General features: G+C 42.4%; 3 protein-coding genes and 1 long non-coding RNA gene across 6 annotated transcripts; all 4 read right to left on the reverse strand.

The window, feature by feature from the left end:
• Positions 1–2057: 2057 nt before the first annotated feature.
• On the reverse strand, positions 2058–22665 carry LOC137157168 (uncharacterized). Of its 2 annotated transcripts, XR_010921015.1 has the most exons (6): positions 20646–22656; positions 10800–10919; positions 9231–9380; positions 8085–8241; positions 2860–2915; positions 2061–2361 (listed from the first exon to the last, which is right to left on the reverse strand). It is a non-coding gene; the product is annotated as an uncharacterized lncRNA (long non-coding RNA). The 2 variants fall into 2 exon arrangements; XR_010921014.1 differs by having other exon boundaries at positions 2058–2361; positions 9231–10919; positions 20646–22665.
• Positions 22666–28701: 6036 nt separating this feature from the next.
• DHX35 (DEAH-box helicase 35) lies at positions 28702–82385 on the reverse strand. 2 transcript variants are annotated; one of them, XM_067554404.1, is made up of 22 exons: positions 82340–82385; positions 79959–80092; positions 79471–79563; positions 78372–78449; positions 71570–71674; positions 69778–69839; positions 68009–68078; positions 67355–67414; positions 65867–65979; positions 63980–64076; positions 61163–61321; positions 59607–59817; positions 55951–56075; positions 54714–54768; positions 49464–49559; positions 47948–48042; positions 47256–47333; positions 46027–46156; positions 45175–45256; positions 44325–44396; positions 33945–34056; positions 28702–30376 (listed from the first exon to the last, which is right to left on the reverse strand). In XM_067554404.1, the coding sequence occupies exons 1-22, from the start codon at positions 82383–82385 to the stop codon at positions 30332–30334; spliced, it is 2118 nt and encodes a 705-aa protein (XP_067410505.1). In that variant the 3' UTR covers positions 28702–30331. The 2 variants fall into 2 exon arrangements, with proteins under 2 accessions (XP_067410505.1, XP_067410504.1); XM_067554403.1 differs by having other exon boundaries at positions 33918–34056.
• Positions 82386–87019: 4634 nt separating this feature from the next.
• On the reverse strand, positions 87020–94992 carry LOC137157171 (protein FAM83D-A-like). The gene is made up of 4 exons (XM_067554407.1): positions 93926–94992; positions 90532–90699; positions 89557–89681; positions 87020–89368 (listed from the first exon to the last, which is right to left on the reverse strand). Exons 1-4 carry the CDS (start codon positions 94385–94387, stop codon positions 88978–88980), a joined length of 1146 nt encoding a protein of 381 aa, XP_067410508.1. The 5' UTR covers positions 94388–94992; the 3' UTR covers positions 87020–88977.
• Positions 94993–95396: 404 nt separating this feature from the next.
• LOC137157170 (protein FAM83D-like) lies at positions 95397–110795 on the reverse strand. The gene is made up of 4 exons (XM_067554406.1): positions 110241–110795; positions 101202–101369; positions 99746–99870; positions 95397–98858 (listed from the first exon to the last, which is right to left on the reverse strand). Exons 1-4 carry the CDS (start codon positions 110700–110702, stop codon positions 97907–97909), a joined length of 1707 nt encoding a protein of 568 aa, XP_067410507.1. The 5' UTR covers positions 110703–110795; the 3' UTR covers positions 95397–97906.
• Positions 110796–111992: the final 1197 nt, after the last annotated feature.

Consider the following 111992-nt stretch of genomic DNA (forward strand, 5'->3'; position numbering starts at 1 on the left):
GCTTCCAGACCAAAATAGATTGGAGTTGCCTACAAACTTTCTAAACAATAACTCTGACATTCCTGGGCTCACAAGGACAAATGGAGGTTGCAGGTGAACTAATCCAATTAAAACACCCTTAAACTGAATTAAAGATGGGAAAAGATATTTGCTATCTTACTCTACATATAGGCTCTAATGGGGAGTAGGTAGAAGAGTAATTTATATGGTGGCTGCTTTAGGCAGGCAGTTTTGTCCTCATAACTAGATTGATGGGTCTGTTGATCTGGACCAATCAATTATGGAAAGGAGAGAAATAAATGAACGGATGCCTCCAACATGCCACTATTCTGATTCTGCCTGCAAGTATCAAGAACTGGAGCAGGGAGTGAATCAGCTCCTGAGAAGTGTCTGTGTCTAATTAAATTTTAATTCGTTTTTCTTCCATTGATATTAGACTCAGGAGCACTAATCACTCTCCTCTGAATGAATGAGTTACAAACACTAGTGGAGGATCTCAAAGAACTTTGCAAATGTTAATAAATTAAGCCTCATCTCCCCATTTTTCAGATGGTGAAACTGAGGCAGATAGATGCTAACTTGGTGTGTGGTACAATCTGTGGAAGAGCTGAGAATAGAACACAGATTTGTATGTTGTTAGAATTTCTAAAGCTCAGCAAGCAGTGTGGAAATAAAAAGCAAACCATCCAGCCTGGGTTATCCCATGTACACACTCAATGCTCTAAAAATAAATAAGCAAAATAAAAGCTCCCGCCTAGTGCACCAAAACACAATGGGCATCAAATTGCATTAGAATGTTTATATTGAGGAAAATTGCATCCTGCAAACTTAAATTATCTCTCTCTTCCCTCTCCCCTCCCACCTGCCACGGCCCATTTCCTATTATATTTTTCTAACAAACCAATAGATGCTTGAAATCACAGAAAGCCATAAAGAATTGGAATCAAATTAAGTCTACATTCTAACTGCATTAGGTGCTGTCAAGCATAGTTTACTCACTTTTCACAGTTCTATCTAGAGGCTAAACAATTTTGTACCCTTTCTCTACTAATCAAAACTGATTACTCTGATAATGGACCCCTGACGCTGACCACTTTATGAAGGTAAATTATGCCATATCGAACAGGAAGGGAATGGAGAAATCATCCAGAGATAAATAGGTCTAAAGATGCATATATTGATCTTGCCTTCAGTCTTTCCCTTTCTTTCAATGTCTGCAACAGCCAAAGGTTCAATCAATACTTTCACAGTGCTGTAATGCCATCTTTTATAATACCATCATAATTGGCCGTTATCACAGTTTGCCCTCTGATTGGCTTGTGCCAGGGGTCTTTTTATCTGAGAGTTTTTTCTGTGTTTTCCCCTTGTTGAGTCTCGTAACTCAAGGGGTAGGAAAAGCATGCCCTTTGAATTTCTAAGACGCAGGCTCCCTCTTTGCATCGGTGCGAGGGGAGAATAAAAATGATCAGCTATGAGTTGTAATTGCTGGTAAATTCAGCCAACAAGCAAGTTCTAATTCATTTACCAAGAAACATACAAGTACAAGCAGATATTATGGTTGAGTGCATTGATTTTTGATTGCAATAGACGATATAGCTTTACAGTCCTGAAGCTTTAAAACTCCTCCTGTCCCTGCAGAAAGGGAGGGTTTCATGTTACAGGAACTCTGTTAGTCAATGGAATTGACTATGCAGCCAAGGAAAACCTCTGTAGGTGCATCCTGAAGGTGAATTTTTAAGACTCCAAGCCAGTATATAAAAATCCAGAGAATGCTTTAGGTTCCAGGCAAGCTGCCTCAGTGCTGTGAATTTGGGCACTTGAACTGCAGAGGAACCTGAGTGGTATTGGAATAAATTCAAAGCTCGGGGTTTTCATGTTTGTAACTTCCTTAAGCATTGTTGTCTCCATTTTAATTGATAATAAATTGGTTTCCTCTGCCCTAATTGCAGCAGTGGCTTATTTTGATTTTCATTTGCAGTGGTTGCCAAGTACCCTCTGATGCTTCTGCATGAAACACTGTAAATACAAACAGACAGTACACATTAATCTTCTGGACATGTGAGTGTCAGACCAGGTACTGCATTTACCTGCTCTTTGATGTCAAACACTGGAGATCTCACTTAATCCTTGATCTTTTAAATTTTATATTATACACACACACACACAAACGAGAGAGACAGAGAGAGAAAGAGTTGTTTTTCTGTTCTTTATTAACTCCAAGTAAAGATCCTTCTGACACAAAGAAGTTAATTCAAAGTGTTGGAAACCCTCTCTTCAGCACAAAAATGTAGACAGATCTCTGCAACCAAGTGAGAGAACTTGAAGGTGGACTTCAACTTCAGTGGAGATGATGGATGATAACTGAATATCAAATCAAAGACAAAGTAGATTTTAGATATTGATAAGATATTTGTGCAGGCCACAAGCAAGACTAGGGTGGATCCCAAAGACGGAGGTAAAAAGAGCACTGACGAGCACCATAGCCCAATTCCAATGCAGAAACAATGTATTGGAGAAATTTGGAAGCTTTCTTTAGCAGGAACAGTATCTTCCCCTTTCGGCCACTGATAAGACAATCCGGATGACTGGACTGTTCTGATTTCTGCATGCCATCGTGTGGCGTGACAGTGTGGCTGGGTAGTGTGTTCCCAATGTCTTTGACAATAGTCTGTCAGTTGATGGAATGAATACATTTGCTGTTTTAAGAGAAATAAATTGGTGGGATCTGGTGACTCATTTGCTAAATACAGGCAACAAGAAGGTGAATAAAATATCCACCTGTATGTACAGCCCTGTGGTTTCATACTGCAAGTAATTTTCTCAAATAAAAAGGCTATTTTTTCCAAAGAGGGGAATTACCTTGGTGGATATTGAGCTTAATTTCCTCCTGATCCATCCTGCATCCCTGGAGCAACCTATTAAAGTGGACATGTAAAGGAAAACATAGATTTATGTCCTCTTGAACTTTGTGACGGATAAAGAAGGCCTGAGATTTTTCCCTCACACCTAAAACACAAGAGACCTGGGGACATGCACATTGAATATCTGTATATGCACACTGGGTAATTAAACACCTACCAAGTTTCCCAATTGGATAACACAATAATAGGGCTTGAGGGAGGGGGAGAATCCACTATATTGGCCAGCATGGGCCTCAGGAACAAGTTCAAAATGACTTTTACTGTGAAATGTATTTTCACTTACATCATAGTCATCCTTAGAGGCCTCAACTAATCTGGGCTCCATCATGCTAGGCACTGTACAAACATATAGAAAATGACAATGCCTGCACCCAAAAAGCTTAGTCTAAGAGCATCTAGATAGAACATTTTCCCCTCGCTTTCAAACATCTTAGGCCAGATTCTTTCTCGGTGGTCCATAATACCACACAGTGCAGAACTGAGTCGACGGGCTTTCAGTCTGATGTGACTGGCTTTTTACAAAGTACATGAAAGTTAAATGGTCAGGAGGAGTCTGTTCAGAGCCACAGTGGCAAACTCAAGGGCATTCATTTGGTGGGAAATATTTCAACAAAATTGGAGAAATAAGTGTGTGAATGTTGCCAATTTCTTGCAAAGCAAGATTTAAAAACTGTGCTGTTTTGCAATTTTTTTTGCAACTTTCCTTTTGTGAAAAAGCAATTGCTTTGCTTATGGTGAATACGTATGAATGACTTTCAGCGATTACCTTTTTCATATAACTTCAGCAAAAAGGAATGAACTGTATACTACTGTCTTATCTATATACAAACACAGGAAACAGTGGCTTTTTGTGTGAACTGCAATATGCTGGCTGCTATCTGTGTACCACTGCCCTCCTCTGGATGGGATCAGAACTGCTCACCTGTGTTACAAAGATCCTACTCTGCTAAAAGGAGTTTTGAGTTTAAGTGGTAGAAAGCCCATGGCAGTGGAAAATTGGGATCAAAGTTCTATATCTGCTGTTATCATTAAGTTCCAACCAGCCATGGGGAACCATATAATAACTGAATTCTATGTGGTCATAGATTAGTTAAACATGTGTATGTGTGCATAGAGACGTAAATAAATCCCCTTTACTTTACCAATTGAATAAATAAGATGAGAACTGCATCAGTAGCTACTAATGCACAACCAGGGTGGCACATTGCCATTAGAGTATGGCTCCTTAGTTCTACATTTAATTAAAGAATATTGTAGTATGTCATTCAATGTATCCATCCACTACAAAAAGTAGTTCCTACTAAAAGGATAAGAAAATAATAGTAAATGCTAAATACTATTCTACCACTCTTAATATTTGTTGCTCATAATAGGGTGCAATGTTCTGGTATCGGAGATGAAGTCCCAGCTCATGTTGAAGAGCACTGGTGCATTGCTGTGACAACACAGACCCAACCAGCCAATCAAAATGCGGCTTTGGACTAGCTGTGTCCCCCAGATAGATTCTACTTGTTGCAACAGCCTGCACTGTTATATGGTATCACAGATGACTAGTGCATGATCAAACGCTGCAGGCTCGATACAGCTGTCACCAGCCTGGTGGCTTCCTTCTGACATGCATGATATTATGCTTATTTATTCTTGTCGTTTGTGTAACAGGAAATAATGGTCTCCAAAATCTGTCAGGTGTCAAACTACCCTGCAATCTGTCCCTCCTGGCATTAAAAAAGAAGGCAAGAGTACCAGTCACCCATCCATCATGTACCTGCACAGATGGAGAAAACAGTGAGGTACCTTCACACAATTTCTCCTCAATGGTGATAAGTAACTGGTTCTGCTGCAGTGAGCATGATGACATGCTTGACTTCACCAAGACTCGATGAAAAGCTACTTCTACTGTCCCAATTAAAGCCAGAGTACTGCCCTGAATAATCTAGAAGGCTTTATTAATTATTATTATTATTATTATTATTATAAGGACTACTAAGAACTTAAAATAAAACATTTGAAGGGAAGCAGTTTGAAGCTAAAGTTTGGGTAAGGAACAAACATTCCCCCAAAGTTTGCAACTGTTTGGATCTTGATGGTGGTTTACTTTCAGAACTGGAGCTGTGTGAATAACAGAATTTTTAAATGTTTAATTTCAACACAATCAAGATGTTTTCACTTAGATCTGGACCATTTTTCAACATTTTTGAATTTTCTAAATAAAATTAAAGGAAGTTTTTAAATGAAAAGTCATTTCAAACAAAAAAAATCAATTTTTTTTGTTCCAAAATGTCAAAACGAAATGTTTCAATGGTTTCAGAAATGGTTTTTGCTTTGTTTTGCTAAATGAACAATTCAGTGAAACCAACAACAACTCATAAAACTTGTTGATGTCACCAAATTTGCATTTTTTTTCCCGAATAAATATTTTAACCAAAAAACTTTGCCCAGCTCTGTTCAAAACATTTCCCAGGTTCTATGTAAATTAATATGAACTTTAGGAAACAGAATGTGAATGAATCTTTTCTGTTGCTTCGTGCTACAAAATAATCTTAAATAAAACAATTCCCCCAGCACTGTCACTCACCATGGGGCTGACGTGTACATATGTACATACATAAACAAACTCACACACAAACATACATACACCGGTGTTCCTGGACTGTTCTGCCTGTAGTTGAAGCTCAACAAGATAAATGTTCTCCTCTCAGAGATGAGATACCTATCCCACAAATCACTGCTCTTTTTCCTCTGCACCTTCCCTTCCCTCTAACCCTCCTCCATTACTCATCCACTGGAAGAAAATGCAAAGAGTAATAATAATTAGACAAGTACAAATAGCCAGATGGTGATATGGATGGCGTGTTCCACTAAATAAAGGGCCGTTACCATACCAACAAGCGGGCAGAGTGCTGATCTAACAGAGCTCACAGGCGCTCAGGCAGTGGCACATCATCCGTTATCCGACAACTTGGTCTGGCCTCTCAGAGACACGAGACGCTGCCCAGGTCCGAGTGTCCCATCAGTTTAAGTCAAGAGGAACTATTGTTTCTTATTATGGAGAGTTGTGAAAGCCTCTGTGGTAGCAGCAAATTAGGCAGAAGTTCAGCGCTGCGCTGGGAGGGAGGGAGGATAAGCATCTTGGGCTGCTCCCAGGCAGTTAACGAACAATCATGCCAATGCCCTATTAAATCGGGGGGCTGACAAGGCAGGAGTTGGCTGGGGCTCAGGTGGCTTAACAACAGGCTGAGCTGGTGCTGAAGTCTATTGTGCATAATGGAGGGGGAATGCAAATATAACCCAAGCTTAATCAGTGTGCTGCTCCACCCCCTCTAGTGGCTGGGCCATGCATAGAGGTTTGAGTATGCTACAGCCTTGGAGCTAACAGATTTGGGTCTCTTAGCTCAGGCAATAAAAGCTCAGGCTTCTAGATCCCGAGGTTCTGGGACTGATCCTCACTGACAGTGACACAACAAGGGGCTGTGTGTGAAACAAGCATTGGCCACCTTGCAGCTGGCACCCCAGCAGAATTCTCAATGGCTTGGGAGTTTACACTGTGGCCAAAATTCTGCTCCAGTTGCGGGGTGTGCAGCTGGAGGGGTAGTTGGAGGTCCAGGGTAGTCTGAAAGTGTGGGTGAGGAAAGAGACCAGGCCCTGAGCGCTGATATCTCCACACTTCAAGGATACTCCCTCTGTTGCTGCCTCAGCAATGCTACCTTGGTTCATGGTGCAGCGGAAGCAACAGTGCCATGGCAAGTCTTTGGAACCCTGATGGCTGAGCAACATATATAGTGACTGGGCTGCCTACCCTCTGCCTGTGCTTAGCCTTGGTCTTCCCAGCACAGGACACTGTCTCTCCTCCTTGCCACGCTACTCAGTCCCCTGCATGCCAGTCCCATCCCTTCTCACCCACCCTGCCCAACCATCAGTGCTACTCATGTTCTCCCCACCGCATGCCTCTCTGCTGCCCGGCTGGCAGCCAGGTTTCTATTGATAACCCAGTCAAAAGGAAATGGATATTCCCTTTAGTTATGACAGATGGGTTCCACTTTCATGCCCTGGACATTTCTCTGCATATTTAAAATAATTAAATGTAAAAAAAAATAACTGCATCTCAGATAACTAAGCTATTAAGTCAATTGCAAATTAAGGGGCAGATTAATTATTACACTCTTGCTGCCATGCACTGCTCTGGTGGCAATGCAAAGCAGCTGTAAACTCAGATTCACTGACCAATGTGCCCTGGCAGGTTTGCGCTGTGATCTGGGAACTAGACCAAAGACTCTTCCTTGTGTATCGAGTGAATTGGTGGACTTGTAAGACCCCTAGGTGACATGTCATAGGGACAAGCCAGCATTACTTCGGTAAAGGAGAATTGTGCCTCTTGAGATGGTTGGTACAACAGCTTTGAGGCGCAGGTGGTCTTGGCTCCCCCGTACCTCACTTCTAATAAAATACAGTGATTAGGCTTGAAGAATGATTTGTGATTTTTAGGGGCCCAACCTCACACATCTCCAAAAAGGCCTGATTAACAGGAAGTGCTGAGCCCCCAAGATGTCTCAGGTCAGGTAACCAAAAATGGAAACCCCTGAGATCACCCATCACTTTTGAAAAATCTCATTTCCCAATCAGATATTGGCCAAGAAGCTTGAACAAACAAGTTTCCCTTGGAGGCTTAGGCAGGAGAAGGCAGGACGGCTGCAAATAACCTACCACACAGGCAGCCTGCTGCTGATCTGCAATGAACATTGCTCTACTTCAGGGATGGTTTTTTCAAAAGGTATTTAATTGATTTGTTGCAAACCATGATTAGCAGCTCAAAGAGCTGGAGATCGTGGAGAAAGCTTATGTGGTATTGACTGTCTTAAAATAAAGGGTTTCCCCCCTGCTTTAAATCATCTGCATCTGGATACTGCCCAAACCGTATACTGAATACAGAAGTATTCATTTCCTTGTGGGCTTTTCTCTGGCAGTCATCACCACAGTATCTGAATGGTTCGCTTGTGCAAATCAGGCCCCAGCTGTCTCACGCAAGCTCGTCATCTGGAAAATGAGGCCCACAGTGGCCACCTGTGAAAATTTTGGTTTAAGTTGCTTGCCCAGCGTCATATAGGAATCCCTTGGGAGATGCAAGCATAGAATCCAGTTCTCTAGGGAGGCATTCGGCATCCTTACCCGTGAGACCTTCCTTTCTCTTCCTGCTGTCCCTTGCTTCATTCACTAGACACCTTCCAACTTCTGCAACAAAGGAGGCAGGGTTCCTACGGACACTCTCATTCACTGCTGTATCCTGCGCACCATCAGTCTGGCACACTAAATGACACAGAGGACCCTGTGGGAAAAAAATGAGTGATCATGTAACTAAAGACATGTGCAGATGTACAAGGGAGCTGAACTAATTCTTGAACTAATTCAGGCAACCTTAATTCTGCAAACTTTTGAGTGCTGGACTTTGAAACTCTAAAGTTTTAATATAGTTTTTATATTGTTTCTTAAGCTTTTAAAAAAGAAAACCCAGAAATTCCATTATGTGGATCCACATTGTCCCACATGGGTCATCAGCAGAGTTAAGACCTTTAGATCCACATCACAGACCTCTATCTTTGAACTAACTAAGTAATTGGTAGCAGTAGTAGGCTATTATCCTGTGTGCTTCAGCCACTAAAGGAGAATGACATTTTGCCAATGGGTTTCACAGCTATTCATTAGACAGCACAGGAATGTAGAGACTCAGGAATACTGGCCGTGTTCTCCAGTGGCTAGACCTTTTTGCTCTTCCCCTCCCCCAGCTCCTATACCGGTCCTCCCCAATCTGCTCCTCATCTGTGTGCATTACTGAGTCTGCTTCTTCTTCCTTGCTGACCAAAGCACCAGTGAGAACTCAAGACCGTCATGCCACTCTTAATTCTGATACCGCAGCAGCCCCTGACAGCCAGAAGGGGCAATTCCAGGAAAGGTCCTTCTCAGATCCTGTAGCCTTGGAACGGGGCACATTCAGTTGCATTGTGGGGACGACGTATGCAAAGTCCTGTCAGTGCATACAAGCTGTGTGTGTCTGTGTGAATGGAGCATGCTCAGTGCAAATGAAATCTTCAGAGAATATTGCTGCTAGCCTCTAAAGAGCATGTGCTAAATGCTATTTTCAGAGGCTTGTACTTTGGCCAACTGTAGGTAAATTTTCACAGCAACAGCAAGAGGCACATCCCTCCAGAACAACCCCTCTGCCAAATTTTAATTCCCCACTCCAGGGAATGAAGGCACGAAAGCTTTCAAATGAAACTGTTGTAAGAATTTAACATGAACAAAATGTATTTTTCCTACCTCATTCTAGAAAACAGCTGAGCAGGGTTTTTCTGAAAGTTTAAAAATACGTATATATCAGCCTGATGCAGACACCCAGCATGGAAAATTTCAGCCTGGATGGTTGAAGTTTGGCACGCTTGTAAATAAGCAAGCTTGTAAATTGGCAAGCTGAAAATAATTGTAAAATGAGAAATGTCAGACAACCCCCTAACTATTGACATGGTTACCTGTGCTGCCTAACGTAACAGTGTGTCCATATAACAGTGGACAGAGGAAAACCAGCTGAATAATTTAGACAGGTAGAGAATGCTTTTCCCATATGAGGAGACAAGAGTTTTTAATTAAAAAAAAAAAATAAAAAGCCTTTAAAAATAAAAATCTAAACGAAACATTTTGTTTCGGGTTCAACCCAAAACTCATTTTTTCTTTATTTTTTTGAACTTCCAGCAAACTGAAAAAAATCAGTTATTCACACAGTTCTAGTAGACCTGGCCTGATTTAGACTCAACTGTTTCTTGTTATCACCAGTTTAATTTGACCATTGGGAGAAAAGCTCTGAGGATGTGGTGCCTCTCCCCCTTCAAGTCAGCCAAGGTGCCCTCCATGAAAAAGAGGGTGATTAGACACTCCTGACTTTTCTAAAACTAAGGCCTCTTCACATGCATCAGAAAAAAAGCAGAAAGGGACCCATCCCCATTTCATTTCCACTGCAGATCACCTCTCACTACAGAGCAATTTTCCATACCTTATTCTACCTTTCCCTAGCTGTGTCCCATCACTTCCTGCTTCCTCTGCAACCTACCTCTCTTTTCTACCTGTTCCCCTTTAAGGAAAATCAATGTCAGGAGGAAATGGACACTAGTTCCAATGGACACATGGGGCTTTGCAGCAAAAAAAAAGATTGTTCTGTGGCCCCTACACACATTGCCAGTTGCATTCAGGGGCCAGACCCATGCTGCAAAGAACTAAAGGAGCGCTCTCCCAGCACCGGGCTGCCAAAAGTACCCTACCCTGGTTCCCTGACGAGCCCCAGTATAGGGGATGGTAAAGGATATGTCGAATAGGAGTAATTGCAGATGATATTCTGGATATTCTGAGCTATTCTAGACAGCTCAGCATCCAATATGTAGCCATCAGGACATTGGCAAACTACAGCAGCCCCAAGGCTGCTCTAACTTATGCTGGGGGCTATTCTGGTCCCTAGAAAGCCTAAAAACCTGAGGATGCTAAAATGGCTTACAGCCACTTCTGTCCCATCCACCCTTTCTGTGCTGCAGCTTCTATAGCTACTCCTAATCACTGCTTCATTAGTCTCTTCAAAGGCAGCCCTATCAAAAAGAAAATGGTAGGAAAGGATCAGGTCACCTGCTAGAATCATCTAGGCATAGCTCACTAAATCAATTTCCTGCCATTCCAGGGACATCAGGCCCTGGTGCACCTCCGTCCCTCCTGGTTTCTGCCTGCGGCACATAACTAATTATGGCTGTTGCACTTTTGGCTGCAATACACAGGAAGCCATATGATGTTATGGTCCTTTCTGGTCGTAAAATTCTATGACTCTAGATCCAGTCATCCAAGGACACTTACAAGAATTTGAGATTTGTACATACAGTAGCTGATTCATTGGACGTTGTACCCATTTTCTATGGCAGACCTATCATCACACACATGATCACTATCATCCAGGTAGCTAAATGGTCTTAAGGCCTGTAAGAAGAAATGGTTCAGAGAAATATAAATAAACCTTTCAGTCACCATAAGATTAGTTACTCTTACATATGCCCATCTACTTACATGAGAGCTTGTAACTGAATGACAAGCCTGCTAACCAAGGGCCTGATTCAAAGCCCATTGATCCACAGTCTTTAAGGCAGTCACCAACTGAAGCTTGCCAAATCTAGCCCTGTGTATGCCATGCTCCTGTTCTTAGAAGTTGGCAAAAATGGAAGGAAGTGTTTGGCTTTACAAAGTCAAGTATGGCCTAGAACCCCCGAAAGGAGTCACAAGCAGTCACAAGGGTGCTTCATGCTCCCTGTTCCTTAGGTTGGGAAACTGAGGCAAAGGTGCAGTGACTCTCCCAAAATCCGAGGGGATGGCCTTCAGGACTAGAACATTGAGCAGAAGACAGGAAGTCCCCAGACCAGACCCACTAGACAGCACTGAATAACTCTGCCCCATGATACTTGTCAAAAGTTATCCTCACTGGACTGGTGCAAGTGAGCGCTGACCATTCGTCTACCCAGAGATCCCATGACAATCATAGGGCTCCTGTCTGTAATTCCTCAGCTGTGTATGGGACTCCAGCCAAAGCATTTCCACGTGAAAGCCCCAATGTCCACGCCACAACCTGGGTGTGTTTGGCCAAAAGTGGTTTTAAATGAGCAAGAGTAATTAGGGTGGGAGGGGGGATTTCAATCTGAAAAGCTTCATGAACAAAATTGGACAAAATGGCTTAGATCTGTTCAGACGTTGTCAGAGCTTTGCAGGAGAAGCCTGCAGTGTCTGGCTCTAGACATTGCTATTAGCTCCTCTGTTTCACAAGCATTAGATCCACCCAATTTTCAAAGGGTTTTATTAATATATCAAAATGGGGGGAGGTTAAATCCACTGGCTGAGCTTCCCCAAGGGGCTCTGTTTCTTCCCTTGCCACTGAACAAGACGAACAAGATGGTTAACAAGAACTTTCACAAGCTAAGCTTTTTCTATGGTTTTATTTTTTTTTTTTTTTATTTTTATGACCTTCGCAAGCCAACTCATCTGCTCTGATGGGCTCCTTGCTGATATGTCTCACTTTATTAGTGAGTTTGGCCTTGAGCGTCTCAGCTCTTTGATCAATACTGCAGGGGTCAGTGATATTTTCTCACTTTTAGTGTCTTGCTGCCTTTAACTTTGTCACCTGATGAACAGCGCTACCCCTGGAACGCTTATCTCGTATCGATTTTCTCTGCGCTCCTACTGCATTTCCAGCTGTCCCACCATTTCCTCCCCTGTCACTGGATGCCCATTTAATGGTAACTTATCCCCTTTCTCCCAGGTGCCTCATTCTTACAGGGATTTTCCCCCACACACAATAGCTGATTGTCAGAAAAACAATTTCCTCTTTTCGCCTGACTCATTGTCATCCTTCTGCCGTTTATTGTTTGCCGTCTGGGCTCCTGCTTTCTCCCCTACTCCAGCCCTGCACACTTGAAATGGGGAGACCGCCTGTAATAGGCTGGAATCTTGGTTAGAAATTCACTCATCCATCTCCCTACATAACCCCAAACCTCAGTTATCCATGCTGGGGTGCAAAGCCTTCTGCCATCACAGAACCTTATTCTGGAGGCTCCGTTCTTCCCTTAGATCTCACCGACACAGGGAGTAAACAGGGGGTGCAGAACTCTTCTGCCTTGTTGCCCTTCCATGAATGACCCACTTACAGCGGAGTCCAAAAGTCACCCAACTGCAAGCACTGGCTCTTTCCTAAAGAGAGAACTACCTCTGGGGATGATGGGAGAGATTATGATGGACAGGATCTGCCCTGTTATATGCTCTATTATGGGAAAAACTTCACGATTCAGATGTTCCTTAATCCCTCATTACCTAGAATTAATATGCTAAGATCTGCTATTAATTTTGGTGTAATGGTAACAGCAGGGTTAGGGCAAGTAGGGGCTATAGAACCCATCACCCCCTCCAGCCTAGGGGCGGACTCCAGCTTAGGTTTGTAGCAAGCACAAGCTGTTAGGTGTAAGCTCTTGGGGGTAGGGAATGCCTCTTGCGCTATATTACACCATTGCCATGTAAATGTGAAATGTGAAATCACACTTGGGGACCCGTGTAAATGGACTGATAGTTATAGAAAATCTTGGTGCTCCTGGAAATATCCTTGCCTACAGAGACGCCTGTGTTAGCAGTCTCAGCAGAGAGGCTAAGCACTGGCTGGGCCTACTGACTAAATTGCCCTCTCATCCCTAAAGATTGTGTCTTTTTATTATTATAACGTGTTATTTGTACTGTGGTAGAACTTAGGAGCCCCACTCATGGGCCAGGACCTTGCTGTGCCAGGCGATGTACAAACCCAGAACAAAAGAGGTCCCTGCCCACAAAGAGTTTACAATTAAGTATAAGACAAGAGACAACAGTTGCATACAGGCAGATGGGGTTGTACATGGAAACAATGAGACGGTATTGGTTAGCATGGCAGATGGCGGTTTCTGCACACCAGCAGCCTAACCATTGTCAAGTTTTTTGTAGGCATTACAGTAAAGGAACGTTTTAAAGGAGGACGGGGAGAGAGATTTGTGGATGTTTACGGAGAGCACTTTCCTGGCAGAAGCGGCATCAAGGGAGAAAGCGCAAAGGTGCATGTTAGAAAATGTAATAATGGAGGCGGACATTGCGGGCCAAGCGGACGTGGAGAGTTGACCTTTCGATACAGAATGAGAGGAGGTAGGGCCACAAATGGCCTTGAAAGTGAAGGCAAGCAGCTTATATTTAACGCGATAGAGACGGGAGAGCCAGTGGAGGGATGCAAAGAGAGGGGGTGACGTGGTCAAAGTGATGGGAGAGGAGAATGGCCTTTGCAGCAGCATTCTGAACAGATCTGAGCAGGGCAAAGCTGCATTATCCAGGCCCGAGAGAAAAGTGCTGCAATAATCGAGATGTGAGATGATGAGAGTTGACTCTCTTGGTCAGGGCTCACTCTGAGCCACATTGCCAGGGTGAGGCGAGGGAGAAGCTGGCACTGCCATTGACAGTGTTGTACCACAAAACGACTTGATTCACCAGGACTGTAACTTATACTATCACTAAAACCACACACTCACTAAAAAAAGACCCACTAATATCATTTGACACATTGATCTGTCTAGTATTGGCAGAGGTTGCCAGTTGCAGATACTTCATAGGCTTAAACACCATCTAGCTAATTAATCAAAGATGCACAGTGGGGGAAATCATACTTTCCTAGCCAAGAGAGGAATTCTTACATTCACCTTTTTCCTGTGACACTGAGCTGAAGAACACATTATTGGGCAAAATAAACTGCATTTCATGTTCTACAAAAAACTTTGACCCTCCTGGTGAATTGCTACCAAACTCCTCTCTCTACTTTAAAGTAATCTAAGCTTAAACTAACTGTGAAAATTCTCCTGGGAAACTCACAGAGCACAGATCTTCCCACACAATTTTCCAAGCCCCAATTTGTTTAATCACACTGTACAATAGACCGTGGTAGCAAGGCAGAACTTTTACCTATCATGCCAAATTACCTATCACGCTGCATCATCAATTTTAAATAGTTGGTTTTAAAACTAATTAGGTGCTGGCCTATGGAGACTCAAATCAATATTTCTCATGACATATATCTGACTGAGAAATATTCCAGGGCACAAATGTCACCACCCACAAATGCTCCTGCTTCCCAGAACTTTGGGATCTTTTGTTGCAGATTCCCCTGCACGCACCTCATTCCCAGTATTTGGTAACTGCAGGAAGAGTCTCAGATCCTTAATTTAGAAGAGTTTTGTTATTAGAAAAACCACCTACACATTAAATGTACCTCTCGCTATGCAAGTTCCTATTTGCATGCCCATAGGTTAAGGGATTCCTGCAGCCTGCAGAAAACTTGGTCCAAAATATTTGGTTTCCCAGGTTGATAGTTATTTGAGGTATCAGAAGGTACATAACATGTGACATCAAACAGCCCAGTGAAATCTGTGATCTTATATCATTGGATGGGTGAAAGTCACTCCTATACAGAAGTCCAGTACAAAGTCTATGCACTCCTAGGCCTTATTTAGAAGGCTGACGTGCGACACAAGTGGGACATAGGCTTGTGCTGTCCCCCTTCATGAAGCAATGCAAAGGTAACTCAAGAAGACTATATTAGTGCGAACTCAGGACCTTTAAGTTTGCACCTGCAGTGGCCACATGGGGTGTTACAGCACAGCACAGTGGTACACATTGTTATTCACACAACCTTAGTCAAAAATGAGCAGTAGTATAGAAATGCCCTCATACAACTCCAGGATTCAAGTCAAAAGAGCTAGAGGGATTCACTTCTATGCAAAGTCTACAGCTCTGATTTTGCACGTTCCACCCATGTGGACTCTGCAGGGAGCCCCACTAACTTTCCTTTCTTTGATCCTAGTATAGATCATTATATTACCTTTAAAAGCCCTGTCCCCAGGCACACAGAAGGAATGACAGGGATTAGTTTACTGTTTTCTGTTCCTATCAGAAAGTTTAGATGTCTATGTTTGTTATGGCTCATGATTTAGGTAAATAAGAATCCATGAACAGAGCTGAGTAGGGGGGTGAGGTTCCGTGGCCTGCAACATGCAGGAGGTCAGACTATATTATCATGATGGTCCCTTCTGATGTTAAAATCTATGAGTCTATAAAAGCGCAACTTTTCTCCACTGGCATTCCATTGGAAAATTATCACTTAATTCCAGGCCATCTTACAACCCACAAATTTCAGCTTTCATGCAATTGCCACTTTTATATCAAAAACATATTAAATTCAAAGGGTTAGCCTGTAATGCAAACTTTCCTTAATCAAAAAGCAATCTTTAACTTTGACAAACTTTGCGGCTCTTTTGCATCAAAATAGGAGCACTTTACAAAAAACAATTGCACAACATTTCCTGATTTGGTTTGCTAGTTTAGCATTGAAAATCAGAAGGATACAATGCACTTTTGGGGAGGGGATTTTTAATTTTTCCATAGCTGAGTTATACAATGCACAATAGGAGCCTGATTCTACAGGATGGATTTACCTATCTAGCATGCTAGTGGTAGCAAGCATTGCAATCACTAGCAAATATTTCCTGGATTAGTCCCTCTAATTGCAGTCAAAGACTTGATACACAGCACTGTAGGAAAATCCATTAAACTGACAAAACACAGCCTATTTCTTTTAACAGGCCAGTTCCTTTAGGACTGAGATGCTGCTGGAAATATCTTGTGTCTTGGGGCTCAGAGAAGATCAGTTACCTTAGATCAACCTACTATTGCATTTCACTGTTTGGTGCCCTGAGAGTTTACTCCTATACATCAGTACTCATTTTCACTAACCTTACAGTGTTTCTGCCTGTAGTGATTGCTTTATGCTACAGAAAACTAGTTCAACAAATAGCCATGTAATGGGGGAGAGGTTTATGGCGCACTTTCTTGTAACTCTGGCCAGGTCATCCCATATCCCATGGAAAACCTGAAGGAGGGCTTCAGGGGATGAATTCTGTAGGTCATCTAGCTGAGTCTTCACCAAGCTGGCTTGAGGATGGGGGCAGAGAAGGGGAATTAGGGGGTGATGTTTTACACTGCAGAATGAGCAATAGGTTCTGACTCAAAACTGCAGATCCCTCGCAAGCCCTGCGGGAGGCCAGGGGTGAGATCTCTGACAATAAATGACTGTGCCTGGAAGCTCCAATTCCCCACTGGAGCTGGGGGAGAGGAATAAGGTTCACAGAGCACCTGTCCCTGGAATAATGCCAGGGTCCCACAGAGCTGCCCAGGAGTGGCCAAGGGCTAGTGCTAGAGGTATTAACTCCCTTCTGTGTAAAAAGAGGGAGAGCTGCCTGGATCCCAGGTGTACATCCCAGATGGGCCATTCGGGCTGAAGGGGAGCCCGGACTCAAGTTTTTTCTATTCCTGCCATTTCGTCCCTATGAGACCTTGAATAAGTCACTCACATCTCTCTGTGCCCTCTTTTCCCCTCAAACAGGCCTGCACAGAGAGTTCTCCATTCATGGCGGGAGAAGCACCAGGCTGAGGGGGCTGCCAGCTACCCCAGCGTGGAGATGGAGATTTCCATCCCATGTAGCACATCCACAGCAAACACTTGGTGTTTCCCTCCAACAGCTTTACTGGGTTTAATATTTCTTGGTCAGGTGGAGCACGCATGTTGCAGGGCCGGCACCTTGCAGCCCGGCATCTTTGGCATGGCATTGCGCTCTCTGATTTAATGTAGATGTGCTCTTTTATCCCCCAAACAAGTTTATTCCTTTGTCAGGTGCAGCCTCATATCAAAGGGGGCTTTGGTGAGACGGGTGCCCAGAGAATTTATTGCTCCAACAGGTTTATTCGTACAACAGCTATTCATTTATGCAGACTCCCCTTTATTTGGCATCTTTGTGCATAAATGGGGCTAAGGCAGGCTTCTTCTCTCTACAGCAGCCGACAAAGTGAACCTGCAATGCCCCCTGGTGGCCGGCTGATGCACCTGGAATCCCGAACATTAATCATAGCAGCGGGAGTGTAAAATTCAATTTTACCTCTCCATTCATTCTGAGATGAGTTGAAGGCCGGCCTTGTACATATAAACCACACTTTACTTCATCAGAGCCTTGGTAACAAATGGAGTGTCTTCTTCGGGGAGTTTACCCATCAAAAAACACGGCGCCAGTTAATTCCACTTGTGCCTAGGGTCAGAGGAGGAGCTCTTGGCATCAGCAAATGCCTCAGCCCTCAACTGCGCAGTAAACTATGTTTTAGAGATTGTTCCTCAATATGAAATGATCAGTCCATTTATCTACTAAAGAAGCCTGTCTCTTTGTTCAGCCTTCCAATATTTTTTCTGCTGACCTGATCTGGACAATAAACCAGAGTCGTCTTAAGATATTCAATTTGTTCAATTTGTTACTTGAGTGCCTCCGAGCCTGGCTGTCTCTGGTGTCAGCATCCCAGACTCTCTGTAGCTTTCCCTGTTGCCCAGAGTGCCTGGATTTAACTCTCCTAGTCGAAGGGGATTGGAGCCAGCGCAAAAAAGTGGTGAGAGCCAATGATTCCAGGAAAGCAGCTTAGTGCCCGGTAAGACTGGCTCCCACAAAGGGAGGCAAATTCTCTCTCTTAGGTACTTCTATTGCCCCATCACCATAGTATCACAATATCCCTATGAAGCTGGGAGGCGCTATTATGCCCCTATTAAAATTAGGAACTGATCACAGAGAGGCTCAGTAAATTGCCCAAGTTCACACAGTCTATGGTGGTGGATGAAGGCCTTGAACCCAGGTCCACCCAGTCCCTGGTGCCCTAGCCACTAGACCACCCTTGCTGTCAAAGATAAGGGACTAAGCTTCACAAATAAGCTGTCCCTTTAAAAAAAAAAATCATACAGCCATTACTGTTAATCTTGCTACACTGGCCACTTTCATTAGTTATGTTTGCCATGGTATTGGCACTATTCCTCCTTTAGGAACATAGGGAATGGATCGTGCTAAAAGCATACACCAGGGTGTGATAAACATCAAGATTTTAATAGCAGCTAGTTAATAATAAGGAATTTCTCAGGACCTCCTGCCTATGCCCCTTCACTGGACAAATTTAGAACAATCCGGCCAAACTAATGCAGGCACACATCAATGAATGAGAAATTCCCACAGCCTAGAATCTCATTTATTTAGAAATAGCAGGAGGGTTGCCGCGCCATGTGTGGGTGTAAAGAATGTTTCTGTGGAGAGCTGAGGACGGAAGGGCGGTAACTGGTAGTGTTCCAGCACTGTGGAGAGGGTGGCTGGGAAGATTTGGTTATGTGGGGCTGCAGAGAGAGCCTGAAGGGCTGCAGCCTGTGGGTTTTGATCAGAATAGGAGATCAGATGCCGAGCCAGGATTTCTAATTGCTAGGACACTGATTTTCTGTAGATAACCAGCAAAGCAATTCAACAGGCCATACATGTATCTGCACATATTGCTTCACTGTAATAGTACAGCTGCTTACAGTCTCAATAATCTGTATGATTTAGAACTAGAGTTGGCTCACGGAAGCTTTTCATTAAAAAACGTTTAGGTGTTTTGCAGGAAAGTTTTATTTTGTACCTAATCAAAACGGTCAGTGTTCTCCCTGTTTCAATCATTTTTTGGGGAAAAGTGGGGGGCGGGGGAAATAGTAAGCAGTAGGAAAACTCCACTAGTTCTTATTGTAATTCTTTTCATACTTTTCCAGTGGGGGGGGGGGAGGGTGCAGTGTTTGCAACCATTTTCAGTCACTTGAACAAAGTAGGGGGACAAGGGAGTGGATTTTTCTCTTTCCCTCCCTTTCAGTAATGGGGAAAAGGGGAGGCAAAAACAAATCCAACCCCTTGCCCCCTAAAAATGAAAAATCTAAAACAATAAACAAAAAAGTGCAACTCGAAACAAAAACATCCATTCAACTTTTCTGTCAAAATCAAAACATTTCATCCAATGCCACTTTCCCACAAAATTTAGTTTCAACAAAACCCCATTTTCAGCAGGAAAAAACCTTTTCTTGAAAAATTTCAACCAGGTCTAACTAGAACTATTGTTAATTCAAGCCAACTTGTCCAAAAACCTTTGCCCTTCCATAGGGCATCTTATCCATAGATCTCAAAGTACTTTACAAACATTAAAGTCCCCCAGTCCCTTAGGAGTTAAATATTGCACCCGTTTCTACAGCTGAGTAACATGAGGTACAGAAGGGAAATGAATGGCCCACTAAGTAATAGACTCAGGAAGAGAGCCCAGAACTCTTAGCTATGGTTCCCAGCCGTTACAATAAAATTCTTGGGAGGCAGAAGACGGACCACATGAAATAGTCTCTTCTGTAATTAAAGCTTCCACATAGCTGTGTATATCTGAAACTGCAAGAAGCAAGGCATGCTCCATAGGAATCAATACTGCACAGCTCTCTAAGGCCTGTAGCATTGTCTGCCAATTCAGGGCCAGACTTGGGGATGGGAGATAAGTGAGGCATCCATAGTTGTATTTATGGATGCTGTCCTGGAGTTCTATATGTAATTATCTCCAGTTGCAGTGTTTGCGTGGGAATGGCCAAATTTTGTTCTGTCCTGGACACTGTGACTCAGGCCACCTCCCTTCACAATGCACCTGAGGCAGGGATTCTAGTACAGCCCAAAACATCTGCCTTGGGAGGAATTATTGCTTACTTTAGGTACAAGGGCTCCTGGAAGAATTCCAAGCCCTAATGGAAACTTCACTCAAATGACCAAGAATTGAGGAATCGTTTCCCATATATTTCAGTCTACTGTATTTCCCAGTCTACTGGCTCTCCTCCTAGTCTTTATAATACATCTTCCCTCTGTGTAGCACTGGTCATACAAACTGTAACCTGTTAAATAGAGTTAAAAGGAAATGGTGGCAACGGGACAGGCATTAAAGGTAGAGGTAACAGGCTCTCAGAGAAAGTGTGAGGAGGAAAAACAGGAGGCAGGAGCTACAGAGAAGGGTCTCACTAAAAGTGGTATTCCCAGCATCTCTTCTGACCACTTAGGGTCTTCCCCAGCAATCTGGGTAACCTGTTGAAACACAAAAGCATTACCACACAAACTTCTACAGCTCGCCTTCAGAATTCAAGTGTGCATGGAGGACGGTCCCCAGACTGGTTACAGAAGCAGTGGGAGTGCTGACATTAAGGCAGTTGGGAAATAGCCCTAACTCAAAACTGAGAACAGAATCTGGGTAAAAACCTACCTTTATCCCAGCTCTTTGCTCTTCAGTATAAAAGTCCTTTGGTCAGATGAAGCCTCACTGCACAGGGTCAGCAGCATTTTCCAGCAGGGGACTCCAAAGCACCAATTGTCTTAAAAAGCCATGATGTAGATCTAAGAGGCCTTCTCCACAGGGCAGATCAGCTGAAAAGCACAACTAAGGTGAGTGACAGAGCCATAGCTGCTCCCTAGAAGCAGTGTCCCCATGATAATCTGTGCGGCGTGTAAAATGCAAATAGCCATGTGTTGTAAACTGGGTCTAACCCAGGGCAGCCAATGAGAACTGTAAGTACAATTAATGGTAAATAGGCCTACCCAGCAAGCACTGAGAGCTCTGCTGTGGAAACCACACTTGTCTTTAAGAACTAATCAACCCACTGATTTTCCAGGGTGTGTGTTGGTGTGTAGGATGGGCGTCTGAACCCAACCCAAGTCAGAAGAGCCTGAAAACTGTCCTGTTGCTGTCTAGTGGCCTTGATTGGCTTCCTAGCGTACAGGTCCCCCCACCACTCAGCGTAGCTGAGCCAATGACAAAGACAGATTTTGTGAAGAGGCCAAGGACACCTTGTTCTGGAACAATGGACTGGATTAGCCCTTTTGACAGCCAGGTTATAAAACAGGTGGGATTGGGGAGGTAGGAAGAGAGGGTTGGAGAAAATCTGACTGATCAGAATGAGAAATCCAAGGGAGGAAATCCCATGGCGTCTACAATATTTTAGCACTAAAAATAATTAGAAATGGGGTGCTGGCTCCTTAAGGTGAGAGTTAGCGTTCCTCTTTTTGGAAGCTTTCCCAGAAGCCTCCATAGTATTCCCTTTCTTAGGGGAAGCCAGTGCCAAGTTAGAAACGGCACTGGATCTGTCTGGAGACAGATGTAAGGGGGTGGGGTCTCCTGATCTTACTCAGAAACTGACTGAAAGCATGGTTCCATCATTAGCAGTTGGGGTTTAATCTCGTTGTTTTCCCTGGATGTGAGGACCAGGGAAAAGTTGCACTTCTGGGTGATGTGGGATTTCCCCAAGCAATGGACACACTTAGCGTGGCCGTCGCTCACAGGTATAGCCTCTCAGCAGAAGATGCAACCTCTGAAGCCTGGCCAGCCAGGCATAAAAGTAAGTCTCCCGGAAGGGAATGGCAGGAGTAAAACAATCATCCCACTACTTTTCTCACTAATTATACAAGAACTAACTATAAAAACTATCTTGACCCCCACATAAATATTAGAAAAGCTGAGGCACACTCAAGGTGAACACACTAGGGCTCTGTCTCAGGCCGAGGCGGTTGAGACGGAACTGAGGGCAGTTCACCTGCACACCTCTATATAGCTTCTGTATCTGGCACGAGGCGGTACAGGGCGCAGGCATGGGCCAAATGGGCACTGCTGACTGAAAATCTCCAATCAAGGGGTCGAGAGGCGCATGCACACCTGAAGTGGAATACCCATAGGGACACAACTCAAAGAAGAACCTGCTGTGATCTGCAGCCATGCACAGTCTATGCTCTCCCTTGCAACCCAACACCCCGCCTTCCAAACTGGAGGGTAATCTTTGGCCTTGTCAGCCTTGCCCACCATCTTACATTACAGTTGTAGCTACGCTATATCTCATCTCGCAGCACTCCAGGTGTTAGGGATGCGGGGCAGAAATGGGAGGACTGGGGCTGGGAAATGTGGCCCGACTGGACTTGTTACCCTGCTATACATAGGTGCCACTAAAGCAAGGTGCACCAACACCAGTCTATATAGAGAGGTGACGTGGCCTCCAGCTGTCCCTCCTCCTACACTGCCTCTAAATCCTCTCCTCTCCAGAAGTGGCCCCTGCAGCTTGGATCTGAGGGTGTGGGTGCCATGGGAATCTGACACTAGCACAGCGTGTACTGAACCTGTTCTGGGGATACCGGGTGGCTTCACTCTGTAGCGCTGGTAACTCAGTCTTTCCACCAGCACTAATTTTTTTTTAAAAAAGCCTCTGTACACTGTCCCTATAGGCAGCTGAAATATGGCCCCCCAAGTATGTCTATGTAGGGGCTAGAATGAGCTCTTTGTATAGCTGGAAAGGGAGATCTACAGGACAGGGGATGCTGTTCTTATCCTACACATAGCTGGAAATTAACAACTCTGCCAAGACTTACACTCAAGCAGAACAAGACACTTTCCCCTTCCAGTCCCCGCACATCTAACTGCATGTGTCTCTAAAACCAGAGGCTTTTGCAGCCACTCTGATCAATCCCCCTCTTTTGTATCTGATCATAGAAAGTCCCTTTTCCATTAGCAACCTTCCCGCCATGCAAAGGGTTAAGTGATCAATAGCTGCAATTTCCAAGAAACTGAAACGGTTTCTAGTCAGACAAGTTCATCCCCTGCCTGCTCTCCAGCTCTACACACATGTAATTTAACTCTGAAATACAGCCCTGGGTTCTCCTGCCTGACCAGCACCTCCCCAGGGGAGCAATGAAGAGCCTCTGTTGGCGTTCAGACCAATTGGATGGTTAACAGTGGCTATCAGCAATGCTACTTTATGCTGTCTCAGCCTGTATTTACATTTCAGACCTGCCACTGCAATCAATGCTTCGCAGAAACACTAACCCTAATCTATGGCCATTTCATAACGTCAGGGGGTCTGTTGGCTCTGGCTCTGGGTTTGGCTCCCTGGCTAACAGTCAGTCCTTAAAACACCAAAGAGCTTCTTGGCTGCATGAGAGGGAGATGCTGAGACCACATTTCGGATTCCTTTCTTTTTAGTACTAAGCAACTTCTTGGCACAGTTTTACTTGTTTTCTTTTATCCTTTGAGATAAGCTTTTCCTTGGCTGCTCTATGCACGCCACCTACAACCCCTGCTTTTTTGCATTACGCCAACAGCAAGACCTCAGATCACAGCCCTTTTGTACATGATGTACAAACACACAGTGCAAGGATCCCTGTCCCAGGAAACTTGCTATCTAAATAACCAAGACAAAAGGTGAGGGATTATCTCCATTGTACAGCTGGGGGGAGGGAACTAAGGCACAGAGATGATCAAAGTCACACTTGCCAAGGTCCCATTTAGTCTGCAGCAGAGCTGGCAATTAAACAGATCTCCTGAGCTCCAGGCCAATGCCCTATCCCCAACACTATATTTCCTCTGTCCAGCACGTACGCTACAAACATTCATAGTAGTAGCCAGTAATGTCTTTTCTTTACAAGATTGCACCCCTTCTGTTCATACATAGACCCAGCCATAGCAAGTCGTGCAATCATCTCTAGGCTGGACTAATAAGAAACTGGTTTTGACAGTGGAGATTATTTATACGCGTCTAGTCCAACTCGCAGCAGCCTGCCTACATAGCAACAAAGGTAAAAGCGCATGTCCTGACAATGCTTTGTGTTCTAGATTACCTGCCCAGCCAGTTCTGGACCTGATTCCGTGTCCTCGGGCTGACCGACTGTGTGGCCTACCACAACAGATGCAACTGGGTGGGGATGCTGCTGCTGAGTCCAGACTGATCCACACCTCGATTATGATTTGCAAGCACTGTGGCCTCGTCTACACTGGCACTTATGCTGGCAAAACATTACTCCAGGGGTGTGAAAAAACACTTTCCTGCCGACATAGCTACCACCGCTCATTTAGATGGCTTTATAATGTCAGCAGGAGACCTCTCTCCTGTTGACATAATGCAGCTACAGCAGCGCTCTTACAGTGGCACAGCTGTACCGATACAGCTGTGCCACTGTAAATTTTAAGTGTAGACTAGCCCTGAGATTCTCAGGAGAAAAACATTAGATACTGCTGGGCCTAGCAGAGAATAGCTACAGATAAGGGGAGTCCTATGGGGATGACAGCTGGATTGCCTCTTCTTTGCTATAGTGAGGCAAGTAGGTTTCAAAAGCAATTAGCTGCCTTTAGGCTGATCTACAGGACAAGTTAATCCAGCCTCATGGGTGAATCAATGGGGGTTAATGCTCAGCTCTCAGCAAGATAGCGTCACCATTCTAACATTACAAGCGTATTGCTGTATTTTGTAACTGAGTTAAGTGCTGTGTGAGAAAAGAAACCAATTATCTTAGCACAGACAAGGAAGACTGGTCCAGTTAACACACAAGAATGGGAGCCTGAGACTGGTACTACAGCAGTATACTTGTAAATACCTAGCCTCTAGATTCTGTCTGCTCCTGACGCATGTCCAGCTCCTGCTATGAGTTTCACACAGGGGGATCCCAGCAGAGGCACAGAGCTAACTTCAGGAATTGTGCGCTTGAGCAAGTCCATTTACCTTGCTGTGGCTCTGTTTCCCTATCTGTAAAATGAGAATACCACCTCTGCTGGCCAGGAAGGCTGCAAAGCTTAAAGCATTGTAAACTCTGAGATCTGTGGCTGGAAGGCACCAGAGAAGTTCAAGGTATTAAAACAAACAACAATATCATATTAAAAAAAAAAAAAAACCATTCTGAAGAAGCTAAACATTCTGGGGGGTTGATAACTTGAACAGCATAAATGAGCAGTACTGGAAGCTTTCACTCCTCCACCAGCATATTCTTCCCTACTCAGCCTATGATAGCTGCCATTTTAATGACCTGATGGGTAGTTGGGGGAGTCCACCTAGATAATAGATGGTGTTTTATGGGCTTTTCCCCCTACACTATCTGATGCCAGAGGCATCACCTAGCTATCTCGGCCATCTTTTCCACTGCTTTCTCTCTCCTTGCAATACTACCTGCACCCCTGAAATTGTTTCAATTTCCCCTCCCTCTTTTTATCACTCAACTGTTTTGAACCTGCCAATTTTTCTGAAGTTCAACAGTGGGGGAAGAAGAAGTAGAGATTTAAAAACTGGCCAGCTACGTTTTCAAGCAGAAACTAGCTGTAGAAGTTGTGAGCTGCTGCCACCTACTGTTGGCTCTCTCAAACTGCAGTGACGGTTCTTAAAAGTGGATTTCTTTGAAAAGTGACTGTACAAATGGATAGTGTGGCCCAATTTCTCTGACTTCTACATCAAATGTGCTCAGCGTGCAAGTGATTTTTTCCCCCTAAGTGCTAATCCTGAAAACTCATCCTTAGATCTGAGAGTCAAGCTGGCTTCTTTTCTTCTCACGGATTGCTACCAAAATCAGCCCTCAGTAAAACCAGTGCAACCTAAACTCATCCAGTTAAGCTCTTAATGACACCTATATCTTAACCTATTGCCTTCATTGGGTTTGCACATGAATGGCTGTCTGGCCTTGTAACTAACTGGTACTTAGTAGTAACGATACTGAGAAGGATCAAATCCAAGCTCACTCTGACAGCTGAGTTGGATCTGAACTGTTGCCAAGAGGAAAGTCATATAAAAAAAACTTGATTTTAGTCACTAAGGAAAGCAGCTCAGACCTTGATACACAAAGGAGCAGATCCGCTGTGTAAGGAGATTAAAGTTTGCAATTTTCAGAGTTGAACCACACTTTCAGATCAGAATGGATGTTTCTGGAAGCGTTGGCCAACCTGCATGCTTACTTCACAAGCCAGGCACTGTGTTGATAGAAGACAAAACAGCCTTTAATAGATCAAATGAAGTGCCTTCTAAATTAAATACTATAGTACACTGTAGTAATGTCCCTTCCACAAACAATATAGTAATTAGCGCTTCTTTAGTGCTAGATCTTCAAAGTACTGTGTAGAAGAAACATCTTATCCTCAATGTGAGGCAAATGATTGATCCCACTTAACAGAGAGGAATCAGAGAGCTTTGTTTCTAGTAAACAGGCTTTTGTTACGTGTCCAGAGAAATACTGCTTTGGTACCTTCTCTCTGCCAACTGACTAATAGTAGAATGCCTCTGCTATTACCAAATGCAAAGATTAAACAATCAGACCCTATGTAATGAGAGGGTAGCACAGGGTAACTTCTGGTTTAGGAAGTCTAAGACACTTTCATAAGGAAGAGGCAATCAGCTTGACAGCCTTTATGTCACAGGTGCCATAGGGTACCTTCCTCCTCTATGTACACAACTGTGTATTAGTTATTTGACTGATGTGAAGAAATTTATGTACTTTTAAACTAATCTTGTTTCCCTCAGGCACATGTCCTGATTCACTGCTTCCTTTCTCAGACTCCTCCTGTCCCTCCCATTCTCCTCACTGAACTCATTCAAAGATGGCTTCTTAGTTTTCTCTCAGGGTTCAGAAATACTCCCCCTTTCAAAAAAGGTCAGGCTGGAGTTATTTAAAAATTCTTTATTTACCACCTCAGCTTCCTGCAGGCCTGTCTCCCTTTAGGCAGAGGTGCTTGGAGGGGTTCCCCATGCTGACAGTCCTTCCCTTCTTGGTCTTGTGTCTCCAGTTGCTGGCACAGGATAAGCATGCACTCTGCTCTGACCACAAGGTAAAGGAGGAGAGATCCTGGTGTTTCATTAGTCATGCGGCAAACAGAGCAGAGTCCATCTGCTTTGATTCTGGCAATGCACTACAACCCTTTTTTTTTGGTTAAAGAATACATGCAAACTTATCTGCAATGAACAGATTATGTAAAGTTCCCATTTGCGATAAGGATGGTGAAAGGCACAGCCAGGAAAAAGGGCACAAAATGGAGTTAAGGCACAGCACTGTATCCTGAAGCTAAAGGAATATTCTAGTACTTTTTTTTTTTAAATATAAAATAAGCCAATTTAGAATCTGCGGGCAATCTGGTTAATATACTGAGCACTTGTGTAACAGGGCAGAGCTAGAGAACTAATGGAAACTGCATCACCTTAAATCCGTCTGTCTGAGCTTTTTATTTTCATCTTAGCCTATGCCTCTTCCTAAGACTGGCTGAAGAATGGGCCACAGCTGTGGCTGCTTCCCCATCCATTTGTCACAGCCACCATTAATCTCCAGGAAGTGATTTGCATTTCAATTGCTATTGCTTTGATTGAATTTCTACTCCAATTAGCTTCATATTATTTCTACCATTGGCAATCCTTATTATAGTAGGCCATCAATACAGTTAAGGTCTCATGCAGAAATACTAACAGCACCTTCTATTGCTTCAGGGTGATTTAATATCTAACTTCAATAGATAGTGAGTGAGTTATAACTTGCTTTATCTTTACAGGAAGCATTTCTTCAAATACAGTTTTGGTGATGCAAGAGCATAATACTTTAACATCTTCTCACTGGAGAACTGGTTTCAAATCTTTTCACTTTTCAGTAAATCCCTTTATGAACACATGGCAGCATCCTTAAATCACTCCAACCTCTACCTCCCTTCAGCACCAGTGATGTTTCTGCTAAGACTCTGTGTTGCACAGAGCCTGCTGCAAGCCAATGCTATCAGTCTCTGCAATCAAACATTTAAAAACACGGTGCTACGAATCAAGCAGGCAAAGCCTTAGGCCTGAATTTCACAAAGCAACTAGTGATTTTAGTAGCCCCATGCTGTGGGTGAAAGGCCTTTAAAGGGGCCTGATTTTCAGGCAGGAGGTAGTGGTGTACTCGTTCTTTTCTATTAAACTGTCTCAATTTGGACAACAAACAATTAAAGCAGTCAGTATCATTGGTCACTCTTGGCCCAAATTTTCAGAAACAAAGTGTTTGTTTTGACAGGGTGCTGCCTCTAGCATTATGTCAGTACAGAGAAAACGAAGTAATTTTTGTACTGGGGAGATGGATTTCTTACACAGACCAATTCCATTTGCTCAACTGAAGATGCAACTGATTACATGTAACACCACTTTCAAATCTCTGTGTGCCTAACTTTGCATGAGTCACAAATGCCTTACTGGGTCTAAGGAGTCAAATTATCAATAATCAAATTATTTTGCAAGAGAAGAAACATTGGCTATGTAGCAATGTCAGCCTTTCACCTCTGAAGCACCAAGTTCAAGTGCACCTAGTTTTCCCAGAAATGTCAGCACACTACAATCATGGCATAGAGGCAATAATCACTAGCTAGCTAGTTGGATGGTTGGGAACGGATACATTCTCAAGCTTTCTTGATTCAATGATTTTATTTTTTCTAGAGAATGTTTCCAGAGGACAAAGCAACATGGAAAGTTTACAAGTCTTTGTAGTCAGCTCTTTCTCTGACCCTTTAAAAGAAAAACTATGTTGAATCTTTTTATTTAGTGCTGTCGGTGTTCTTGCCACTGTACAGTACACAGAGACAGTCCCTGCCCCAAAGAGCTTACACTCTAAGAGAAAGAGATACAGAGATGCACTGGGAAACCCAAGGGAGTTGGGGATGACAGTTTGTCATACTACTGGTGTCACACATTGAGGCTAACATATCTTATTTTTTGTGCTGGCGATCAGGACCTTGCCACTGCACAGACCACACATTTCACATGACAGAACAAGCTTTCGCTGCAGCTTTGTGGGAGGCAGAATGTAAACGAAGCTTTCAGAAATGACGTTCCAAGGCAGCCCTACGGCAAGAAGACATTTATTCTATGTAGAAAGTTTCACTTATTTACACACTTTTTAAAAATGGAAATTAAATGATAGTTAACATGTGCCAAAGAGGCACATCAATCAAACCAATGTCCTTACAAAAATAAAACTTTCAAACCACGTTTCTAAAATAAATATCATCAAAAGGGTAAGAAAAATAAGTACACATGTACCCAAGAGACTGTGTTTAAACACAATGGGGTAATGTTATTTTATGGCCATCCTGTGGGGTCCCAGTTAAACTACTAGCTGCTGAAAATACCCCTCTCCCACTTACATAAGAGGACAGTCCTTAACAGCAAAGAGCAGATTGTTTTAATAAAAATATATAGAGGATTATGTTCCTGATTTACAGAAATAGAGAACATTTTCATCTTTGCTGGATCTTGCTAAAGCAGCATTCCTATGAGATTTCCCTTCTGAAATCTCATGAGGGCTCTAAGTGTTAAGAGGCTGGCACCTTTATTCTTACTCAGAAAATAAAGCTAAGCCCGATCTGTCCACATAAATCCTGTTCAATACAGAACATGTGTGCAAATATCCCTCGTGACTGATCAAAATGTAGCCCCTTCCTAAGGCTGAGCAATAGCAAACCCAAAGAGATTTCCCCACTGCTGAATGGTGCTTCTCAAGTATGCAAACCGCTCATTTCCAATACAGCACTATCTACGAAACAACTGTTACGGGATGGGGAATGAAGGGGAAAGCTTGACTCACAGAAAGAAGGATTCTGCTGCATCATGGCAACATCATACCAATTAGGCACAGTTAAACACAGTATCAAGGTTTCCCTGGCAGCTCCTTGCATTTAAAGGGCCAGTTCAATGCCCTCCATATACCCACTTTCAGCAGGCAGTCTCAGGATGGCCAGCAATATTCACAGTGCTAAGTAATAGGAGGCAGGGCATCTGAGCCCTGGACCTCTCTCTCAAGGAGTGCTGTACCATGCTAAGCATTCCATTTCTTTCCTGGAGGTTTTGATTCTTTGTGGTCCTGTGTGTCCCCTTTATATCATCTGTCTACCTATTTAAAAGGAGCAACATATCCAGGTTACAGAGAGTGGTCAATTAGGCCAAGGAATAATATGTCCACAACACAAGCTGCACTTAGGTTTACAATGTACTGGTCATGCATAAACCCCTACAGGATCCTGGCAGGCATTTAAACATTGAATTGATGTGGGGTCAGATTGTTAATGAACTGACTGCTGAATGGACTGTAGCCAGCTTCGAATCAGTGGGAGGTTTTGCATCTGATATCACGAGGCTCAACAGCCACGCCAAATCAGTGGTCATCTACTTTAACTCTCTTTGCTTTCAAGGAAAGATGCTGCAAGGGAAAGAAAAAAAAAGGTGCTTAGTACGTATGGCACAATCTCATAAAAATCCAAATACAGTGTATTAAATCTTTTATCCTAGTTAAATCTTTTATCCCTAGAGTTAAATCAGTCTCCACCTGTATCTCAGAATACTTTACAGACTCACCAAACAGTAAATTATGTTGTTTCTGTGGTGGTGGTGGGTTTTTTTTTTTTTTAAATGCTTCAAATCTTAATGCTCCTGTGGAAATAAATTCTGAAACTCCAAAAGCCAAATTTTCCCTAAAATATTTAAAGGGTCCTGCAAGTGCACACATTAGTACATGAACAATTTGCAAGAGGAAGCAACCCCTCAGTGTCTACTAACACTATTTTGTGCATACAAAAGCCTGCATCTACCTCTAGCTACCTGCCTGAAGAGGCAATTAACAGGCATGTGCATGCAAACTAATGCTGCAGCTGCAGTTCTGTTGCCCTTTGAATATTTCACCCTTGAATCAAATAGGAAGGAACAAAGTTCCATGGAAAAAGTGCATAACAAAAAGGCCAAAAAAGGATACAATCCCTCAAAAGTACATTCACTTTATGGAGCAAAGCATAAATGATTACTGTCCATGCCTGTGACCAAACCATAGGAAATAAAAAAATAAAAATACAAACATAAGTAGCTTTTTGATCAGGGATCATTTGTTTTAGCTATAGCGATTGAAGGAATCAATGTTCCAATGTTTCTGGAACCTCTCAGTGATGCACACAGAGATTTCTCTGCAAGGCACTTTCAGTAGATGATATCTTGACCTGAGTGGTTTCAACATCAAACAACAATTTTACAGATATTTGTGAGATGATTTGTTTTTGTTTGCCTCCAGTACTCAAATACCACTGCCTCTGCAAGCATCCATTCATGTGTTTTTATGGTGACCCAAGAGTAAAACAGAGATTTTGGTATCTTCAGTCCATGCAAGAGACAGCAGCAGGGCTACTTTTCAACTAACAAGTTATCATTTGTGTGTTTTAAAAAAGCATCCAAGACACTTCAGCAAGATTGTGCCTCTTTGAAAGACATTGTGGACTCTTCTATTACCACCACTGATAATGCAGATATAGCGTGAGTCTCTCCCCTACAGCCCTTGTTTGTCATATAGAACAGAGGCATGGCCATAGGAAGGCATTTCAAATAACTAAGAGCAATAGGACAGAAATAAAATACATCAACGTCTCGCTTTCTTTGTGACGAACTCTGCATTAACTGCATACTGGGTTTTAAGATTAGGTTTATGACTACACTGCCCCCCGTGAGTGGCAAATAGCGTGCACCAAAAGTGCTGTGCTATAACTTCCTTGTGTGGATGCTGTGAGCACCAATTAAAAGGTTCCTAGTTCGCAATAACGAAATCCTCTTCAAACAGGATTACATTAATGCGAAATTAAAAAAACCCTTTAGCTGGTGCCTGCAGCGTCCACATGGGGGATTTACAGCACGGTGCTTTTGGTGCACACCATTATTCACACTCCCATAGTCCGAACTTCAGAGCAGTGTAGACAAGCCCTAAGTGGAATATGCTCTAACAAAATTAAGTAGTTCATTTATTCTGATTTGTACCAAAAAAAGTTGAGTGCACCTAAACCAAGGCTCTAGGCACCACAGGTGAAATATGAAAATTCTTGTCTCTCTTACATTCAGCAAATTTACCTAAGTCTTTGAGACAAGGAAGGGAAAGGCAAGCAGAAAAACAACAAATCCTTCCCCTTCTTAGGATGAAAATGATTTTTAGGGAATGTGGCAAAACTGAACAGATTTGATCTCTTTCAGGCCAAACAAGAGGGTGGTGGTGGGAGTGAAATCCTAAAGTCATCACTGAGAACACTTTGCTAGCAGTTTCCTCTCTATTACACCAAAGGAGCTTTTTTAGCTATTATAACTGTGGCAGTATCACACGGGGGAGAGATGGTCACGCAGGGAGGCAGGTCCTAAGCCATCTGTATAATGTAAAACACCAACTCCTCCAGATTAGTTTAATTTACAAAAATAATTTAACCTTTTAAAATGGAACATGGACATGTGCACCCTTTGTGGATATGACTCATAACTTTTAGGGGTCATAATCTGTCACTGCTCCAGTGTTCCCAAATATCAAGAATTTGTAGGACCTTTATTAATGCAGTGTCAAATGTCAATCAAGAGACTGCAACAACATCTCTTCTCTCTAAGAAAGACCTTGCCATGGTGATTGATCCATACCCATCATTCACAAGCTACACTACAGCAACGAGCTCCTCTACAAGGGCTACCTTGAGGAGGATTCAGAAGTTTTAGCTGAAACACAATGTGGCAGCTTGCCTCCTGGGACGCTACTTTTGTGCCAATGCCTCATGTTCTGCATTGGTTACCTGTTTGCTTTTGGCCACTATTCAAGGTTGTGACATTGAAATCTCTGAATGGTCTAGGACCCCATTACTCAGAAGTCACCTCTTCCCCTATGCCCCCATCGAAGCAGTTATCTGTTGGGTGCTCTTGCTGTTCAGAACTGCTGGCAGGGCTCTCTCTGCTGAGTGTCCCTGCCTATAGCATTTACTCCTTGCAGGGCTCTAGGGCCAGAGTTAGGCTACTTTTGGGCCCCGTGCAAAGCTTTTCGTTTTTTTAAATCAGGCTTTTAGCTAGAAGGATAACATCAACTGAAAAAAATAAGAAACATCTGTCTGAAAATGTGGTGCCTGCTATCATAAGAACCTGCCAACACGGCTCATTTTTCCATTATTTCACTTAGTGCGCTTGAGGCACTTTGTTTACAGGGAAGCAAAACAATTACTTTTTTTTTTTTTAAATAAGGTTGTATTACTGAAAAGGTCACAGTGAAAAAACAAACCGGTACTTCTCATTCATAGTCCTGTGGCTCTAATCAACTTCCCATTTAACTGCTTGAAGCCTAATTTTTGCTATTTATTTTATTGTTATGGTGCCTAGGGGGCCTCAGGAATACATGCTATGTAAGTATACATCCACCTACCTCAAGTGTTACTAATGAGCCAACCTCCTGAATGTAAAGCTGCTAAGTACAAAAATGAACAACTTGTATTATGTTTATCCAGAAAAGAGCCCTCCTCTTCATGACTCCAAATTTTAACCACTAATTTATTTTCCCAAGAGAGCAATTATCATTTATTTTCTTGAAATATTAAAGTATTGGGTATTGCACAGAAAGATGTTTCAATGCATGTGAAGACATGGGCCATCTCAAGTTTACACTTACCTACAGAGAGTCAACAGAACTGAGAGAAGTACTAGTGAACACATGTGTGAGTACAGAATAGCTCTGTGCTGAATTTCCTGATGGGCTTCAAGTGAAGAAATGCAACTCTGAGTTAGCATCTAGACAGGCTGTACTCTAGTTGGCTAACAGAGCTCCTATATTCTGCTTTGCAATACTCTTGCTTTATATTAAATCTCATATAATGACTTAAACCCAAATTCATTTCTATTTCCATAAAACAAAACAAAAAAACCACTTTAAAAAGCTTTAAGTACAAGAGCTGCCAATACAGCAATGGTACCATTTGGTGTCTATGGCGAGTCCGTACCGTTCCTTCTTGGTAAAAGTGAGGTGCCAGTTCTAAAAGCCAAGTGGATTCAATAGCAGTCACATCCCTCATGTAGTACTTGGAGGTCTGTATGACCTCATTGTAGATTACCCTGAAAACACAGAGGGGGGAAAAATGAGACCATATTACAAAGCAGTGAGGGAGTTGGCTCTGACTGTCTGAACATTCCACATTGTAGAGATTACAGAGTTATTTCACATATAAAATGTCACTGGGTAGTCCTTGCTGTGCAGGAGGAGAGTCAATTATAAAATGCCCTCCCACCCACTCCCATCAAGGTATTCAGAGTATTGTATAGCAGGGCAATAAAAAGATTTTTAAAACTCCAATAAAAAAACATCTCCACAAAACCATCAGGAAGAACAGACCGAGGGGAGAGTGTAACAAGAAAAAAGGGAGGGCACACTTGTAAATATGGACCAACGAGTGGTTAGAGTGCTCATCCTAAACACCTCCAAAGGGGAGATTTTAGGTGTTGTGGGTAGGGCGTGATTGAGAAGGATGTTAAGGGGTGAGTGCAAAGCCCTACGCCCATCAGAGCTTAGTAACGATCCACAACATAATGTGATGCTGGGACCCCTGACAACAGGCACTAGTCAGGACAAGGCTTACGGGAGGAAGAGTGATTTGAATAAGGCCAGGACATACACCACTCAGAGCTTTATAAAGCAGCCACATCAGTTTAGAAATAAATTGCTACATCCTAGGCAGCCATTGCCAAGAATGCAGGAAAGTTCTCTCTAAGGCTTGTTACAATGACCCTCCACAGGAACAAAAGCATCTCCAAACTCCACACTCTGCTCTTTCACTCATGTAATTCATAACCTCACCATACAGAGCCATCTCCCATCCACAACAAAAAAGACAGAGCAATTGCCATACTGCTTAGAGGGGAGAACTACTTTGAGAACAGAGAGTTGGTGAATGGAAGAAGAGAAAAGCTCTCACTCTTTCCTTCTTCCTTAAGTCAAGCAAGACAATCACTGACCCATTCGAATGCATATAAAATTTGAGGAAAACCAAATTAAAACCAGAGTGATAACTCACTGTACTCACAGCTGATGACAACAAAGAGCAAAACCAAATCAACCCAACAACCACTGTCCCCACCCCAGTATACTGATTCACACATGAACATGCTCTAAAAACACATCTGAACAAGTGGAGAGGGAAGGAAGATGGAGGAGGTAAATTTGTCATCATTTTAATATAAAAGACTAATTTGTAACAGGCTCACACCATAGTTTCTGGACTACAATTACAGCTTAATCATAGGCTGTTTGCCTTCCAGTCAGAAAGAAAATTGCTCAGTTTTGCTAGCCGATAGTATGATACACTAACTCCTACATGATTACTCACCAGATGATTATATGAGAAATGAACTGATTTAAATGAATGGGTGGAATGTTCAATTAAGAGAATCATGTCTTTATAAATCAAGATGTGATATGTAACCTGATTGGAAATGATTTGTACACAAATAAATCCAGCCTCTCTGAAGGTATTTTGAAGCCCAGACAAAAATCCTAAATAAAATGTATGATTCCAGATGCCTTTTACAAATTTAATATGACACTTTAAAATTCATACAGAAAAGTGAAATAAATGCAACAGTCATAATAAAACAAAATCACTTAAAATATACACAATACAGGCACGCACAGGTGGATCACACAGCTCTGATACTCGGTTATCCAAAATCTATCCTGCAGTCAGAGAGCACATTTGTAGCCACAATATATTGGCATCTTAACTCATTTAACCCTACATGCATTGCAAAGAGCAATAATTTAGTTATTTGAACCCTTTACAGTTATATATAGTACAGCATTGTAGTTAAAATATTTTACAACAGCAACTTATCTCACAATAGGAGTTCCAGAGGGGTAGCCGTGTTAGTCTGTTTTAGCAGAACAGCGAGAGTCCTGTGGCACCTTAAAGACTAACAGATTTATATGGGAATAAGCTTCCGTGGGCAGAAACCCATGCATCCAACGAAGTGGGTTTCTGCCCACGAAAGCTTATGCCCAAATAAATGTGTTGGTCTTTAAGGTGCCACGGGACTCTCACTGTTTTCTCTCAACACGTACATGCTATCCATATAAGGTTCTAATTACAGTACTAAACTGTACACAGATCTTTAAATACATAGGTGAGTAGTACGACAGACTCTATGATCTTTGTTTGCTCATCTTGCTGATAGAACATGAAAAACAAGGTTACTTACCAGTAACTGATGTTCTTCGAGACGTGTTGCTCACGTCCATTCCACTAGAGGTGAGTGCACGCCACTGTGCACGGTTCCCAGAACTTTTTTCCCCTTAGCAGACCCCGTAGGGCCGGCTCTGGTGCCCCTTGGAGTCCCACGCACATGCCGCAGTATATGAGGCACTGCTGGCCCTACGCCCCCTCAGTCCCTTCTTTCTGCCAACTCCGGCAGCAGGAACGGGGGTGTGTGTTGTGGAATGGACGTGAACAACACATCTCAAAGAACATCAGTTACAGGTAAGTAACCTTGTTTTCTTCTTTGAATGATTGCTCATGTCCATTCCACTATAGGTGACAAGCAACACCTTGGAGGTGGGTAGGAGTTACCAGTGAGCTGCCCTCAGTACAGCTCTGCCAAATCCCGCATCCTCTCTCGCCTGCTGGACGATGGCGTAGTGGGACGTGACGGTATGCACCGACGACCAGGTGGCGGCTTTGCAGTTGTCCTGCAGGGACAATCTCTCCAGGAAGGCTGTAGACGAGGCTTGAGCTCTGGTTGAGTGCGCTGTGATGGTTCCCGGAAGCGGCACCCTCATCTGCTCATAGCAGAACTTGATGCATGATGTCATCCATGAGGAGATGTGCTGGGTGGAGACAGGTGAGCCTTTATCTGGTCCACCACTGCAACGAAGAGCTGCATCGATTTCCGGAACAGCTTTCTACGCTCGATGTAGGCGGCCAGGGCTCGTCTCACGTCCAGCGAATGCCATCTCCTCTCCTCCTCCGAACCATGCAGTTTGGGAAAAAACACGGGGAGAAAAATATCTTGGTTACAATGAAATTGGGAAACCACCTTGGGCAGGAAGGCTGGGTGCGGCCTCAACTGCACCTTATCCTTATAGAATACTGTATAAGGGGGCTCCGAGGTCAAGGCCCTAATTTCGGAGACCCTCTTAGCTGAGGAAATGGCCACCAGGAAGGCTATCTTCCATGAAAGCATGAGCAGAGGGCATGAAGCCATGGTTTCAAAGGAGGCCCCGGGAGTCTCGAGAGGACCAGGTTGAGATCCCAGAGAGGCACCGGGTCGCAGACCTGTGGATACAGCCTCTCCACCCCCTTGAGGAACCTGACCGACTGGGATGGGAGAACAGGGATCTCCCCTCTAGCGGCTGATGGAAGGCCGAAATGGCCGCCAAGTGAACCTTCAATGAGGCCAACGCCAGACCCTGGAGCTTTAGCAAGTACTCCAGGATCGCCTGAAGAGGCAAGAGGCTGGGCAGAATGCTCCGGGACTCCACCCAAGAGGTAAACCATCTCCACTTAGCCCGATACACGACCTGTGTAGAAGGTTTCCTGCTGCCCAGCAGGACTTATTGGACCTGCACTGAGCAGGCTCTCTCTCCCTCCATCAGCCACAGAGCCTCCAGGCCTTGAGGTGCAGGGAGTCCAGGTCTGGGTGCAACAGGCGACCATGGTCCTGGGAGAGAAGGTCATGCTGCCTAGGGAGCTCCATGGGCGGGGCGATCAAGAGGTCCAGCAGCATGCTGAACCAGTGGTGTCTCGGCCAGGCTGGAGCGATGAGTATGACGTCTGCCTGTCCCTCTTTATTTTCAGTAGGACCTTGGGCAGGAGTGGAATGAGCGGGAATGCATACATGAGGGTCCCCGTCCAGTCAATGAGGAATGCGTCAGAAATCGACCCGATCTCGCGACCCTGGAGCGAGCAGAACCTCGGACACTTTTGTGTGCCAGGATGACACGAATAGGTCCAGTTGGGGAACACTCCACTTTTGGAAGATCATAGTCACTACCTCTGGGTGCAGCAACCAGTCGTGGCGGGGTAGAAATAACCTGCTGAGGCAATCCACCTCGTCATTTCTCACTCCCGGGAGATAAGAGGCAGTCAAGTGGAAGTTGTGCCTCATGGCAAAGTCCCACAGACAGGTAGCTTCCTCTCAGAGAGCTGAGGAGCGCACCCCTCCCTGCGTGTTTATATAAAACATAGCTGCGGTGTTAGGAATTGGAGGAACACCCTGCACGCTAGGCGATTAGCCCTCAGCTCCTTCACGTTGATGTGCAGGCACCTGTCCTCCCCCGACCAGAGCCCCTGAAAACTCAGGTTGGGGCTGATGTGGGCTCCCCATCCCACATCTGAGGCGTCGGAGATTAGGGTAACCGACGGGACCAGTTCCCTGAATGGAATGCCCTCCAACACTGCCCTGGGAGACCTCCACCAGTCTAGGGAGGCTAGGACGGGCGGGGGAAACTGTGACCACCCAATTCAGTGGGTGTCTGCTCGGCACGTACACCGAGGCCAACCACGCCTGAAGCGGCCTGAGCCTCAGGCGAGTTAGTCTCTCTACGTACGTGCAAGCCACCATGTGGCCTAACAGCTGTAGGTAGTGCCTGGCTGTTGTCGTGGGGCATCGGTGCAGCTGGGAGATGATAGAGACCATCGCCTCAAAACATTGCTGAGGCAGGAAGGCTCTGGCCTGGGAAGCGTCCAGGGTGGCCCCAATTAATTCTATGAATTGCACTGGGGTTAGTGTGGACTTCTGCTCGTTTATGAGCAGTCCCAGCCTGCTGCACGTGGAGCAAGTGAGGGTCATGCTCTCCTGCAGTTGGAACCTGGACCTGCCCCTGATCAGCCAATCATCCAAGTAAGGGAAGATTTGCACACCCTTTCGCCTCAGGTGGACCGCCATTACCGCCATGCATTTGGTGAACACCCTTGGAGCCGAAGATAGGCCAAAGGGCAGGGCTGTAAATTGGTAGTGGGAGCCAGCCACTGTGAAGCGGAGGAAGCACTGTGCCTGGGGAGGATGGACACATGAAAGTATGCGTCCTTGAGGTCAAGGGCGGCATACCAGTCTCCTGGATCCCGGGAAAGGATTATGGAGGCTAGAGAAACCATGCGAAACCTGAGTTGTTTGACATATTTGTTTAGACGATGCAGGTCTAATATGGGTCTCAGACCCCCCTTCGCCTTGGGGATGAGGAAGTACCTCGAATAGAACCCCTTCCCCCTTCTGCCTTGAGGAACCATAACCACCGCTCCTATATTGAGGAGGGTGTCCACCTCCTGCAAGAGGAGTTGCTTGTGAGAGGGGTCCCTGAAGAGGGACTGCGGCGGGGGTTGTTGGGGGGGGGGGTAGAGGTAAACTGTATGGCGTAGCCCCCAGAGACTATCCTGAGGACCCAACGGTCCGACGTAATCTTTGCCCATTCGGGACAGAAGGGCCTTAACCTGTTCAGGACAGGGCAGGACGGATCCAGGAGAGCAGTAGGGGCGCCACCTTCAGGTGCACCATCAAAACTGTCTCCTATGATTGCCCGACCCCCTGGGGGGGCCCCCTGCTGGGGGGGTGAGGACGAGCTGGGCGGCTGATTCCATCTTCTAAGCTCCCTATTTCTGTCCCTATTTCTGTAGGGTTGAAAGGGTCTAGGCGGAGGCCTTGGTTGCTGCTGCGCCTGGGGCCGTGGCTGCTGCTTGGAAGCCTGGGGCATGCACAGGCCCAGGGAGCGAAGCGTGGCCCTGGAGTCCTTCAAAACCATGCAGCTTCGCATTGGTCTGATCGGAGAAAAGGGCTGACCCATCGAAGGGGAAGTCCTGGATTGATTGCTGCACCTCCTGGGACAGGCCTGAGGATTGCAGCCACAAGCACCTCCTCATGGAAATGGCAGAGGCTATGGCCTTACCCGCCGAGTCAGCAGCGTCACTGGACGTTTGGAGCGCTGCCCTTGGCGCCGTGATTCCTTCATCCAGAATGGTGGTGAAGTCTGCGGCCTGGTCCTGGGGCAGAGCCTCAGCAAACCACCTGAGGGAGTCCCACAAATTAAAATTATATCTCCCCAGGAGGGCCTGATGGTTGGCAATCCTGAACTGCAGGACTGCTGTGGAATAAATTTTTCTCCCAAACAAATCCACAAATTTTTTTTGTCTTTGTTCTTGGGAGGAGAACCTGGCTGACCTTGCCTGTCCCACTGGTAGGCTGCATCCACCACCAGGGTTCCCGGGGCCGGGTGAGTGAACAGATACTTGAGCCCTTCGGCCGGACATAATACTTTTTCTCAGCCACCTTCGACATAGGGGCGACCAAGGAAGGGGTTTGCCACAAGGGCCTTAACAATTTTGAGGACCCTATCGTGGATTGGTAGGGCCACTCTCACTGGGGCAGCCACCGCCAGCACATTGAAGAGGGTATCATCGGCCTCCACTAACTCCTGGACCCCCAGCCCCAAGTTAGAGGCCACCCTCTTGAGAGCTCCTGGTGTGCCCTGAAATCCTCCTGTGGCACCATGTGGTGCTGGGAGACGGCCTCGTCTGGGGAGGAGGAAGAGGACTGCCGAGGCACGTCCTGTGGGTGCTCCCCTGCCTGCCGAAGGGATGCATCCATAGAGGGTCCCTCCATAGGGTCTGACTCCTTGCCCGAGGGGCGGTGTCTATGGGCCTTCTCCTGTGCTGTAGGCATGGACTGCACCCCCGCTGACAGGGTGGATTGGGGCCCTGGTCCCATATGGATGCCCCATGGGGCCCAATAAGGCCATTATTGCGGCCATTGTCCCTGGGGCCAAACTGGGGCTGACTGTGCCACCTGCTGTGATGCCTTGTGGGGGTGCCAGCTGTCCCGACGACTGTCCCCCCTGTGGGACCCCGAGCTAGTAGACCGGCGGTGCCGTGGCCGTCCTCGGTCCCAGGTGCCAGGCCAGGGACTGTCTTCTCGATGCCTTCGACGTGGAGGACGACGAGGACCGCCTCTGTCGCCGCGAGCGGTGCCGATGGACAGAGGCGTGCTCCGAAGAGCTCTTGGTACCGGAGCGCCTTCTCAGTACTGAGGACTTGCAGCACCGCTTGCCCCTTGGTGATCAAGACCGGAGCCACTCCAAAATCCACAGTGCCGAGTCTGACTCCGGCGACCGGGTTCCACGTTGGGGAGTGCATGGTGCGGGGTCCTCGTATGGCGACTGGGTTCCACGCCGCCTTGGTGCAGGCGAACCCCTCGGTGCCTAGTCCTCCGACGGTGACCGGGTTCTGCGCCACCTTGGTGCGGGCCAACTCCTCGGTGCCAGGGATCTGGAACAGGAGCTATCTGAGCGCCACCTGGTGGACCTTGACCAGTGCCGCCTCTTGGCTGCCTCCAGTGCCGGGGACCGACGGCGGCGCTGAGAGGGAGACTCTGCATCCTGAGTTGAAGCAGGCCGGCTCAATGACACCAACCTGGAGCGACTGCTGAGGGAGCGTCCTTGCTCTACCCCCAGTGGCTGTCTGGCGGGAGATTTTCCTCCCTGTACTGGGGATCTCCACCACCCTTCGGGGGGGACTGAACACGGGCTTGCCCCAGGACACCGATCCCTTCTCCCTCAGCGGAGGGGGTGAAAGTGGAGGGGGTGTAGGCAAGGCCAACAAGGCTCTTGCCGCCTGAAAAGCCTCCGGTGTCGACGGCGTCAGCAGGGGTACTCTCCCACTCCCAGGAGTCGGGGGAGGCTCCCTGCTCGGAGATGCAGACACCGGAGAAGACTCGATGGGCCGTGGCCGGTGCATCTCCGCACTTGACCCTGCCCATACCGACGGCGCAGGGGAGCGTCTGCACTCTGCACACTGTCTCTTCTTCTTCGGCACCGGGGATGTTGCTCGGTGCTGAGTTGAACCTGGTGCTGGCGGTGCACTCTGCACTGAGGTGATGCTTGGTGCTGAGGTGGAGCAGGACGGCTCAGACGCCAGGCGGAACGCTGCCTCCATAAGCAGGGCTTTTAACCAGATCTCTCGGTCCTTCTGAGTCCGCGGTTTAAAAGCCCTACAGATCTTACATTTATCTTTCCTGTGCTTTTCCCCCAGGCACTTAAGGCACTGATCGTGGGGGTCGCTGAGCGGGGAAGCCTTCCTGCAGGAGGCACACGGCTTAAATCCAGGCGACCGGGGGATGGCCCGGCCGCTCTAAGTCCCTCAGGGACTTCTTATCTAACTACACTTAACACTACTTAACAACTACTTATAACTAACTAAACTACTTTGAATAACAAAAAGTTCAAAGAAGGGGAATAGTACTTGCAGAGAGCAAGGCTAGTTCCAGCAACCATCATGGGCGGAAAGAAGGAACTGAGGGGGCGTAGGGCCAGCAGTGCCTCATATACCACAGCATGCACGTGGGACTCCAGGGGGCACCAGAGCCAGCCCTAAGGGGTCTGCTAGGGGGGAAAACGTTCTGGGAACCGTGCACGGTGGCGTGTACTCACCTATAGTGGAATGGAATGAGCAATCACTCGAAGTAGAACAATATATCTTAGGCACTTAAAAGGCTCCTATTACGTCTAGTATCTTTAATGCCTCACAACACATCCTGTGAAGTATGATGATGCTAACATCCCTATTTTACAGATGTGGATGAGGCACAGAAACACTAAGCAGCTTGCCCAAGGTCACACAGGAAGTTTGGTGAAACAGGGAATTGAACCCACGTCTCCTGAATCCCAGATTAGCCCCATAATCACCATTCTTCATGATTTGTCTCACTCACACTCACACATATCTTTCAGGCTGTCCCCTACTGTATGCTTGAGGTCTCGCACCCAGATGCGAAGTACCCTGTTTTTACAACTTTAAATCCCTCCTTGAAGTGTGGTTCTAATCTGAAAAACAATGATTGCATGTTTAATTTCAGAGGGGTAGCCATGCTAGTCTGTATACAGCAAAAACAACCAGAGTCCTGTAGCACCTTAAAGACTAAAATTCCTGCAGGCATAAGACTGGGTCTGAACAGGGACTTGAAATGGTTATCTCATTACAAGAAGTAATTGTCACTGTTCACACATTCTCACCTTCTAATCAACAGTTGTGAATAGGCCTCATCTATTCTAACTGTATTGACTTTGTTAGCACTTGCCCTCCCCATTGTTGTCTCTTACCCTTGGATGTATATATATACCTCCTATCTGTGATTTCCAGTTCATGCATCTGACGAAGTGGGTTGCAGCCCACAAAAGCTTATGCCTGCAGGAATTTGTTAGTCTTTAAGGTGCTACAGGACTCTCATTATTTTTGCTGCATGTTTAATGGTACCGTCTTACTCAACAGCTCTGTTCCCTGTATGCATTCAGTCAGGTCCGCTGACTTTAGTGGCAAAAATAAGTTTACTACATTTACATTTTACTCCTATTAGAACCAGTTTAGGCTGAGTGATCTGAATTCTATTTCCAAATTGTGCATCAACAGAATTGATTGCTAAGTTCCAATCAGCAACACCTGTGCAAACCCTGTGCACAAGTGTCATTGAGGATACAATTCAAAGACAATGAAGTTGCACAGGTGTCACTGACAGCCTAATTTAGTCTGCAGAGTTTTTATCAGTAGTGATTATGCACAAGCTTGCAAGAATCTAGCTTGACTCCAGGAACCCAGGCTGCATTTGCTAGGCTGACAATTAGAAAAACATTTTCATTTGTTCACTGAGCACTTTTTATATGAAAATCAATGTCACACAACTAACTTGTAATATCCTAAAAGAACATGAGACTAGAACCACATTTTAAAACCCACTTCTTCCATAAATCCGTCTACACTGCCACACCTTTCTTTACCTGAAGCATTTTGTCTCTTCCATTTTAGATCGTAAACTTCCTGGAGGAGAAACAGTATCCCAGTGTGCCATGTACCTTTACCGCACCATATAAATGTGTAATAAAAGTAACTACCACCTCTTGTATTGTTAAAATATGTCTTTTCAGTGGGATGGCCTCTTAGCCTCCTAATTAACCACCACATCACTGAACTAAGATAGTCTTCACAATGGATGGAGGGTCTCTTTTAGGGAGCAATTCCTGTGCATGAGTTTGCCTGCAGCACAAGGCTTGGGATTCCGTTTTTTATTAGGAAGCGTCCACTTGGCTCCCCTCTTGCCTCCACAGCTCTTAATACTTTTTAATATGATGTTAATGCCACTTTTCCATATGCTCCCCACCTAATGGTCTTATTTGGGGGTTGCCTAAAGACTGCTGCAGAGGAAGCCTCTTTTGAGCTCACATTCTGTGAACCAGGATCTTCCAGGTGCGTTGCTGCACTGATGTAGAACAGAGCTATTAATGGGAATCGCCTAACAATACTGGATGTGGACTGCTTCCTGATCTAGGCAGACAAGTGAAAGCAGCTCTAGCTTACCAGCGAGGAGGTTTCTCTGCATACAGCACGGAGGTGGGATGGATGTGCAGTTCCTGGTCATCACGAATAGTCCTTTAAGAGAAAGTATTATTTCAGACTTAATGATTGCAAATTTATACTTAACATTTATTTATTGCTGACCTTTCAGCCCCCATCAAAATGCTAATAAATTTAAACACTGAAAGACCTGGAGCAAGTTAAAGAGGTGTAGAGTTAATGCACCAGCCTTTCAGTTGCAAAGATCAGGCCCAAATTCTAGCCAAAATCACCAGTGAAAAAGTTTGAAGCGATTATCCTAAGGGCTTGTCTACATGGGGAGTTATTCCTGACCAATTAACTCCATGTACAGACATTCCAAAATAAAAATATCAACAAATGGAGTTCAACAGGAACAGTTAATCCACTTTAAATTCATACCTACATCCTTCCAAATTAACATTTATGTACAGACAAGCCCTAACACTGAATGGATTTCTGCCCACATCACAAGAACGGGGTCTTGAAAGCTTGGATTAAGATGCATTGGAGGTCCTATGGAACTGAAACCTATATAGTACCTGCTTGCATTAACACATGAATTAGTAACAACTTACAATTCCCCTCTATCAGACTTACAGTCATCATTTAGACAACCAGAGAGGGGATAAACAAACAGCATTTGAAAACTGTTACATGTGTCATTGCAAAATCTCAATTTAAAGAACTGACAAAACTTTTCTTGCTCTGTGTATCTAGAGAAGTATCTATCTGTTGACTTCTAGATCTGTCATTTCAAAGAAGCATGCTTAAAAAAAAAAAAAAAAAAAAGGACAATTCTAAGGAATTACGTATATATACAGACATATTTTACCTATAAGCTCCAGTGGAGTGGCATTTAGCTGCATTAGCAAAGAAACCAGAAACTATACACCTCAGAACAGGATCTGGGTCACCTAAAGAAGGGAATCAACATGTTAATCTGCAAAGTGTATTTGCTAAACTGAAAGTTGATGCAATGACAAACAATCCCCTAAATACTGCTCTGTCATCAAAGGCAACTTTTGGGCTTTCAGAGAAAAGGCTTAAGACAAGAGACTCAGGATTTTTTATTCCCCTCCCTCTGGTTTCACAGTAAATCTCAATTACTGGGTAAAAACCAAAGGTGCCAGATTAACTGCCCTGGAAATAGTACTATAGCTACCTCACAAGGTGTAGTGAGGATTAAATGGTTGCAGCCTGATTTTTAGAGGTGATGAGCACTTGCAACTCCATCTGAAATCAATGGGAGCTGTGGGTGCTCAGCATAGCTGAAAATCAGCTCCAGTATGTCTATACCAGTGAGCTGATCGTAATGAGGTGAGATTTTCAAAGGTATAAAAGGGAGTTGGTGCCTGCCTTTTGTGCCTCTGAAAATCTCCCATTAGGCTATACCTTTGAAGTTATTATTAACAATCACTAGACAACACTGCTGCTATCAATGAAGCTATCAAGGTTTAAAGATATTCTAATTGTAAAAATAGGCTTAAGCGCTGCTCTTGAAAAACTATCATGCATTTTTTTAAATCTCAATTTTATTTAACATACGTTATTTTTAGGCTGACAAGACACATTATTTCTTGAAATATAGTAACAGAAGGAAATAAACTGACAGTTGAGCAACTCGATATTCAGATAAACTCCAACAGATAAGACAAAAAAAAAGTCCTAATTTTGTAGCTCCTACCTTCACTGGATTTTTTTGGTACTTTAAATTTGACAAGAAGCTTTTTCAGTTGCTCCCTCACAGTTGTTGCTCTAACAAGCCCTTTGTAGTTTAGAAAGTGTTCCTGACACCACTGAGAACTCTTGCTGTGCTGTAAAGCAACAACAATACAAGAACAGTTACAAATACCACAGTAAAACTCCCTACTGTTCCCCAACTACTGTGTTTTGTTCAGATATTTACCTATTTACATTGGGAAGTTAACTGCAGCCAGTCTGAATATGAACTGTCACTGCCTACACAGTATATTTCAAACAGAAATAATGACTTCCAATTCATAAACACATTTCCACCGCTTATTTCCTACTGATATATGCGAGTTATTTCTTGGGATGTGGGGGGGGAGGGGGAGGGAGGGAAATAGTGTCAGCTATTTCATATTATCATGTAAAAGTGATTCATCTCAGTACACATTAAATCTGAGTCAATTTTGTGGGTGGGGGGCAAGACATAAGTAGATGTCTTTGTACTTTGTTTTCCAACATGCACAAAGACAATCAGTTCACAATACATTTAAGGCCTGGTCTACACACTGTTTTTGTACCACTACAATAACTTTGATTAGAGGGCACTTTTTAAATCAAAATAGTAACACTGGTACAGCTCCTAGTGCGGACACAGCTATATTGGGGTACAAGGTGCCTTATATTAGTATAGATTATTACCTTTTCCTACATATATACTGTCCTGGTATAGTTAAAGATGTGCACCCTGTGTGTTCAGACATGCACTAAGGTTTCAGTTAAACCCCATTGATCACCAAGCACACTAAGACATTGACAAGACTTTATATATAATGATTGGGATTTTCAAAAGGTGCCTGCAGGAGTTAGTTATCCAAATTTTACTGAAATTCAAAACTATCAACAGAAAATAAATGAGAACATGAATTTCTCATGTTTCTTTGAAAGTCCCAGCATAACTGAAGATATGGATGGCTACAACTCAAGGCCTGTACATTACACAGCCACTGACTAAGTCTTACCAGCTCAGTGGGATTATGTGAACATCTCTGACAAATGTAGCCGTTAATTAATTAAACAAAAAGATATTAGACACGTGGGTCGATATCTTACATGCGTTCAAACCTCTAGGATTCTTAGTTTTGAGCATCTGGCATCAAAACTACTGGAACCCACCCTCTCCCCTTCTTCATCCTCAGGAATCCACATGTACTCTAACTTCCTTACTTTAATAAAAGCTTCATAAACATTAAGCATAGTGAGATGGTCTCCCTCTTCCACAGCAAATTTTCTATGTTTCCTGATCTGGAAAAGGAGAAGAAATACATTTTTTTTCAATGATCATTCCTGCTGCCCTCAGTTCTTATTGTTCTGAGTATTTAGTGACCTTTAACTCTTATCATATAAGAACTGCCCCCAGCCAATGTGAATGTTTCACTATTCAACATACTATATTTTTAAGGCGGAGTTCTAAAACTGAAATGCACAAAAGAAATGGGATTTACTTCCCGTATGTAAGGTTAGGCTCAGTACCTATGAATTAACCATTTCATATTAAATAATTTTATCAGCCTGAAAATAAATTTACCTTTTTATCTTAAAGGGAAGGTCAAAATGAACAATCGTCCTTTCCACACGTCCCAAAATTGACTAATACCAACTTATGACCCTAAAACTTCCAAACACTTCCCTGACCCGCTGTAGTACAAGGCCTCCATCATTAGCAGAGGATTGTCTGCAGGTTTCACTACCACACAGCTTCCTCTTTCTCCATTACCAAGCAGTCTGGGCAAAGGCAGAAATCCTCAGTTCCATTCTAGCACGTCAGACTCTGAAAGTCCTTAACAGATATTAATAACAGAGCTGGCAGACACTGAAAGATGTGGAATAGGTGAAGAAAATTATGAGAACGAACTTACAGCATGAGCCTTTTGGTTTGGAGGGAACACAAAGATGTTCTGAATCTGCATCATGGCAGCAATGCTCAAGATCTCTTGAGAGCAGCCAAAGTTTCCTGTGAAATAAGTGGTGAAAAAAAAAAAAGTTTCTTGCTTCCAAGCTTATGAAACATAAATACTACCACAAAAAAAAAAAAAAAAAAAAGAAAGGAGTAACTTACTCTTAAACTTTCCAGAAGAAAGTATCTTACAGCAGTGATGAAAAATTAAAACTTATTTTATTGGTAAAGGAGGGCTTTGCTGATAAAAAGCCCCTTATTGTAACATATGATGGGAAGCCTGGGGGGGAGGGGGGAAGCGGGGTGCGGGTGGAGAGGAACTTAGGAATTTCTCTGCAGTAGATCAGTCAGTCCCTGCAGCAGCAATCAGGTACATGCAGCTCAGCCATCACATCTGCATGCTGTCATATATAGACCTTAGAATCAAGGACTGGCAAATGCCTATTGTTACATTTTTGTCTGCACTTATACTAAAGTACAGAAATAAAGAATATGTATAATTTTTAGGTATTGAAGAGAGACCTTTGTTATGAAAGCCACTTTTATGTATTGGGCATACATTTAAAACAACTTTTCTCAAAAAGGTTTATTCCATCTTTTCCTTTAAGAGAGAATATGGCAAATTATGGAGCTTTTGAAAGACATTAAACAGCAACTCTGCCTACAGTACAGTATGGGCAGATTCAGTCCAATGCACAGCTTTGCTAATATAGCCTATTTCCTATATTTCATTCCTAGGGCCCTCTTGAGTAGGGGACACTGACTGTGAAGAAATGTATGTTGGTTCTGTGATGAATAAATATTTTTACTGGAGGCTGAACTAAAGATAATTTATTTCACTGGTTGCTTTAGCAGCATTTTAACCCAGGTAATCAGGAATAAGAGGTTAATGCATTAACTCACTATCCTGCAAAGACACTTACATGTTCTTAAAATTGTCCCCATGATTAGTCCCATTAACTTCAACAGGATTACTCTAAGTGCATAAAATTAATTATGTGTATGAATCTTTGCAGGATTGGGCCTCTTATTGTACCATTGAGCCTTACAGTTGGGAGCTATTACTTATTGTTTATTACCTAAGACGTAGCCTCGCGGAAGCTGAACAACTCTGTAAAAAATATTGCCCTTATCCAAAAGTATAGCCTACCCCAAAGCATTTTTCTGCTGGTATGGGATCAATTACTTTCAAATCCTGTAAGGTACATTGCTGCAATACCATGGGTCAAGAAAATAAATAGGCCAAGTTATACTAGATAACTTCAGAATTAGTCTAAGATTGCAGGAAGGCCCTGGAATGCACTCATAGTATCAAATGGTTTCTTGACTTCTTAACTATGTATCACACCAAAATGGACTATAGCTTCTTTTAGTTGTAATGCATTTGCTCTACTGCAGCACTGAGTATTATTGTCCCCGGTTAGACACTCTCTCTTACTCAGCACAAGACTATTGATGGCACTTTGCCTTTTACCTACCTGATTCCAACAGCATCTTTGCAAACATAGGGTTCAAAGGGAACTCGGCTATTCTCATACCAAGAGGTTCTGTTAGACGACAATGTTTATCCAGACCTGCAGGAATAATACTAAGTATTTAGAAAGCAAACCAAAATAGCACAGGAAATTATCTTAATCTCTGGTGCCATCAGCTAATATGTAGCAGAAACTCTCAGAAAAGCTTGTTGAGCTATCAAGTATCCAGTTGGGAAATCGGGAGCTCATACAAATACCCATTAACTTTCCTATGAGTCCTCGGTACTTTTTAGCAAACATTATGATACTTACATAAACACTGGCTTCTTGCCAGACACACAAGCCACTCGATCCATGACTAACTTCTCCTGGCATCTCCAGTAATTCAGGAAATATGGAACCACCAAGGTCAATGCAACAATATAATGGCCACATAAATACTCTTCAATTCATTTTGTATATCCCATTTGGAAAGCACTGAACCCTGCAAAGTAAGCTTTGTATGAAAACTTCCACCTACCCTTTTGGAATTTGCTTTGAAGTTAGAGAAAAAGAGCATTGATAAGAAAAGAAAAGAGTGAGCATGGCTAGCAGATACAGAACAAGTCTCTGGGGTGATAATGTGCCATTTTTCTGGGTCAGCTCTACTTGGCTCACTGACAAAAATAATTTAATACCATCAGCACTATGGCACGTACACTAGCCACAGAAACGTTAGCTGCAATCTGTTCTGCCTCATGCATCAGTAACTAAGTCAGCAGCTACATTCTAGCTCCAGAATGGTGATTGTTGGTGATGATGCACAAAACAGAAGGATGACAGTTTGATTTTCAAATTATTATTACTGAGCACAGTGTGATTGCATTTTACAAAAATAAAAGACTTGCTGCTTACAGTCTAAGACAGACACCTGCAGTAAGGCTCAGCCACAACCCACAGGATGAACCTCTGAACCTGGAGCACTGTAAATTTCTTTATGCCATCGGGAAGGATTTGACTGAAGAAAGTTCCAAGAGTAAGGAGCATCATGGAAAAAGGCACAAAAAGATTGAGAGAAGTCCATGAAGGAAGCAGTTGGGAAAGGAGAAGAATGAAAGAAGGTTAATCAGAGAAGGCAGAGCAGGCAGTTAAGAGTGCAAGGAGGAAAAAAGTAACACAGAGGCAGAGCTGTGCAAGACCTTCAAGATGAAGATGAGAAGTGTGGTCAGGAGACAGAAAGAAAGAGGAAGGCTCCTGAAGGGTGAATCGATAAGGGCAGAGTAATGGGCAATATGATTTTGGCTCAGACCACAATGCGTAAATAACCAGGTTTAAGCGTAACTGTGAAACACAGATGTAACCAACACATTTTGTAACATGTTTTTTCTGACCACACAGACAAGACAGACCAATAACATGGCTATACCACATAGAACTGTGATTAAACACGATTGTTTATATAGCGTAGATGGGGATAAGATTTTTTTAAAATGCCTAAGGGAGTTGAGTACCTAACTCCTTTAGGCAGTTTTGAAAATTGCTCTGGTCTTTAGTAGCGGCATTTGGAACAGGCTTGAAGAGGGCAGACATGAAGCAAAAAATGAGAAAGCGATTAGTCTATTTGATGGATGGTAGCATGGATAGGGGTTTATAGTGACAGGGAAAGAAAAAATTAACAGAATGTAGAGACACCAGAGAGGAAGAAGTGTCAGGTTTTGGCAAGAGCCTGACTGTGTACCTTGTGGGAGAAAGAGAGAGACTTTGTGAATCTGACTAACGGACTGAGCATAGTGGAAAAGATGGGAAATAACGTAACAGCAAGAGTACGCATGTAGGGAGAGACAGAGCTGTGAAGAGCCTTGACAAGGTTGCACAAACAACCACAGTGAAATGCTCCTCGTGCTAAATAAGCCTCCTCACATATTTGTAGAGAGAGAAAACTATGAAGTGAAACAGAGGCCAAAATGAGCTCTTCTCCTGAAACCTGTAATGTCTACACGTTTTAAACCACAAGTTATCAGTCGTTTAAAGCTTGCTTTAATATTTGGACTACATTATCACTAAATCTCCCTTTCTATGAGAAAGTGGGAAGTCATTCAGCAGAAATATTTCTGGTAAAACTGGATCTGATGAGCTTTTCATACATTCTACATATGTTTTCTCTCAGGACTGGGGGAAACAAAGCATTCCTTACATGCCCAACAGCTCCAAATATTCTGCAGCAGGCAGACTAATGGAATGTTATGGTGACATAGTTAAACACAAAGCATCAGGAAATGCAAAAGTTAAGATAACATTACCTATCACTTTGCAATTTGGTATAGATGATGCTTAGGTACTACTGTGATTAATGCCTTAGAAAATAATAATAATATTTAGTACACAGTGATATATTTAATAGCCTAAGCAGGAAACAATAGAAATTATGGTCCCAAACTGACTAAAGCATGAACCCTGAGGCCTACGCGGAGCCCCACTGCAGTCAACTGGGCTTCACATGGGAATACAGGTCTATACTTCTGGATCCCTTTGCAGTCTTGGGCCTTAATTTGCATCTCTTGGAGGCTTTTGCTGTGCATTTCAATGAGATGTGCAATTTGCATCTTCCTCAGCAGCAGTCCCTGCACCTATTAGGCTACATAGGAAAATTGTGCATTATATCACAAAGAGCTTTTAGGTTCTGCTAAAATCTTAGCAGCATTTCTAGCACTTCAAAACATGTGAGAAACCAACACAGAATATCTTTGCATCTTTCTGTAATTCTGTCCAAGGGTGCAGGATTTTTGACAGAACATCAAAGAAGTAATCAGGGAGTTTACCAACCTCTCCCTCTCAAACTCAGTCCTCCCTAAGAGGGTTCTGCTGTGTATCTACCCTTGCATCACACTTCTGAGCCAATGTGAGAAAACTGGTTTCCAGCTCAAAAGGGTTGCCAACAATCAGTTAGCTCACAAGTGAAAACTCCCTTCCTCCTCCTCCTCCTTTCACTGAATGGAATCAGCACATGGAAAAACATGGCCACAAAAGAACTTACAGCTCTAATGCTGTATGTCATAGTATGGTATCGATGACTGGGGGAAAAACAAACAAAGGCCTGTTGAAGCCCCAAAAGCCTGCACAATGCATTTCAAATTTACTGCCCACTTCCCAGTGTTTGAATTCAGAAGCACGTAGTCTTTGTTTCAGATACTTCTGAGATAAGCATAGGTTTGGTTTGGTTTGGTTTTTTTTTTTGGTTTTTTTTTTAAACTCCCTAGCTTTCTTGTCAAAAGTTCTTAATGTTAGTATGAAAGTGGCATCATTTTATTGCATAGATAGCAATGAAACAGCTGTCAAGAAATCCAGATTTCACAATTCTTATGTTAACAGTATAATTAGGAAATGCATGTTCCACTCATCCCAATACAAAGCCATTGCTAACTGTATTTATAATATAATTTTCTATGATCTGAGTGTTCTCTCAACGGTATTAGTAAAATACTTGAGACAAAAATGTAAATGTTTCTGATTTTTAATTTAATTGAGGCTGTTACAAAAGGGCATTACATAAACTAACTAAAAAGAAGAGAACTTTGAATTAGGTCTCCATGGTTTGTTATACTGGCTTTTTATCTTTCATGTTTGAAACTCATGCCTAGCTCAGATGGCAATACTTTGGACCACTGGGATGAACAGTGGGTTTGAAATCATGCCAAAACTTGGAGCCAGGCTCAAAATTGCCACACTAGACAGCATTGTACTATCAAAGGTACAGTCATGAAGCCACGCAAAATCTGGAGCATGTAATGAAACTAGAACTCTTTTTGTAACTATGACTGGATGTCTTTTAAATAATTTTTGATGAAGAGTGATGCTTAGGACATTCTTAAAATGAGAATGTCCCAAGGACATTCAAAGTGGTACTTGATTTCCTAAGAGGCAGGGAAGCACATTGCTTAGTAGTTGTGCATCCATCTTTCAGCACATTTGGATCTCTCTCATATTTTGCTGTCAGTTGTGTGTTTCTGTGTTGTTTTTTTTTTAATGATCTCTGTGTGAAAGGAGTTCTAGGATTTTAAAAATGTATCACATATGCATATCAAGGACAGACATTGACTGGCTCATCCCAAAGAAGGATTTGTCATTGAAACAAGAGCTCTTAATCAGAAATATGCTTCCCAAATGTGACTGAGGAATCAAGTAGCAAGGAATTATTTAAGGTTTCTAAATTCCATGGCCACTGCAACTATTCTGCCCATCAAAAGAATAACAAACCATTTGCTCCCAATACATTTTAATAAATTTTTAATCAAGTGAATGGGTTAAACCTTGAAAAAGTTACAGGTTTCTGTTACTGTTATAGCATGCAACACAATTGAAAGACACCTCCACTGTACCAGTTAAGAATTTCAGTGCCAAGCAATTTATCCATGTAGACAACTGTAGATTTGAGTGTCTAACTTTAGGTACTAGTCAACTTAGTATCCGCAACCTAGCTCCTAATGAACACTTCATAATATTGTAAAATCAGGAACACAGGAACTGCCATTGCGAGCCAGACCAGTGGTCTCTCTAGCTTAGTATGCTGTCTATAGCCTAGTCTATACTAAGGGGGAAATTCGGTTGCAGTTGACAAGAGTTACGCAAGTTACGTGGAGTAGCTTGTGTAACTTACGTCAACTGCCTAAATCCTCTTCTGCGCGCTGTTTCCACTACACTGCTCCTATGGGAAATGCATATCCGCCAACAAAGCGCTATGCTTTTTGGGAAGGTGGTTTTACTAAATCGACTTCTGGATTGATTGAGCGGGTCTTCACTTCCACTCAGTTGATCCGGATAAATCGATCTGACAGCAGTGAATTTGCCGCCATCAGTGTGTACATATCCTATGACAGTGACAAATACCAGATGCTTCAGAGGCAAGAGCAAGAAACTATGCAGTAGACAATTATGGAATAATGTTTTCTTCCTAAACCACAGCCGTTAAAGACTGGCTTACACTCTGTGCATGAGAGAGTTTATAACCTTTCCAAAACTCCTAGAATATTCCTGTTTGGAACAACCTGGGACAGGATTAGAAGGTACTTACAAGAGTGAGGTACATAGACAAAGTTGTAGACTGAAACCACAATAGTATCCAGTACAAATAGTATTCTCAAAAATAAAGGTCTGGTTAATACTAAAGTTAATACCCACACAAGCATTAAAAAAAAAACTTTGTAAAATACACATTGAGTTGGATTTGTTCTCTAAACATACTATGAATACAATAATGAAAGTGTAGCATATGCTCACCTCCTAAAGCATACAGCAGCTCTAATGCTTGCACCATAGACTGTGCAGGGGGTGGCTGTGAAGAAAAAATTGAAACAATTTTTTAAGTTGTCACTGATATGGGAATATATGAAATTTCCTGGTGAAAATTCTTAAGTCCTCCCCTCTTCAAGTAGTACTCCTGCATCAAAGGCACCAATTCTAGCCCTCTAGATTCCTTTCTTCCCAGAAGTAGCATTTCCCACCAGCCTGCTCCTACAGAATCGTGGACGATGTCTCAGAGCATCATATTATTTCCTCAGCTGACCAGCATGGCTCAACAGACCCACAACTCCAACCTCTCTAGAAGGTTCCAGCATCCCCACTATGATGCTCTCAGGATCTTGTGACCACACAGAATAAGTGCAAGCTAGAAACACAAATTTGGATTGTCCAACATAGTGATACTATTACAGCATCAGAACAATTGCTTCCTGAATTCTCTTGTATTTAAATTCTATTGTATTGGGATTATCAATGCAGATATAACTGGAAACATTACCAGGAGATTCACTAAACAAAGTCTAATGATTGCTACTTACCATTAGTTAATAAAAATGAAAGTAAATGCAGAGGTTTAATACTATAGATTTATCTTTTTCACTACTTCACTGAAAGGCAGTCACAATTCTACATTTTACAGATTGAGGGTTTTCGCTTTCTAAATTGTTCAAAGTTATTCTTGCTACCTCTAACAGGAAGTTCTCGGGTACAAACTGTACAACTGTCAAAAATAGTGGCATTTCAGTAGTGCTAGCAGAATCATGAAAAGCTAATACTCTTTCACAACATGGTATTAGGTCATCAACTGCTCCTTCCAAAGTAACAGGGTATTAATTAGCAGACAATTATCCCTGGATCTCAGACGGTCTGTACAGCACTTGCTGGTGGTCCACCAACAGCAGGTAGGTCACATAATATGGGATATCTGTCTTGGTTTCCAGGTGCATATATAGGCATCCAGGATCTTTATTGCAAAGAAAAGCCTGGTTATCTGTAGAATCAACAGGAAATAAGGAGGAGCCAGCCAAGCATGTAAGCCATTACTGTAGCTGCCACCGGAATGTTATACAATTACCATATTGATTACAAGGTTGACCATGAGACAGATAGTAAAGGAAGTGATCAACAAGCTGATATTTCTGTTATGTGGTGCACACTATGAAAAAGTTTGACAACCCTCGTAATACAGCATTTCAAACAGGAATCCAGGACTTACAGACAGGAAAGGGAACCTGAGCACGTTGTCTATTCCCAAAGCTTTCAGCTGTAAGATAACAGGGGCCAGGTTACTGCGCTGCATCTCAGGAACAGTGGACTGAGGCAACTTCTCAAAGTCTTCCTCTGTGGATGAAGAAGTCAAAGCTCCTTGGGACCATGTTTCAGATTCAAACACTGATTACACTGAGCCAATATTTCCAGTTTCAGTTTAGCATTGCTAATGGGAGTGTATATACTACTAAGGCGCTAACTTCAACAAAAATCACTATAATCATCTCTGACCACACTATTTATGCTATTTGAATCCTAGTTGGCAAAATGATTATTAAATATAAAAATAAAACTATTTAAATAGAGACCGTCAAGGTTGATAGGCTCCACATCTGACGTACTTTTTACATTAACTTTGTGATGACTTTACACACATTTTTCAAAACAAATGTTTAATCTTTTTATCTTAACAGCTCAGTGTTTCTAAGCAGGCAGACAGTAACAAACAAGTATGCACATATTATGAAAGCAAACATTTTTATTAAATGGAAAAAAGCTTGCAAAGGCTTTTTACAAAGAGGAAAATATTTGTTCACATTGGAAAGAATACCTCAGGATCCTTTTACTAATATATGTTGGCAATGAGCTTTTTAAAAGCATATACAGCATTACCATTTGGTTTTTTGTATTTTAACCCCACTTGCTTTTTGACAGTGCCTTTTTAAAAATATTTTCCTTATAAGGCCCAAATCAGGACAAATCTTTTGTATAAGGTCAACGAAAGATGTACATTACATTAGTCAGTTAGCTTGCCATTCTAAGGCTGTGCCTTCACTGTAAAAAAAATGCTCTCTCTGTGACTACCTCAAACCTATAGTCCATGCCTGGTGCTGATCTCAACTAGCTATATCAAGATAAAAATTACCTGTACCTTGTCTCCATTAGGACTTTAGATCAAATTCACTATCTTGATGTACAAAACAAACTTTTTCTGCAGTGAAGACTTAGCTAAAACTATCAGAATTAAACTAGCTCTCCCAGTCCACAAAGTAATTCATATGCAATAAGAGTTTTACACTTTTGTGCCAGCACTCCTCTCTGTAAAAATCACTACAATAGCAATGAAATATGATCTACTTATTATGTAACATACAAAAGAACTCTGGTAATAACCTGAAAGATCTGGAGTATACTTGTGAGTACAGAATCCAGATATTGGCGCTTCCATGAAAAATGTTGGAACACTACATTGTATATTGACATGCAAATAACAATCTCTGCTTCAGAATTCCTACTCTAGACTGTCACAAGTGGCCTTTACAACAGAATAGTGCTTACTCCAGCCAGGTAGGCAGCCATGTGGACATTGTATCAACTCATCAGAGTTTAACAGTAAGCTACAGTAACGTAGACTAGCATGGGTATGAGTATAACCGACCCCACTGTACTCTCCATCCTCAACAGTCAGTCAAAGTGAGACAAATACAGAGGTAGAAAGTCTTTGTTCAACATAAGAAACAAGACAAAGCCCTTGCACGTGGCTAGAAAAAACACAAATGGAAAGCAAGTCATTTTGAAAAGTTGCTCTCCCCACTGAGCATACTAAGTCACAATACTGATAAAACACATTAAGAATATGATTTATTGACCTTGGATCCACAGTATTATTTTGATTGTCTCCCTGAGTTGGTGTATTACATGCCATTTCACATATGGAAGAGGTTGTTGGTCAGATTTGGGATCACAGATGAGAAAGAGATCCCAATATGGCTGTCCCATGGAATCTAGGAATAGGTGTCTGATTTTCAAAGGAATGAGGGCTATGCTAGTGAAAAACATTCCACAATTAACAAGACATATATTATAACAATGGAGTGTTTTTAATCACAGACCAACATAACCAGAGACCGATCAGAGACAGTGAACGTACAGACAAGGTACTGGAAAGATGCATTTTAATATGGTATTACATAAACCTTACTATGGATAATTAATCTTAACTGCACACAAAGCACATGCCTCCTAGTTTCACCCCAACACAGTGCTGGAACACTCTCCTGCTAGAACTAAAGCAATAGTAACCACTGATTGCATGTAGTGGGCTCATTATAAATACACAGAATAGACCAAGTTTACATTTAAAACTGTAATTATTGCTGATACCCTAGAAATTGTAAAGACACACAAGGCCTATATAAAGCTTCAGTAAAACTAGAGGGAATCTGAAACAGACAAGCAGCTGCACTGTTTTACTGAAAAGCCTTCCCTCACAAAAGGAAATAGCCAAGAGCTAAGGTAGACAGACTGTAGGTTTTTTAAGCTTACCAGTTGAGGGACTGAATCATTTATAACAAGTCTCACCACACCAGCCTCACTAGTTCAAGCGAAGCATTGTATTATGACAGCTAGTATTGCACGAGGGATCATATGAGCAAGGAATTTTACCTTTAATTATTCAGACGATGTCCAGACATACGTCTTTGGTAGACGTAGTATCTGAAGGAGCCTTTTCCAAGATCATGCAGAACAAAATGTAACAGATAAATAGGTATAATGAGTTGGAGTAAATTCTAGGCATACAGCAGTCCTGAGATATCAATAAGAATGCATTGCTTAGTGGACTTTGTGGTCCAGATTTAAAGCAGCATCTTGGGTTTGCAATTACTGCTAGTCTCATAGCATGTCTCCCAATCAGTCTGCTTTTGGATTTTAAAGGACTTCTATTTCAGAGACTCTGAAAGTGCAGCACAAATGGGCACTATATGTCTATAAACCTATATAACTCACACGTATGGGTGGGTTTATTTGAAAACAAAGGGGTATGCCTGCATATAAGGTGGGTAAGATTTTCTGAAGCTTTTGAAAATTGGGTCCTAAAGTTTTAATTATTTATCTATATTTGCTCCTTTGTAACTGTTAAATTTACTATAGTATAACAATGTATTTGATTAACACCTGCTAGCATGAGGCCTCTGGTGGATGATTACCATGCTGTCCACATGATGTGAAGACCACCAAGATTAGCTAAGGAACTTAACACGAAAATCACCATGGTCTAACTGTGAATGAGATGGAGACTGCATTCTTGGTGAGAAGTTAACTCTACAATTTGCTTCCTGCCTTAATTCAGCAAAGCCCAAATCTGTTGGCTTTCAGGACATGCTGCAAGGCTTTTACTGGTGAAGGTCTGGTGGGAAGAGTTTTGGAAGTGAATTGGAGGGATGTGGAGAGACCTAATTTTGTCAGCTGTTGTAACTAAAATATGTATACCAATGCCCGGGATGAAGCATGAGCATACATCACAAGAATAGAAAATGCAAAATAAACACCAAGCTAACGTTTAATAATGACAATCAGTTCATCTATGTACTTGCCATACACTTCTGTTTTGTTTTATTATTGACTGAATATGCAAAATCAAATATTGTAGAGAAATGCTGAATCACTTCCAGACCCATCACCTTTGTTCAGAGCCAGTGAAGACTGCACTGTTTAGAGAACTGGTTTAACTAATGCACGGAAGCAGTGAAGAGAAGTCACTACTTCCTGCTGAAGCACAGATTCCAGTTGTCTCCTTCATGATCTAATGTTTCTGAAGAGAAACTGGTCTGACTAGCTGCAAGTCCCACAACAGCAAGATCTCCTGTGCAACATATCACCTACCTGTGTAAAGTCTGTAACATTTTCCAGAGCGATTCCGGCCTGCACGGCCTGCTCTCTGATTGGCTGATGCCTTAGATACCGGGACAACCACAAAGCATTCAACTGCTGTTTTTGGATTATAAGCCCGAAGCTTCACAAAGCCACAGTCAATCACAAATGAAATCCCATTAATTGTGATGGATGTCTCAGCAATGTTGGTGGCCACTATCACCTAAACGTATCAGAGAACAAAGTTATTTTGAGACCTTTCACTTTTATTAGTGTTAAAACCTGCAGTCAATGCAATAGGACTCTGATAGGAGCAACTTGGAAGTAACTCAGTAAAAGAGGCTACAAGGAATACATCTGAAAGCAAAAAGATAATACATTGATGAAGCAGTTCACATCACACTAAAGGGACATTGGCAACTTGCCTGTCAATTTTTAGGATTTTACAAGCATTTTCCTATTTAAACTGCAGTTCTCTTCCCACAAAAGCTGAAGAAACTATCAGTACAAGGAAAATACAGGTGCTATCAAATAACAAAACAAACTGAAAACTGAGAAAAATGTTTCCTTCAAATTTCTTTCTGTTATAATCTCGGGTGTCATTTGTAACAACAATAAAAATTGAGATAATTTATTTAAGCTGACTTTAAAGTTATACTTGTCAACTTAGATGTAAAGCGCAGCAAGAAAATGCTATAACAGAGTGCAGAGAAGTTTAATTTTTATTTCTTCTGAAATAGCAAAAATTAAATCCTTGTAGTTGCTCACCAGTATCAGATCCTGGAGCAATAAGGGCAACTTTCCAATTGCTCATCTCTCTCCAACAGTAAGTCAACGATATAGAACTAAATTAAAGCCAAGCAGAGGCAAAAGGTATGATAGCTCACCCTAGACAGTTCTGCCAATATATCTGAGTTCCTGACATAGGTCTCACCTGAACAGAAATGCCAATTGTTCCCAATTGCATGATAGCTCTGTGATGTGGAAAAGTGTCCAATACAGGCTAATAGGAATTTAAACAAGTGAAAACAGAGTTTAACTAATTTCTTCAGATCCAATTCTAGAGCATTAACCCACTATGTCACCAAGCCTCCTTTTATTACTGACACAGTGCCTTAGCTGTATAGGTTGAAGGAAGAAATCCAACTGGAAAAGTCAGCAAGAGCAAAGTACTTTAAAGAAGAGGATGAGAAGTTTGAGGGGAATGCAGAAACACATGGGGAGCCAATGCAGAGACATAAGAATGGAGAAACTGATCAGGTAATTGGAAGAGAAAGATTATCATCACCATCACGTTTTGGGAAAACTGAAGAAGCTAGAAGAAATAGAGGGAAGAGGGAAAAGTTTGCAGTAGATGAACATGTAATGATTCCTTCTATAATGATAGTCTTCACTTGCCTTCTGAAAACTGATAGGCAATGTTAGCTGGTGCAGAAAGACTGTCTAGATCAAAACCAGAGATTGCTACATTTTAGTGATTGGTGGGCAATATCTACGCAGTCTATAAATAGCTATGGAATCCTTCTGGATAACAGGCACTATAGCAATACTACATACGGCAACCTTACCTTTCTGACACTGTGTGAAACCCTCTCAAACACTTTCATCTGCTCAGAGGAAGGTAGCCCAGCATACATGGGAAGAACACGAAGATGTTTCTTCATCCCAGAACGAGAAAGGGCTCGAGCCTGTTCTATTAGCATAGAAACTATGGTCTCCACCTCCTCCTAGAATCATATCAAACCAGAAGACAGACCAACAGAGATTTAGCCTTAAGATTGCACAACTCACTCCCAGCTGCATAAGAAAAAGGTACACGCAAAATGTTTGTCTCTAGTATCTTGTTATGAGATTGTGAAGAACATCGTATTGGGATCATCCTTTTTCTCTCTTTTGTGCTTTGATCAGGAGTGAAATAGTTAACAATACTGACATCTGAACTGAACTTAGCTTTAGACTTCTCAGCCAATTGAGATTAATGATGGCATTTGACTCCTTTCAAGTATTTTGTTTCAGGCTGTCTGCAAACTGAGACGAACACCACTGTATCAATTTGTCCATTTAAAAAAAAGGTTAATTTAGCAACAATAGGGGCTTGAGAATTTTTCTTTATAAAAAAGCTTGGAATCTGGAGCCCAAGATGTTGGCCACTACAAATAGCACCAGTTCGCCAAGCTTCCATGAGTCAGCCCAATTGAACCCCTAAAAGAAAAGCATGTAAACAACCTAAAATAAATAAAATGAAATGTAAATATGTTACCCATGATGCTTTGCTAATTCCCTTTATTTACATGGTCAGGAAAAGAAATTCCACTAAACAAGAAATTTGACATGCAAGTCAGCAACAGGTTTCCTTCACCTTTAAGGTCGGAGGCCTTGGGAGGCCTTGTTTTTTGGCTAAGCTTAGGCCTTGTTCTTCGGCTAAACAATAGCAGCCATATTAGGAAAGACAGAAGCCACAGGCTAAGTAGTAGGTAGTCACAACTTCACATTCCTGAAACTACTCCAAAACAATGTAATATCAGGCTGTTACGAAGGTGCTACTGTCTTAATAGTACCTACCACCACCAGATAAAGAAATATATCTTAAGATGCTTAAAGAAAACTTGGTCTGATAGCATTCTATCTGGAAAGGAATCACTTATCAACAGGTGTGGTTGTAAAATCTACACTTCTTATTGTTTTGCCTTTATGGTACCCAATTCTCTATTGTTTATCTGAAAGATTTCTGTATGGTTCATTGATTGTTTCTGTCTGTTACATAACTAAGTGTGCACTATTTAAATCAATTAAGGTGGTGGGATATGATTGGTTAAAGAACTTTTTCGTAATGGGCTAGGATTGGTGTTTTGAATATCTTAGTTTAAATGATTGGTTAAGATACAGCTAAATAGGACCCAAGTTTTAATTATATAAACTAAGATCCAAAAGGAAGTGCTTTGGAACCTAACTCCAGGACACAGCCCAAGAAGAACAGAGCTGCCAGACCTCAACACCCTGCCAACCATACTGTGCAGAAGCTGGAGTCCCCAGATGATCTAATCCTGATTGGCCACCAGAGAAGTTTGTCTGCCTTATTGGGAATTGTGAGCATTGTATGATTAGCATGTATATTCTGTTTTGGTAATTGTTAATAAATAGAAAATAAGGAGATCATTGTGTAAGACTCCTTCACTGGTAAAAGATCCTGCAAACCCGCAGAGAATTACACCCGGAGCCCTACAGCCTGGGAAAAGATGGGTATTTCAATTAACCAGGTTACACCCAGAGCCCTACGGTCTGGGAATGGGTGACCCTGAGCTCTGGAGTGTGAACTGGGTTTGGGTAGGTGCCTTTCCCCCAGAGCCCTACGGATTGGGAAAGAGTGAGGGTACCTTAACCAGGTTATGCCTTGAGCCCTATGGATTGGGGTAAAGGTGGGATGCCCTGGTGTGTGGGTAACATACCTGTAACCTTTCCCACTCCTAACACATGGTAGCTCAACCACTTTTATTACTATTGTGCATCATAGTACCACCAGAAGATCCACCTGAGATCAGGGCCCCACTGGTACTAAGCGTTATACAAACACACGGACAGGACTTGTCCACACTTGAAAGTTAATTTAGATGAAGGTAGGATATGAATTTAAAGTGCGATAGCTGAATCATTCCATTTGTGGACTCCTATTCTGCTATTCCTGAATAACTCCATGTGTAGATAACCCCCTAGTAAGAGGAAAGTCCCTGCCCCAAAGAACTCATATCTGAAGGACATACTGGGAGGAATCTACACTAACAAGGTAGCAATAGTTACTGTATAGTTGTTGGCTTTGCAGTTATGTTGCTCCAAAGCAACCACATAGGGTAATAAAAAGCTTGTCAAAAGGGGATTAAAATCTGTGCAGCAGCAGGAATTAAAAAGCAAGTTGGAAAATATTTCTGTATCTGAAGTACCATCTAGGTTGAAATATTACTGTTCAAATCATTTTAAAGATATTTAACTTAACTGCCACAATCTTATAAAATTAAAAGAAAAAACCTTAATAGTCATCCCATTTGGAATTTCTACTGATTAACGAGGATTTACTGGCATTTTAATAACTTGGTGAGTTAAACCAGTACATAACAATTTTGAAGTTTCTCTGGTTACTGAGAATGAAGGTGCACAGTAACATCAAAGGAGATAACTCACCATAGCACCAAGTGCTTGACTTTGAGAAATCTAATTTACTCTACAGGGAGGATTTTCAAAAGGCCTGAGAGTAGGCCTAACTCTGCTTCATTCATTTCTGAACTCCCATTGCCTTTAATGGAAGCAGCCTTATGCCAATAATGAGTGCTTTGAAAATTCCACCGTACATCAAAGTAGTGACTTTATGCAAAAAAAGACCCTTTCGCCTGTACCTGGCCAGTTAGAAATGCCAATATATCTCCATCACTCTCAGTCTGGTGAATTTTCATCACAGTTTCCACAGTTGATTTGACATAATCTGGAACAGGACTGTGGGAGGAGAGGGGGGGAAAAAACAACAGGTCTTGAGTATGTGCATAAATGCACTCTTCTCTCTTCAGCAAGGAAAAAATAAACTGTTAGCTTTGCATAGACATTACAAATCAGTCAGGTGCTCATTTATTTCATTATGTATCTTCATGAAATTAACCAGTCAACCTTTGGGCCTTCCTGAATTCCATATTCACCAAATCTGAGGCATCCCATTTGTTCCCTTCATACTATCATAAGCTTTTACAAAAATGTATGATGCTTGTTATAGTAAAAAGCAACACTTTAAATATTTTATTTCCTAACAGATGACAAGTGACTGCACATTTGTAATACATTCAGGCGAAATTCTAATGCAAATACTATGGACTAAATTTTCAAACAAGGGTGAAACTGCTTACTGGAAATGCACTCACAAATGCTCCTAACGCCTAGGTGATGTACGCATCTGTGTGTACCGGATTTTTCTGAAAAACTGGCCATAAGCATTTCCTAATATTCTACAGGATTTATTTTATAGAACCTTTGTAAAATTTGGATATGCTCCCATTTGCATGCAGGAAGAGTAGCATTTTCCCATACAAAATGTGGTAACATGTCAAGGCATGTTTGTACAAATATGAGTTTGCATGTGTTCAAAGAGGGATGTGCATAAATTAGAAGGCTTCTTTGAACATCTGGTCCAAATGGACTGCTGCCTGTGACCACTCTGATATCAAGAGGTTGCCAGGGTTTCCTTTAAAAACCTTTTCTCCCGCAGAGGTGTGAGACTCACTGTAAAATTGAGACATTATTAAGAAAAGACTTATTTTTAAGAGGCTAGTCACATTTCTTTCAAAGCAAATAGAGGGAAAACTAAAAATCCAGACACCCCCTCCCCCCCCCCCCCCGATCTGTCTGTAACTTACATCATATGTCTGGTCATTGTAGCCAAGCTACACTGTGCTCAAGGTGGAGGATGGCTAGTAGTTGAATGGGAGATCTTTAGGTAAAACCCAAATGCAGAACAAGTGGTAACGACGACTTAGAAGGTGCAGTGCTTCATCCCCAGCATGGTGCATGAAGACACTGCTACCTAGATTTGAGCAGTTATTCCTTTACTTCTTAGATCTTCTTCTCGTTGCAGTTCATGATTATTACTGTTTTATTTTAAGCATCCCCCAGGAGCATCTGAAGCAAACAGCCTCAGGATGAGGGGTGCATAACACACTAATATGTGACAATGTATTTAACACACCCACATTTCTTTGCTCAGCAAGAGTGCAAACTGAGCACTGAATACATGTGGGGTAAAAGAGCAGACTGCTGCCATCAGACCTGTCCATTCCCTTCTGTGGAGAATAGGGAGTAAGAAGCTGTTGCCAAGTTTGCCCATCTCCCTTCTGTGGAGGGAGAGGTGGGAAGCAATAAAACACCACTGGGCTTGCACTCTATGGGGGAGGAAAAGCATAAGGTGCCACTGAGTCCCCCGTAGCACTTGTCTGAAGTCTGCTCCAGCTGGCCAATGCAGACGGGGACAGGGGAGGTTCCTGAAGCCATTCCCCACTGAAGTCGGCTGCTGATGCTCACAAAATAGGAGAAAGACACATTCAACTGCAAAACAATTTCAGTTTTGCAACCTTAATGTATTGGTACTGAAACCATATAGGAATCTTTTGAAGCATGACTGAAGTCCCCTTAATAACTGACTCCCCCCCCCCCGAGAACTCCCCAGCCATTAACTAGGTAATCTGAGGTCATAGATGCATGTTCCTCTAGTCACCACTTACAAGGACTAAACAGGAACAGACCTCTGTATGTAAAAGATGTCCACCGGAAACGTTCTCCCTTCCACCGTAAGGATCACGCTGGTATCCTTACTGGGGTCATTGGTCTCATTTTGATTGAAGAAATCTCTAAATTTCTTGATAAAGTAAATAGCAAAAAAAAAAAAAAAAATGCATTTGAAGTCAGTATTTGAAAAAAACAAGGCAGACCCCAGGGAATACTGAAGAATGTAAAGTTAATGTCACTTGGATCTTTCAGCTTTTCAAATCTGACAATTTGTTATTTTAATAAAGTTGAAGTCCTCATTTTTTAAAAATTAAGGCTGGGGATTTGGTGCCCAAATCCTATTTACTTTCAGTGGGAGTTGGGTACTTAAGTCCTTTGAGAACCTTTGGAAACCTCTGCCTACAATTCTTTGGTGTAGTTATTATGTGCACTATTTTGTATACTTGCAGCTGAACTAGCAATTTAAACATTCAGTCACAGTTATCAAGCACACACAGACCATGGATCTCTTTTTAGAAAAATCAAAGTTAAAGTGTTTCAGAAAGGATTTGATTTATATTTATTAAAACGTTAATTATTAGTGGATTACTTTAATACATTAAATTTTGTATATATATGTTATCAGCAAAACTTTAAGAACATAAGGGATTCTGTAACTAATGCAATTAACTACATCTCAAGGTTTCAAAATATATCTATTTAGTAACAAAGGTGTAACAAATATATTGAATATAAACATAATGTATTTTGATATAACAAACATATACATAACATTTAGTCATGTATAGATAATATGTCTATATAGCTTAACTACAAAATATTTGAAATTCAGCACTTTTTGATAGTATAAAATGTCCCAAAGATTTATGGAGTACTGTAGTAAGATCTCTTACTTTTACAAATATATTACAGTACACATGTAGACTATTACCAAGTATGGCATATTATCAGCATTTAAAATTAAGTTAGTGCCAAATTAACAATGTATATTTTTTCTGATGCATTAGTCTCACTTTATTGTGTTTATTTGCTAATTAACTAAATTCTATAATTCTCAACGGGCTGTTGAATTACTAGTGAGAATTAGCAAGGTTCTTCAATAGATCATTTAATAATCTTACATTTTTAATAATCAATGATTTTGTCAATTTGTCATCACCAATATCGAGCTTAAGCCTTTTAGTTTTATTAGACAAGAAATGAGCTAGATTAAGCAGAAGGAACATCTTACATAAAAACAGCTATTTAGGAAAGAAATTGCCACAAATACATGACAAACGGATTCATATTAAAATAACTCTCCAAGAATGAGCTTATGTAACAAAGAAAACTGCAAAGAAATAGAAACACAGCAATTTTGCTAGTTGTAGGTTCTTTTCCCTCCTATCACCACCATTCACACAATTCTCGAGATAAGCAGACCATGTAGGACGAGATATCCTTTCTGTTAGAAGTGAAGCTTCCACTTGAGCTCACTTAATTTTTAAACCAAATTTAAGATGTACCTCTGCATCCAGCGTAGCTGATGCTACGATCACTCGAAGATCCCCTCGTTTCTTCTGAACCTAAGACAGACAACAACAAATAAATGGATAAAAGCCACTCATCCAGGAATTATTTACAGAAATGAGGTATCCTACAACATCCTGACCATCATTAACTCTTAGTTACAAATATTTAACAAGTCACAAGATAACTGAATGAGTTAAAGCTCATCCAGTGATGACTGTGCAAGGCTTTTTTCCCCAAACACTGAGATAGACTAAATAGTGCCTGTTCCAGGACGATTTTGGCAATCCTATTCTTCATGCCAGAGAAATCAGGCAGAAGTGTCTCCAAGGATGCCAATCACTTCATACCAGATCACTCAGAGGGAAGCACTATCAGCAGCCATAGAAACACACTGTACTTTACACCCCCATGTGGGATACAAGAGAAGAGGAGTTCGGTATTGTGGAGGCAACAGGATGGAACCTGAGTGCCAGCTGGGAAGGCAGAAAGCCATGTGTAAAGAAAGGGTTAAGCCTGATAGATGCATAACAAGCCTTTGCTCAGGAAGCTGTTCCCAATAGGGCCACCAAGCTGTGCATCAGGATTAATGGACTAATGGTGAAAAAAACAAAACAAAAAACTAAAAAGGGAAGCTAGCAAGAAATAACCTTTTTTAACAAACCAATGGCAATGTCTGTATACAGGGTTCTTTCATGGGCTTCATCCAGCATGAGGACACTGTCAATCAAAGCAAAAAGACAAGGTTTCAATAATCAGATCTGATTGACTTTGGAACCAAGACATCCTATCTCCAAATCCCTAATCTTTCAGAGAAGAGCCTGACATTTTAGGCACATCACTGATTAAAGCCAACATATGTTTGTAACTAAAATCCTCTCAAACACAGAGGGAAATGCAGCAAATTACCAATGATAACACCTTAATTCTTCTTCTGTATGGCTGGTGCAGAGCTGCAACTACAGTGTCACCTAAAGTTGATCGAGTCAGATGGCTACATCAGGAGAGACAGAATTTATTGCAGTGATGGGCAATAGGTGGTGATATGTTTGAGGATCTGTCGTGAGGAGCCACACTCGCACATTGGAGAGTCCTTAATTTCCCATTTGTGCATTAAATGTCTGCATCTGCCACATTTTAATTTATTAACAATAACACCGAGCATTACAAGCAAGAGTAGGTAAGCTTCTTTTGCCTCATTTTGAACCCTCTTGAATATCATGGGTTTGAAAGTTTACTCAGATGTTACTGTTCACATTCTGCTTAGGTGAGATAGTGGAGAGAAAAGGAGCAGAGAGAGAAAAAAAAAATCCTGTGTATGTCTGTGTGTGTGGATGGGGAGTAGAATAAAGACTGAAAAATGGAATGAACCGGGGAGGGGAAAGGGACAGGAGGGGGGAAATGGTACACTTGCTGCATATTAAGCATAATTAATGCCAGCTAACTTTTGGAAGAGGTGCAAGAGGGAATTCCTTCTATCCTTAATACGCAAGACAGTCTTCTCTGGAGTTAGGAATTTTGTTTGTTTTTAGTGATAATCCTGAGGGGAAAAGTGGGTTTAAATTAGCAGACTAAATGGTTTGCAAACTAATTTAGCAAACCCAAACAAGAGTGAGAGGGTAAAATAACTGCAAACTCCATGAGAATCATTTATCCCTACTTACAAAGCCACTGCACCCAATGATACTTCTCAATAACATGATCAATTTTTTTTTCCCCATAAAGGACATGGTATAAACAAAAACCAAAATAGAAAGCAGACCATCTCCTCAGCAGCTCAGTTTAAGCAGTGAAAGTGCAGTTCTGTTCTGAAAAGTCACTAAATTAAAAAACAGCACCTCTTTATTCAATCAGCCAAAATAAGTTTTTACTTAGCATACGTTGTATTCTATTCTGGCTTGTGGATAATGAACTTGTGGATATTAAGGCATTAACTAAGATTTGATTGCAAATTATAGTTACTAATGCACAGGCTGCAATGGACCCAGACTGACTTTCTGATTGTGTCAGCAGGGATGGCAGTAAGGAAAAAAAAGATTTGAGGTAAAAGAAACTGAAAAAACCCAAACCAACACTGAATTTTACCACTGCCTCCCTACTCACCCACACAGATTTTTATAAGCATGCCCCCTCATTGTAAGGAAGGTGTTTTCCATTTCAACTATAAACCTAATTTTCCAGAGGGCTTATATCTTGACTCTGCTTAAATGTCTCTGGACTGAAATGGAATGCTCAAGTTACAAGTCTGCATGTAAATTATTTCCTATAATTCCCTAATAAGGCTGACATTCAAATGACAAGATCATCTTCAGTCTTTGGAATGTTTATTAACTGCCTTTTAATCTGTAAAAATTTGTCACTGGTCCCTCAGTCATCAGCATGCATTAGTGAGGATCTGCTCTATGTAAAGTGTCTTTACCTGTATCTCGTTAATAATGGGTCAGCCATCATCTCCCTCACCAGCATACCGTCAGTCAGAAACTAAAATCAAATAAGGAAAATGAGTTATCTATAACCTACCTCTAGGAACAAGCTCAGCTGGGTAAAATATTTATATTACCTGTTTGTAAGAAACTAACAAGTATTCTGGATTACAAAACACATTTTTTATTGTATTTCTATTGCCTTTGACTCATTTTCTATCTGCCTTTCACTCTCTTCAGTATTACCTATAGACATGTGCTTCTAAACGCTAGTACTGAAAAATAATAAGACACACAAGTATGGGATGCTAAATCAATCCAAGTACAAGCAGACTGAGTTTCTTACACAAATTTGTGTTTAATTTTTTAATAAATGAAGTTAATTCTTGTGCAAAAACATGCAAAAGAGATGGCAGATCCTCGTTCTGGGCTGCCATGTGCCTCAAACTGCTTTAAAGAGGGCCACATGTAGAGTGAAAAGGTACTTCATTCTCTGTGTCCATTCAGTCATTGGCACTGCTGAGAAAACTGCTTAACAAGTGTCAGGTAGCTCATAACAGAACAGAATACAAAAGATGTTTTGTGATATGGACATTTTCTTCTTATTAGCTAATGAAACTACCATCTTTCTACAAAAAGCTTATAATGATTTTTAGCTGCTCAGGACTTAAAAACAAAACCTTTTCAATTTACTCATGAGTTGCATACGACCCTCACCTAGATATGAACTGATGACTTTGAGGTGAAAGTCTCCATATTTCTCCCATTACCAATCTCAGAAACAATCAAGTACTAAAAGATATTTAAGAACTGTTTTGTAAATACATATCTTCTCATTCTGTTTTATATTGCTTTTTAAAATTACTTGGAATTAGTCAAGCTTTTGACAATACCTTTAATAAAGGTAAAATACTAGATAAATCCTATTCATTGTTGTTATTTGACAGAAAATAAAGCAAACTCTCTTCTGTACACAGTACAAATAATTTCAGTATTCCCCAATGTGATAACAGGCCACAGCTGTGAGTAGGGGGGAAGCTCTAGCTCACATGAAGTCACCTTCAACTAATTTGTTCATTCTCTCACTTGTCTGCATTTTCAATCTAATTTTATCTTTAAGGTAACTAGGACACCCTAGCTTCAATTCATTGCAGCGCTTCCTTTCCACTTTACTGGTACCTCAGATTTACACTAACACTGGAGCAATATCTAATCATAACCACCTTGAAAACTCCTTTGGATTTAGAGTGGTGGCTGCTGGTATTAGCAGAATAGAACATAATGTTCTATTCATTATATTAAGATTTAAATAACCATTTAGGCATTTTAAACATATGCAAACACACAAACAAGGTAGAGTCAAGAACAACATTAAATAAGCTGACAAAGTTCTTAACAATGAGCAAAAAATATGTAAGATTAAGACTGAAAATTCAAGATAGATCCCTTAAAAAAAAATCCTTTCAATGAGCTCAATCACCCCCCTAGAAATTAGGATTATAATAAAGCACTACACAACTTCCTTTATTAAAACTTTTAAAATACTGAAGGTAGTGTGTCTAATGACTGGGCCAGGGACCTGGGAATCTATTCCTCATTCTTCTACTGACCCACTTTATTACTTTGTGCAATTCACCATTCTGTGCCTGAGTTTCACCATCTGCAAAATGGGTCTAGTACTATCTATCCCACTCATTAGGTATTACAAAGCTTAATTAATGTTTGCAAATGCATTTTGACAGTTTCAGCTAACCATTTCAGGATACCTGCATTCAGCTTAAGTTTCACCTTAATTCTTGTAGCATGTGGGTCCGTGCAGTCATCAAATCGAATACAATATCCAACTTCATATCCCAGCACTGCACCCCTTTCTTCAGCCACTCGGCCTGCAACCTAAGAGAAGAGAGGCCTTTCAATGCAAAGAGACACAGTACAATGGGATGGTTTACAACAGATTTCCTTTTCATATCCTTGTTTGGGAGTGGAGAGGCAGGAAACATGGTGCGTGAAAGTAATGTTGTTCACGCTGGTTCCACTGGACTCAAATTCTACTCTGTGTAGTAATATGTGCTGAAGTTCTGTAGTTACTTTAAAAAACATTCGGATTAATTAAATGAAAAAATAAACCAGAACATTTCAGTTTTTCCAAAATACATTATTAGAACACTGCTTGAAAAAAACAGGATATATGGTCACTTTACTCGTATATAGCAATGAAACCAACAACAATCAGATCAGTTTCATTCTGTTTTTGCTTGAGAAAGCTATGGAGCTATCTTCTGTGATGGAGAACTCACACAGAAACCATGGGAAAGAGATTGCCCCTCAAAGCAGACAGAAAGCTGAGGGAAGGAGAGAGCAACAAACACACACAGCCCTTTGTCAAAGCTCAGTGGCAGAGGCTCCCTCGCAGCAGACAGAGCACATAAGAGATTCTATTAGATTATCTTAGTCTGAGTAATTTGGCACTTCTAATGGGCAGAGAATGGAAAGGGGAGTCAGAAATCCAGGGTTTAATTACCAGCCCTATGCACTTTGGTAACTGCACTGCTAATCAAAACACAATCTTTCTCCAGTAATCCTGAGATTACAGCTCTCACCATTACATTCAAAATAAGGGCACTAAGGAATGGTGGGAAACAACATCCACTAACCAAAAAATCCAAGTTGGTGGCCATGAAACATGAACAAATGTATTGCTTTCAAAATCATATGCACATGCATAGCATCTTTACTATCTTCTTCTGCAAGGACACGTTTTATGTTTGTAAACATGCTGAGTTAATTTTCAGCAACCCTGTCCAGCACAAACATTTATAACCTCTGAAATCTCAGCTTTATCTGAATTTCCTCTTGGGGTAGAGGGAAAGATTCCTACAATGTATTGTTTGCGGCAACATTCACGGCTGCTTAACCAGCCTTTTCTCCAGATGATCAACACTGGTAAATATGGGCATGAGGTTTGTCAATATTTTTTCATGTTTTCAGTCAATTTTTTGCAGCAATAATTATTATAAAACAGTCTTCACATATTTAACAGGCACTTCCAATTTACACCATCTTTATAACATGTCAGTTTCAGAAAATCTCATCATGGTCACCAGCAATCAGAAAGAGAAAGAGAGAGAGAGAGAGAGAGAATGTGCACACATGCGTGTGTTTATGTATCTAGGGAAGGTAGGCAGGTTCTGCTGTAAAACTACTGCTTTAATCAATGGCTGATCTAAGTTGGCCCAAAAACCAAGGGAAGAGCTGAAGTGCTCAGTTCTGATACCTAATCTTCTATGGATGAAGACTGAAGACGTTAATGTAAGGTTCAAACTTAAAATGTCCCATCTACGTTGCAATGCACAAATATTTAGTAACATACATGAGATGTTCAGCTTAAAACTTGTATTTTCAACATTTAGGGCTCAGTCTTGTAGGTGTTTCACCCAATGTAACTAAGAACAAACATTTTCCCATAGTCTTTAGGAAGTTGCTTGGAGAAACCATGACAGTTATGTTTAATAAACAAAATGGAAGACAGCTATGATGGGCACAAGCAAACCAGCCTACAAGCAAAAATAAACTTAATAGAAAATACCAAATTGTGAAGTGACTTCAGATCCATGTTATATCTTTGTGCAGGTTTGAAGCTTTTCTTTCAGCAAGAGGAAAAAGAAAACCTGACAAAACGCCAGAGACTGATTCACACCAAAATAGACAAGAATATAACCTTCCTGCTCTAACACCTCTTTCAGGCACAGAAACATTAACAAAAATTCATTGTAGATACATTTACGGGGGAACAATTGTAGCTAGTAAAATCCTCAAAGGCTCAAATATTTTATGTCATGTCAGTGCTTATGAAAAATGTCAAAGTAACCACTCTAGAAAATGAAGCACACATTTGTGAACAGTTTAGGCATATGCCTAATTTGTGCATACAATTGCTGAAAATGCATTCTTAAATCTAATCATGTGCACAACTTATTTAAAAAGGGATATAATCAACTTAAAAATCGTATATTGTAAACCAAAATTCTTTACCTATGCTACTAACACCTAAAAAACTAAAATTTAAAAATCCAATTTATTTATTTATACACTTACTGTATTTCTCTCAGCTTGGACAATGAAAAATATTATTTCTGCCCAACTCACTTTTTCTTTACACTCAGCTTCACCTGCAGGTACTTAGTGCTGTAATATTTGTGTTTCAAATACTGCAAAGGAATGTTAATTAAAAACAGCTTGCACTGAAAGTTTACATAAACTGTGGATACATTTCTATTGGCCTTATGGTTTATAAAAGCTTTTTAAATAAAATATTTAAATTAGAACTGAGGCACCTGTGTGCTAGGCATTGTATACACACACTCAGAAAGAAACAATCCTTATCTAAGAGAACTTGCATTCTAAGGTCCCTGTCTGAAAAACGATAGTACACAGGCAGACTGCTGTGTCCTCACAGATCCATGTGAGCACAGCAGCCTGCTGCACACTATCAATTGCAAGATTGGAGCCCAACAATACAAGTGACACAAAATGGAAGGAGGGATCTAAAAAAATATATTCAGCAAGTTTAGCATCATAACTAGATAAATCATCAATTATTCCCATCAGTCCTTCAACCTACCCAGCACTGACTGATTTCTTATAAGATGGCAATGCTCTTAAAAAACAAATCTGAGTACAGAATCTTCTGTCCAAAGGACTGATAGAGAACAGGCAGAAGTAATTCAAACTAACCCACTACTGTCTTGCCAATGTGACACAACTGGAAGGACCACTAGCTGAGGGGAAGGTAGCTCTGTCTCCTTGGTCTTTCTAATAGTTGGCCTCTCCTCTGAGACTGCATACCAACTAGTTTTGATGGCAGTTTTATGATAGTAACACACAGGACTGAACTGAAGCTAAATACTTCTCATGGATCACTGAAAGACTGTCAGATAGCAATGATTATGGGCCAGTTTTGAACCAACAGCCTAGGGATGAAAGCTCAAATTGTGATTAATCAGATTCTATTCTATATTAATGGTTTTCTTAAACCAGAGATCTGATGTCCAACACCTCCTTTTAATGAAAAACCAAACAACGTTCATTTTAATCCTATTAATTTGGTCAACACTACACTGTTTCTAACAGTCATTTGAATTACACTCTTTAAATTGTTTTAGCGGGCTTTTAAAATAATCTTCATGTGTATTTTTGTCTCTTCCCTGCACATAAAAATGCATCTCTCTCATGCTGAACTGCCCATTTTCTCTATTATTCTCTCTTCCATTAATTCTTTCACAAACCCATTACTTCAGATGGGATCTTCTCAGCCCTCTTCCTCTCTCAAACCAAGCATTCAAGCAGATAACCAGGCTAATAATGCAAAGCTAATTCAAATAGAAGTCCTGCAGTCGTCGTCGTCTTTTATTTTATGCTACTTTTCCTGGTGAGGGTCATGGCAGCAGCATGGAGAGTAGGGAGGACTAGACCTCACTTTCTTCCGTAACAGATTCCAGCTCCTCCTGGGGGATTCCCAGGCGTTCCCAGGCCAGCCAGGAGATATATCCTCCAGCGTGTCCTGAGTCAACCTCGGGGCATCCTCCCAGTGGGATGTGCCTGTTATAGGTCCAAAGGAAGCCCACCAGGGGCATCCTTATCAAGTGCCCAAACCACTTCAGCGGACTCCTCTGGATCCGGAGGAGTAGTGGCTCTACTCTGAGGCTCTCCCGAACAGCCTAGCCCCTCCTCCTATCTTGGAGAGTCAGCTCTGCCACCCTACGATGAAATCTTATTTCTGCTGCTTGTACCCGCAATCTCATTCTTTCAGTCATTACCCAAAGCTCATGACCATAAGTGAGGATGGGGACGTAGATCCCCTTCAAGGATCGTTACCTTGTTGTTGTTGAGGGGCTTGCGTGTCCCAATGAACCCCAGGACTATGTTGTCTGGAGCTTAGCACTCCTGGTAGGGTTACACTAGGCAAAATACTAAAGTTACTAAATTATTCCCCCTTTAGATCTCTGCAAATTCCTCTTTCCCCTCTGGCAATGTCCATCCTCTAGGGGAGAAAGCAGATGAACAATCTGCTTTAAAAAAATCAATTTCAATTAGTCAAAGTAATAAATAACACACCAACGATGCCTCCCTCTGCATCAAATGATCAGACAGTCTGGAGAAATTTCAAGGGTGTTCCCACACTGAAACCCCACTGTGGCAATATGCTAAACTATAATCAAGCAATCTCAGTCTTTGAACCTTAAAAGAAAAGGGGGTAAAAGCAGATGTAAGAATGAGAACATAAGTTTTATGTAAAATTATAATGTTACAATATACAAAGTCTATCAGGTAGAGCATTACACAGTCAGTTAGGTATATTAAATAGAGGTTGGGAAAGAAGAGATGGAGGCAAATCTCCCTCTGAAGCACTAGACTCAGGTCACTGCTGAAGGCAGGGTGCTGGACTAGATAGATAAATGATCTGATCCAGTATGAAAAGGCAACAGGAATCCACCAAGCATTTATTTTTCTAACCCAGCACATTACCATAACTACAGCTGACAGGCTGCACCATACAATGTAATGTAAAGAAATTAGAACAGGGTATAGAATGGCAAAGAGGTCTATGCATGAAATGCTCAGAAGCTGCAAAACAATGATGAAGAAAATGATTGTGGCTGAGGGGAGAATGCTGCCATGGACAAAAACCTAAACCCATCAACTCAACGTCTGGCAGCAGTTAAGAGAATGAAGAACAAGGGTTGTATCAGAAGAACAGAGTACAAAGCTGTAGAAATTATCAGGAAGAGCCTATCTTGAGTAATGGGGACCTTCCTACAGGAAGGATATTGAATTAAAATGATACAGAAAAAAAGCAACAAAAACAAAATGTCCCATATGTTTGAGGAGATAATGTGGGGGGAAAAAAAAAAGAGGGTCTCAAAAAGGGAACATGACTGAGGTACATGCAATTCTATGCAGTACAGAGAAAGGAGATGCTACAAAACTAGCAGTGGGGGCAACCAGCTCAAAAAATAGAGAATGAAAGAATCCAAGACAGACAAGTCCTTATGGGAATTTAGGAGGCATTTTTTGTGCAAAGGCCAATTAGTGCATCCAACAGGTTATCACAGGCAATGAACACGACTGGACAATGAAACAAATAAGTGACGGGATACTTGAAATGGATCACAATCCCTCCTGACATTACACTATGTCATTACAAACACATTTCCACCAATCCTTAATTTTATGGGTAGAGTCTGAAGACTACAAGAGTGAGGGGCTAACAGTCTGGCTTGTACATATCACATATCCAGGCATGGTGTTAGCTTCCCACACACAGCTCGGCTGAGGGACCTCAATTCTAGACCAAAGTATCTACTACCTCTGCAGCTGTAGCATCTATTGGTAGAAACTAAAGTAAAGAACAGAATTATCAGACACATCGATAAACACTATCTGTCGGAAAAGAGTCAACATGTCTTTTGTAAAAGGGAATCATGCCTCACCAATCTATTAGAATTCTTTAAGATTGTCAACAAGCACATAGATAAGGGTGATCCTGTTGATATAGTGTACTTCAATTTTAAGAAAGCCTTTGACAAGGTCCGTCACCAAAGGCTCTTAAGCAAACTAAGTCCTGGAATAACAGGGAAGGTCCTCTTATGGATCAGTAACTGGTTAAAAGACAGGAAAAAAGGTTAGGAGTAATTATCAGTTTTCACAATGGAGGGAGGTAAACAACAGAGTTCCCTGCAGGATCTGTACTGGGATTCGTGCTGATCAACATATTAATTAATGATCTGGAAGATGGAGTGACCAGTGACATGGCAAAGTTCACAGAAAATACAAAATTATTCATGGTAGTTAAGTCCAAAACTGACTGTGAATAGTTACAGGATGATTTCAAAAAACTGGAAGACTGGGCAACAAAATGGCAAATGAAATTCAACACTGATAAGTGCAAAGTAACTCATATTGGAAAAAAATCTCAACTATACACACAAAATGAGGGGGCCAAATTAGCTGTTATCACTCAAGAAAGATCTTGGAATCACCATGGATAGCTCTCTGAAAACTTTCATGCAATACACAGCAGTGATCTAAAAGGCTAACAGAATGTTAGGAACCATTAGGAAAGGGATGGATAAGACAGAAAATATCATAATCCCACTATATAAATCCATGGTACATCCAGTTCTTGAATATTGTGCCCAGTTCTCGGTGCCCCATCTCAAAAAGGATATAGTGGAACTGGAAAAAGTACAGAGAAAGGCAACAGAAGTTGTTTCAATGAAAGAGATTACCTCACCCGCCTTGTCTCTCTAGTAGTTTACTGGTGCAGACAAATGAAAACTAATGTTCAGTGATAAAACCCAATATGAATTGAATCCACACATCCATTAAAAGGAAATCACTAGTAAATTAACCTGAGCCAATATGTGGACTAGTAAAAATTTTCTGTGGGAGGGTCGTATCTGACACGGTACAATTTTTATTGAATTTAGAACCTTTGAACATTGTGCCTAAGGAGAATCAGTAGAAGAACCATTTAAACTTTAAGCTGCAACCACAGCGATTTTTACAGCAAAAAAAGAAAGGAACTCACTGAAACAGCAGCAACCCTCCGAGGCTGCGTCACTCCCACTACTCTCCCTTCGGCTGTCCAGCCAGCTTCTGCTAGATACTGCATATAAACATTGAAGACAAGGAATTAATTAATCATACATGACACAATGTATCCAGTGGTTATAGCATGAAACTGGGTATCAGAGCTTCTAAGATTCATTCCTGGTTCTGACATCAACTCTCTGTGACACACCAGGGGTAAAACATGCAGATTTTGTGTGTTAGCTGACCTCTCTATAAAATAGGTATATTACTACTACCCCTACTTCACAGGAATATTAGCATCTAGAAACCATTTTAAGATATTCAGATGATAGGAGCTTCACAGCTGTAAAGAATTTATTCTTATTGATTTCTTCTCTCCCCCCTCTCATATAGTAGTCCTGTCTCAGGAAGAATAGCTGAATAGCATTTGTCAAGTACTCACACTGAAACAGTTAATACACCTCACTATGTTGAATCTGGCAAGAAGAGCTAATTTTATATACTTAGCAAACCTCAATATTTTTTTATTATACTTGTCACAAAAGACCAATATTTTAATGGAATATAAAAAAGTGCAATAAAAATATGCAATATATTTCTCCCATCATGTTACAATTTTCTGGCAAGGAAGCACAGAAATAAAGATGGTCACTGTTTGAATAGAGAATTAGAAAGATCCTGACTGAATTTTTTTGTTTTCTTCTAAAAAAAAATACTTTACAAATGTTGGTGAATTTAAAAGAATTCTGAAGGAGTAATAAATTTAAGAAAAGTTAGCCTCCTAGGTGAGCAGGAGCTCTTTCCAGTGTGAATTGGGGACCCAAGTTTGATTCCTGAATATGATTCTTTGTTACGTAAGCCAAGAAGTGATGTGGCAGAAGGATTTTATGCTGTTGCAATGCCAGCATCTGTTGGCTGATAGAAAGCCTGATACCTTGTCACTCCCTTGGTCATACCTCTGTGCATTCAAATATCAGGGTTGGGCCTAAAGTATCACTCTTACCCCATAAATTCTCTACACCATTCCAAAGAGTTGGCTGTCATCCCACTTAAGATCTCTTGGAAAATATGATTTTGCTAGATTGCACACTTACTTGTGGAATCTGAGTAGTTTTCCCACATCCTGTTTCTCCAATAATCACCAGGGTCTGATAGTTCTCCACCAGATACAGGATGTGATTTCTGAGCTGGAAAGGAGGAAGACATTCAAGTTAGGAGAACAAATCTGTAGAAAAGAATTTTCAATAAATTTCTGAAAAGAGCAATACACATACACTCAGTATAAAGTATGAATTATATTTAAAGCTTGATGTCAGAAAGCTAAGCAATTAAAATCCATCAGTGCAGTGCACAACATATAATATTTGAACATAAATCCACATAAAGTGTGCAATAAAAGAGAGCAGATTCACTTTTGCCAACATCTACTTAACACAAAGAATAAATGTCATCAAATAAAAGAATGGTGATTTCCATTACATCACTTTCATGTTGTCAAGTGATGTTGAAAAAGAGGATCAAAAACAATTTATTAAAGAAACAACATGCATGAGACTTAGCATATCAAAAAGCTCTTTCATACCTTAAACACTGGTAACTTTTGCCTCTGTTGTTCGATAGAAAGGGATGCGTAGGGATTATAGATGACAGCAACACCAGTACTTTCAGCAGCGCTTTGCCTCTCCTCTGAGATACTGACACCAGGACCTTCTGTACCTACATGATGTAAGATGATTTTAATAGGAGGATAACAGAAATTTGCCTGGGATATCACAGTCTAATTCAGATAAATAAGTTCTTTAGGAAAAGGAACTCTGTCTGCCTTTTAACATGTGCTGTTGAGCATCTCTAACATAATGATCATAAAACATATTATTTAGTTAATGCTTATTGAACTGGAACTTCTTCCAAAATAAAAAAAAAATGAGATGTACATTTAAAGTCTCCTAACATGGCACAATATAGGTGTGTTTTCAGAAGAAAATTAAAAATCTTCAATAAAACAGCTATTTCATGAGAAACGTACAAAAGCTTTAACTTTTGGTGCCTCTCTTTTTCCTTTTCTTCCAGTTTAAATAACTTTTTTACATACCGTATTTCTCACATTTTTTCCCAGGAATGCCTCCATTCATTTAAAACCAGGAATGGCTAATAAGAATCAAACTCATCAATACACAATTCTAGAATACGTCCCCCATTGGAACCTTTTTGATTGACATGAATTTTAAGATGTACCTTTAACCATGCTTGCTTATGAGCCATGCCTCTAACTGAGCCTAAATTTACCTCATAAATCTGCTTATTCCCAGTGCAGGTAACTGTAAAACTAATGACAGTTTGATATGTTCAATCATGTGACTGAGGTTGGGGGCAAAAATGTTCTCATTAAAAAAATGCATCATCTGGAGTTTTCTTCTCTACTACTCAGTTGAGGTGACCCCTCATTTTGTGGGATCTGTGTTGCACATTATTGGCCATGTCCACAGAAGGATTTAAACTGTATCAGCTCTATTCTGTTTTAAAACAGACACGTCCCATCCACATTCAATAAACTGTTTAAATTATCTATTAACCTAGACCAATTTAAAGAGAGGTTAAAAATGGTTCCAATAAGAATTTAATCCCCAATGTAGACGCAGCTGTAAACATCATGTCATGTAACATTTAGGTGCCAACTGAAAGTTAGGGGATAATTCCTCTGATCACCCATATGTTTTCTGTTACAATATTTTTATTATTCTCACACAATTAAGAATCAACAACACAACATGTGACCATATACATTCAAGGAAATGCACTAACTGCAATCATGAATCACTAAGTAGATTAATCTTGATGGTGGAATGGCTCAACACTCCTTGATATAATAATAATAAATACTAATTTAATTTGCCAAGGCTCACCTATTGGGAGGGAGACTCCCTCATTGTTAGATTAATTTTACAGCAATGTATACATTTCTCATAGTTAATCTTTGGTGCATGAATCGGATCTTCCCATGTGTTTGTACAGTAACTATGCTACAGGGGATTTGGGAACACATATAAGACTTCAGTATACCCCAAAAAACTGACTACTTGAATTCAAAATATTTCTGCATCTCTCTATACTACTGACCAGTCTACATTCTGGCTCATCCTTGAGCTGATTGCTTCTTTGGGCAAGTACATCACTGGACCCTCTGGGAGGCAGAAAATTGCTTTCAGATCTTCACACAAAACATGGCACATAAGCACAAGGTAGTATAATTCTCACAGGAAGAGTTTTGTGTGTTTCAATTAGAACTGCTCTCTGCCTTGCTTTTATTATAGAGAAGCTGCAGCTCTGCTATAGTTAAGGTTGAGAGTCCCTTGGTTACCAGATGACTAATTCTATTTTATTTTAGAGGTATACATGAATTTAGTGCTGGTGAAAGATGCCTGCTTGATATCCCTGAAGATTCACCACCCAGTTTATTTATCCACAGGACCTTTTCAACCCAGGCTTTCCCCAAACGCAGCCCTGCCAATGTGCCTTTACTATGCAGCCCAGGGCCCACTCCCAGCTGCGAGAGGAGAGTTCAGCCTCCACAACCCACCAACCCACAGCATCTCTATTGAGCAAGGGGCCAGGCAGGGCGGCAGCTCAGATGATGGGGGCGCCCGGACTGTAACCCTGCCAGGGCAAGGGGAACCTAAATGGCAGCACCCCACCCTGGGACAGTGGGGGCGGGAATAGGAATAATTCACAGACCACTAAGTCACCAGCCCCTGGTGACTGAGGGCAGGAGGGAGGGAGGGAAGGAAATAAACAGCTTTGGCTCGGCCCATCTCCGGGAGGCACCAAGGTGACGAGCGGAGGAGTTGAGACGAGGGGAGGCTCCTGCCGGGCGGCCCAGCCCCAGCGAAGAGAAGCGGGGGTGACTAGCGCAGGAAAGCCCTAACCCCGGCCACTCCTCCCGCCCAGGGCCCGTTCGCTTCTCACCCGGTTTCCAAAACTTCACCGGTCCCGGACCCACGGGCGCCGCCATCTTGGGGTGAAAGGTTAAACGGAAGTAGCGCCCCCGCCTACCTCACGGGGAGAGGCCTCGTGTCACGTGATGAGCCATGTGATTGGCCGGCCGTTGCCGTGGCGTCCGTGTTGTGGGCTGGCGTCGTCTGAGCCTTTCATTTCCTCGTCCTTCCCGGGTAGCCGAGCCTAGCTTAGCCTCCCCGTGGGTCGCAGAGTGGGCATTGTGCGCCAGGCAGCGCCCGCCCCGGCCACGAGGCGCCCAGAGACTAGGGCGATGGGCGCCAGGGGAGGAGCCTAGGTAGAAGGGGACCCTTTCCTTCAGGGCAGAGACTCCTCGACCCAGGAGGAGCTGCAGGCCCCTAGGGGCTTTGTGTCCTGACCGTTAGTAGGGAAGCATGGAAGGACTTCTATGGGTCAATCCAGACAGTGGCAATTTCACTGAGCAAATATTTAAAAGCAGCCAGGATTGAAAGCTACAGCTGGGCCAGGGCAGGCAAATGCTGCCTGAGACTTTGTCAGCGCAGTGCTACTCAGACGTGGGCGGTTCAGGAGCCGGATTAGCGATCAACATTACCCCAAAGAGCCACAGTCGTGTCAATTCATTACTTCGTGTAGTTTATACGAACATATATATTAGTCTCACAGCAAAATGACTGACCAAGTATTATTATTTTATCCCCTACAATTGATTAATAATGCACTAAACAGGTCCTGCTTGGTTAATAGCTTAGATTGGTTAATAATTGAATCGCACAGTGTTTTAAAACATTCTGGAGAGAGCCGCAGGAGACACATTAAAGAGCCACTTGCAGCTCCTGAGCCTCAGTCTGAGTATCACTGTGTTAGAGTTTGAAGGATATTCACGTGGCAGATATTAACGTGTGATGTTACCTATTTGTGTAATGGTTATAAAGCATTAACTTTTTTCATCTCAGTGCCTTTTGCATTAAATAATTATTGTCTGACTCAGCCACCTCCAGTAATTTCCCATAACTGAAAATTTAAAACAATACCAGAAAAAACTTTAAAATAAACATTGCTATTAGCCATCAAAACTATATATCTAAATCAATTTTTGCCTAGCCTATTAGTAGATGTGGGGCACAGAGGACAATGTGGTATTCAGAGATCCTCCACCCCATGACAAAACATTTCCCATGCTGCCAGTTCCCAAATGCTGTGCCCCCAGAACATCATGAGTGGCTAAAAAAATCACAACATTTTAAACAGATGATATGTGCTGGGTTCTGTTGATTTGCCTGCTGATTTCTTGGGTCTAGGCTAGGTCTGGACTACAAAGTTTTGCTTGCACATCTATATCAGGCATGGGGTGTATGATCTTTGACCAACATAGCTGTGCCTGCAATAGCACCTAGGACACAGTTATTCTGGCAAAACTGCATTTTTGACAGTATAGTTTAGTGCAGAGGGAGGGGGTGGAATAATAAACTATTCATGCAAAAGTGCAGATTTACCAGTATATACTAAGTCCACAGTAGGAGTGCTTTACTGGTATAGTATAACAGTAGAGCTATATCAGCAAACCACCCCGCCCCCTTGTGCCCCAAACTGACTAAGGTATGCCAGCAAAAGAACAGTTTTTGACAGTACAACTGTGTCAACATTAGGGCTTTTGCCAGCATAGCTGTGTTGGTTAGCAGGGTGATTGATTTCACACTCCTAAGCAACAGTTACCCTAGTAAGACTTTCTGCTATAGACCAGGCCCAAATGTAGATCTGACCCTTGTCTACACTAGAAAAGGTTTGCTTGTGTAGCTATACCAGTATAGCTACACCGGCAAACTCTCCTAGTGTAGACAATTTATACTTGCAAAAAAATACTTTTACCAGTACAGCTTATACTGGTTCCCTCAGCAAAACAAGTTACACTAGGACTTTTGCAGGTATAAAAGTGTCATACAAAATCACCCTCCTGGTGTTACTATACTGGCAGAAGTTTCATATGTAGCTCTGGCTGATCCTTTAGGGTGCACTTGGATAACATTTTCAAGATTTCCTCCACAACCAGGAGGGCTAGAAGCCTTCATTAAGAAGAAAAGAAATCTTAGATTCACACCTAGGATTTTGTCCTTAGGAGCTGGAGCTTTAAGAAAAATACTATATATAATGACACTCATAACTAGAGAGTTAAACACTTTGTTGCTTCCCTAGGCTGAGCACTTTGCACACACCATGGGGTCTTTGCATTTCTCTCTTCCAATCCACAAGTTCCCCTGTGTGCCACCCTTCCCTACCCCTCTGTTGTAGGGACTCTCTTTAACCCCCTCATGCCATCCTCAAGCCAGGGGCTCCATGTCTCCCCTTCCCCTGAAGCCAGGGTCTCTACCTGTCCCCCATTCAAGGGGTCCCCCTACTTCCTCTCACACCAGCAGCTTTGAGTACACACAGGTCCCAGCTCCCATACAAGGGACTATGTGTGCCCTTATTCTCCCCATTCCCCCTTCCTCACTATGCCAAGAGCTCAGTGTGTCTCCCTATTTCCCCCTCCACCATGCCATTATCCTCCATTCTCCACTCGATGCTAGAGGTTGTGTGCCCCACATCAGGGTTCTTCATTCTCCCTTCCTCTGCTAGTGACTGTATACCCCTCATTGCCCCCTTCCCTTGGGTTTCCATGTGCCCCCGTGCCTGGGAGGGCCTACCTCAAGGGCTCTGTGTGTGGCCCTAGCCCCCATCTCCAAACCATTCTTTTTTCTTTCTGTCTGGGAGATAAGTCATTCAAGGGGTCAATGTGTTTAAATTGTACTAGGAACAGCAGGAGAGCCGAGACTGAAGTATCGTTATCATAGGTTGCCATCAGCCAGTTCTTTGATCTATAGCCACAGACATGGATGAAGTTGCTGGGGCTGCTAACCAGATGTCAGAGGGTCTATGCATCCATTTCTCCCTGGTGGTTTTCCAATTTTCATCCAAAGCAATAGTGTTCTCCCCCTGATACCTGCAACAGTCCCTGAAATGTTGTAGTTGATCAGATGCAGCATTCAAAAGTTATCGCATTACAGACAAGCACAGAAAATGCCACCGAGTTGTGTGCAAGACTTCACTTCACATGGCCAGGTAGGAAAAGAGATTGAGTTTAGGTTGACCTGAGATACCACATGTTAGCTAAGGCCTACTTAAACTTGATTTTTTTCCTAGTCAAGATCAATAGGCAACATTGCTTCTTATGTTTGATCTCATCTCAAAAATGAATTCAGCAGTGCAAGGTAGAAAGGCAGGGAAGCACTAGCAAACTGGCTACTGCTACGGCCCTTTTGTATTACAGAGAGCATGGGAAGTGAATCACCTTTTGGGGGCTGGTAAGCATACTGGATGTTATATTAGGCAACACAAACAGAGGAGAAACTGAGGCAGAACAGAATGGATATAGCTGCTCAAGCCACAGTTTAGGCACACGTCCAAAGCAATGAATGACTTGTGAAAAGTTTCTTTACATTCATAGAGGAAAAAAAACAAACAAGAAAGTATGATGCATGCCATAATCCCTTGTATGAGGCATTAGTCCAGTCCAAACCTTAAGAAAACCCTGGTAAGGTAAAGATAGGCAGTAGTTGAGATGGTGTCTAGGACCTAATGAGAACCACAGGATCTTTGTCCAACAGCTTCAATAAAGAATCCCCTTATATTAATTACAATCAAGTTTCTTTCCTACTATGAGTGATAGATACTACAAGGATATGTGCACCACACTCATTGTACTTTAGATCAGGCAGCTGATTGGTGATTCTTTCTTTCCAAACAAACAGTTAAGTTCAATTACCCTGATGCTTTATTAAATCTTTGACAAAGAGGTGAAAACTCATACAACCACAACATCCTCAGCCACATTTCACTTGCTTCTTAATCTTTCTATTAATAACTTGACAGAGCAGCACTATGACTGCTGTAATTAATCTTAAGTGATGCTTTTATACAACCTTACTTGCTTAATATTGTCTTTCAATTAATTTTTATTTATTATAATCCTCGGGTTATTTGGCATTCTTTAAGGGTCTAGCTAACTTTTTGAGAAAGATTGTGTTTGATTGTAGTCTGAAAATCCTGTTTATGTAAATGCATTTTGAAAATTACAGGTAATACTAAAGATCCCCCATCATTATTAAAAACAGATAAAGCAAGATTTGTATAATAATGTTTTCAATCACTGCAATAGTAGCCCCTACAGAAAATACTGTTACAGTAAACTTAGAATTCTCTGCATGGGGGGAGGGAGAAGCTTATTCAAGAGAAAAGTTAATCATCAAATTTTGAACACACTGAAATCCACCAGACATTTACAAATTCTGAAAGAATAAGGAACATTTTGCATAGATTACAAAATCGTTGTTAAAAGGATTATTGCATTTGAGAAAACATACCATAGCAAAGGACAAAACACACACTTAAGATACTAGTACACAAAGTAACAGGCATCATGGACACTTAGGATCACTGAATGTTCTTAGATCAAGCAACTTAGAATAGGTTAAGTTTCAGTTACAATAAGTGCAGAAAACAAATTATGTTATACATTCAGTTTGTCATGTTTTAATTTTACAGGGTTATTTTTATTGCTATATTACACATTAAACAAGAAAAAGACTTCTTCTTGTTTAATGTGTATAGCAAACATACAGGCTATATGAAGGGTCCAATATAATGATCTAGAATATTAAATCAAGAAAAATGTAAAACAGCCTTAATGCAACATGAATAGGGTTGCCCCCAATTTTGTTTTTAAACTGCCCTACTTAACAACATACATAACTCCTCAATTAGGATTAGATGTTCACCCCTCAGCCCAGATTGAGCAAAGCATTTAAGGCAAGGCTTAAATGCTCTGGTGAATCAGGGCCTCCATGACTGAAGTGGGATAATATTAAGTTCCTACTTCACTGTAGCTACTATTGTTTGGCTGAAGAGAGCTTTCTTCATGGCTGGATTAATGAGAGCGTAGGGCATCAATGGATGTTGCCATTACTATTTTTTGCAACAGAAAAAGCTCAGAAAGGGTAGAAAAGAACAGAAAAGGTTAGATTTTGTTTTAAATGAAAGCTTTGAATTTGTATGAAGACCTTAAAATGGCAGGATAATGTTTTTGCTCATATGATTTGCCTGGCGAGGGTTATGGTGAGCTTTTATGGTTTTGGGAAAGTGCATGCAGGGGGTAGAGGAGGATTTCCCTCTGCCTTTCAAAGCCTCTCACAAAACTTGTCCCAGGAGTAGGCTAGAAGCACTGTGCCTGCCATGCCAGATATAGAGAATGTACAATGATATAACGAAGTACGACTTCATTTGGCTCTATAAAAGTCTGAACAGATTCCTACGAAGCATATGATCTACTGTATGCAGGTATTTATACCACACTCACTGTGGTATGCAAGTATCTGAACTGGTTCACAACTGAATTTTAAAAATCACTTAATTCTTTACTCCCCTCCCTTCAAACATGGCAAAACCAACACTACTCTCCCTTAAAGGACTGTTTGAAACTTGAGCCATATATTAGCTTGTTTGAACACATGTATTTCTTCCCCCCCACTTTCACAGAATTCATGAGATAAAAAGTTAATGCAACTGCCTGCCATTTTCCAAGTAAGTGTTTGTCACCTCTCCAACGAAAGCAAATATAGAAAGCTTCAGTACAGAACAACAGTATTCTATAAAGTAATGTATATCTTTAAGAAAATCTTTTGCAACCTTATTTATACTTTATTACAAAACAAAAAGGATATTTGTATATTTAAAATAATGTAATTTGTTCAAATAGCAAACAAAGCATGAAAACACAGAAGTGCCTTAAAGTCCTTCACTGTGCATTGTGTAACAAGTGCATGGGAAGAACCACAACAGTGCTCTGTGAAAGCCCGAAAGCTTGTCTCTTTCACCAACAGAAGTTGGTCCAAAAAAAAAGATACTACTTCACCCACCTCATAGATCTAATATCCTGGGGCCAGCATGGGCTACAACAAACAACACTGCAAACACCAGTACTTAAAAGCTGCTGATGCACTAACTTGCTCCACCTAAGGCCATTCATTTGAAGAAAGGATGTGATGTCTGAGGCCCAGTAGGGTAGCATTGATCTTATTCATCTAATTGATGTTGTATATTATGATTTGGCTATCCATGTCATTTTTCAGTCAAATGTCCTTGCCTGCTTGCCAATCACAAAACTGAGTTTGGACCTGATTTCAGAGCATAAGAGTGCCCCTCTCTATTTATTTTTCAGAAGACGACCTATAAGCAGTGTTCTTTTCAGTAGCTAGAGCCTTTAGAATAACCACAGCCACAGAATTAAGAGGACACAGACCTAGTAGAGGATGTGAATGTGTATTCTCAGGAAAATAACTGAAGACTAGAAGAGGTTAACAAGGGTTATCCATACGCGGGAGAGCCTTTATCACCACCTAAGAGCCAGAGACAATACCACAGTCTTATTTTTGTTGACCTGTGTTCTAGTGGTCTTCAGCAGAACCCCTGTTGAAGTACTGCCATCTCTCAGTTTGAGACTTGTTTTCCAGCTGCTACCATTACAACATTGGTTTGCAAGTCAGCATTGGATACAGGCACAGTGGCTCTTCTCCACCTCTTTCAATGTGACATAGTGGTCACCTCTCTATGCTCCAAGGTGGCCTCATGACTGCAGAGACATTCCTCTCAGTCAATGGTAGAGATGCCTGCATTATGATATTTGACTCACACTTTGCCTCCCTGGAGGCATACAACCAGCTCCGTTTTCTTCTCAGGTTTCCTACAAATGCTCTAAGGTAGAAAAATTCCATTCTCAAGAAATTTTCCTTCATCAAGTCTCTGGAAGCCTTTGTTCTCCTGACCAGCTGATCAAACATTCCACTCTTCTTGCAACTGGACAGCAGTTTGGGGTTGATGGGCTTTGACTGTGCATAAAGGATCCGGAATTCCAGGTCAAACTGTGTGACTGTTGGGCCTGACAAAATCAAGATGTTACTGCTGGTTAGTTTCCCATCAGTCCATGTGAAACTGTTAAGAATAAGAATGAGAAAATTCACAATGATGTTAATTTATTCAAATAAATAATATACCCACACAAATTTGTTACATGTTATCTTTCAATACAAGAAACTAGATTGTGCGGGGAAGGGTAATAGTACAAAACAGTCCAAAGAAGTCATAAGAGACAAGGACATGAAAAGAAATAGGGTACTTGCCTGTAGGAACCTGTTGTCACTCTAATGCCATCAACCAACATGAACTTTTCTTGGACCTTCCCCACAATTTTGACTCCTGACCTTGTGCAATAAGTGTTTCCTGATATAGTTCGAACTCTCATCAGCTGTTTGAAAGAGAAAAAAACAAAAAGTTCTGACATCAAAAGTAAATGATTCTACGTAAGAGGGAAACATACAACATGAATGATAAAAACAATCTGTTGATCAGCTAGCACAGGATGCTGCTGAGTGGCATGAGTCACTCTCCTTAGGAACCAAATGACCATTCTAAGGGATTCTAGCTGGCAAAGGGAGCAAAACATGAAGTCAAAATTTGAACCAGAATTTAGTCTCCCTCTTTGTAAAGAAGTGAGTTTGATACTGTTGGACTAAAAAGACCACTTAATGTGTTTGTCCTTAAGGGAATAAGAAACTGACTAAACTGAACTCAAACTTCCTTTGTGTCTTTACAAAAGAGTGACTAAAATATAGTGGATTATGTGTTTACACAGTATTAGTCCCATTTCCTTCCCCCTTTAAGTAATTTATGTTTGTGGGGAGAGAACCTCTCTTTCACCAGACTTCCTAGAAGAAGGAAGAGAATTTTAATCATCTGGGCCAGAAACATTAAGACATTCATCAGAAGAGTCGGAATCTAAGAAAAGTTAATTTGCTTTATGGGAAGGCCAGAAAATTAAGGTTCAAGCTACAGATATTTAAGCAGAGAAAAGAGCGTCTGCCATGCTTTTAACAAGTGTTAAAGACAAAACAAATCACTTCAATATAATACCTGGGTGTTAGTGCATTTCTAAAGACTTCGTTTATGCAGTTAATGCCTTATTTTCCCAAGATCAGTTAAAACTTACAAGAAACAGCAAGAGCTACATAAATCACATTTCTTTTGAAAACTCAGATGTTATGTTGCAATAGGGCCAGTAACCAATTGTTTGTTGCCATAAGTATCACAGTTCCTACCTTCTCCTGCTCAAGATCAACTCCTAGGTTTCTGCACATTTTCAGAAAGTGGGGAAATGAAGCACAATCTAAAAGGATGTACACACTAACTTTCCGCTTTTTACAGGCTTCCTGAAGGTCTTTGAAAATATCAATATCTGTGAAGGTATCCATAACTAGAGCAATAACCTGCAACAAGGTACAGAAGAAACCATTAGTTCAAGAAAACGTTGGGACCCATGTCTCATTTTTCTCAGCACCCCAAGGGAGATTTAGGCTATGTCTTCACTGACGGCGGCAAATTCGCCGCCGTCAGATCGACTTCTCTGAACCGACTGAGCAGTCAGTGAAGACCCGCTCAGTTGATCCAGAAATCGACATATTAAGACCACCTCCTCAAGTAGCGCAGTGCAGTGAAGACAGTGCAAAAGAGAAGTCGATGGGAGTTATGCAAGTTTTTTGCGTAGCTTGCGTAACTCCGTTTGACTGCTGCCGAATCTCGGAGGTAAGTGAAGGGGCAGAGGGGTGCATGAATCAATTTAGCTTCCAAATTAAGTAATCCCCTAGTTGGTGTTTCCTTTTAAATCAGTACCATATTGCCTAGACAAGTTTCCATTTTCCTTGCTACTTTTTTGTGTTATTTTATTGAGGCATAGTCAAACTGTTCTGTCATTCTTAGCAGCACTCCACAAGTGTCTCATAACTATTGAGTAATTTAAGCATGCAGTGTTGTAACCGTGTTGGTCCCAGGATATTAAAGACACAAGGTGGGTGAGGTAAGTAACTTTTTTTTTTTTTTTTTTTTTTAAATCAGTAACTGCTGTTCTTCGAGATGCGTTGCTCATGTCCATTCCGAGACTCGCCCACCTACCCCTATTGTTGGAGCTGATCGGCAAGAAGGAACAGGAGAGGTGGCATGCTGGCAGGCCCCTATATATAGCGTCATGGAGGCGCCACTCCAGGGGGCGCATGCACCAACCCAACCGGTATCGCTGGAGGATATACCTTCCGATGACTGTGCACGTGGCGTGTGCACACCTGCTTCAAATCAACACGAGCAAGCACTCGAAGAAGAATATCTTTTATTGGACCAACTTCTGTTGGCGAGAAACAAGCTTGTCTCTCAACAGAGGTTGGTCCAATAAAGAATAATTTATGTAACATGCAAGAAAGTAGAAAGGAAAGAAAAAAAATCCCTTTCTGACTCAGAGCTGTATGTGCAGGCTCTGGAGTGGGAAAGGTTTTATATTGCTCTGCATCAGAGTTGAGAGAGGACATTATGATATTGAGGGATGGGAGGGTAGAGGATTGAGTTTAGGTTAAGATAACAGCACTTCAAAGAGAAAATACATGGTTATTGCAGGTGTACTGTATATTAGGTGTCAAATATGTTGCTTCCTAATACATCTAAGTTATACAGGTACCCATTGTAATCAATCTTTGCATATCATCACTTCCACAAAGCCATACATAGTAAAATGGAAAAACAGATATTGAACTCCTAGGATGGTGGAATCCTGCTTTTCTGAGTACTCATTCTGGTTTTGATACTTACCATTTAATGCAATATAAAAAGAAAATACATCTAAGATTCCCGCTACACCATCCACATGGTTTCCTTTTGTACACCTGGAATTGCAATAGCAGGAACTAGAGAGTCAGTGAATAGGGACTACATCTCTTTGGTTCATAGGGTGCAAATGACATAGTTTAATAGCTGAAGGCAGGTAAGTGAATTGGGAAAGAGAGAGATTGTTGGCTGTCAGGCCTTTCTGCCAGTGCATAAGTTACTCAGAAAAAGGAATCTGTACATTCAAAAATCAAGCACTGAATCATCACTTATCTCCACTTGTCATTTGCTCAGCAGCATCTTGCTCACTGTTTAATTACATTTGTATTCTATGTTTGCACCTTCCCTTTTTTGTATTACATGACTCAAGGTTGAGCCACACAGGTCTTAAGGTTCTTTCATTTCCCCCCACCTCTAAATTGATCCCAAAGGCAGACAGGGACCACAGACTTCTTATTAGTGCACTCATCTGGTGTTGGAGAGAAGCTTATTTAGAAAGAAACATTTTTTAAAAGATAGTGAAACACCTATCAGCCTTCTATAACCAAATAGTTGATCTTTGATACAATTCAGCCACTTAGTAAACTGGATATGGGAATGCCTGAGGATGAGGAGTGAATATCCAGGCCAAAACAGAACTTTGGCAAGATGCTTAATTCTTAGCTTGAAGTTTCCTAAACTGAAGAACCCCAAGGTGGAGATGCAACACAACTGCAAGCCATTTAGATACATATGTCCTAAATCAGACAACCTGCTGGGATTGTGTCCTCTTCCTGCAAATATATTGCTTGAAAAGAACTGCTTCAGTTCCAAAACTTGGAAAAAAATCACTGACTTCCCCAATGATTTGCAAAGATTTTAAGTATGAAAGAAAAGGAACTTCTCAGCAGAGCAAATATTTTCACTGGTGTGAATTGGTTTCCCATTTACTATCATTTATTTAGATTAGAAGAAATGCTGAGGGTCCAGACCATAGGGTTCCCATCACATTTTGGGGAAAGGAAGCATTATTAGTCTAGAGGTCTCACCACAGTCCAGCTCAGGTAATTACACTCTGCCTTCATAGATTTCTCCCTACCATATCAGCTAAGTAGAGATGTTCTTCAGTTCTCTTTAAAAAAATTTACCTGGAACTACAAGGCAGAAGACTGCCATATTCCATCCTAGAGGTGGCATGAGTGATCCCCAGTTGTATTATGTACATAGCACTCGTGTGTCGGACACAAATTAACGAAGTGTTATTTAAAAGACAGTGCGTGATGGCGTGATACTAAGGTGCTACAAGCAGGTGTTTTAGCTGACCACATTACTCAGAAATGCTTTGGTCACAAGTGAGCTAAGGGAGACTAATGAGTGTCCATAAAATCTTTATAAGCACACTACACCCGCATTTATTCTGCAGATAACATGTATGTTGCTGGCAGATTCGTTTCTAAAGGATGAGAGATTTTATTACAGAGCAGCGGACAGGATCCCTGCCCTAAGGAGCTTCTCTCCCTTCCTTCTCCTGCAGTAGTGGCCTATCCAGAGAGGAAAGCTCTCCATAACCCTACATATTACACGTTTCGGCAACAACAAAACACAACACAATAATAATGATGATAACACAGAACTCCGCCGTTCAGGATTTAACCCTAGCTGGCAGGAGTTTAGGTGACCAGAACCAGGGGGTCTTATAGCAACTCCAGCTTCCACGCTCCAAGTTCGCAAAGCACAGAGGAGCGCTGTGCACTGCAGCAGCCCCGGGATTCCCACCCAGCGAAACGGACGCGGCTACCAGCTTGGGGGGCGCCCGGAGGAAAGGGGCGCGAACTCGGAGGGAGGCCGGGCGGGGAAGGGACTCACCTCCCTGGCCGAGCGGATCTGTCTGCGCACCGCCTCCTTGCAGCTGTAGATGGTCTCCCCGAAGCTGGGCTGGAAAAGCGCCTCCACCCGGGTGAGGCCGCGGTACGAGCCGCTGGAGAAGCCCGGCCAGCCCAGCTCCAGCACGGGCGGCTCCACATCCGACTGCTCGGGGAAATAGGCGAGCGAGGAGCAGTCCAGCGAGGCGTTGACCGAGAGCTCGGACGCCCCGTCCTCGGCCCCGGCGGGCGGCGCGGCCACCTGCAGGATGGCCTGGATCTCGGGCTCCGAGAGGAAGCCGGGCACCTTCTCCCGGCGCAGGAAAGCCTGGAAAGCGGCCCGGCCGCCCGCCACCAGCTCCTCCAGCGCCAGCCGCTGCGCCTCGCTGTAGAGGTCGGGCGAGGTCGGCTCCCCGCAGGGCCAGCGGCCGGGCGCCTCCTCCAGGCACTGGGACTGGTTCGCCATGGGAATAAGCGAGGAGCCGAGGCTGCCGTTACTGCCCCTAGCTCAGGGAGGGGGCTAAAAAGAGCAGGCGCAGAACCGGGCCTTTTATAGGGAGTTTGAACCACCTAACACCTCTTCATCCCTATTTTCCTCCACCTCCCAACCAGCACCGGGCCGGCCTCCTCCTCTCGCACCTTCCCACGCTGAGGGAGCGAGGGTCGCTGAGTGCAAGCCCCGGCTCACGTTGGCGGAGCTGCCCTGACTCAGGCGGGGCAGGCGCTGGGCCGGGCCGGGCCAGGCCAGGGACGAGTAGGCGCCTCTGAGTGTGCTAGTGCCTGCTTTATTCCCACACTGGATCCAGCCCCAGCGTAAAACCTTCCATGGTGAAGATCTCCAGCTAGCAACGTCTGGTGTCATCCTCCACACCCCACGGCGCGATACACGAATTATTTAAAACCGGTGTAGCTACAGAGCACAGGAGCCCTTCCCAGTAACTGCACTCCTCTCAGCAGGGCTTGTTACCGCTAAAAGTACTCAGATTTTTCATCCTCTAAACATGAAGGAGCCCTCCCGAAGGAAGCCAAAGAGATAAGAACTCCTACGGCCCTGGTAGCAAGCAGCCGGGATAAAAGTAAGGCAATGGCGCACCCACCCCCTTTAGTCAATGGCTGTTTAATTGAAAGCTAAAGTTCCAGCAGCTACAGCTGTAAGTCTGTTAACATTCATTCCACCCTCCCTTTTTTTTTTTTTTTTTTTTAAAGGGAGCCGTCGCCGGGGCATCTTTGAAGGAGCAAGAATAAACCCAGGCTCTCTCTCCCCCCCCCTCCTTCTTTCCCCAAAAGAAGTCCAGTGACTAAAGAATATGCTATTACTAAGATAAGAGGTATGCTACAGCTCCACAGCTTTGACATCGTCCCTGGGCTGCTGGTTAATAGAATTAGAACTAATTCCTCACTCCCTGCATACTTGGAAAATATAATCCAGACAGAAAATATTTAATATAGTAAACAAGAGTCAAAATCCTCAATAAAAAGGTAAGAACCAAAGCTAGTCATGATGAAAAAACCCACAAAGCAAATTTACTGTTTACATTTATTTGTGAAATACTTTCTCCAGCTGGGAAGGTATTGTACAGCAGTCCAGTGTAACATTGTAAAAAGGATATGAAACAAAGATTTTCAAATAGATTTTAAGAAGGAGAAGTGCTACCATAAGTGACATCTGGAGTAAATCCCTCACCTGGCTGCTAAAGTGGGCATTGACCAGCTCTAGTCACCCCATGCAGTGGCTGACGAGAGGACTTTGACTCATGAGCCATCTTTTTACCTGTTTAAACAGTGCTAGTGCAGACAGGGCTTTAAAACTAGATCAGCCGTTCCTCATAGCTGCATGGTACAGGCCTGGGCACATAAGACAATAGCTACTTTGAAATACACAGAGAATCAAAGAACACATGCTGATATTAACACACAAATGTTACTGCTTTGAGCCAGCGTGTGTTGTAGGCAAGATGGACTTAAGGTATCTTTCTACTCATGGGCATATATATGAAAGGAGCCAGTAAGAAATCTGCCTTGTTCCACCGACGGGACACCAAGTCACTGAAAGTAAGAACTTTGTAGTATATTTACAAGAGCTGAAGTTATCGTTTTACCAAAGTGAAAAAATCAGATTGGCCCCTGAAGACTCTGTCCATGCAGCTATCTAGTATTATAGCTTGCTAAGAATAAACATCCCATGGTGGGTCTTCTTTCTCAGCATATCTTCATGTGATCATGACTGATTAGCACTAGTAACCTTCCCTCTCTTCTGAAAGATTGATGGAATACAGTTAATCTGAAATAGGGGCATTAGTGTAAGAGGTAAAGTACTTTCAAGAATTATACCCCCTGCCCATTTCTAATATTATAAATATATGTATATTTAATTGTTTCCTGTTTGTGCAGGCTTCTCCTCCCAAGAAGCAGAGAGAAACACAACTGTACTGGAGAAAATAGTGGAACTCGCTACAAAGCACCGTCAGTTATCACACTTCCATGAAAAGAGAAATAGGTTTCCCTGTATTTTTCCTACTTAAGAATTACTTGCCACAGTAGATAAAATATCCTCACACAACTGTGATTAAGCTCATAACATCCCCTTGTTGCAGCCTACAAATGTAGATTACATGAATGTAAAGGTTATGTAATGCAGTATCAGATTTGTCATTGTGCGAAGTCACTGCTCTACAGGGTTGTCAGCTAGATATTAGGACAGATAACGCTTCTACTGCAGTCATTCGTATTGCCCCACCACCACCCCTTATAGGTGAGAGAGTTGCTAGACTAGCTGTTCTCACGCATGTCAAAATAAGGTCTACCCCAGCAACGTTTCCTTAGCAGGGAAGTAGCTTATACGTTGACCAGTTATTTTGCCCTTATAACTTATGTTACCTGAACAAAATGAACTAGATGGCTAAGAGGACAGTTTTGCTAGTATAACTGCATCTATAGTAAGGCTTTGTACTGGTATAACATTGTAAATGATCACACCGCTGATAACATTGCTGCTAGTATAGGCTTTTGCCAGTATAGGCTGGGGCTACTATTGGTAGGAGACTCTTGATTGAATAGAATCAGGTGCCTAGTCATCAAGAATATTTTCCTTCTGAGGGGCAACTACACAGATTCTCCTTCCTAACAGGAGTGACTGTTTTTCAGCAAAAATTTCCCACACAGAAAAAGTTGAGATATACACACCTATTGGTTTTGCTACCACACAGGTTCACTTTGTGCAGCACAGACCCTGCAAGTGCCTTATGGGTTGGCACACTTATGAGGACTCTCCCACAAGATGTGGGTTATACTCTGTAGTGGTGGTTCATCAGGTTTGGTTACTAGGTTAAAGAAGCTTGGTTTTATATAAAACCAAAATGTGCAAAAGAATGATCAAGCTGAAAAATTGGCTAGTTCAGAACCACTCAGTGACTTTCATTAGTTTGGAGTTAAACGGGGAATACAACAATCAAAACCAAAACACCCTTATGTTCTTAGGTAGAGTCCCTATGACGATCATGCAAGAGTGATAAACCCTTTATATTTAAATTCAACATTGAAGTCAGATTAGGAACAAAGTTAACCTTGTCTATTGCAGATTTGTAAAGCTATTTCCCCACATGGCGCTCTTTATAAAAAGTTGTTTTATTTTCAGATCAAAATTAAAATAAAACCTAACATTAACATGAATTAAGTTGGTGAGTGGCAGTCAGAGTAAGAACTCAGAACCCAATTTGAACAGAATCATTCTGACTCAAACAACATTTCTAAATATAAATAAAATTAAAGCCATAACGTTGACAGCACCAATTGTATATTTTGCTAGTGATGGTCTAACAACGAATTGAGGAGTAAGTATCCATCGTTAGAAGGAGTTTTATTCCTACTACACAAAAAAAAAAAAAGCAAGCGGAGGCACTTATGGCATTAAAAATATCTTAACATATTTCAGTGCATTGTCTGTCTCACACACACACACACCCACCCACCCAACTCAGCAAATCACTTATTTGAACAGTGAAACATCTTTGAGGTTGAGTAGGCTGGTGCTGATCTCAAGCCTTGGCTTCATGCTGCTGTTTACAACAACATGACAGCTCGTATAGTTTTCAGGCAAGCGTCCCCTTCGGGAGAGGATAGCAACCATCTGGTTAAGTTTGGACCTGATAACAGAGTAGTGGAACTGCCTCTCTTTATGCAGTTTTTGGAAGTACTCCACCCTGTGGTTGCCAGAGTACTCCAGGGACCTCAGAGAGGACAGCGAGCTGGTAGAGCTTGCCAGAGAGCATTGGGATGATGATGATGATGAAGAAAGTGACTGTAGGCTAGAAGAAGTTGATGAAGGAGATCCTTCTTTAGATTGTTGTCTCTGAAGCAGAGGCACTTCCACATTCTCCTTCTTCTCTGTCTGTGTCATGGCAGTCTTTTGTGACACTACCGTTTGAGTGCCAGTCATCCTAGCAGCAACAGAGGTTTGGGTTCCAGATGCTACCATTACAACACTGGTTTGCGTGATAGCATTAGATCGAGTCACTGGGGGCTTCTCTTCCCATGGTTCAGTTTGAGTCGACATGCTGTTCAACTCCTTTGGTTCCACTATGACCTCCTGACTCCCAAACCACTCCTCTTTGCCAATGTAGGAAGGCCCCAGGTTATAGGGTTTGCTTCCTTGAGTATCATTAGCCACATCTGTTTCTTTCAGTGGTTTCTTGGGGGTGCTTGACAATCTGGCCAACTCTGCTCTCAGAAGGTTTCCCACAGTGCAGTCTTTAGATGATTTTGTTCCATTGACCAGTTGATCAAATACTCCACTGCTCCTGCAGCTGGATGGCAGCTTAGGGCTGATAGGCTTCGACTGTGCATAAAGGATCCTGAACTCCAGGTCAAAATGTTCAGCCACTTGGCCTGACAGCAGCAACAAGTTACTGCTGTTCAACTTCCCATCAGTCCAGGTGAAACTATTGAAAACAAATCAAGATTCACAGTTAATTTCACTTTCATCAGTACATTAGAATGAACTGTACAACTATACATACCAGGTGACAAGTACACATTAGGATGGTTGTGTGTTTAAGTGAGGTATAACTTTCTACTAGGGCTACCCACATCCAGTAAAATCCTTATAAAACTGATGTCACTTTGTGCCAAAGTTATCTCATCTCGCAGTTAAATATACAGAAGCCTTGTGAATTAGTGCACGGTCATGTGTGTTTGTGCACTTGTTTTCAGGAACCCGCCGTGCAAGTAGGTTTCATCTCTGATGCAGCAACAAAAACTAAGGTAGTAATACACTTGCTCTTGCACAACTGGACTATAGGTGTTTAAATACTACAAGTTATAGAAAGTTTTCCAAAATGGTGGAAGTTACAGGAAATAGCATAATAGGGACCAACGCCTGCCAGAAACAGGAACAGAAGCAAGGAGACTACGTTTTCCTTCCCATGACCGTTCTTGATGGATCTGAGTACTCAGATGAAATGCAGCCACTCTGAGAAACCAAGCTACCACCTGCAAACAAATGGAGCCAGGACAAGCCCACCAAGGACGTAGTAGAAACACTGAGATTTGTCCCAAATGAACTACATCATTAGCAACAGCCCAGAGTGATATGGACATTCCAATTAAGCAACAAAGGTTTGAAGGGAATTTCTATAGACAGTTTTCCAACAGACAAAAACTTTAAACTAATGCCAGTTTCTGGATCAATTCCCCAATTATTCAAGGCTGATTTAGATTCAAAGAGTTCACACAGCATTAGATAGTAGAATATAGCTTTTGGGGCAATCCTGTACCTGTCAAGTAATTCCTCCCCAGAAAGAGACACACAAAATACCTCAGTACTTGCCTATAGGAGCCTGTTGTCACTCTAATGCCATCAATTAACATGAACTTCTCATGGACTTTCCCAACAATTTTGGCTCCTGATCTTGTGTAGTAAGTGTTCCCAGTTATAGTTCGAACTCTCATCAGCTGTTTACAAGACAAAAAATTGAACTGATTTTCATAACAGAGTCAACAGTTCTCTTCTACATATAAACCATGCAGTGTAGAAGAGAGGAATGAAACTGACTTCCTGACTACCACTTAGTGACCAGCAAGTGTTAATACTGAGTGACACTCTTATCAATCATTTATAAACAGCAAATTTGTGCTACACATTAGAGACCAATGCGGTTGAGATCCTTGTCTCCACACATCTTACATTCCACAAAGATGTCAGACTCAATCTGCAGAGAAGGCCCAATTTCATTTTAATTATAGGTCATTAGTCAGGGCATAGGTTAGGACTACATAACTCCCATTGATGGCTCTCTGTGGGAACCTCCAGCTGACAAGGTAGAAATGGCCCTATCTGTAAATTAAACATTTAGTACCTGACTGTCACATTCAGCAATACTCACTGGGAAAATAGCCTCACTTTTGGAGTTACCATTATTTCTTCCCTACCTTTGTTCCCCATCCCCTTCCCTTTCTGTCTCAGCATTTCCTTCCCTGCCATAACTGCCAAATCCTACCACCTCCCTCATTCTGTCCTCTGAATGTCATCATGGTGCTTTAGCACCAACATCTCCGTGAGAATAAATCAGGGCAGGAGTGTTCACACTTCAGGATATCTGAAAACTTATGGCAACATTACATAGCTTTATGCTTGGAATATTCCTCAGCCATGAGCTAGAATTTTTTTCTATTAATTAAAAAAAAAAAAAAAAAAAAAATATTCTTAAGAACTGGAATATGTCACATGACCTACGTGACTACCTCATGTGGCAGCTCTCATTTGACACTTCAAGTAAAAAGAAATGATTATGAAGGGAGGAGAGAATGGATGCCATAAAACCCACATGTTTAGTATGTCTCATTTCCTTGAGGAGGCTTGTTCTATTGAGCAAACTATTACTTGAGCAGGAGACACTTTGCAAGTGGTGATCTGGAATGCAAACTCTTCAAGACGAGGACAGTCTCTTCCTAGATATTATGCATGACATTCAGCACAATGGGGTTGTTCACTGTGACTGTAGCCTTGCATAGTATTGCAATACAATACATATAAACTGGGATAAGGGCTAATAAACTTATTCTACATGGCTTTTGCTGGTTTTGGGAGCCTATCATGTTGGTTTAATGCAGAGCCCATATTCAAATCCTGCAATATAATCCCTCAACCTTTGGGTTACACACCAGCTTCCAAGCAAACATAAAAGAGCATTTAAAATGTTCAAATCCAGGTAGCATGTGAAATACTTCTCTGTCTTTCAAAGTCAATGCTGTAATTTACCATAGAAAACTCTTCTAGTACTTACACCTTCCTGCTCAGGACAGACTCCTAGATTCCTGCACATTTCCATGAAGTGGGGTAGAAAGTCTTGGTCCAGAAGGATGTAGACTGGAATCTTCCGCTTTCTATAGGCTTCCTGAAGGTCACTGAAGATATCTGTATCTGTGAAGGAATCCATAACCAGAGCAATCACCTGCAGAAACAAAAGAAGCCATTAGGCCAAGAACATTACTTTCTTATTACACCAGCAAGCAAGACTTTGCCTGTTTAACTAAGTAGCTCCCCCAGTGCGTTCTCATTCAGTGGTAGCGTACAGCCAGACCTGTTCCTTTCATGCGGCTTTTTCTGTTTTGGGGCAAAGTTATGATCTTCTGGTTCCCACAATTTAGTCATAAATTCACTCTGCCCTCAAGTATACAGGAGGATCCCAAATGGATTATTCCCACACCTGGTGATGCTCTCACATGTTATGGTTTGCATTTCTGCAAGACCTTGCATAATGACGTCTAATTTCAGCACCCGAGGAGCTGACATGGCACAGTCAGCAGTCTTGCTGAGTTGGCTCCACTCCCTTGCTCCCAGATATTCTGGGCTGAGCACTCCTGATGCAGGAGTTTTGTCTTAGCCCTTCAGTCGCTGATCAGTTCACTGCTGCTCTTAAGGGAACATTTTAGACATAAGGTTGGGTCTATTCTTGGCAACCTAACATGGCTTCCATCCCCATAGTATCCGAGCATCTCACAAGTGTTAACTAATTTATCCTAACAAAACTCCTGTGTAATAGGGATACATCATCCCCATGCATACAGAGATTAAGCCACTTACCTAAGGTCACAAAAGGAGTCTGTGGCAGAGCTGGGAATTTTGCTTAATGTAGGTGTCTGAACACGTGAGTTTACTGTAGAAAACATTTGCAGAAACCACAACTTAAGTGATATTAGAAAATATCCCCTGAAAGTGGATTGAATTGAAAAAAGATTCACTAGAATCCCAATTCTAAGAGTCATGCAGACTTAGTGAAGGAAGAGAAGCAGTATCATGTGATTTAGGTGTCTAATGAAAGTTAAACAGCTAGGATTTTAGCTCTCGAGTACTTGCAACCATCTACATTCCAAGAATTAATCACAGAAATTTGGTGAATAATTTAAGGAAACAATAAGATGTAACAATGCACAGCCAGAAGAGGGAAGTTAAAAGGTATTTAGCATTCAGTTTTGTCTACCTCTGCTCCTATTAAGTCAATGGATGATAAAAAAAAACCCAAAAAAACCCTCAAGAACATTTAATTCAAAGGGAGCATTTAGATCAACAATGGCCACTTTTGAAAAGCACATTCTAAATTGGTCAAACAAGTGATTTGCTGTATCTTATTCACTCAGCTGTAATCTGACCAATTCCAGCAATTTGAAAGGAATCATTAGTGAAGGTGCTTCTAAGTAGGGCTATTCTTTAATTTTGAGTCCACCCACTCCTGCTGTTATGGCAGCAGGTCCTGCGGGATCATAGTCCCACTGCTGGGCTCTACTTGTAAGGGTATGTCTAGACTGCAATTAAAAACCCCGGTTCTGGCCCGCACCAGCCAGCTGACTCAGGCTCAGGCTAAGGGGTTGTTTAATCGTAATGTAGATGTTCAGGCTTGGGCTAGAGCCCAAGCTCTAGGACCTTGAAAGGTGGAAGGGTCTCAGAACTCAGGCTGCAGCCTGAGCCTGCATGTGTACACTACAGTTAAACAGCCCCTTAGCCTGAGTCCAAGTCAGCTGGCACAGGCATCTAACTGTAGTGTAGACATACCCTAAGACTGATGCACTGTCCCCACATCTTGCTTTGTATGCCTGGAACTACAGTGGCAGAAACTAAAATACTAGTGGACAAAAATTACCTTTCTGGTTCACAGGGTACAAGTGACATTCTTTGAAAAGCTAGATGCCATACCTTCTGGCTTCAGGCGTTTCTACCAGTGCATCAGTCACTCGCAGCCCTGAGGTTCAATCAACATCAAATATTGACTCACCAGTCATTAGGAAATAACAATCTCTCTCACCGTTTAATTACATTTAATATGTTTACACCCTTCCTTTTCTGGGACTGTGCATGACCGCAAGCTGAAAGTTTATCCATCCACTCCCCCAAGTTTCGTCATACGCTGAGGCTACCTAGCAGCATAGCTTGACAACTAGGACGGTGACAATGCTACTCCTTCAACTGACTATCAAAAGGGATTATGAAGTGTTTGGCCAGTGTTGCTTCCTCCAGATGGTCACCTCTACTGCAAGTAGGCTCCTCAATGGAACCATAATTTCATCCACCAGCGTTATGGGGCCGCTTGCCCACCACCTTAGCTTTCTTTTAGTCTGGAGGGGAACACTGGCATCTAGGGACATTTAAGGCTCCTTATAAGGCTATGGAAGGGAGGGGCAAGAAAAAGTGAAATCCATGAAGAGACAGACCACATTTTTTGGCCAAAGTTCATTCTGAACCTGGGGTTTTTACATGGAGTCATGGCATGTTATCATGCACACCATACCAATCTATCAATATGCAGATATAGGCACATACTAGACCAGAGAAGTGTCTTGGAAGTCGGTGATGTGGCAGGAGGAGTTTAAAAACAAAAGTATGCACTCCATCCAAACATATTGACTGAATAGAAAGGTCAGTATAGTCCAAATCTTTAAACCAAGTGCTGAATTCATCTGAGCTTCAAATATTTCTCAACTGCAGTTTTGAAGAGAGAACCTCTCTCTAAGCCTTGCAAGGGGAGAGAAATCCACTGAAAGCAGTTTCCCCTTTTTACCACATTTGATCTCCAAGAGAAAGCTTGGAACAGAGCGTTATACCAGCTCATGGCATATAGAAGCCAACTGACTTTCACACAAATAAGGATAGAGTACCCACTTGGGTAGTTGCATTCTGCCACCCACGTCCTGAGCACCTTTTCTTACTCATGAAATTTCATTCTTCACTGCTTCAGGAGGGACGCATGCATGCATGCAGAAGGATGGGTGTATAGCAGACCCTCTCCATACATGGATCCCTGCAGGATGATGCAGGCCTTAGCTTTAGTGTTCCACCACACTAATATGTTTTAAGATCATGTGAGCAATGTGACTAATTTCTGCTATTGAAGGGTGCATGTGCAGATACAGGTACATGAGGATTGGTTATTCATTTTTTGTTGATTCCCTTCATTGCACCAGCTATGCACATATTGTGACAATACCATTTAATAGCTACACCTCCATTGCTATTTCCAGTACCAGAGTCACTTGTTTACTTCTCTAAACTGAGGTTTAATCCCTCTCTGCATAGAATGATAGGTCAGCAACCCTTACTGAACAGCTGAAATTTATTAGCTCTCTGAAGGCATTGAGAGACCTGACCTGAATCAGCAACTGTCCTATGTGATAAAAATCCAAGATAAAGAAACAGAATACCTCCCAAGATTTGGAAGTTTCTATGCAGACTAAGCAGATAATGTGACAGATGTAATCACTGAAGAGGCCGGTGTCATGTAGTTTGAGTTACATGCAAGTTACAGCAGGCAATTCGGATTACATGTAGTTCTGGTGCCTCTCCCTGTAGAAGAAGCAAGTATATCCCTCACAGAATTGATTATCCAGTAACCATGCACCATTGAATCTGAGATTTCCAGAATTCAGATATCAGTGCTATAGTGACATATTAGAGTGAGCCCAATGCAGAGAGTATTCTGATGTATTTCTAGCTACTACCACCACCACCTCTGGATTTTATCTTCAACTGGACTAGTCATGAGGTCAAGTTTCTTGTTGTAGATTCACATCAACCTCTGAGCCATACAACTCCAGTCCTCCCACTGTGCATTACTGTTAGGTTTGGTAACATGGAAAGATCCTGTTTTCCTACTGCATGGGACAGCAAAACATAAATAGAGCAATGTTTCCATTCAGTTATTTTAGATTGTCACAGTACTTCCTAGCATTTAGTGACCAGCCCACTTATGGGCTTTTTACATCACATCAGACCTGCAACTCTTTCAGCTAGTCTTTAACCACCAGGGAACACCCGAATCAGGATCCGGCTGTTATTAGTTATTGAGTAAGTGTCAGACCATTGGTCCATCCTGCCTTTGGCTGTAGTTAATACTTACAGCTTCAGAAGACAACCATCCCCAGCCTCTATACAGATCACACATAGTACCAAGTCAGATACATGGTGTTGTACAGGGAGGTGGGAAAGGAAGAAAATAACTTTCTTCCTAACTCTCCGTCAGTTTATGTCCAGAAGTATGAGATTTAGTGACTGTTTTTAATGTTATTAATTGAAAGTTATTTGTCAATTTTATCTAGACTATTTTTATTAACATCAGCTATAGTATTTGATCTTTTGGGGCTGTGAATTCCCTAGGTGGATTACACACCATTTAAAGTCATTCTCTTTCATTCATTCTAAATTCACTTGTCCTTTCCCCCCCCCCCCAAGTGATTTTTCCTGATATTGTGAGGCAGCATAAAACCAAACAATCCTATCTGTTGCTCTATTGTTCATCAGTTAACACTAACAGACAAGGAATTCTGGACCTCAAAACTATACAGCTTCAAAAATTCAGCCACATAGCACTTGGCCTTTTCTTTTCTATTGCATTTTGGAAGATCTTTGTGGATGATCATGCACATATAGATCAAGAGGTGACCCGACAAGTTTATACAACTTGGAGTTTAAAAAGTTAGTTTGTTAGCAACCAAAAGATGCACATTCAGGACATGATCCTCTCTCATTAAAAAGCCTGACCTCACTCACTCACTCCAGAAATGCATTGCCCAAATGTTCATTGTATCCCCTCCCACAATACGCATACCTTCAAACTGCAATCAGACACCAATTCTAGTTTGCAAGGGGGTGGGGGTGATTGAGTGTAAGAGTAACTGGTGAGCAGGAAAGAATCCTCCTCCAGCTGCCTGTAAAATACTGTACAGTTATAGAAAGGACTTGGTGGGAGTAGGAGAGATAGCCTCTCTGTCTCCTCAGGTATTAGCCACTGTCAGAGACAGGATACTAGACATCTGACCAATTATGGCAACTCACACCAAGTCAGTCCTTGGAGTGCAAGGGAGAAAATGAGCAAGACATTATCTTTTAGTTGCTTGATGCCAGCTTGGTTCTTAGCAGCATTTTAGGTTATTTTAGGCTAGGTCTACATTACAGTGACAGCTATGGTGCTGCAGCTGGACTGCTGTAGTGCCATAGCAGAGATGCTTCCTACATTGACAGATGTGTGTTTTTCATTGAAGTAGTTAATCCACCTCTCGAAGCAGTAGTAGATCGAAATCTTCCATCAACCTACCTGCATTGATACAGAGAGTTAAGTTGATGCAACTATGGCACATGAGCTGAGAAGTTTTTCCACAGCCCTGAATGACATAGCTAGAGCCAGCCAATTTTAAGGGAAGACTAGACCTAAATTAGAAGTTTAGGAGCGATGGGGCCTAAAGATCTAGGCATTATTTCAGGGGAGATAAACAGATATTCTGGATGTTACATTAGTGTGACAAAACATGATCTGGCCTATTGCCCCCAGCAATGGTTTTTGATAGACGTGCATGTTGTGTGTGGTGTTTATCAACTAGATTAAAGTTAGACATCTAAACCACTCCTAAGCCTAATCAACAAAAACAGTGCTTTCCCACTGGCTCAGCCTAGAGTGAAAAGCCCAGTTATCATGCCATCCTCAGATGCTGAGAAGGCTGGTAGCCCTAGACTCTGCACAGGGGCTCAGTCTTGCTTATCAGCCCTACTCTCTTACGTGAAGATAAGGATGTGCACCTCACCTGAGGTGCTAGCTGCTGGTGAGGGTGGCGGGCAGAGAGGAGAGAAAGCATGTGCACACACATGCAGAAAGGAGAGAACATAAAGGACTTCTAGGCCCTCCTTTTGCCAGTTTCGGCAGCCATCTGCCCTCCCCCAGAGGCTAAATGTGTGCCTCTTTTGCTCCCCTCAAACAGCAATGTGAAACTGACATGAAACTGGTTAGCATCAGGTTAAGTTTTGCTCTGCTGCTGTGCAAAATTATGAACAGCAGCTGTCTACAGACTGGGGAGGGTGGAGAGAAGGAAAAAAAATCATAGCATTGTTATGGCCAGAGGGTTATCTTTGCCGATAAAATCCTGTTGCATCAGAGAGGGAAGCTATATATGCAATAACTTTGAAAAGCAACAGTGCATTTGTTGGGGAACTTCAGTAACATAAGAAAAGTTAGTTAGGAACTTGATGAGGGACAATTAAGAGGTCTATTTGGTTTGGACAAAACCTTCAGCTCAGGAGCAGTGGAAGGTTTGGGTGGAGAGATTTGGAATGGCTTGGTAAGCAGCATAAAAGGAGGAGGGTGTCTTACATTTATATAACTGTGTAACATTACTAGAAGAGCAAGAAAATTAATGGGTGTGGCCCAGATCCAAACAGATCCCTGAAGAAAATTTCTAAGGTATTCAACTACTGAACAAGTTTGTTCATGATATTTTTGATAGGAGATAGTAAGGCAAATAAACAATATATTATGAATGTATGGGTCTAATAGGGTGAAGTTATTTTAAAAAGCCTTTCTACAATACAGAAAGTGTTGCTAAGCGAGATGTAGTTAAAAAAAAGTGACACTAAAAATATGTTCCTATTTCTCCTAATCTTGTGACTTTATAATTTGACTCATTTGTTATAAAAGGATTAAGCCCCACATTATCTGCGCTCAGCTACCACATACACCCTAATATTCTGACTAGCATAGCATGTTAGATGCAGAATCTATTACACAGTAGTACAGCTTATATGCAGTGTTATGTAAAAGCTTTTGATTTCTAGAAAAAGTTATAATTGACAAATTAAAGTGAAAGTGATGGACAGACAGACACCATATGCTCAGTAAGGCACATGCACAAGGGGCCATTCAGCCCTCACTCTGCAATTCCTGACTTCCTAGGGCATTGTCTCCTCAACCTTTATAGTACGTTAGATTTATGTTGTACCGGTTTAAAACTGGCACTATTTCTGGGTGCAGTACTGCAAGAATAAGTGCAGCGATGACAAGGACTGGGCACGCATTAGATGTGTTTTAATGTGACATTTCCTTCTCCCCATAGCAGAAAAACTGTTTCACTTTGCATAGTGAAGGCAGTTATGAAGCTAAAGATGTTCCCCTGCTGTAATCCACAACAACTGAAGGAGTCAAGCTGCATGGATATGACCTGTTGACGTTATCAGACTGTCCAAGGTTTCAGCCCAGTCACTGGAGCAGTATTGATCCCAGCTACACCACATGTTCATCACCCATCAGAGGTCCTGAGGTGGTTAATCAGGTCCCTGACTCTGGAACCTCAACCCAGCCTTGCTCATTACAAACAGCGCAGGCTGGAAGCATGGTATGGAAGTTGGAGGAAGACCCTCATCTACATTATGAGGCTTCTGGAGGCTTGTTTTGCTTTCTTGTACATTAGCTTCCTACCAGCCATGGTTTGCTGCCTCTCCTCCCCTCCCCCCAAAGACCCCTTCCCTACAGGCATATCCTGAGAAAACTAAGGGACGCTTTTGAACCATGATCTAGGAAAGCATTCATTAGAACGGACAAGGGCGGTCTCCCTGATCGCAAGCCCAGAGGGTTTGACATAGCGGGATACAGTCCAGACTAGTGAGTAGTGGTGTTACCCCTGCCCTGTAACCTGGGGTGCCCCTTTACAATGCCTCGCTGCTGTAGCCTCCAACCCAAACTACTCTCAAACAGTCTCCAGAACATAAATCACTCCCAGCTATGCCTCTGTGTTGCAACAAGCCACCCAGCCACACCCTGTGGTGCTTGCCAGCTTTAAAGATCACTACAGGTTGAGCCCAACACACTTCCAGTCCCAGATTTTCCCCCAGGAAAATATGTCTTGTACTGCCCAGCCTTCTCCTGGACAACACAAATAGGTTACGTCTATTATTCCTTTAAGAGAATAATACACACACAACTTGTTACCCTGAACAGAGTTAACCAGACACTTAAACTTGTTTTTATTTTATCTAATCCAGTGTGTTCAAGTTGATTAACTACAAAAAGATTTTAAGTGAGTACAAGTAATGAGGCATAAGAGTCAGAAATGGTTACAAGATAAAACATTGCTTAACTTAAACTATATAGATTCAAAGCAAAGTTCTCACCACATGCTTTCAGCAGTCTTACTGACCAAACCCTCATGTCAAGACCCCTCCCCCAGAGTTTAACAGCTGCTTCTTTTTGTCTCTTTAGATGCAGTCAAGGTGATGGGCAGGGTGATGGGGGGAGGGGGGAGAGGAGTGTCTTGGGACATTCTCCTCTCCTTTTTGTAGTTTGAAACAGATTTCCAGCTGAGATCCAAAGAGAGACAGTCTGTGTGAAAGGCTATTCCCTACTGGGTTTTTCTTACCTATTTAAGCTTCCTTTGTTTTCCCTCCCTGTTTGAGGATCCTGTGTAATGCTTAAATGCAGATCTAGACAAGCACATACTCCTTCCTTTGTTTAAGACAGGCCTGATTTCTGCGTGGGTCAGGCTGTGTGATTTCAAACTTGTGTTAACACCATCATACAGCAGAATCTTATAACTTCACATAGAATGTGTAGCAGTGACCGTGTACCAGGATAACACTGACCAGCAAATTATGGGTTGCCAAATGATACCTCGCAAGACATACTTTGTACAAAGATTACTGCAATCAAGTGTCAGGTGTGAATACTGCGGTGTATTCTGTCACACCAGAACTTCTGCTTCTCAGTACCAGCAGCTCACCCTCACTGCTCAGATCAAACACTCAGACTCGCCCAGTCATTAGAGCCACCACCAGCAGCACTACGGGAGGGGAGCCAGGGGCCTGGAGGTTGCTCACACCGAAGGGCACAGCAGCGCAGAGCAGGTCAAACGCAGCCAGCTTCCACGCTCCAAGTTGGCAAGGCACAGAGGAGCGCTGTGCACTGCAGCAGCCCCGGGGTTCCCACCCAGCGAAACGGACGCGGCTACCAGCTTGGGGGGCGCCCGGAGGAAAGGGGCGCGAACTCGGAGGGAGGCCGGGCGGGGAAGGGACTCACCTCCCTGGCCGAGCGGATCTGTCTGCGCACCGCCTCCTTGCAGCTGTAGATGGTCTCCCCGAAGCTGGGCTGGAAAAGCGCCTCCACCCGGGTGAGGCCGCGGTACGAGCCGCTGGAGAAGCCCGGCCAGCCCAGCTCCAGCACGGGCGGCTCCACGTCCGACTGCTCGGGGAAGTAGGTGAGCGAGGAGCAGTCCAGCGAGGCGTTGACCGAGAGCTCGGACGCCCCGTCCTCGGCCCCGGCGGGCGGCGCGGCCGCCTGCAGGATGGCCTGGATCTCGGGCTCCGAGAGGAAGCCGGGCACCTTCTCCCGGCGCAGGAAAGCCTGGAAAGCGGCCCGGCCGCCCGCCACCAGCTCCTCCAGCGCCAGCCGCTGCGCCTCGCTGTAGAGGTCGGGCGAGGTCGGCTCCCCGCGGGGCCAGCGGCCGGGCGCCTCCTCCAGGCACTGGGACTGGTTCGCCATGGGGAGGGAAGCCGCGGCTGCTGCCGCCAGCCGGGGCGGAAGGAAACGGGATGGGTGGCGGATACACACGAGACTAGCTGGGCTGATGAATAAAACTGCAGCAGGCCTTTTATAGGGAGTTTGAACCCAAACAAGCGGCCGCGCCGCCGCCAGGGATTGGGAAAGCAGCTGCTCCTCCCTCCTTCCCCTGCCGCGGGGCGGGCTGCTGCTGTGGTTGGCTGGCTGCTTTTGAATGTCTTTGGCTAACTTGCCCGGCCAGGCCACCCTGCCAGCCGGTGCTTCCCTCCTCCTCCCGCCGGGCCGGCTTCAGTGCGTGCCCGGAGGCTGCTGCTCCCCCGGCCCCTTGTGGCGGCTGCGGCCCAGTGGCACGATCACTCACCCTTGCCCCGAGCGACCGTTGCCGGGACGCGCTCTGAGCCAGCTGCGCTGACCTGAGCCGGGCCAACAAACAGCCCGGAGTAGCCAGGTTTGGGTCCCGATCCCGCGAGCACTGCCGTGGGACGGGAGGGGGCTGGGCGGGGAGGAGTCGGGCGCGTTTTCCCTCTCTTGTTGCTGGGCTGCAGGCTTTCCTCTACCGGCCGGGCTCCTCTCTCGCTCCAGCCATTTTCTCTGTGCTTTTCATTACTGGAGTTGTTCGAAAAGTGCTAATTGAAAAGTTAACCCCTCTCCTTCCTCCTCCCCCACTCCTATTCCCTAAGAAATGTGGACTGGGTGACTGTTTTCAGACCTGTTTTGCTTTTTACTACATAATGGAAGCTCCTTATTTATCGGGCCATGTTTAACAGGAGACAGAGCCTGTCTTTATAAACCAGGGAAAACACCTCGGGAGCGGGTCGATTGCTTAGGACCAGACCACCTGAAAAGAGGGATAGGGGCAAAGAAGAGACAGCATCCACAATCCCTGATGCCCATCCCATGTTATGGGCCTGCTGCATTCAGCAGCGGTAGGGGAGGAGGTCAGGAGAAAAGAAAGGGCTTAAGCTTTAGCTATGATGAAACACTGAGGAAAATTAGGTGGATGAAATACAGTGATCTTAAACCAACCTATCTACAGCTTTCCACACACCAGGGTTTATCTACACCGCACAGTTATTTATACAGGTGTAAATGGGTGCAGGCTCTTCTTCCAGTATAAGCCATGCTGAAAAAAGTGTCCATATCGAGCATTCTACTGGTACAACTGGTAAAACTTCCATTTAGACAAGGCTTAAGAAACTTAATTCCTTTCCTTCATCCTCTCTCTGCAAAGATATGTTCCCAAACCTGGAGAGCTATAATAGCCCCTCTCCT

The sequence above is a fragment of the Emydura macquarii genome, unplaced genomic scaffold (assembly GCF_026122565.2).
Source record: "Emydura macquarii macquarii isolate MOO-44397 ecotype Brisbane River unplaced genomic scaffold, CSIRO-AGI_Emac_v2 contig_1483, whole genome shotgun sequence".
Lineage (NCBI taxonomy): Eukaryota > Metazoa > Chordata > Testudines > Chelidae > Emydura > Emydura macquarii.

Excerpts from the sequence above, each read along its gene's own strand:
- DHX35 (XM_067554403.1), bottom strand. The coding sequence starts at position 82,385 with ATGGCGGCGCCCGTGGGTCCGGGACCGGTGAAGTTTTGGAAACCGG. Across the intron at positions 78,450-79,470 it reads AAACTACTCAGATTCCACAA|TATCTAGCAGAAGCTGGCTG; the intron begins GTAAGTGTGCAA and ends GTTTATATGCAG. Across the intron at positions 30,377-33,917 it reads CTCGCCATAGACACCAAATG|CATCTTTCCTTGAAAGCAAA; the intron begins GTACCATTGCTG and ends TTTCCCTTGCAG.
- LOC137157171 (XM_067554407.1), bottom strand. The coding sequence starts at position 94,387 with ATGGCGAACCAGTCCCAGTGCCTGGAGGAGGCGCCCGGCCGCTGGCCC. Across the intron at positions 89,682-90,531 it reads TTGATCTTGAGCAGGAGAAG|CTGATGAGAGTTCGAACTAT; the intron begins GTAGGAACTGTG and ends TCTTTCAAACAG. Across the intron at positions 89,369-89,556 it reads GTGACAACAGGTTCCTACAG|TTTCACATGGACTGATGGGA; the intron begins GCAAGTACCCTA and ends TATTCTTAACAG.
- LOC137157170 (XM_067554406.1), bottom strand. The coding sequence starts at position 110,702 with ATGGCGAACCAGTCCCAGTGCCTGGAGGAGGCGCCCGGCCGCTGGCCC. Across the intron at positions 101,370-110,240 it reads AGATCCGCTCGGCCAGGGAG|GTGATTGCTCTGGTTATGGA; the intron begins GTGAGTCCCTTC and ends TTGTTTCTGCAG. Across the intron at positions 99,871-101,201 it reads TCTGTCCTGAGCAGGAAGGT|CTGATGAGAGTTCGAACTAT; the intron begins GTAAGTACTAGA and ends TCTTGTAAACAG.